The following is a 129,219-nucleotide window of genomic DNA, read 5'->3' as shown; positions in this document are numbered from 1 at the left end:
GCTTGAGCAACACGGCAAAACCCTGTCTGTACAAAAATAATGCAAAAATTAGCAGAGTGTGGTGGTGTGCGCCTGCGATCCCATTACTCTAGAGGCTGAGGCAGGAAGACTGCTTGAGCCTGGGAGATGGAGGCTGCAGTGAGCTGTGATCACACCACTGCACTCCAGCCTGGCCAGCAGAATGAGATCCTGTCTCAAAAAATAATAATAATAACAACAACAAAAGTACCTATAATTTGTTGGGCCCTTTACTCTGTGCCCAGCTCTGTTAATTTATTTTACACATATTATCTCATTTGTGATATCAACCTGTGAGTATCTATTCCGGTCCTTACAGAACAACGAACCGGTGTATATTCCAGTCCTTATAGATGGAGGACAAGTTCAGAGTGTTGGAAACATGCCCAGGGTCCCCTAACTGGTAAGTAGCTACATCAGGAAGCAAACCCAGGGTACCACCTTCCATACCAGCTTGGTGAGAGCAGTGTTCAATCTGGTCCTCCAGCCTATGGGAGATCCTCCAGCTGCCTCTGGCCAGGAAGAAGGCCGTGGGAGATTTCACTCACCAGAATTGACTCAGGGTTCCCAACAAGTGTCCCAAGATGCCATCGGCCTTGGAACCAGCAGCCCCTCTGGAGGCACCACCTTCCACCTCCTTCTGTGCCCTGAAGAAGTTGGCGCAGGAAAGAGAGTTTTTTTCTGCTTTAGAAAGAAAGGTTCCCAAGGCTCCCTGAGAGCTGCTTCTCTGAGAAGGGGACAGCAGGAAGGGCACCCTGAAATGACTGCAGGGTATGGCTCAATGACCCACACAAAGGAGGTGAAATAGGATGCTGTGGTCCTGAATAATGCATGGACACGCAAAATGCTGCCTGCTATTTTAGAGCTATTTTAGAGAAACCCTAAGAACTCTTTCTTTAGTGTACGTCACGGTTTCTAGAAAGTACTTGGCCTTCAGTATTCGTTTATGTATTTGACAAATGTTTATGGAGGGCCTGCTATGTTCCAGGCACTGTTTCCAGCACCCAGGATGGACGGGTGAACAAAATAGATTCCAGTTCAAGGAGTTTACAGTCTAGAGCAAGGTAGGGGGAACAGGAACAAACAAAGAGACAGATATATTTATAGTATTAGGTAGAAGGAAAAAGAAAGATAATATATCATCAAGACAATTTTATATTGGCATACATTCAGTGAAAGGCAGGAATTTCCACTTTGTAAATAGGGTGGTATGATAAGAAGAGCCAAAAACAAAGGAGCTATTTTAAATTGGGAGTTCAGGGAGGGCTTCTCGGGGGAGATGAAATTTCAGTAGAAATTACAGGAAGACAGTGGGGACTGAAGGGTCTGGGGGGTCCAGGCAGGAGCAAGGATGGCACCAAGACCTGGCAGAAGGAGGGTGGGATTGGCCGGGTGCAGTGGCTCACACCTGTAATTCCAGCACTTTGGGAGGCTGAGGCAAGTAGATCACCTGAGGTCAGGAGTTTGAGACCAGCCTGACCAACATGGTGAAACCCCATCTCTACTAAAAATACAAAAATTAGCAGGGCGTGGTGGTGGGCGCCTGTAATCCCAGCTACTTGGGAGGCTGAGGCAGGAGAGTTGCTTGAACCCGGGAGGTGGAGGTTGCAGTGAGCCGAGATTATGCCACTGCACTCCAGCCTGGGTGACAAAGTGAGCCTCCATCTCAAAAAAAAAAAAAAAGAAAAAGCAAAGAAGAAGGGTGGGATCTTCATACAGGAGAACAGTGGGGGTGGAGCCTAGAAGATAAGAGGAGACCATGGGATGGGGTCAGAGGGGCGCAGAGGCCAGGTTGAGTGGAGCCCTGTAGCCCACTTGAGGAGTTTGGATCTCATCTAAGTGTGTGACTGACAGTGTCAGATACACATTTTAAAAGATGTGTATCTCCTGGCCAGGCACGGTGGCTCACACCCATAATCCCAACACTCTGGGAGGCTGAAGCAGGTGGATCACTTGAGGTCAGGAGTTTAAGACCAACATAGCAAAACCCCATCTCTACTAAAAATACAAAAAATTAGCCAGGCAGGGTGGCACATGCCTGTAATCTCAGCTACTCGGGAGGTTGTAGTGAGCCAAGATTGTTCCATTGCACTCCAGCCTGGGCAACAAAGCAAGACTCTGTCTCAAAAAAAAAAAAGTAAAATTAAAAGATCACTCCTAAATGGGGCAGGGAAAGCAAATGTATTCCTCTTGTATACTTTTTTATATGTATATAAAGAAACCCAGGAAAAATACAAAAGTGCCTAATAAAAGTGGTTACCTGTAAAAACAAACTTCTCAATACCCACTCTTGCATCATTTTGACATCTTAACCATATGTAGATATCATCTGTATTCCTTTCTTGTGGCTGCCATAACAAATTGTCACAAACTGGGTGACTTAAGACAATAGCGATTTATTCTCTCACATTTCCAGAGGTCAGAAGTTCAAATCCAGGCGTGGGCAGGGCCACATTTCCTCCCAAGGCTGTGGGGAGCTTCTGTTTCCTGCCTCTTCCATCTTCTGGGGCTCCATGCATTCCTTGGTACATCGAGGACATTGCTCCAATCTCTGCCTGCGTGGTCACAGGGCCTCCTCCCCTTCTCTCTGTCTTTTTTTTTTTTTTTTTTTTGAGACAGAGTCTGGCTCTATCACCCAGGCTGGAGTGCAGTGGTACGATCTCAGATCAATCCAACTTTCGCCTCCTGGGTTCAAGCAATTCTCATGCCTCAGCCACCTGAGTAACTGGGATTACGGGCGCACCACCACGCCCAACTAACTTTTATATTTTTTGTAGAGACAAAGTCCTCCCATGTTGCCTCGGCTGGTCTCAAACTCCTGGGCTCAAGCAAAGCCCCCCAGAGTGTTGGGATGACAGGCGTGAGCCACCACACACGGCCCCTTCTCTCTGTCAAATCTTCCCTATGTGACTCTGATTAGGACACTTGTCAGTGAATTTAGGGCCCACTCAAATAATCCAGGATGATCCCTTCATCTCAAGATCCTTAACTTAATTACATCTGCAAAGATCCAAGGTCGCAGTCCCACAGATGCTGGGAATCCAGCTTTGGACATATCTTTTGGGATGCCACCATTCAACCCATCATGCTACCTACTCAAAAAGACCGAAGTAAACTGAAACATTTGTTCTAGCTGTAGGGTGGGGAATGAACTGTAGGGTGGTGGGTTGGAGGCAGAGTGGGCACGTGTGGGAGGAAAGGCCAAGAGAAAGTGATCTGTGGGAGGGAAAAGTCAGAATACAGCATTCCTCACCCCTCCCCTGTCTGACTTAAGCAAATGGCACATTTTGGTGCCTTTGCTGTGGCTGGGGAGATTGGAGGACAAAGCGGGTTTGCAGGAGGTGGGGATTGGGAAGGGAGGAAAGTTTTAGATGTTTCAAAATGTTTCAAAGCACCATGTGGGTAGTTGGAAGTCTGCATGGCAAGGGAAGGGGAATGGAAGCCTCAGATGACTGAGCAGTCCAGGCTACAGAAGCTCCATCACCTCCCTCCTTGGAGAGCTCAGCATCTGGTGATGCAGTCGCCTGGCAGAGGTGGCCATGATTCAGCTTGTGAAATCCAGGTTTTTCCCAGCCTACATTTGCACAACCAATTCTGTGAATCTAAAAGCAAGACTTCTCATCTCCAATGTAAATTTCAGGATCCCTGTGACTAATCTTTCCCCGTAATTCTGCCTCCAAACCAAGCAGGAGCGTATGCATAGTATGATCCCATTTTTGCAGGAGGAAAAGCCTCTTTGTGTGGGCCTGTAACAATAGCTAATCCTGGCTGAGCCACACATTATGCTGAGCTCAGCATACTTTATCTCATTTCATTTTCTCAGCCACGCTCCAAAGAAGGTGGAATTCTCATCTTCCGAGGAAGAAAATGTGACTCAGAGAGGTCACTCACCCAAGTTAATGACCTACTGGGATTTGTACCCTGGCATCTTGGCCTTTGTGTCTGCAATCATTAACGCCTCCCCCCAACTTTACGCTCACTTGTAGATACAAATGCGTATAAAATGTTCAAGCATATACCTGCAAAGCTGTTAACAGTGGTTAGTTCTGAGATGGTGGTGGGAGGCTACCCATTACACAGTTCTGCCTCGCTTTAAATTATCTTCAAAGGACTGGGCACAGTGGCTCAGCTCTGTAATCCTAGCACTTTGGGAGGCTGAGGTGGGTAGATCACCTGAGGTCAGGAGTTCGAGACCAGCCTGGCCAACATGGCAAAACCCCTTCTCTCCTAAAAATACAAAAATCAGCTGGGTGTGGCAACACATGCCTGTAATCCCAGCTACTTAGGAGGCTGAGGCAGAAGAATCACTTGAACCCAGAAGATGGAGGTTGTAGTAAGCTGAGATCATGCCACTGCACTCCAGTCTCGGCAACAGAGTGAGACTCTATCTCAAAATAAATAAATAAATAAATAAATAAACAAACAAACAAACAAATAAATAAAATTATCTTCAAGGAATCTGCTTCTCTAATTAGAAAAATCTGCAAGAACATACACCAAAATGTTAACTGCGGTTCCATCTGGGGAGCATAAGCTTGGGAAACGAGCTACCTTCCACAGTGTATATTTTGATGTTGTTTGAACTTTATACAATGAGCATGTGCTGCTTTTGTAAGCAGAAAAAAGTAATTAAGACCTTTTTTTTTAAACGTGAAAGGAAGAATGAAGAGGAGGGTGACTCAGCAGCTGGCAACAGAGGCCCACCTTCCTTCCTGTGCTCCTTTCCTCCTCTCCCCACCCACTTGCACACACCCTAACTGGAAAAACCTGGGCTCCTGCCGGCTGCATCTGTCCTTCCCCTCTCTCTTCCTAGTGGTTGAACTGGACCACTGCTAATCCCAGGGCAATAATATCCCCTCCCTCACCTTTATTAGTGGCTTGTGGTTTACGGGACGCCTCCAATGCCAGCTCATGTTTAATCCTCTCCACGATGCTGTGAGGTGGCTATTCTCGTGCCCATTGTACAGACATGGAAACTGAGGCTCAGCAAAGCTAAGCTCCCTGCCAAAGGTCACAGAGCATGTCTGCGATTGTGCCTGGGCCCAAATTCCCAGGCCAGGCTTCTTGAATGCTGCATCATTTCAAGCTCATTTCAGGAACCTGAGATTTGCTGCCTAAAAACAGCCTGTTGGATCTTGTTTAGCCACATGAAACAGCAAATGTGCTCCTATTCTCTGAAGAGCCCATCCCTGCAGCCTCAGGCACTCAGCCCCTCCCTGCACTGCCTTGGCTCTGGGGCTGAACCTGAGAGAGAGGAATGGAAGGGCCCTTTGGGCCCTGACAGAGAAGGGTGGGTAAAAGAGAGACAAAAAGAGTGCAGAGCCCTAGCATGCACACAAGCGGGCACAGGCAGGCAAACCCTACAGTCTAGGAAAGTGGGTAGGGGCTGGGCAAGGTGGCTCATGCTTGTAATCCCAACACTTTGGGAGGCCAAGGTGGGAGGATCCCCTGAGGTCAGGAGTTCGAGACCAGCCTGGCCAACATAGTGAAACCCTGTCTCTACTAAAAATACAAAAATTAGCCAGCCTTGGTGGCAATCACTTGTATTCCTAGCTACTTGGGAGGCTGAGGCAAGAGAATCACTTGAACCCAGGAGGCAGAGGTTGCAGTGAGCCGAGACCGTGCCACTGCACTCCAGCCTGGGCAACAAGAGTGAAACTCCATCTCAAAAAAAAAAAGGTGGGTAGAGTATGGGCTGGATCAGAATCCTGGATATGGCTTTGATCAAATCACTTAGTATCTGTGGGCCTCAGTTCCCTCATCTGGAAAATGGGCATTACAGTAGCACCACCTTATAGAGCAGTTCCGAGGACTCAGTGAGGAATCCTTAGAGCGCATTTAGCACAATACCTGGACTTAATGCCTGCTGAATAAGTGCTGCTTCTTGTTATTAACAGGACTGAATTGATCTGACCAAAGCAGCTCCCTTTGGTTTCAGTGAACATTTACTGAGCACCTACTATGTGCTGGCCTGGGGTAAGCCCTGGGAATATTGTGATAAAGTAGATGGAGTTTTGCTCTTACACAGCTCCCAAGCGATCAAGGGAGGTCAACCCAGAAGGAAGCTGACCATTCCTGGAGGCCACCAGGGTGGAGGGGGCCATGTGAGGCGAGGCCTTGAATGCCAGACTAAGCTATCTGAACCTTCTTCTGTTGGCCTGGGAGCCATGGAAGGTCTTAGAGCAGGGGTCGCTGACCAAGTCATCTCACGCAGAAGTGGGATCTCAGTCCCTGCGGCCCACTGGCTTCCTGAGCCATCATTGAGGAGGGTGTGGTGGGAGAAGGGGAAGCTTAAGAGGGTCAGGCACTGGGCCTGTGAGGCCGGGGTGGGGGTGTCTTGACTCAGACAGGGTTGGAAATGAACTCGGGGAGGCCACACAGAGAGGTTAGGGAGGGGATTGGTCCTGGAGGCAGTAGGAGGGGAAGAATCCATTTAAACTCAACCAAGGGCAGGGCTAAGGAGCTTATCTGGGGGTGTGGCTGATCACTGTGGGGGCGTCTCAGGTGATTTCGTTTTCTTTCTGCGTGTCTATGTCTTCTGTTTTTCTTCATGGAGTGACCAGAATAGATGAGACCAGCTATTGTTTGGGAGCCCTGGGATGAGACTCAAGGGGTCCCATCTCAGCTCAGGGCACGGAAGAGCTCCAGTGCAGCTGGAGGGAGGAAGCAGGACTCATTGGCCAGTTCCGGGATCCAGGGAGAGAGGCTTGGACATGCCGGGGCTGCGGCTTTGGGCAACGCCAGCCTCTCTGAACCTTGGCATCCTCCTCTGTTGGGGGTAATGATGGCGTGGCAGAGGGGGTAGACCCAGAGGAGGATGTGGGGCACCCCCACACCCTCCGGCTCCCGGGCGTGTCTGCGTCCGTGTCATCTTCCGCCCAGGCGTGGGCCAACTCAGCACAATCTGGCAGGGCAAGCCTGGGCACCGGCCGAGGGAGGCTGGGTTCCAGCCCCTCGCTGCCCAGCCTGCCCCAGTTGCCCCAGCAGGAGGGCCTCCTATTTCTCCTGGGGCAGCCCAGTCACCTGGGAAAGTCTGCTCATAGCAAGCAGGAAAAGGCCAGGACTCACGCCCCAGTGACGCCACAGCAGAGCAAGCCCTGGGGACCCAGTGGGCGTGGTTCCAGTCCTGCCTGTGGAACAAACTCAAAGTTCCCTTCTCTGGGGCTCAGTTTCCCCTCTGATTACGACCTCACCAATCCATGCGTTCATTTTCCCTTTGTGGGGGCATCTACCAAGTGTCAGACCTGCAATGAGCGTCAAGCATCAGTGAACCCCTATCCTGAGCCTTGGGAAGCACCCAGACTGGCTCGTCTGCAGCCCTGTGCCCACGCACAAAACTAGAAGCTGCTGGGCAGGGCCAGTGGGCTTGGCTTCCCTCTGCATCCGCAAGGCGGCAGGTGCCCAGAAGAGGGCAGCAGAGAGCGCGTCTCCAGCCTCCCAGGCTAAATCCCAGTGAAAGGTAGCCTGTGACCTTGGCAGTCCGGGAAGGCCAAGGCCTGGGGATTTTTCAGCGTCACTGTTGTCAGGACAAAGTTTCAGGAGTACCTCTGGCACATTCGCATTCTCTTTGTCCTGGGCCCCTGGGCGGCCGACATCCCCACACTCTCCCGTCCCAGAGCATCCGGCCCTGACGCCCTGGCCTGTGCACTGCCCCGCAGGAAGACCTGTCCTGGGGCTGCCTTCAACCAGCTGTGGCCGGTCTGGGGAATGGAAGGAGGGGACTGAGGCTGGGGAGGAGAAGCCCCATTAGCCAGGGCAAGTTCCCGCCACCAGGGACATGTGCTGGTCCTAGGAGCAGTGGGCACCCTGCAGCACCTTCCGCTAGGTAGTGAACGATACCAGTATGTTTTCGAAAGATCACCGTGGTGCCATGGGGAGGACAGACTAGCACTCACGCTCAGACACACGTTCGTGTTCTCATTCTCACACGTGCACACTCTCACACACACTCACGCTAACACGTTTCACACAAATCACCCCAAACTCACACACTCAGAGACACTCACTCACTCACATGCTAACACAGACATACACACATTCAGGCTCACAGTCACACCCTTGCACACCAACACACTCATACAAACCAGAGCTCACCCATTTCCACACAGCTTGCACACTCGCAAACACTCTCGTGCACACTTACGTAGACACAACACTCACACACCCATACTCTCATACACTAACACACACTCATTTTTCACACAGCTCTTACAAGTGCTCGCGTACACATGCTTACATATGTTCACACAGTCACACACACACCCCTCCATATACTCACACACACACTCATGCGCTCACACTCCAGGCCCTCCTGGGGTGGGTCAGGTGCAGCCCGAGGGGGCACTGCGGGCTCCACTCCCTCCTGCTGGGGTTCCGGGGATAATCCCAGCTCTCAGGCATTTGATGTGCCTCCCACCTGCTTCTGAAAAGGATTTCAGATGGTTTAGAAAGGCAAATCCCAAATGAAGCAGGATGATGAAAAAAACAGAGGAGGGTAGAGACGTTTAAATCTTAACTCTGGTTTCTCCCGGCCCAGGGTCTTCTAAGCCCATAAGGACTCGGTGGTCTGTGATTCCAGAGTCCCTGTCCCAGACCACCTTTTCCTGGCCTTCTGTCCACCGCACTGCAGCCCTCGTGGGCCTATTTGTCCCAAGGCGGGCTGTGAGAGGGCTTCTCCCCTGCCGCCGTGCCCGCCACCACCTGGGAGATTAGGGCAGCCAGTCTCTGCTCTCCCTCCCTTCAGCTCCCCAAAAGGAGGCTGGGCTGAAGGCAGCTCAAATGACTGCCTCACAAATGGTGTTCCCTGACATCCGTCAGGCTGCCAAGCAAATATCTTGACTCTACCTCTCTCTTTCCTCGAGGTGAACTCCCAGCAACCCAGGACCCTCCAGTGCCGAAGCAGAGTTCCTTCTCTCATTGTTCCAGAATCCTAGTCTTGATGCTCTACCAATCTGACCCTCAGTCCCAACACAGCCCACCATGGTTTCTCAGTGAGGGCCTCATTCAGATAAGACACCCAGTGAGTGATGATATGGTTAGGATCTGTGTCCTCACCCAAATCTAACCCCCCAGTGTCAGAGGTGGGGCCTAGTGGGAGGTGATTGGATCATGTGGGGGCGAGGAGGGGGCAAGGAGATTTCTCATGCATGGTTTAGCACCATCCCCCTTGGTGCTGTTCTCATGATAGTAAGTGAGTTCTCATGAGATCTGGTTGGTTTAAGAGTGTGCAGCCCCTGCCCTCTCTCTCTTGCTCCTGTTCCTACCATGTAAGATGTGCTGGCTTCCCCTTCCCCTTCTGCCATGATTGTAAGTTTCCTGAGGCCTCCCCAGAAGCTGAACAGATGCCAGCACCATGCTTCCTGTACAGCTTGCAGAACTGTGAGCCAATTAAACCTCTTTTCTTTATAAATTACCCAGTCTCAGGTATTTTCTTTACAGCTATGCAAGAAACGACTAATACAGTGACACATCCTGATATTCCAAAATTGCTCAAGTGGGTGTTTCAGTCAACTTAAACAGTAACATTTGGTTTGCTGCAACACAAACCAACCCAAAAACTCACGGCTTAAAATAGCCTTTTTGTTTTTTTTTGAGACAGGGTCTTGCTCTGTCACCCACGCTGGAGTGCAGTGGCATAGTCACAGTTCACTGCAGCCTCAACCTCCTGGGCTCAAGCAATCCTCCCACCTCAGCCTCCCAAGTAGCTGTAATCACAGGCATGCACCACCATACCTGGCTAATTTATATTTTGTAGAGACAAGGTCTCACTATGTTGCCTAGTCTGGCTTCAAACTCCTGGGCTTAAGCGATCCTCCCACCTTGGCCTCCCTAAGTGCTGGAATGACTTGGCTCAAAATATCAATTTATTATTTCTCATGATTTCCATGTGTTACGAATAATGCTCAAAATCCTAAGGAAATTGAACACTCGAACAAAGGATTCTTAGCAAAGCAATTTTACTTCTGCGCAGAGGGGTGCCTTCTTGGCTAGTTGCCATGAGACCACACTTGAACAAAGGGCATGAGAGCTTTTATTCTTGGCGCAAGTCCTGCCTTTGTACCCTTTCCCCATTGGCCGGGATCAGGTCGTACAATCTAAACTAATCCTGGTTGACTAAACGTTGATTTTTTTTTTTTTTTTTAGATAGGGTGGGCACATAAAAGAAAGTAAAGAGGAAGGGGAAGGGGTGTCTGTAATGAGCTAGAAAGTTAGTCCTCTTTCCAAATAAAGAAACGAATGTGAGCTGGTACTGATAACGCCTGGTACTGAAGTGTGCCTGGGCATCTAACAAAGGCAAAAAGGAAAAAGAAAAAGGAGAAAAGGGGGGGCGGGTACTATGAATTAAAGAATAAAAGATTGATCAGATTATTTGAAGAGAAACCTCATCATATCCCACACATGGGTTGGCTGAGCTCACCTGGGTGGTTCTTCTGCTATGCATGGTGTTGGCTGGGGCTACAGTGTTCGAGATAACTTCCCTCACATGTCTCATGCCTCCACAGTGGGGGTTGAAACATCGGGTGCCTGCCCAGGCCTCATCTCTCCCATGGCCTCATAATCTTTCCCACAAGGTAACTAGACCTCTTTACATGGCAGCTCAGAACTCTAAGGAAGTCAAAGCAGAAGCCTCCAGGTCTCGTAAGGCCTCAGCCTGGAACTAGCACACCATCACATAAGCCACACTCTATTAGTCAAAGCAAGTCACAAAACAAGCTATGAGTCATGATTTAAGGGGAGGGAGAATGGATTTCACCTCCCACTGGGAGGCAGCACATACGCACAGGGTTGAATCACCGGCAACCATTTCACAGACAGTCTGCCACAGTGTCCAAGCTCGTTAGGCTCCCAACATGTTGTCTATAGAAGCAGCAGAACAGCAGATACATCACCAGGCTGAGATGACTCAGCCCTTTTTTTTTTTTTTTTTTTTTTTGGAGACAGAGTCTTGCTGTGTTGCCCAGGCTGGAGTGCAGTGGTGGGATCTCGGCTCACTGCAGCCTCTGCCTCACAGGTTCAAACAATTCTCATGCCTCAGCCTCCTGAGTAGCTGGGATTAAAGGCAAGCAACACCATGACCCGCTAATTTTTATATTGTTAGCTAGAGAAGGAGTTTCACCATGTTGGCCAGACTGGTCTTGAACTCCCGGCCTCAAACAATCTACTGGCCTTGGCCTTCGAAAATGCTAGCATTACAGGCGTGAGCCACTGTGCCCGGCCAGACTTTGCATTCTTAATCACAAAATTCTTATCTCCATTTCCTGGCAGAATTATGTTTTAGTTAATATATTATTGGGGATAATTTCATTTGCATGTAATGGAAACTCAGCTCAAACCGGCTTACGCAAAAAAGAACATTGACTCATATACTATGAAATTTAGAGGTAGGCTGGGCATGGTGGCTCATGTCTGTAATCCCAGCACTTTGGGAGGCTGAGGTGGGTGGATCACCTGAGGTCGGGAGTTAGAGACCAGCCTGACCAACATGGAGAAACCCTGTCTCTATTAAAAATACAAAATTAGCTGGGCATAGTGGCGTGCACCTGTAATCCCAGCTACTCTGGATGCTGAGGCAGGAGAATCACTTGAACCCGGGAGGCGGATGTTGTGGTGAGCCGAGATGATGCCATTGCACTCCAGCCTGGGCAACAACAGCAAAACTCCATCTCAAAAAAAAAAAAAGAAAGAAAGAAAGAAAGAAATTCAGCGGTATAACAGCTTCAGGCATGGCTGGTTCCAGGGGCTCGGTAATGTCATTGGCAATGTGTCACACTCTCCTTTCTCTGCTCTGCTGTCCTCTGTATTGATTCTATTCCCTCATTCCCAAGAAAATTCTTTCTCTAAGGTGCAAAGATAGCCACCAGCACCTCCAGATTTACATCTTCTCAGCTTAGCACCCACACTGGAAAAGATGTGTTTCCCCTCACCCCTCCCCACCACTCCACTAATTATGTTAGCAGAAGTCCCAGGGCTGTCTCTTAATGGCCCAAACTGGACCATGAACAAATCCAAGTTCATCACCATGACTCCAATTAGACAGGCCTGAGTATTGTGCTAACCCCTGGAGGAGAAGAAAGGATGGACTCAGCCTCATCAGAAGAAGCACATGGACTGAAAGCTGGGGTGGGGAGGGGGTGGGTTGCACAGAAGAAAAGCAGCTGACGTTACCAAAAGGAGGAGAAAGGCATAATGCTAAGAAACAAACACAACAGAGGGCCACTGCATTATCTGATGTGTTGGCAGACTAAGAAAGTCATATGAGCTCAGCTGGAGATAAGCGTTTTCCTGATTCTGAATTCCAGAATGAATCCCTTCACACAAGCAGTTAAATCCAGGGCACTTCCTGACACAGTGAACAATAGCTTCACCTCCATTTTTGTACAAATATGAAAACATCCTTCAAGTACCCATTTCACAACTTGCCCAGCTTTGAAAGCCAAAGACAGAACACTTGATTGCCCCAAGGGAAGGCAATTTTTCAGGTTGCTCAGTTCACATGTTCCCAGAAACAGACTTCCAAACATTGGGAAGGTGCTTAGTCAGCAAGAAGAATGGAGAGTCTGCCCTTCTTCAATATCTGGCATCTCTCTGAGCTCTCCTGCCTTCCCTCACCTGTCTCACCGTTCCATGTCACTCAGATCCCTGCTTTGGGCCAATGGCAAGTGTTCAGACCTTGGTTATAGTGATAGGGAATTGAGAACAACAAACACATGGACTCGACTTTTAGAATGGAAAGAGATCAGGAATATCATCTAGGGAAGAGACTGCTGATTGTCCCTCAACATCCTTTCTCCTCTTCCACAAAGATGGACTTGGTAGCTGCAACCATGGCCACCCCGAACTTTTCCCATCCTCCTTTGCCACTGGCCACTGGCCATGGCCATGTGACTAAGTCTAGCCAATGAGGTGAGAGCATCAACACCCCTGGCAGCTTCTGAGAATCTTCCTTTGCCCTTTCCAGCTTTGCCCCTTCATCCTTCTGACACTGTCCCTTCTTTCATCTTGCTCCCGGGAATGTGGATATGCTGGCCACCATTTTGGACCATGAGGATGAAGGCCACATCATAGGGAATGTGATTTGAAAGAGAGGAGGCATGACCCCCCTCTCACCCCCTTATCCCTGCAATTAGGCAGAGAAGAGCTACCACACCAGCCCGGATTACCCATCCTCAGACTTTCATGGGAGAAAGAAGTAAGTAAGAAAGAAAAGTATCCGTGTGGTATAAGACATTACTGTTTTGGGCTTCTGTTTCCTGCAGTCAAATCTAATCCTAATTGATGACACATTCTCTCTTATTTTCCCGTAGTCTTTACCCTCCCATCTCCCCCAATACACACATCTTCCACCCAAAGCTTGAATCCTCTCCAAACCACTGTATTAATAGAAAGAGTAACTGTACAGTTCACACAGGTAGAGTGACAGGGTGCTTACTACCTCTCAGGTCACTTTGTCTTTGGAATAGATTAGCTAGAAAAGTGTTAGAAAAGTCTGCCTCATATTCATTCATTCACTCTGCATACGAACCCAGTTCTCTCCCTCAGGAGGGCCACCCAGTCTTGCAGACAGTGCTCTGGGCTCCCAGAGCTTCTCTTCTCAGTTTCGTCAGCCTTTCCCACAGGACCTGTCTCCTTTTGGGACATTCTTCACTCAAGTCCCTAAAGCCACATGGGGAAAAATGCCTCATGTTTGCCTCTCCCTGGCACAGGGATGAGGCTGCAGGTTTACATGGAGTTTTTGATTCTGTGATACAATATGTTATATATCAATGCAGCTCCAAGACAGTTTGGGTATGTGATAAGAGTTCCTCATATTTGCACGGCAGCTTACACACTTGGAAGCATTCTCCCACAATTCCGTTTTCCGCTTGTAAGACAGACTCATGGAAAATAATAATAATAGCAGTAATCATAATATTAATAATGTCACCTTAACAGAAGTGTAAAGGAAGCCATAAAAAGTAACATGAAAGTACAAATTAGAAAATAGGAGCAAAAGAATCAAAAAACAGAGATCTTAAATCAAGTTCCAGAGACCAGAAAAAATGAACAAGCAAAGGGTATAAGCAGACTAATAGAAATCACACCTGCACAGAATGTAACTAGATACTTCGCTGCCATTTTAGTGCTTCTTCTTCCTAAGGCCCTGAAGCAAGCAGGGGGCGCTACATGATTAAATCCTTAGGATACTATCACTGATTTACAGATGGTGAAAATGACACCGGGGAGGTTAAGGGCCCTTTCTCAGGTCCCCCAGGCTGTAAATGTTGGAATCATTTCTTTGCCCCCACGGTCTCCACTCAGTCTTTGCCCCTCATTCCACTGAACAAACTGGCCTTCAGCCTGAAGCACTCTCCCCCACCCCTTTCTTGACACTGGTACCATCTCTCCTCCACATCTCACCTAAATGTCACCTCCCCGGTCAGCCCTTCCCTGACCCCCATCTAGAGCAGGCTCTTCCCTCTCTCATAACTGGTTCATCACGAGTCTTCTCTGGAACATGCACCCAGTTTACAATGAAGTATTTGTTCAACATGGCCCCTCTCGCTGAGGACGGGACTGCACCTGTCTCAATTGCTGCTGTGTCAGCAGCACCTGGAATGGAGCCTGGCACCTCCAAGTGCTGGAGCCTCCTGGCAAATGGCAGCCTGTGCTCACAACCGTCGGATGACCCTGCCTTCCCAGGAGGTGTCGCTGAGGTGCTGACTCCTGGGACTGAAGGAGCCTTCAGAGCCCACTTCCACCTATCCCCTCATAATAGAAAGGGGAAACTGAGGCTGGAGCAGGCAAGCGACTTGCCAGGGCCTCACAGTGGTTAGATGCAGAGTTGGCTGGGAGGGCCCCAGGTCCTGGGTCCAGGCCAAGAGCCTGACGCCAATGGGTTACCCCAACTATGTCAGGGTTTATATCCATGGAGGGATATAAAATGAGGCAAGAGGGTCCCAGAAATGTAGCTTGTAAGAGGAGTTGCCTAGAACAATGAGGCCAGCTTGGGGAGGAGGTGCAGAGGCCTGCAGGCCTGACTGGGAAGGAATTCAGCAGGGGCCTTGCTCAGTTTCCTTCCAGCACATGGGGGAAGTAAACACATTCCTTGGCTATGCAGGCGTCCCCGCCTCCAGCCACCCTCCCAGCTGTCAGAGCCTTGGGTCCCAGCCAGGGGCTAGCTGTACCATGGAGGAAAGGACCCAGAGAGAGTGTATGTGATTCTCCCAGGGTCACAGAGCACTGTGTGTCTCGTACCCTTTGCCAGGGCACAGAGAGGAGAGAAGGACACAGTGTCTCTCTTGCCTGCAATCCTGGAATGGGCCAGGCAGAGGCCCAGGAAATGTGGAGTTCCAGGCCAGGCTGGGCCTCTCCAAAGATCACTATCTGGGTCCCCTGCACTGGCCACGAAAGAGATGAGAAGGGTACTAGGGAACCCTGACAAAGCATCCAGCCCTGCCTCCCTACTGTACCAATGGGGAAACTGAGGCCCAGAAGGGCAGGGACTTGTTCCGAGCATCCCAGCAAGCTCGTAGCTAAACCAAGACTAGAGCCAGGTCTTGTGAGCAATGGCTTCGTGTGTCTCTGCTGCTCCTAGTCCCTTCAGCCCCCTCCCGCCCCTCTTCCTTCTGCTTGGTCTCGTCCTCACTGATGCTGATTCTTCTGCCCAGAATTCCCTCCTTGAACTTTTTCACCCAGGCAAACTCCTACTTGTACTTCAAAACAATTTTGAGTTTCCTGACTAAAGAGGCCACACTGCCCGGGGACGGGGTGGGTCCTGCAGCAGGAGCAGCTGTCCTCGAACCCCAGTGCCAGGGCTGCAATTGCAGCAGATGCGAAACCTCGCTGTTGGTAGCAGCCAAGAGTGATTCACAGTGAGGGGGAAGGCAGGAAGGTTTGGGTGTCGCCCCTGTGTAAAAAGTCCCAGTGTCGTTGGGTGCAGTGACTCACACCTGTAATCCCAGCACTTTAGGAGGCCGAGGCAGGTGGATCACGAGGTCAGGAGTTCAAGACCAGCCTGGCCAAGATGGTAAAACCCCATCTCTACTAAAAATACAAAAATTAGCCAGGCGTGGTGGCAGGCACCTGTAATCCCCGCTACCCAGGAGGCTGAGGCAGAGAATTGCTAACGCAGGAGGCAGAGGTTGCAGTGAGCTGAGGTCGTGTTACTGCCCTCCAGCCTGGGTAACAGAGAGAGACTCTGTCTCAGGGAAAAAAAAAAAAGAAGTCCCAGTGTCATGAAATGGTGCCTGGACTCTGGATGGGAGACCTGGTTCCACCCTGCCTCTCGTCTGGCCGCGGGACCTCTCCAGGCTTCGGTATACTGCGAGATGCCACCAAGGCTCAGACTTCTGGGTCTGGAATTGGAATTAGAACCACAGGGTCATTTTCAACTCTTATGCCAGCTCCAACTGACTGATAGTAGCTGTCTAGAGAGCTGTGTTGAGGAGGATTCTCTTATTGATTGACTGATTGCTTTGGAGACAGGGTCTTACTCTGTCGTCTCCGGGCTGGAGTGCAATGGTGCAATCATAGCTCACTGTAACCTTGAACTCAGGACCTCAAGTGATCCTCCCGCCTTGACCTCCTAAAGTGCTGGGATGACAGGCATGCACCCCTGCACCTGGGCCTGAGGATCCTGAGGTAGGGAGTCTGATGCTCAATTATGTGTACAATGTCTCTAAGGGCCCTCCCTGCCCTGACGAATACACCCCTCCGATTCCAATCAGCAGCTCTGAGCTAAGGCAGGGCCTCTGGCCAGGCCACAGGGCTAGGCCTCACCACTCTGAGCTTCCGTGTCCCTGATACGTGAAAGAGCCCAGCCTCGGAGAGGAGATAAAGGCCCTTCCCTGGCAATGGGCCTCTGGCTGCAGGCTGTCGCCCTCTCCCCTCTGCTTGACCCCAGATACACATTCTTTCCAGCTTGTTCCAGCCAGTTCTTTTCCTCCTGAGTTGCTGCTGCCTCTGCGGGCTAATATGGGCCAGGTCAGCAGAAAACAGGCCTCAGCAGAGCACTAGGCTGAGCCACTTCCTGCCTGCCTCAGGGAAGCACTGGGGTCTATAGAGAAAGAGGGTAAAAAGAATGAGAGGCTGAAGGTCAGTCCCTGCACTGATAAGCAGCCTTGGACGCTGGTGAAGGAATTTCCTGTTGCTGCCTCCTTCTTCCTCCTGAGTGAGGCTTATGTACTCCTCCAGCGCCACAGTGTCTGGTTAGGGACAAGGCGGCCCTTTGTAGGTCAGAGAGCTGGGTTTACGTCAGCTTGCTGTGTGACGTTGGGCTGGCCTGTGCCTCAGTTTTCTCATCTGTAAAGCAGGATAAATTAACAGCACTGAATTCATTCTGATCAAGTGATGACTAAGGGATTTGCAGGGAATAGTGTTGCCTAAAATCTCCACGTCCATCAGAACCTGTGAATGTGACCTCATTTGGAAATGGAGTTTTGCAGATGTAATCCAATTAAGATTAGTTCATACTGGATTAGGGTGGGCCCTAAATCCAATGTGACTGGTGTCCTTACAAAAAGAGGGAAATTTGGTCAGATGTGGTGGCTCGTGCCTATAGTCCCAACACTTTCGGAAGCCGAGGCCAGGAGATGGCTTGAGCCCAGGAGTTCAAGACTAGCCTGAGCAACATAGAGAGATTTAATCTTAATAAAAAATAATAATAAAGTAAAAACATAAAAACAGAGGGAAATTTGGACACAGACACAAAACACAAATACGCACAAAGAGAATTCCATGTAAAGATAGACTGAGATTGAGATAGGCAGAGATTGGAGCTCGCTGCCACAAACCAAGGAATGCCAGAAGCCACCAACAGTTGGAAGAGGCCAGGAAGGATTCTCCCCAGAGCGTCTCGGGGGAGCGTGTCCCAGCTGACACCTTGATTTGGGACTTCTGGCCTCTGGAATTGTGAAAGATATAAGTTTCTGTCTTAAGCCACCCAGTAGGAGGTGAACTGCTACAGCAATGCCGGCACACAAAAACAGGGGTGTCCATAAAGCACAGGACTTGGCGCCAGGCACAGTGGGACCTCAACAGAGGGAGCTGCCGCTGCTGCCCCTGGGGTTGCTATTGTTTCCCTCCGTCCTCCATCCCTGCCTCCCCCGGGACATACTGGTCTTCCTGAGTCACAGCCCTAACGCCTCCCTCCTCTCAGTCACTGGCCAGCACACGCCAGCTGTGGAATCAGACAGCAGGACTAGACATGTGGGGCAGATGGCGGTCTCACAAAGGCTGGCTGAGACCAAGCCCAGAAAAGAGCAGTTTCCCCACAGTGTGAAAGACAAGGTGTGGGCCGAGCGCGGTGGCTCAAGCCTGTAATCCCAGCACTTTGGGAGGCCGAGACGGGCGGATCACGAGGTCAGGAGATCGAGACCATCCTGGCTAACACGGTGAAACCCCGTCTCTACTAAAAACACAAAAACTAGCTGAGCGAGGTGGCAGGCGCCTGTAGTCTCAGCTACTCGGGAGGCTGAGGCAGGAGAATGGCGTAAACCCAGGAGGCGAAGCTTGCAGTGAGCCGAGATCCGGCCACTGCACTCCAGTCCGGGCGACAGAGCAAGACTCCGCCTCAAAAAAAAAAAAAAAGAAAGAAAGAAAGACAAGGTGTGGCAGGACCCATAGCCACTGCTGAATGCTAGACTGTAAGCTCTGTGAGAGCAGGGGCCGGATCCACTTTGCACCCTCAGCAGCTCACACAGGGCACAAGGCCTCACACTTAGCAGAACAAACTAAGTGCCTCACACTGTTGTAAGTGTTCACATTTATCCCTCCCAGTGACCCCCTGAGGGGCCATTACTACCCCCATTTTATGGCTGAGGAAACTGAGGCACAGAGAGCTCATATAACTTGTCCAAGGCCACACCACCGCCAGGATTCAAATCCAGGTTGCCTGGCTCCCAAGCCCAGGCTTTTATCTATCCACTGTCAATATTTATTGAAGTAATGAAAAGGCAAACCAGACTGCAGCTGTGAGGAATGTACGTGTTTTCTTAAGGTCAAATTACCACCCCAAGACTAAGACCTGTTCCTAGACCTGGCACCTGAAGACAGGTGTCACGGGGAAGATGCCATGCTCTACCCACAGTGGCTGGTCCCCGGCCCTCCATGGCTCTGGAAATGCTCCTAGCATGAGGTCTAACTGAAGTCAGCTGTCACAGGAGGAACCCCACTCCACGATCTCACAGGAAGCCCGTGTGGACTTGCCGTCCGCACCTGGAAGCTGAGGCCCAGTCGGCCTACAGAGCAGGCCCCAGCCCTCAGCACAGGAAAAACCCCTATGGTCAGAAATAGATTCAAGTGTCTGGGTGCTGTGATTCAAACCTGTATTCCCAGCTATTTGGGAGGCTGAGTCAGGAGGATCCCTTGAGCCCAGGAGTTTGAGACCAGCCTAGACAAAATAGCAAAACCCCTGTCTCTACAATAAGTGAATTTAGCTGGGTGTGGCACAAGACCGTAGTCCTGGCTGCTTGGGAGGCTGAGGCAGGAGGATCACTAAAGCCCAGGAGTTCAAGGCTGTAATCAGCTGTGATTTCACCACCTTACTCCAGCCTGGGCAACATGGTGAGACCCTGTCTCTAAAAAAGTAAATAAGGCCGGGTGCAGTGGTTCACACCTATAATCCCAGCTCTTTGAGAGGCTGAGGCGGGCAGATTGTGAGGTCCAAAGATCGAGACCATCCTGGCTAATATGGTGAAACCCTGTCTCTACTAAAAATACCAAAAATTAGTCAGGCATGGTGGCACGAGCCTGTACTTGTCCAGCTACTCGGGAGGCTGAGGCAGGAGAATCACTTGAACAGCTACTCGGGAGGCTGAGGCAGGAGAATCACTTGAACCCAGGAGGCAGAGGTTGCAGTGAGCCAAGATGGCGCCATCGCACTCCAGCCTCGGCGACAGAGCAAGACTCCGTCTCAAAAATAAATAAATAAATAAATAAATAAATAAATAAGGCTGGGCGCGGTGGTTCATGCCTGTAATCCCAGCATTTTGGGAGGCCGAGGCGGGTGGATCACTTGAGGCCAGAGGCTCAAGACCAGCCTGGCCAACATGGTGAAAGCCCATCTCTACTAAAAATGCAAAAATTAGCCAGGCATGGTGGTGGGCACCTGTAATCCCAGCTACTTGGGAGGCTGAGGCAAGAGAATTGCTTGAACCCGGGAGGTGGAGGTTGCAGTGAGAGATCATGCCATTGCACTCCAGCCTGGATGACAGAGTGAAACTCTGCCTCAAAAAATATAATAATAAAAATTTAAAAGTAAATAAATAAATAAATGAGGATTTTTTTTACAAAAAGAGATCGATTCAATGGGTAATTGGGACCCAATTATTGGTAAACAAGCCTATATTTCTTGCCTCCCACACCCTCACCCAAGGTGACTCCAGGGAGCTGGTCATGTCAGCTTCAGGAACTGGGGTGGGAGCCTCATCACTCTAGGGTGTATCATTACCCCCACGCAGCCTCTCTCCTCACTCTCTCCATTTTCATCTTACAGCTTCAGTTCTTGCTGCCAACTCTTCCACTCTTTGCCTTGAATTCACATTCCCCCAAAGAGGATCTACTTGTCCGGTTAATTTCCCACCTGGTTGCCTCAAAGCCTGGTGAATCAGCCTATAGATGGGGTTCCCACCCACGTCCAATCAGCTGTAGCTGGAGGTGGGGGCGTGGGCTCTGTGGCACCAGCCTGGCAGCCTCTGAGAAGGGGTCTGTGGGAGTGGCAGGCACACTGAGGATGGCTTGGCCTGTGTGTAGCCTGAGGGTCATGCCTTCAACTGTCTCCTTCGTGCTTCAGCTCCCTTTATAAAAACTGTAGAGCCCAGTTCTCTCTCATGAGCTCCCCTCAACCCCATGAGGGGCCTCTGACCCACAGGCTAGATCCAGGATGTCAGTTCGAGACACAAGCCCCCACTGCTTGTTTCCCAGCCCACAGCAAGTATCACCAGTCAACAGTAGTACTCCATCCCCTTCGCTGAGCACAGATGCAGAATCGCCCTCAACAGTGAACTCCAGAAGCTGCTGCCAAGCTACTCCAGCTGACATGAAAGACCTAGGCGGAGGGAATGATCTCTAGGTTGTTTTGGCCACTGGCACGGCCTGGGTGTGAGTCAACGTTCCCTACCTGAGCAGAACACACAGCCAGGGAGGACCTGTAACCAGTGTTCAGTGTCCTCAGGGAGAGGTTCTAATTACCTATAACCCTCAGGATACGGTGAGGGGACGCCCGAGCCAAGGACAAGGCTTGGGGTTAAACGCTGACTCACTGGCTTAGGGTTTGAAGTTGGTCACTTGATCTCCTTTTATCTCTGTCTCTTCTGTGAGTCAAACAGGCAGCTTCCCCCACATCACAGAGGGACTCCGCACTCACCTAACTGAGACCTGATCGGTGCTTTGAGAGGGGACCAAAGCATCAGCCCCGGGAAGGCACCCACTGTATCGAATGGGGACCACCATGCTTTTAAAAAACAGCAGAGAGCTGGGCATGGTGGCATGTGCCAGTAATCCCAGCTATTCAGGAGAAGGAGGTGAGAGGCCAACTCAGGAGGATCACCCAGGAGTTCAAGGCTCCAGTAAGCTGTGATCACACCACTGTACTCCAGCCTGGGTGACAGAATAAGACCCCATCTAAGAAAGAAAGACAGAGCTGGGGGGTGAGAGGCGAAAGGAAGGAAGGAGAAAGAAAGAGAGAGAGAAAAAGAATGAGGGAAGAAAGAGAGAAAGAAAAGAAGGAAGGAAAGAGAGAAAGAAAGAAAAAGAGAGAAAGGAAGGAAGGAAGAGAGAAAGAAAGAAAGAAAGAAAGAGAAAGAAAGAGAGAGAGAAAGAAAAGAAAGAAGGGATGGAGGGAGGGAGGAAGGAGCCTCGATGTGTTCAAGTGGTCTGTCAGTCAACAAGAGCAGGATATAGCGAGCAGAGCTTCCCTTCAATTGTTTGACTTGACATACAGACTACATAGGAGTAAAAAAATTCACCCACCTCTGGAAGGGGGCACATAACAGAAATGAGGACAGAGATGAGGGAAGGGGACTAGAGGTAAGAGGCACTCTGAGAAGGAGCACAGGGCTAAGTCAGGCCAAGGGCCCGCAGTTCCCGCGAATTTTTTCCTGAGCAAACACAGGCCTGGTACTGCCAGATTTCTGTTTTTCTTTTTCTTCTTCTTCTTTTTTTTTTTTTGTTTTGTTTTGTTTTGTTTTGTTTCAAGACAGAATCTTGCTCTGTCTCCCTATCACCCAGGCTGGAGTGCAGTGGTGTGATCACAGCTGGCTGCGGCCTCAACTTCCCAGGGCTCAAGTGATCCTCCCACTTCAGCCTCCTGGGTAGCTGTGACCACAGGCACATGCCATCACGTCTGGCTAATTTTTGTGTATTTTTAGCAGAAATGGGTTCTTGCTATGCTGTCCAGGCTGTTCTGGGACTTCTGGGTTCAAGCAATCAACCTGCCTCAGCCTCCCCAAGTGCTGGGATTACAGGGGTGAGCCTCCACGCCCAGCCTAGCATTTTCAATAAATCAGAATGTAAGCCAAACAGCCACGAGAGGCTGACAAGCATGTCTGTGGACTGGGAAACCTGTGTTAGAGACTGACCACTGCAGGGCTTGGCGAGCTAGGGTCCGACACCAGACACACGTCCCCCAGGCCTTCAGTAAAGCCCACAGCTGAGCACATCAGAGGGTCTCAGGAGGGCCTGGTGGCAGGTGGAAGACACTGGCCGGATAAGCACACGGCATCAGGCAGTGGAGTGGAAGTGGTGCCAACTGCCAGGGACCCATGACCTGGGGGGCCTCACAGGGCTGGGGCAATGCATTCTGTTTTTTTGTTTTTTTTTTTTCTGAGACGAAGTCTCACTCTGTCGCCCAGGCTGGAGTGCAGTGGTGTGATCTCAGCTCACTGCAAGCTCCGCCTCCCAGATTCAAGCAATTCTCCTGCTTCAGCCTGCTAAGTAGCTAAGATTACAGGCATGTGCCACCACGCCTGGCTAATTTTTGTATTTGTAGTAGAGACGGGGTTTCACCATGTTGGCCAGGCTGGTCTCGAACTCCTCACCTTGTGATCCACCCGCCTCGGCCTCCCAAAGTGCTGGGATTACAAATGTGAGCCACTGCACCCAGCTAATGCATTCCTAAAACTACAAAAGCATAAATTCCATCTTTGTCACTTGCCAATAGTAGCTACCTCTTAGAGGTGTAAGGATTAAATTGATAAAAGTGTATAGTGGTTGTTGGGCGTGGTGGCAGGCACCTGTAGTCCCAGCTATTAGGAGGTGGAAGCAAAAGGATCACTTGAGCCCGGGAGTTCAAATCCAGCCTGAGAAACATAACCAGACCCTCATCTCAGAAAACAAACAAAGTATATGGAGGCTTTCCCCCACCAAACCCAGAAATCATTCAATAAATACCTCTTGTAATTTGAGGTGGGAAAGAGAATTCAGAATTTTACCACAGGACAGAAATAATATCTTAGTTTATACGTCAGGGACTGAGGCCTAGAGAGGCAAAGGGTCCCGGTTTGAGTCCTGGATGATCGAGGAGCAGGGCCCAGGTCTTCTGTCAAGTCCAGCCTCTCCCACCACACCCCATCTAAGGAACAAGCCAAAACACAGGAACAATGACTCCTGGAAACCCCCATCTTTCTGGTACCCAGAAGGGCTTTGCCCCACATCCAGTGGGCAGCTCAGGAGATCTTCAGAGCCCTGGGCATTCTCATAGCCCTGGTACTGGGTTACACCTTTGAGAAGAGACAGAGGCCCTGCCCTCCCACACATAAGGTATCACCTCCCAAGGTGGTCACTGGGGGCAGGGACGGAGCTGAGAGGAGGGCAGGGCTCCCAGGCTGCCTCTGCCCTCTGGGTGCTGCCTCTGTTTCTCAGGAGCCTGCTTGGCCTCATCAGCATCTGCCCACAGCCTCCTTGCACCTCTTCTGATTTACAGGGCAGTTTCATTCACATCCATGATCTCTCTGCTTCGTGTGGCTGTTTCTCAGAGCTACAAATTGAGGCCAGGACTTAGAGAGCTGCTAGGCAGATTCCAGACACAAGCCCAACGCCACCAGGCCACAGGAAGACACTCTGCCTATTAGAAACGTGACTGTTGGCCGGGGACGGTGGGACGCCTAAAACCCCAGCAGTTTGGGAGGCCGAGGCAGGTGGATCACCTGAGGTCAGGAGATCAATACCAGACTGGCCGACATGGTGAAACCCTGTCTCTACTAAAAATACAAAGATTAGCCAGGCACGGTGGCATGCGCCTATAATCCCAGCTACTCAGGAGGGTGAGGCAGGAGAACCACTTGAACCCAAGAGGTGGAAGTTGTAGTGACCCAAGATAGCGCCATTGCACTCCAGCCTGGGCGATAGAGCAAGACTTCATCTCAGAAAAAAAAAAAAAGATCTAAGTGGGAAGGCAAAGTTGCAAAACCAGAAGAGTAAAATGGAGATTATCTTTGTGACTCTGGGGCAGAAAATAACTCCTTAAACAACTCAAGATAGACCATCAACTGGATCACCCTTTTCCGGCTGCCTTCTGAGAGTTGATGGATGTTAGCTGCCTTATTGCTCCCTGAGGTTGCTTCCAGCAAGGTGCCCAGGACAGGGAGGAATCACGGGAATAAAGGAAAAGTAAAACTCTTTGAAGGATCACTTTCTCTTGGTGTCCTGCAATTCCTATGAGATTGCGAGAGGAAAAAAAAAAAAAATCAAAGCACAACCTTGCCACAGAGATGAGGCAAGCCTGACGGTCCTGGTTTCCAGTGGGCCTCAGAATAGAAGCCACTGCCCAAGAGTCCTCTCATACGAAATGTTCTGCTGCTGTTAACACGAAAAGGAAAAGAAAAGACCAAATGAAGAAAGACGGCCATTGGGCCGGGCGAGGTGGCTCACGCCTATTATTCCAGCGCTTTGAGTGGCCGAGGGGGGTGGATCACCTGAGGTCAGGAGTTCGAGACCAGCCTGGCCAACACAATGAAACCCCATCTCTACTAAAAATACAAAAATTAGCCAGGCCAGTAGCTAGCACGCTTGTAGTCCCAGCTACTCGGGAGGCTAAGGCAGGAGAATTGCTTGAACCCGGGAGGTGGAGGTGGCAGTGAGTCAAGATTGCACCATTGCACTCCAGCCTGGGGGACAGAGTGAGACTCCATCTCAAAAAGAAAAACTTGCCTATAATCGTACATATATATATATATATTTTTTTGAGGCGGAGTTTCATTCTTGTTGCCCAGGCTGGAGTGCAGTGGCACAATCTTGGCTCACTGCAACCTCTGCCTCCCAGGTTCAAGTGATTCTCCTGCCTCAGCCTCCCAAGTAGCTGGCATTACAGGTGCCTGTCACCACACCCGTCTAATTTTTTGTATTTTTAGTAGACAGAGGGTTTTGCCACATTGGCCAGGCTGGTCTCAAACTCTTGACCTCAGGTGATCCACCCACCTCAGCCTCCCAAAGTGCTGGGATTACAGGAATGAGCCACCACGCCCAGCTAATTTTTGTATTTTTAGTAGAGACAGGTTTCACCATGTTGGCCAGGCTGGTCTCAAACTCCTGACCTCAGGTGATCTGCCCACCTCGGCCTCCCAAAGTGCTGGAATTGCAGGCGTGAGCCACCGCACCTGGCCAAACTCTTGTTAACTATAGTGGCTCTACTGTGCTGTCGAACACTAGAGCTTACTCCTTCTATCTAATTGTATTTTCGTACCCATTAACTAACCTCTATTTATCTCCCTTTTCCTCCAACTCTTCCTTCCCCATGTCTCTAGTAATCACCATTCCACTCTCTACCTTCATGAGATCAATTTTTTTAGCCCCCATTTATGGGTGAGAACAGGCAATATTTGTCTTTCTATGCCTGACATTATGTTCCCTTAACATAATGTCCTCCAGTGCCATCCATGTTGCTGCAAATGACAGGATTTTCTTATTTTTTATGGCTGAATAATATTCCATCATATGTATATACCATATTTTCTTTATCTGTTCATCCATTGATTGGCACTAAAGTTGATTCCACATTTTGGCTATTGTGAATAGTACTGAATAAATGCCAGAGTGCAGGTATCTCTTCAATATACTGATTTCTTTTCTTTTGGTTGTATACCCAGTAGTGGAACTGTTGGATCATGTGGTAGTTCTATTTTTGTTTTTCGAGGACTGTCCATATTGTTTTCCATAGTCTCTGTATTAATTTACATTCCTGGCCAGGTGCGGTGGCTCACGCCTGCAATTCCAGCACTTTGGGAGGTCGAGGTGGGCTGATCACCTGAAGTCAGGAGTTCGAGACCAGCCTGGCCAATATGGCGAAACCCCCTCTACTAAAAATACAAAAATTAGCCAGGTGTTGTGGTGCACACCTGTAATCCCAGCTACTTGGGAGGCTGAGGCAGGAGAATCTCTGGAACCCAGGAGGTGGAGGTTGCAGTGAGCCAAGATCGCACCACTGTACTCCAGCCTGAGCAACAGAGCGAGATTCTGTCTCAAAATAATAACAATCTTGGCTTGTTATATAGCCAAGATTCTGTCTCAAAATAATAGCCAATCTTGGCTCACTGCAACATCCAACTCCCAGGTTCAAGCGATTCTTCTGCCTCAGACTCCTGAGTTGCTGGGATTACAGGCATCCACCACCACACCTGGCTAATTTTTGTATCTTAGTAGAGACAGAGTTTCACCATGTTGGCCAGGCTGGTCTCAAACTCTTGAGCTCAAGCGATCCACCCACCTTAGCCTCCCAAAATGCTGGGATTACAGGCGTGATCTGTTATTTTCTTTCTTTCTTTCTTTCTTTTTTTGAGACAGAGTTTCGCTCTTGTTGCCCAGGCTAGAGTGCAATGGCGCAATCTTGGCTCACTGCAACCTCTGCCTCCTGGGTCTAAGCGATTATCTTGCCTCAGCCTCCCGAGTAGCTGGGATTACAAGCATGAGCTAATTTTTTGTATTTTTGATAGAGACAAGGTTTCACCATGTTGCCCAGGCTGGTCTCAAACTCCTGAGCTCAAGTGAACCACCTGCCTCGGCCTCCCAAAGTGTTGGGATTACAGGCGTTAGCCTCTGCGCCCAGCCTGCTATTTTCTTTTTAATAAAAGCTATTTGAACTGTGGCGAGACAATATTTCATTGTGGTTTTGATTTGCATTTCCCTAGTGTTATTGAGCATTTTCTCATATACCTGCTTGTCATTTGTATGTCTTCTTTTGAGAAATGTCTCTTCAGATGTTTTGCCCATTTTTTCATCAGATTATATGTTTTCATGCTATTAAGTTGTTTGAGCTCCTTATATATTCTGCTTATCAACCCCTTTTTGGATGCACAGTTTGCAGGTATTTTCTCCTATTCCACAGGTGTCACTTCCCTTTGTTGATTGTTTCCTTTGCTGTGAGAAAATGTTTAGCTTGATATAATCCCATGTGTCTATTTTTACTTTTGTTGTCCATGCATTTGAGGTCTTACTCAAAGCATCTTTGCTCAGATCAATCTCCTGAAGCCTTTCCCCAATGCTTTCTTCTAGTAGCTTCATAGTTTCAGATCTTACATTTAAGTCTTTAAACCATTTCGGCCGGGCGCGGTGGCTCAAGCCTGTAATCCCAGCACTTTGGGAGGCCGAGACGGGCGGATCACGAGGTCAGGAGATCGAGACCATCCTGGGTAACACAGTGAAACCCCGTCTCTACTAAAAAAAATACAAAAAACTAGCCGGGCGAGGTGGCGGGCGCCTGTAGTCCCAGCTACTTGGGAGGCTGAGGCAGGAGAATGGCGTGAACCTGGGAGGCGGAGCTTGCAGTGAGCCGAGATCATGCCACCACACTCCAGCCTGGGTGACAAAGCGAGACTCTGTCTCAAAAAAAAAAAAAAAAAAAAAAAAAAAAAAAAAAAAAAAAAAAAAACCATTTCGATGTGATTTTTTGTGTATGGTGAGTGAGAGGGGTCTAGTTTCAGTCTTCTGCGTGTGGATATCTAGTTTTGCCAGCATCATTTGTTGAATAGGCTGCCCCTTCCCCAGTGTACGTTCTTGGCACCTTTGTGGAAAATGAATTGGCTGTAAATGTGTGAATTTATTTCTGGATTCTATTCCACTGCTCTATGTGTCTGGTTTTTGTTGTTTTGGGGATTTTTCTTTCCTTTTTTTTTTTTTTTTGGAGTCAGGAGTCTCACTCTGTCACCCAAGCTGGAGTGCAGTGGCGCGATCTCGGCTCACTGCAAGCTCTGCCTTCCGCATCCACGCCGTTCTCCTGCCTCAGCCTCCAGAGTAGCTGGGACTACAGGCGCCCGCCACCACGCCCGGCTAATTTTTTGTATTTTTAGTAGAGACCGGGTTTCACCGTGTTAGCCAGGATGGTCTCGATCTCCTGACCTCACGATCCGCCCACCTCGGCCTCCCAAAGTGCTGGGATTACAGGCGTGAGCCACTGCGCCCAGCCTTCTTTCCCTTTTTGAAACAGGGCCTCACTCTGTCACCCAGCCTGGAGCACAGTGGTGTGATCTCTGCTCACTGCAACCTTTACCTCCTGGGCTCAAGCAATCCTCCCTCCTCAGCCTCCCAAGTAGCTGGGACCACAGGCATATACCCCCACACCTGGCTAATTTTTTGTATTTTCAGTGGTGACAGGGCCATGTTGCTCAGCCTGGTCTCGAATTCGGGCTCAAGTGATCCACCTACCTTGACCTCCCATAGTGCTGGGATTACAAGAGTGAGCCACTGTGTCCCGCCTTACACGTCTTTTTTTTTTTTTTTTTGAGACAGTCTTGCTCTGTTGCCCAGGCTGGAGTGCAGTGGCACGATCTCAGCTCACTGCAAGCCCTGCCTTCCGGGTTCACGCCATTCTCCCACCTCAGCCTCCCAAGTAGCTGGGACTATAGGCGCCCACCACCACACTCAGCTAATTTTTTGTATTTTTAGTAGAGACGGGGTTTCACCATGTTAGCCAGGATGGTCTCGATCTCTTGACCTCATGATCCGCCCGTCTTGGCCTCCCAAAGTGCGGGGATTACAGGAGTGAGCCCCCATGCCCAGCCTTTTGTTTTTGAGATGGGGTCTCAACTCCTGTCACCCAGGCTGAAATGCTGTGGTGTGATCTCAGCTCACTGCAACCTCCACCTCCTGGGGTCAAGTGATCCTCCCACCTCAGCCTCCAGGGTAGCTGGGGTCACAGGCACAGGCCACCACACCTGGCTAATTTTTTATTTTTTATATTTTTGGTAGAGACTGGGTTTTGCCATGTTGCCCAGCCTGGTCTTGAACTCCTGAGTTCAAGTGATCCACCCTCCTCAACCTCCCAAGTTGCTGGGACCATTGGTGTACACCAGCATACCTGGCTAATTATTTTTTGTACAGACAAGTTGTCACTATGTTGCCTAGGCTGATCTCAAACTTCTGGGCTCAAGAGATCCTCCCACTTCAACCTCCCAAAGTGCTGGGATTATAGGTGTGAGCCATGGTGCCAGGCTGCATGTCTGTTTTTATGTCAGTACTGATTTGCTTTAATGCGACCCCCAGAGCAAATGCCAGAGAAAAGGCAAGTAGGCAAGGCAAATAAAAACTTTATTTACAAGCCAATGTGAACGAGGGAGCGAGGTTCACCGGTCTCCGGCCGACAAAGTCGCTCCGGCGTTCTCCGACGAGGTTCCTGGGTCCCACGCGCAAGGAGGGGCCCAGGAAGTTCGCACCCGCCGGGAGCGGCTTTTATGTCCTGGGCCCGGAAGTGGGGGGGCAGTGGGCGGGACATAGGCGGGTCGGGGGCTGGGAGGTAGGCGAGGCTAGGCGGGTTCCGGTTTTTCTCTGCCGGAGGTCGGGTTGCGCCTGCGCAGTCCACCCGTGTCTTTCCCGGCGCGGGAAAGTTGACGGTGAGGAACCCGGAACTGCGCCATCTTGCCTCCGTTCGTCCAAACAAGTACCACACATTGCACATATGGGAAGACTGAGGCCAAGGGAGGTCAAACCAAATTCAGCAAGCTGGTGAGTAAAGAAAACAGGGTTTGAACTCAGGTGTACCCGAGTCCAGAGCCCTTGCTCTCTGTCCACCCATCTTCGCACCCTCCACCGATGGCTATGCTTCCCTGCCCTGGCTGTGCCCATGCCGTTCTCTGTGCCCCTGGCAGGGTCCCCACCTCCATCCAAGGCCCATTCAGGACTCTGAGGTTGAGAGAGCCCAAGAGGGAAGGAAGGCAACACTTGCAGGCCCTTCCAGTACAGGCCAATCTGGTGCGGCCACCATCTTCCAGCCAGACCCTCACCCCTGGGAGTCAGCCCCTGTCCTTCATCCCAGCAGCCTGCTTGGCAGCCTTTGGCCTGTGTCTCTTTATGGCTCCTTTCCCCAACCACTGACTCAGCCCTTCCTTTTTTGGGCCTTCAAGGACTGGAGGGGGGCAGGGAGAAGCCACCAGCCTGAGCTTCAGACTGCAAAACTCCCTATTGCTGCAGTAGGAGTAAAAGCCCACAGCCAGGCCAACCCAGGAGGATCACTTGAGCCCAGGAGTTTAGGAGCAGCCTGGGCAACACGGCGAGACCCCGTCTGTATAAAAAGAAAAATAAATGTCCACAGCCAAGCAGGAGCTGGTGGAACAAACAGCCTCTCCTGAACTTCCTGTCCCCTTCAGTATCTCCATCATTGGACTCTCTCTACAGCCAGGACAGAGTCAAGCTTCAGCTTCCCTGCCTATAAACTGTGGGTAATAATAACACCCGCCTGTAGTAGCTCGGTAGGGCTGTCATAGATAGCAAAGTAACACAAATTGGGTGACTTAAACTACAGAAACATATTGCCTCTCATTTTTGGAGGCTGGCAGGCCCAGATCAAGGTATTAGTAGGGCTGAGTCTTTCTAAGGCTGTGAGGGAAGTCTCTGTTCGAGACCTCTCCTAGCTTCTGGTGCTTTTCTTGCAGTCTTTGACATTCATTGACTTATACGTGTGTTACCCAGACCTCTGCTTTCATGTTCACATGGTTCTTACCTGTCTGTGTGCCTCTGTGTCCAAATTTCTCTTTTTGCAAGGACAACAGTCATACTGGATCAGGGCCCTAATGACCTCAATTTAATTTGATTACCTGCAAAGACCCTATTTCCAAAATAAGGTTACAATCACAAGTACTGGGGGTTAGGACCTCTGCATCTCTTCTTTTTTTTTTTTTTTTTTTTTTTTTTTGAGACGGAGTCTCGCTCTGTCGCCCAGGCTGGAGTGCAGTGGCACAATCTCGGCTCACTGCAACCTCCGCTCCCAGGTTCAAGCAATTCTCTGCCTCAGCCCCCTGAGTAGCTGGGATTACAGGTGCCCACCACCACGCCCGCTAATTTTTTGTGTTTTTAGTAGAGTCAGGGTTTCACCATCTTGGCCAGGCTGGTCTTAAACTCCTGACCTCGTGATCCATCTGCCTCGGCCTCCTAAAGTGCTGGGGTTACAGACGTGAGCCATCACCCACAGCCAACTTCTACATCTTTTAGGCAGGGAGATGTTCAAGCCATAACACCGCCTCACAGAATTGTCAAATGGATGAAATGAGCTAATGCATGCTGTGCCAGACACAGAGTCATCACTCAGTGAATGTTCTTTATTATCATTTTGTTACTATTTCTCTGCACAGTGGCTGCCAGTGTGCTGCACTGGGTCCTATGGGGTGGTCATCCCAGGGTAGTGCAAGAGCCCCACAAATCCCTGAAATGTGACCAGCAGTGGCTCCAGAATTTCACAGTAAGGAGGAACTTGGGGGCGTGGGAGGGAGATCAGGTTGGAAGGGGCTCAGCACACTCACTGATGGATCTAAGCTCTCATGTCACATGACAAAGACAGCAGTGCTTCCTGGAGATGCTCTGAGTCCCACTCGATGCGTGACTGCGAAACTGCGCAGCTGTCCACCTGTGTCAGATCCTATCGCTGCTGTTGTAAATCCTTAGTGAAGCTTGTAGGGGAAGTGACAGTCATTGCTGGTGGTGAGTCGGGTGACTGATGTGCTCCCAAGGCTCTCCTTGATACAGGCACTTCATGCACCACGTCACCATGCTAGGCTGGTAGTCCCAGGAGGCTGAGTCACGGGGTGATGTTGGGATGCTCCCCTCGGCGGGGCTGTGTCTTGTGAGTGGTCGCGTTGGTGGGGACGGCAGCTCTCTAGCTGGGAGGGAACAGACCTCCGTGCGTGAGCGTGAGGTGGCGCAGGCTTCTCATCTGGGAGACCAGATTGAATCTCAAAGTGCTGCCTGCCTTCCGCACTTAAACTGCTTCCTCACTCAGCACTTTGTGAAGCTGAAGTTCAAAGTCCTGAATGAAAGCCTTGATAATGAATCTGACCCGACGATGATACAAAGCTTCAATTATGGAGCTTGTAAAACAATCCTGATATATGTGTGCTTCCTTGCATTTCTTCTGGGTTTCAGTTGTTCCCTGTGCCCTTTTATAAAAGTGTTTTGAGGCCGGGCACGGTGGCTCACGCCTGTAATCCCAACACTTTGGGAGGCTGAGATGGGCAGATCACCTGAGGTCGGGAGTTTGAGACCAGCCTGACCAACATGGAGAAACCCCGTGTGTACTAAAAATGCAAAATTAACCAGGTGTGGTGATGCATGACTGTAATCCCAGCTACTCGGGGGGCTGAGACAGGAGAATTGCTTGAACCCGGGAGGCGGAGGTTACTGTGAGCAGAGATTGCGCCATTGCACTCCAGCCTGGGCAACAAGAGTGAAATTCTGTCTCCAAAAAATAAATAAATAAAAATAAAAAATAAATGAGTTTTGAAAGTTGCAAAAATGGAGGCTTGAGCAGGGAGCCTGGTAGAGGCATGGGGGGAGGTGGCCAAGAAATAGCTGTGGATCAGCCTGTTGGGCAAAGATCGTGGAACTTCAGTTTTGGAGGAGTGTCTGGTGGTCTAAGCCATAATAATAATTAACTTCTCAAAGCATCGCCTATGCCTGAGTACCAGACTTATGGCTCTTTTTTTTTTTTTTAAGACAGGGTCTTGCTCTGTCACCCAGGCTGGAAGGCAGTGGTGTGATCATAGCTCACTACAGTGTCAAATTATTCCTGGGCTCAAGCTATCCTCACTTCAGCCTCCTGAGCAGCTGGGACTATAGGTGTGTACTAACCTGTCTTGCTAATTTTTGTATTTTTAGACATAGGATCTCACTATGTTGCCCAGGCTGGACATGGCTCATTTTATTAAATCTTTGCATCAATGCCATGTGGTCAGTAGTATAATTACATCTGCATTTTATAGATGAAGAAAAGAAATGAAGGCTTAGTGACTTGCTGAAGGTCACCAAGCAAAGAAGTGGCAGGTGAACAATTTGAACCCAGGTCTGATTCTAGGGCCAAAGCACTTGTCCCTGATGCCGGTCTGCTGTGGGCTGTTATGAGGAGCCTAAGGCTGAAGCACAGCAACCAAGTGTCTCTCTAGCTTGTGTGTCTATGTAAATAAAGCAAGAGACTTAAGAGCAAGTAGAGAAGCAGGGTTCACCATGTCCTGTGTTAGGCCGGATGAAAGAACTGGTCCAGATCATACAACTATACACTCAAGATGTGAAGAGGAAGCCGAGGCAGGTAGGTCACTTGAGCTCAGGAGTTCAAGACCAGCCTAGCCAACATGGTGAAACCCCATCTCTAACAAAAATACAAAAAAATTAGCTGGGTGTGGTGGTGCATTACTGTAATTCCAGCTACTTGAGAGACTGAGACAGGAGCATCGCTTGAACCCAGTAGGCGGAGGTTGCAGAGAGCTGAGATCGCGCCACTGCACTCTCACCTGGGGGACAGAGCGAGATTCTGTCTCAAAAAAAAAAAAAAAAAAAGTTAAGAGGAATACTATACAGCAATAAAAAAGAGCAAACTATTGTGATACATAACAATGTGGGTAAACCTCATAGACACAATGTTAGGCAAAAGAAAACCAGACTTGACACTGGGAGGTTTACATTCCTGTAATCCCAGCACTTTGGGATGCTAAGGCAGGAGAATGGCTTGAGCTGAGGAGTTTGAGACCAGACTGGGCAAGATGGTAAAACCCCGTCTCTACAAAAAGTAAAAAAAATCAGTCAGGTGTGGGCCAGGTGTGGTGGTATGGCCAGGCGAAGTGGCTCACACCTGTAATCCCAGCGCTTTGGGAGGCCAAGGCAGGAGAATGGCTTGGGCTGAGAAGTTTGAGACCAGACTGGGCAAGATGGTAAAACCTCGTCTCTACAAAAAGTATAAAAAATTAGCCAGGTGTGGGCCGGGTTGTGGCATAGCCGAGCGTGGTAGCTCACGCCTCTCCCAGCACTTTGGGAGGCCGAGGGGCGCAGATCACCTGAGGTCAGGAGTTCGAGACCAGCCTGGCCAACATGGCGAAACCCTAAACTAAACCCTCAATTAAACCCTCTACTAAAAATACAAAAATTAGCCAAACGTGGTAGCAGGCGCCTGTAATCCCAGCTACTCAGAAGTCTGAGGCAGGAGAATTGCTTGAACCCGGGAGGCGGATGTTGCAGTGAGCCAAGATCGGGCCATTGTACTCCAGTCTAAGCAACAGAGTGAGACTCTTGTCTCAAAAAAAAAAAAAAAACAAACAAACCAAAAAAAACAAAACTTAGCCAGGTGTAGTGGTGTGTGTCTGTAGTCCCAACTACTTGGGGGGCTGAGGCAGGAGAATTGCTTGAGGCCAGGAGGTTTAGGCTACGGTGAGCCATGTTTGTGCTACTGCACTCCGGCTGGATAACAAAGTGGAAACCGGCCTAAAAAAAAAAAAAAAAAAAGCTGGACACAAAAGAGCACACACTGTTTGGGTCTGTTCAGGTGAAGTTCTAAAACAGGCAAAGCCAATCCTACCATGATAAAGCCAAGATGACAGTTGCCTTCTGGGGAGCCTCCTTGGGTGATAGAAATGGCTCACATCTTGAACTGGGTGGTGGGTAGCCAAGTGGACAAACATGTAAGAATTCATCAAGGTGTTTACTTCAGATGTGTGCCCTTTATCATATATAACTTATACCTTACATTAAAAAGGTATGAAGAAGGGGCCAGGTACAGTGGCTCATGCCTATAATCCCAGCACTTTGGGAGGCCAAGGCGGGTGGATCACTTGAGGTCAGGAGTTTGAGACCAGCCTGACCAATATGGTGAAACCCTGTCTCTACTGAAAATACAAAAAAATGGCCTGGCGTGGTGGCTCCCAACTGTAATCCCAGCACTTTGGGAGGCCAAGGTGGATGGATCACCTAAGGTCAGGAGTTCGAGATCAGCCTGACCAACATGGTGAAACCCCATCTCTACTAAAAATACAAAAATTAGCCGGGTGTGGTGGTGCATGCCTGTCATTCCAGCTACTCAGGAGGCTGAGGCAGGAGAATTGCTTGAACCCGGAAGGGGGAGATTGCAGTGAGCCAAGATCCCGCCACTGCACTCTAGCCTGGGAAACAGAGCAAGACTATATCTCAAAAACAAAACAAAACAAAAGAAAGAATTAGGCTGAGGTCTGTTTAAAAAATAAAAATTTAGCTGCGTGTGGTGGCACATAGTCCTAGCTACTTGAGAGGCTGGGGTGGGAGCATCAAGTGAGCCCAAGAGGTTGAGGCTTCAGTGAGCCACGATGGCACCATTGCACTCCAGCCTGGGTGACAGGATGAGAACCTGCCTCAAAATAATAATAATAAGGCCAAGCGCAGTGGCTCACGCCTGTAATCCTAGCACGTTGGGAGATTGAGGCGGGCAGATCACCTGAGGTCACGAGTTTGAGACCACCCTGGCCAATATGGTGAAATCCCATCTCTACTAAAAACAAGAAAATTAGCCAGGCATGGTGGCAGGTGCCTGTAATCCCAGCTACTCAGGAGGCTGAGGCAGGAGAATCGCTTGAACCTGGGAGGTGGAGGTTGCAGTGAGCTGAGATCGCACCATTGTACTCCAGCCTGGGGGAAAAGAGCAAGACTTTGTCTCAAAAATAATAATAATAAATATTAAAAATTAAAGTATGTTTGGGGAAAGGAGTGGAGGTGGTGCTCATCCCTGGTAGTTTTTGTTTGTTTGTTTTATTTTGTTTTTGGTTTTTTTTTGATACAGAGTCTTTTGCTCTGTCACACAGGCTGGAGTGCAGTGGCATGATCTCGGCTCGTTGCAACTTCTGCCTCCTGGGTTCAAGCGATTCTCCTGCCTCAGCCTTCCAAGTACCTGGGATTACATGCATGTGCCACCACACCCAGCTAATTTTGTGTTTTTAGTAGAGACAGGGTTTCACCATGTTGGTCAGGCTGGTCTCGAACTCCTGGCCTCAAACAATCCACTTGCTTTGGCCTCCCAAAGTGCTGGGATTACAGGCATGAGCCACTGTGCCCGGCCATCCTTGGTAGTTTTAACATCCTAGATCCTGACCCGTGGTTTGGCCCATTCTCTCCTACAAGAGTCCATCTGTTGCACTTTTCAGGATTTCCATAGCTGGGAGGGAACTTCCCTTGCTCAGGAAGGCAAAAATAGCTTTCATCACTCTCTTATTTATGCATTCACTCATCTATTCTTTCAATATTCAAAGACGTTTGTAGAGAGCCTGCTGTGTGCCAGGCATTGTGTAGAGCAAACAGACCAACAAAACATCTGTTCTCGTGTTGCTGTCATCCTAGTGGGGGCTGAGATTATTGCTACTCTAAAATAAGCAGTAAAGTATACAATATGTGAGTTGGAGAAAAATAAAACACGGAAAGGAATGAGGCATGAAGGATAGGTTGCATCTTCACATTTGAGGTGGCCTAGGAAGGACTCACGGAGAAGGTGGCATTTCAGAAAAGCTGGAAAGGAGAGTCTAGGCTGACTGCAAGTGCAAATGCTCTGGGGCCAGCCTCAGTCTCCGTGAGGGAGGCAGGCAGAAGGTCAGGGTGACTGGAGAGGGTGGTGTAGGGAGAGCCACAGGAATGGGGTGTGGGGAGTAATGGAGGACTAGAGGGTACAGGGCCTTGTTCCAATCGGGGCCTTACTCAACTGAGATGGGGTTTTCACAGTCAGCTACCATGATCTGGGAAATGTTGCAAACGATCACCTGCCACCGCTGCGTGCTAGGCAGAGACCACGAGAGGGCTATGATGGAAGGGAGAGGAGAGTTTCCAGGCTCACTGGCTCTACTGTGGCTGGCTCTCCACCTTTGCTTTTCCGATCCAGTGAGTAGCATGAACCTCAACCCGCTAGGGCACTGGAGAGAAAAGGAGGGAAGGCCTATGTCCTGCACTGTGGAGGCACCGGCAGAGGCTGGAAACAAACAGCAGCCCAAGCCTCTCTTACACAGAGTAAGAAATCTTTGCTGAGTGCAGCAGGTGGAATGGACCCTGTGTCCCTGTATTTCTTCTGGAGGTTTTCCAAGGAAGCAAAAGTTGCCCAGCAAGGTTCACAAGAAGCTCCTGACTGTAGGCAGAGTGGGAAAGATGAGGTGGAGACAGTGAAGTCATCTCAGGCAGGGCGGCACCCTCCTCTCCTGGCTGCTGGAACTGCTGACCTCACACCTCCTTCCTGCACCCAGGAATCCAGGAGGGAGCCGATCACTGTGGGGGAAGGGTTACTGGGACTGCGGCAAGTTCTGGGAACCATGCTCTGGCAGGACAAAGCAGTCTTTACCTGCAGCATGGCACTTTCTCGGGGGTGCTGGCCCAGGTCATGTCCATTCACAGGGGGAAGGCTGGAGTGGGGGGAGGGAGTCCCTGTGTCTGTGGCCTCGCTCTCTCAGCACCTGCTGTGTGGCTCCTGCACATCAAAATCCTGCTCAGGGCTGTTCTCCCTCCTGTAAAGCAGGGAGCTGAGCTAGAGGTTTCTTTTTTATTTTTATTTATTCATTTATTTTTGAGACAGAGTCTCACTCACTTTGTCACCCAGGCTGGAGTGTGCACTGGCGCAATCTTGGCTCACTGCAACCTCTGCCTCCCAGGTTCAAGCAATTCTCCTGCCTCAGCCTCCCGAGTAGCTGGGGTTACACGCTGCCTGGGTAATGTTTTGTATATTTAGTAGAGATGGGTTTTTGCCATGTTGGCCAGGCTGGTCTCAAATTCCTGACCTCAAGTGATCTACCCACCTCAGCCTCCCAAAGTGCTGAATTACAGACAGGCATGAGCCACCCACACCAGGTCCTTGCCTTTTCTTTCATTCTATAACTGTATCCAGAGAGCCCACTCTGTGCCTGGTCTCCACACTGGGGGCCTTGGCCTCAAGGAGCTCAGTCCAGGGGGCTCCTAGGGCCAAGCCTATGGGTACTCTACTGGCTTCTTATCTCTAAAAGGGGTGAAGCGCAAGTCTGTTACCCGCTTATGGGTGCATCCCAAGTGAGCTAACGTTTCCTCCCTTGTCCTCATTGTCGATGTCACCTCCCCATGGAAACATGCCAGGCCTTACATTTGAAAATACAGTCAAGTTGGGCACGGTGGCTCACATCTGTAATCCCAACACTTTGAGAGGCTGAGGCGGGTGGATCGCCTGAGGTCAGGAGTTGGAGACCAGCCTGTCTAATATGGTGAAACCCCGTCTCTACTAAAAATACAAAAAAATTAGCTGGGTGTGGTGGTGGGCGTCTGTAATCCCAGCTACTAGGGAGGCTGAGGCAGGAGAATTGCTTGAACCCAGGAGGCGGAGATTGCAATGAGCTGAGATCGCGCCATTGCACTCCAGCCTGGGCAACAACAGAGAAATTCCGTCTCAAAAAAAAAAAAAAAAAAGAAAAAGAAAATACAGTCTACAGCCCGGGTGCTGTGGCTCATACCTGTAATCCCAGCACTTTGGGAGGCAGAGGCGGGTGGATCACGAGGTCAAGAGTTCAAGACCAGCTTGGCCAACATGGTGAAACCCCGTCTCTACTAAAAATACAAAACTTAGCCGGGCGTGGTGGTGGGCACCTGTAGTCCCAACTACTCAGGAGGCTGAGGCAGGAGAATCGCTTGAACCCAGCAGGCAGAGGTGGCAGTGAGCCAAGATCATGCCACTGCACTCCAGCCTGGGCGACAGAGCAAGACTCTGTCTCAAAAAAACATAAAAAAGAAAGAAAAGAAAATACATTCTATGGCCATACCACCCTGAACGCGCCCGATCTCGTCTGAAAATACAGAGCCCTGAAGTCATCTCCTACCCCCTCACAGGCACATTCATAGGCTCCCAATGGCCTATAGAATCGAAGCCTGTCTTTGTGCCTGGCATTCATGACGTCCACAGTCTAGGAATACTTCCCTTCTGCTCCCTTTTCACACCCCACGCTCCAGCCCTTTGGACTCTGTAACCTCCTCAGTCCTCATAAGGACATCACTTCTCAGCCTCAGGCCTTTGACATGCTTTGCCTGCAAAGCCCTCTTCCTACATCTCCACCAGCTAGATGTTTACATAGTCCTTTATATTTACCCGTATTTTATAAAACATTGCTGAATTCTCATAAAAACCTTGTGGGACAGATGTCCTCCTTTAGAGCTAAGTTGAGAGATTTGTCTAAGGTCACACAACTGGTGAACAGAGGGGCCAGAATTCACTCCTTAGGCTTCAGTGCTGAGCTCTCCACCCCTCACAGTTCCTCTCCCAGCTCCTGAGTAGATGTGGGGCCTCTTCTCTGGATGGACCACAACTGTCTGAGGGTAGGACCTGAGCCTCCCCGGCCTCCTCAGTGTGGGCCACTGATGTTCAGCACATGCTGTTTCTCCTGCTCCCCTGGACTTTGGCCATCATCCCTATCAGGCTCTTCTGGCAGCCACCATGGGACAGGTCTGGCTTTCCCAGGTGGCTCCAGCATTCCCTCCATGAGGCAGGTAGGGCGAGTTGCTGTGCAGATATGCAGCTACCATGACTCATCCACAGCCTGGGCATGGCCCGCCTGTCCCCTGAGCAGAGCTGTAGAAACCAGCTAGGTGGGTCCAAACTGACAAATCAGCCCATCCACCCACTTTTTCTAGGAGCCCAGGCCCTAGCAATGTGGCCCTTGCTTTTTCCACTTGGACAATGAACTCAAGGAGATAATGCTTTAACCCTCCAGGTGTGCCCACCAGTCAGAGGTGTGTCTTCCTACATCAAAACCCACCTAATCCAACCATGTTCCCTGAGATCGTGAGAAAGAGTTCTTTGTGAACTCGGCCTCAAATTCTGGGAATAGCTTCCACTTAGATATGAATACTGGCTGTTCACATTCATCAACAGCTATGTGCTTGGCCCTATTCATTTTTTTTTTTTTTTTTTGAGACAGAATCTCACTCTGTCACCTGGGCTGGAGTGCAGTGATGTCATCACTCACTGCAACCTCCGCCTCATGGGTTCAAGAGATTCTCCTGCCTTAGCCTCCCAAGTACCTTACAGGAGCGTGTCACCACACTCAACTAATTTTTTGTGTGCTTTTAGTAGAGACAGGGTTTCACCATGTTGGCCAGGCTGGTCTCGTACTCCTGGCCTCAAGTGATCCGCCTGCCTCGGTGTCCCAAAGTGCTGGAATTACAGGCAAGAGCCACTGTACCTGGCCGTGCTTGGCACTATTCTAAACTCAACAGGCCAGGTGTGGTGGCTCACACCTGTAATCCCAACACTTTGGGAGGCCAAGGCAGGTGGATCACCTGAGGTCAGGAGTTCGAGACCAGCTTGGGCAACATGGTGAAACCCCATCTCTACTAAAAATGCAAACATTAGCTGGGTGTGGTGACGAACGCCTGTAATCTCAGCTACTAAGGAGGCTGAGGTAGGAGAATCCCTTGAATCCAGGAGGTGGAGATTGCAGCGAGCCTAGATCAGGCCACTGCACTCCAGCCTGGGAAACAGAGTGAGACTCTGTCTCAAAAAAGTGTTACACTCAACAGAGCTTTAGCCTTGATACCTGATGGTGGGAGGATAAGACAGGAGGAAAATTTTTATCCAATTGTCTAGATCAAGACCTGAATCTCAGGGTAGAGAAGAAAGTTAACTTGGGTCATTGTCATTGTCAGAGTGAAATCTAGTAACTTGGTCTTCTACCTCCCCTAGCTTCAGTGTTATTTCCAAGGCATCAAGTTGCCTTCCAGGAGGAAGGAGGATGCCGCTTCTGTTTTAGAGCAAGAGTTAATGGAAAAGAAGGTTAGCAATGTATGCAGCTTTGATGTTGTGACTTCACCTTTAATAGAAATGGGAACAAGCCAAGGAAAAGGTCCCAGTGAAACCTGAGATAATTAATGTGGTCAGAAAGAGGCAAGAATCCATTAGATCCAGATACAAAAGCAAAGTTAATGGCCTGAACTAAAATGCTAACAGAGGCGAATTAGGGGCCAGCACCCCCACACAATTTTCCAGAGTGCTTTAGCGAATTGAGTAGAGGCTGCTAGTTCTCTGTATTGTGTAAGAGCTGACTGTAAATGGCTCAAACAGCTGACACTGAAAGCTTTCAGCAAACTTGTCTTTTTGAAGCTGGAGGTAAATGTGGTAGGCCAGCTTTCCCAGGCCACCTCTGTTGATTACGTTGTTTTTTGTTTGTTTTTTTCTTTATTACGTTGTTTTTTTAAAGCAGCATTTTAGATCATGGATTGATTTGCTAATTATACAGGGTAAGTCTTTGAAAGAGATACTCAACTCACGGGGAGGGATTATAACAGTGGGAGCTAACTTTCAGCTCAAAGGAGTTTCAGGAATCAGATTCAGAGATTCAAACCTGGAGAAGAAAAGGAATAAGAATGAGAGCTGGAAGAAAACTATTGAGACACCTTGCTTAGGGTCCTGGGCCTGTGGGCAGCCTGGTTCGAGAAGCTCCTACTCTTGGGCTGGACGCAGTGGTTCATACTTATAACCCCAACACTTTGGGAGGCCAAGATGGGTGGATCGCTTGAGCCCAGGAGCTTCAGACCAGCCTGGGCAACATGGCAAAACCTCATCTCTACAAAAAATACAAAAATTATTAGGGCATGGTGGCATGCGCCTATAGTTCCAGCTTCTCCAGAGGCTGAGGTGGGAGCATCACTTGAGCCTGGGAGGCCAAGGCTGTAGTGAGCTGTGATTGTGCCATTGCACTCCAGCCTGGGTGACAAAGTGAGACCCTGTCTAAAAAAAAGAAGGTCCTGCTCTCATGGTCCCTCAACCAGTGGGCATATTGTAAAACCAATCTACCTTATTCTAGAAGCTTGTCCTGGCTGGGCACAGTGGCTCATGCCTATAATCCCAGCACTTTGAGAGGCTAAGGTGAGAGGATAGCTTGAGTGCAGGAATTCTAAACCAGCCTGGGCAACATAGTGAGGACCCCACCTCTACGACATTTAAAAATAAAAACTTGGCCTGGCACGGTGGCTCAAGCCTGTAATCCCAGCACTTTGGGAGGCGGAGGCGGGTGGATCACGAGGTCAGGAGATCGAGACCATCCTGGCTAACACAGTGAAACCCCGTCTCTACTAAACATATTTAAAAAAATTAGCCGGGCATGGTGGCGGGCGCCTGTAGTCCCAGCTACTCGGGAGGCTGAGGCAGGAGAATGGCGTGAACCTGGGAGGCAGAGGTTGCAGTGAGCCGAGATCGTGCCGCTGCACTCCAACCTGAGCGACAGAGCGAGACTCCGTCTCAAAAAAAAAAAAAAAAAAAGATCCTGGCCGACATGGTGAAATCTCATCTCTATTAAAAATACCCCAATTAGCTGGGTGTAGTGGCATGCACCTGTCAAATCCCAGCTACTAGGGAGGCTGAGGCAGGATAATTGCTTGAACCCAGGAGGTGGAGGTTGCAGTGAGCTGAGATTGCGCCACTGCACTCCAGCCTGGCGACACAGCAAGACTCCATCTCAATAAAATAAAATAAATAAAATAAAATATAAAAAATAAAATAAAATAAGGCCGGGCACAGTGGCTTATGCCTGTAATCCCACCACTTTGGGAGGCCAAGGCGGGCAGATTGCCTGAGGTCAGGAGTTTGAGACCAGCCTGGCCAACATGGTGAAATCCCATCTTTACTAGAAACACAAAAAAAATTAGCTGGGCTTGGTGATGGGTGCCTGTAATCCCAGCTACTCTGGAGGCTGAGGCAGGGGAATTGTTTGAACTTGGGAGGCAGAGGTTGCAATAAGCCGAGATTGCACCACTGCATTCCAGCCTGAGTGACAGAGTGAGATTCCATCTCAAAAAAATAAAATAAAATAAAAAATTAGCCAGGTGTGGTGGCTCATACCTGTAATCCTAGCTACTTGCGGGGCTGAGGTAGGAGGATCATTTGAGCCCAGGAGGCAGACGTTACAGTGAGCCATGATCATGCCACTGCACTCCAGCCTGAGTGACAGAGTGAAGCTCTGTCTCAAAAAAAAAAAAAGAAGAAGAAGAAGAACCTTGTCTTGATCCATTTTAGTGCTGCTAAAACACAATACCTGACACAATGGGTAATTTATAAAGAACAGAAATTTATTAGCTCATGGTTCTGGTGACTGGCAAGTTCAAGATCAAGGGACTACACTGGGTGAGAGCCTTCCTGTTGCATCATAACATGGTAGAAGGCATCACATGGCAAGGGGCTGTGCACAGGAGAGCAAGAGGGAGCTAAACTCACTTTCTTTTTTTTTTTTTGAAGAGACAAGGTCTAGGCTGGGTGCGGTGGCTCTTGCCTGTAATCCCAGAACTTTGGGAGGCCGAGGCAAGTGGATCACGAGGTCAGTTCAAGACCAGCAAGATAATGAAACCCCATTACTACTAAAAATACAAAAATTAGCCAGGCGTGGTGGTGGGCACCTGTAGTCCCAGCTACTTGAGAAACTGAGGCAGAGAATTGCTTGAACCCAGGAGGTGGAGGTTGCAGTAAGCCGAGATCGAGTCACTCCACTCCCGCCTGGGCAACACAGCAAGACTCTGTCTCAGAAAAAAAAAACAGACAAGCTCTAGCTCTGTCACCCAGCCCAGGCTGGTGTGGAGTGATAGGATTACAGCTCACTGCAGCCTTGACTTCCCAGGCTCAAGCAATCCTCCTGCCTCCAAATTCACTTTTATAACAAACCCACTTCCATGATAAGGGAATTCATCCATTTGTGAGGGAAGAGTCCTCATGACTTAACTACCCCTTAAAGGTCCTCTCTCTTTTATTTTTTTAAGACAGGGTCTCACTCTGTCACCCAGGTTGGTGTGTAGTGGGACAATCACAGCTCACTATGGCCTCACCCACACCGGCTGAAGCAACCCTCCCACGTCAGCCTAAAGAAAAACTGGGACTACAGGCATGTGCTACCATGCTCAGTTAATTTAGTTTTTTGTTTTTGTTTGTAGAGACAGGGTCTCACTATGTTGTTACCCAGTCTGGTCTTGAACTCCTGGGCTCAAGTGACCCTCCCAACTCAACTTCCCAAAGTTCTGGGATTACAGATGTGAGCCACCATGCCTGCCTAGGTCCCATCTCTCAAAAACAGTTGCATTGGATATTAAGTTTCCAACATATGAGCTTTGGGGCACACATTCAAATCACAGCAAAGCTCCTTCAGGGGAACAGCCTTAGAGAAAAGGCGTTGCCATGATACAATGCTGAAGGAGGAACTGATGGAATCGTTTGCTGATTTTCAATAAAACAGCTCCAAGTGATTTTTGCCAAGTATCTTGGAAAGAATCCAAAGAATTGAGTGACACTGTAATAACAAAACTCTTTCCAGTTCCACATAATTTTGTGAAAAGGGCTTCTAAACTCATATGGATTAAAATAAAACAATAAGGATAGTGTTGATAGTGACTCCTGTTCCAATCTAGGAATCAATAATATTTATCAATGTATACATGAACATACCTTTTAAAAATCCATCTCAGTAAATAAAATGTAACTCTCCATATGCAAACTGTTATCAAATTTGTATTGTACTTATGTGGTTTCAATCAGTTATGTCTAATAACTCTAATGGCAATTCTAGCCAGAAGAAGTAACACTTCAAGGTTTATGGTCACAAGAAATTAAAAATTAAAATTGGAATTCAAGTGCCTACGTCTGTTACAAAGAAATGCTATATGGCAATCATTAAAAGAGAGGATAGCATGAAAATGAATGGCACGTATGACTTAATATTGTGGGAAAAGTGAAATGGAAATAGGAGTTCAAGAAGAAAAAAGAGCAATGTGAAGTTTCTGACGGAAATTTGAACATGTGTTTTCCAAGGATCATAGTAAGTAGAGCTGCCCCAGAAGGGTGTGACTCCAGTTCCTCGATAAGTGTCACCAGCCCAAGATAATCACAGTTGAAAGGAGGCCATGGGCCACACGTGGTGGCTCACACCTGTAATCCCAGCACTTTGAGAGGCTCAGGCAGGAGGATCACTTGAAGTCAGGAGTTCGAAAACAGCCTGGCCAATGTGGTAAAACCCTGTCTCTACTAAAAATACAAAAATTTAGCTGGGTATGGTGACGGGGACCTGTAGACTCTGCTACTCAAGAGGCTGAGGCAGGACAATCACTTGAACCCAGGAGGTGAAGGTTGCAGTGACCTGAGATCCCACCACTGCACTCCAGCCTGGGTGACAGAGCAAGACTCTGTATCAAAAAAAGAAAAGAAAAAAGGAAAAACATAAAAGACAAAAGGAAAAAAAGAAAGGAGGCCATGGCTGTGCACAGTGGCTCGTGCCTGTAATCTCAGCACTTTGGGAGCCTGAGATAGGGAGATTGCCTGAGCCCAGGGGTTCAAGGCTAGCCTGTGCAATATGGTGAAACCCTATCTCTTTAAAAAAAAAAAAACATTAGCCAGGCGTGGTGGCATGTGCCTGTGGTCCCAGCTACTCGGGAGACTGAGGCAGGAGGATTGTTTGAGCCTGGGAGGTTAAGACGGCAGTGAGCTGTGACTGCACCACTGCATGCCAGCCTAGGCAACAGAGTGAGATTCTGTCTCTAATAAATAAGGAAGGGAGGGAGGGAAGGAGGGAGGAATTAACACTATGGATATCTTTCATTGACCTGTCTTGGGATATAATTAAAAACAGAAATCTCAAATCTGAGTTCTAATGGTGCTCAAAAAAGTACAACCCCTATAGAAACCCTCCAACCACAAGTTTTGCAACAACTTAAAGTTACAATTTAAAAAACTAGATGTCAGGCGCAGTGGCTCATGCCTGTAATCCCAGCACTTTGGGAGGCTGAGGCAGGCAGATCATGAGGTCAGGAGATTAAGACCATCCTGGCTAACACGGTGAAATCCCGTCTCTACTAAAAAATACAAAAACAAAATTAGTTGGGCATGGTGGCAGGTGCCTGTAGTCCCAACTACTTGGGAGGCTGAGGCGGGAGAATGGCATGAACCTGGGAGGTGAAGCTTGCAGTGAGCCGAGATCGCGCCACTGCACTCCAGCCTGGGCGACAGAGTGAGACTCTATCTCAAAAAAAAAATCACTAGATGTCAAAAATTAGCCAGGCATGGTGGCACATGCCTGTAATCCCAGCTACTAGGGAGGCTGAGGCAGGAGAATTGCTTGAACCTGGGAGGCAGAGGTTGTAGTGAGCCAAGATCATGCCACTGCACTCTGGCCTGGCTGACAGAGTGAGACTCCATCTCAAAAACTAAAAATAATTAAAATGAATAATAAAAAACTAGATGTCAACTTAAAAGTGTGCAAAGAGATACACTATTTTCAGATTTCTTTTAGGGACATGTGAACAAAAGTGTTTGAAAAGTCTAAACCAGCAGTGACAGCCAACAAGATGACCATTCACATTTCATTTTTCTCAAAAGACTCTTCATTTCCAACCTTTTGTCTTGGGAGAACTGAAAACCATTTTCTCTCTGCTTTCTGATCTAAATCCCAATTAACATGAGAAATATGAAGACAATAGGGTTAAGAGTGAAGAAATCCAGAGGGCACAGCAGCTGACACCTGAAATCCCAGCATATTGGGAGGCCGAGGCAGGGGAGGATGGCTGAGCCCAGGTGTTTGAGATCAGCCAGGGCAATATAGGGAGACCTCCGTCTCTACATTAAAAATAATAATAATAAAAATTTAAAAAACCAGCCAGAGGCCGGGCGCAGTGGCTCAAGCCTGTAATCCCAGCACTTTGGGAGGCCGAGACGGGCGGATCACGAGGTCAGGAGATCGAGACCATCCTGGCTAACACGGTGAAACTCCGTCTCTACGAAAAAATAAATAAATAAATAAAAAACCAGTCAGGCATGGGGGTGCATGCCTGTAGTCCCAGCTACTTGGGAGGCTGAGGTGGGGAGATTAACTTGAGCCTAGGATGTCAAGGCTGCAGTGAGCTGTGATTGTGCTACTGCACTCCAGCCTGGGCAACAAAGTGAGACCCTGTCTCTTAGGGGAAAAAAGGAGTGAAGAAACCGCTCAATTGTTTTATGGCCTTAATGCAGTCAGTTCTGCCTTTCTCGGCCAGTTTCCTCAACTGCAGAGTGTTGAAGCATATTTTAAAATGTATATTTAAAAGGTGCAGTCTTGTCCTAAAGGTTCATGATCTTGAATGTCCCTTCCAGCAATAACAATTTTAGACTCTTTGCTATTTTTCAATACCAGAATCTTGTGTTCTCCACGCTTCTCTCACCCCCAGCTATGTCCCCCTGGAGAGAAATGAACACATCTTTGGGTGAAACACACGCTCAGGTTATGACCCATGTCTATAGATTTACAAGTTCTTTTCTGATTGGAAGTCACCTCACCAGCCCCACCTCCACACCCCAAGGCTGTCTTAGCTATAGCTGAGCTGCCTTCCCCCATGAGTCTATCACTAAAAAAATCGTCACTAAGCCTCTGCAACTCATGTGCCCTTCCTCAAGCATTAGGAGTAAAGATGAATGAAGTCCGGCCTTGGGGAGCTTTGTCTGGTCAGAAGCAAATGCATGTTTGAGTAATTGCAGAAACACAATTGCAGAATCTGGCGAGGAAAGCACGGCAGTGAAGGCAGAGAGGAGGCACGGGCCAGCTTTTCTCGTGGTGTGGGAAACTTCCCAGAGACATTTGAATTGGCTTTTGAACAAAGAGGCAGATTGGAGAAAGTGGAAGACATTTCTAGCACAGAGAAACATATGAAGGCAAGATGGCACAATGAATCCCGGGAATTGCGAGTGTATCTGGAGTATACAGTGTGGGATGGAAATTGGGGCTGGGAATAGAAGCCAAGAGATAAATTTGGATAGCTTGGTAAGCAGGGAACAGATCACGGAATTTGGTCATTATCCTGAAAGCAGTGGGGGTGGGAAGGGGCACATTCAAGAAGAATCATATGGAGAATGAAGCTTAGATAAGAGCTACTTCAAGTGTTCAGGCAGCCGGGCGCAGTGGCTCACGCCTGTAATCCCAGCACTTTGGGAGGCCAAGATGACCAGATCACCTGAGGTCAGGAGTTCAAGACCAGCCTGGGCAACATGGCAAAACCCCATCTCTACTAAAAATATAAAAATTAGCCAGGCATGGTGGTGGACACCTGTAATCCCAGCTACTCGGGAGGCTGAGGCAGGAGAATCGCTTGAATCCGGGAGGCAGAGGTTGCAGTGAGCCGACATGATGCCACTGCCCTCCAGCCTGGGTGATGAGTGAGACTCTGTTTCAAACAAGCAAAAAAAAAGAGTTCAGGCAAGCGATAGTAAAGGGCACATTCAAGGAAACAGTGAGATGGACTTGATAGAAGAGTCAAGGGTGGCTCCCAGGTGTCCTGCTTGTCCATGCATAGAAGGAAGGGCAGGTTTAGAGAGGCAAGGTAGTAGATTCATTTGTAGACATAGTGAGTCAACTGGGATAATTAGCCCTTTCAAAGCATGGATTTGGAATTCAAGTTGCACAAGAGCCTGAGGTGAAAGTTTATATGGCAAATAACTAGAGCACACAGTGTAACCAAAGTGACAAGCCACCTTAAGGGTGGGCTTTATTCTACAGCCAGCTGTTAAACACACCCAAATAAGTTCTTGAGTCATCTTCCATGTTCTTTTGCAAAGCAGAAGGGATGGCAAGTCCTTGAGCAACAGACAAGCCTGAGAAAGCACTTCAGTTCTAAAGTCTGCACGAGTAGGGAGCAGTGGCTCACGCCTGAAATCCCAGCATTTTGGGAAGCCAAGGTGGGCGGATCACCTGAGGCCAGGAGTTTGAGACCAGCCCCACCAACATGGTGAAACCCTGTCTCTACTAAAAATACACAAAAAAATTAGCTGGGTGTGGTGGCAGACACCTGTAATCCCAGCTACTTGGGAGGCTGAGGCAGGAGAATCGCTTGAACCGGGGAGGCGGAGACTACAGTGAGCCTAGATAGCACCATTGCACTCCTGCCTGGGCAACAAGAGTGAAACTCTGCCTCTAATAATAATAATAATAATAATAATAATAATAATAATAATAATAATAAAGTCTGCATGAAGGTCAGCAAGAATTAGAGAAAAAAAGAAAGTTGGGCTGGGCGTGGTGGCTCAAGCCTGGAACCCCAGTGCTTTGGGAGGCCAGCAGTTCAAGACCAGCCTGGGTAACATGGCAAGACCATCTTTTTTTTTTTTTTTTTTTTGAGACGGAGTCTCGCTCTGTCGCCCAGGCTGGAGTGCAGTGGCTGGATCTCAGCTCACTGCAAGCTCCGCCCCCCGGGTTTACGCCATTCTCCTGCCTCAGCCTCCCAAGTAGCTGGGACTACAGGCGCCCGCCACCTCGCCCGGCTAGTTTTTTGTATTTTTTAGTAGAGACGGGGTTTCACCGTATTAGCCAGGATGGTCTCGATCTCCTGACCTCGTGATCCGCCCGTCTCGGCCTCCCAAAGTGCTGGGATTACAGGCTTGAGCCACCGCGCCTGGCCGGCAAGACCATCTTTTAAAAAAAAAAAAAAAAAAGAAGAAAAAATCACCGAGGCATGGTGTTGCGTACCTGAGGCAGGATTGGTTGAGGCCGGGGTTAGAGACTGCAGGGAGCTCTGATGGTGCTACTGCACTCCAGCATGGGTGATAGAGCAAGACCCCATCTCCAAAAAGAATTAAAGTTGTTAGATTTAGGCCTACAACACTGGGTTTTTGAAAACATACTTTTAAAACAAAATAAGAACTGCATTCGGTGGTGTGTGCCTGCAGTCACAGCTACTTGGGATGCTGAGGCAGGAGGATCACTTGAGGCCAGGAGTTGCAGGCTTCAGTGTATTGTTATGATCACACCTGTGAACACCCACTGCACTCCAGTCTGGGCAATATAGTGAGACCCTATCTCTTTAAAAAAAAAAAAAAAAAAGGCCGGGAACGGTGGCTCACGCTTGTAATCCCAGCACTCTGGGAGGCTGAGGCAGGTGGATCACCTGAGGTCAGGAGTTCGAGACCAGCCTGACCAACATGGTGAAACCCCATCTCTACTAAAAATACAAAATTAGCTGAGCGTCGTGGTGCATGTCTGTAATCCCAGCTACTCAGGAGGCTGAGGCAGGAGAATCGCTTGAACCCGGGAGGCGGAGGTTGTGAGCCGAGATCATGCCATTGCACTCCAGCCTGGGCAAGAAGAACGAAACTCCATCTCAAAAAAAGAAAAAAAAATAAAAAAGCCCTGGACCAAGTATTAATAAAATTCCCTTTACAGTCAAGATGAGGATTACAGTTCTATTTTCAAGAAAGTGAATCTGGGGGTCTTTTGCTGCTTCCTTTTGGGGTTATACTGGTTAATAGTGAGGCCACTTTAAAGCTCTGAATCTATAGCTGGGCACGGTGGCTTACGCCTGTAATCCCAGCACTTTGGGAGGCCAAGGCAGGTGGATCATGAGGTCAGGAGATCGTGACCACCCTGGCTAACACAGTGAAACTCCGTCTCTACTAAAAATACAAAAAAAAATTAGCCGGGTATGGTGGCACACGACTGTAATCCCAGTTACTGAGGCTGAGGCAGGAGAATCGCTTGAACCCTGGAGGCGGAGGTTGCAGTGAACTGAGATCGCGCCACTGTACTCCAGCCTGGGCGACAGAGCAAGACTCCATTTCAAAAATAAAATAAAATAAAAAGCTCTGAATCTACAATTGGCATGTGGGTAAAACAAAACAATTTTTTTTTTTTTTTTTTGCATAGGTTCAAGATAGATGTGACCTGAAAACAGATTTTGAATAAGAGATAGCAGGGGGTTTTTTTGTTTGTTTTTTTTTGAAATGGAGTCTTGCCGCTTCGTTGCCCAGGCTGGAGTGCAGTGGCACCATCTTGGTTCACTGCAACCTCTGCCTCCTGGGTTCAAATGGGTTCAAATGATTCTCCTGGCTCTCTTCACCTTCTGAGTAGCTGGGATTACAGACGGCCACCACCCTACCTGGCTAATTTTTGCATTTTTAGTAGACATGGGTTTCACCATGTTGGCCAGGCTGGTCTCAAACTCCTGGCCTCAAGCAATCCACCTGCCTTGGCCTCCCAAAGTGCTGGGATTACAGGCGTGAGCCACTGTGCCTGGCCGATAGTAGGGTTTTAACTGACCACAAATCTGGGTCAAAACTGCTGAAAGAAAGCGAATACTATCCTGATGTACATTAATATTCAACAGCAGCTTTACTGGTCACTTTTTTATGCTAGACTCTATGAGTACAAGGGGAAAAGGAGATATGGCCTTTGCCTTAAAAAAAAAAAAACACAAAACAAAACAAAAAAAAACTTACTCTTTGCTCCTTATTTTTCGAGACAGGGTCTTACTCTGTTGCCCAGGCTGGGGTGCAGTGGCACAATCATGGGTCACTGCAGCCTCAACCTCCCAGGCTCAAATGATCCTACCATCTCAGCCTCCCGAGTAGCTGGGATGGGACTACAGGCACATACCACCATGCCAGGCTAATTTCTGTATTTTTTGTAAAGATGGGGTTTTGCCATGTTGCCCAGGCTAGTTTTGAACTCCTAAGCTCAAGCAATCTGCGCACCTCAGTCTCCCAAAGGGCTGGGGTTACAGGCGTGAGTCATCATGCCTGGTCCTCTCTTCTCTTACTTATTCCTACGCCACCGACACAGAGACATTGCCCCCTAAAAGTCAAACAGCTGTTGGTCATTTATGGGAAAGTTGCAATGCTAAACCCTCAGCAGATGGGCAGGTTATTTCTTGCTATGTTTATGCATTTCCTAGCAACGGGGGACTGCATGGCTTGTTTTCCTATGTGACAAGCCCTGAAAGCCAGGCAAGGAGCCAATGGAGAGTCATCTGAGTTTACAGCCTGAGGTTCTGCCTTCCTGGAAGATCTAGCCTGGATACCTGAGGGTACAAACAGCCAGAGACTGCTTCTGTGACACACCCAACTTTCTCTAAAATAGTACATACAATTTGTGAGCAAGAACATTAGGAGGAACTACACACCTCTCCTCTTCCCCACATCTTTAAGCTTCCTTTGCAAATAGATGGGGGCTGAGTAGTTCTGGCCAATAAACTATGTAAAAGTGGTATGTGTGTGTGTCAGTTCCCACCTCAGCCAGTTCATTGCTGGTGTGCCTTTCTGCTGCGTCAATCTGGAAGGCCTCAAGTTCCAGATGATGTTGTCAGAAGATCGAAGGCAGGTTACTTGGCTCACATTAGGGACTTTTTGCATAAAGCCATTATTCAAGCGTTTGTCATTAAGTACCATGACTAATAAACAATACAGCTTTCTCCTCAACTTCTTCATAAGACATGACTAACTTTCTGGATGTCCTCCTTTGTGACTACTCCCATTCTTCTCCAGTATTTAATCATTCTTTAGCTTCATATCCCTCAGAGTTCTGTGTCCAGCCCTCACTTCCACATCAGTACCCTCAGGCTGAAAGAATTCACATAGCTCTGCAACTTCACCTATCACCCCTGGAATAAGAACTCTCAAACCTGCATGTCTGGCTTTAGGTACTTCTCTTCTGACCCCATGCCTGGGAATGTGTGGCTTCATAGATTGACGATATGTGATTTTGATAGAAAATGAAGTCCTACTAAGATACATAAAACAGATTTCTATCCTAATTTTACATTTTCTCTTAATCCAGCTGGGGTTGAGAGGCAGGTCCTGATGGTAGGGTTTTCCAATTTCTCACCACAGCTAATTTCAAGCTACCGTGTCACCAAATGTACAATTGGGAAGAAATGAGCAGTTTTTATAAGCTAAGACATGCCTTTAGCTCTCCACTGTCTGGAACAAGCCCTACGGTATTTGACTTCATTCCATACTCATGACTAGCAACAGATTGATAGCCTGGTGATTACTCCCCCTTTATAGATGAGGATACTGAGACAAATAATAGGTCTTGCACCAGATCCCTTCCCAGTTCATTCTGGCACCCATTCGGTCTCATTCTTGTTTGCCAGTGGCTCTTCAAACTTTATTGTGCACCAGAATCACCTGGGGATGGCCGGGATGGAGGGTTTCTTCTTAAAACACAGATTACTAGACTCCATCCCAAGTTCCATTCAGTGGGTCTGTGGCAGGGCATAAGAATGTGCATTTCTAACAAATACCCAGACCATGCTGGTGCTGCTGGTTCTGGGATCATACTTAAAATCACTGCCCCGTGCCTAGAGTAGCAATTCAGTGGCCAAAAGGGCATCAGTTGGGTTCTTTCCTAGCCCTGCCACTAAAAAGCTCTGTGACCTTGAATGGGGTATTTTTCCAAAAGAAGCCCAGAGCTTCGAGAGTTGACCATCTCACTGTTTACTTTCCATGCATCACTGCTTTCTTCTCATTTCTCTCTCTTAGCTTGTCACCACTCCAAACATAGTATCCAGGGACAAAAAAGCAGAGTAATGGATCTCCAGATTTTGCAAGCAGCAAAGTCCTCCTATTAGGCTTGATATTCTCCTGGGTGACAATGCACATTTGAATGTGACCTAAAAGTCACAGGCAATCATTCAGAGTAAAATTAATGTACAGTGTTTTCCTTCCTGATGTCCAGTTATAAATATAGAACATTTTCTTCTAAGGACAGAAATTGCAGATAGGGTCATTTAAAAATACATTAAGACTGGGTGCAGCGGCTCACACCTGTAATCCCAACACTGTGGGAGGCTGAGGCAGGAGGATGGCTTGAGCCCAGGAGTTTGAGATCAGCCTAGGCAACAGAGAGATCCTGTTTCTAAAAAAATAAATAGCTGGGTATGGTGGTGCGCACTTTTAGTCCCAGCTACTTGGAAGGCTGAGGCAGAGGAATGCTTGAGCCCAGGAGGTTGAGGCTGCTATGAGCCATGATCGTGCCACTGCACTTCAAACGGGGCAAAAAAGGGAGACCGTTTCAAAAAAAAAAAAAAAAAAAAAAAGACAAGATAGATTTATCCCATAGGAGCAGATTATCAGCCTTAAAATCCAAACTTTCAATATGTAATGGAAACCAGTGAGTCCTTACCACCAATTTATAAGGTTGTTATTGAAGCAACTGTTAGCATTAGGAACAAGACTTTTTAGAGGGTTAGACTTGGTGCGATGACAGCATGAAGAACTTGTTTTCTGACTTCCTACCACTGATCTGAAAATTGAGGCCGGGCGCAGTGGCTCATACGTGTAATCCCAGCACTTTGGGAGGCCAAGGTGGGCGCATTGCCTGAGCACAGGAGTTTGAGACCAGCCTGGGCAACACAGCGAAATCCTATCTTCACTAAAAATACACAAAATTAGCTGACTGTGGTGGTGCGTGCCTGGAATCCCAGCTACTTGGGAGGCTGAGGCACAAGAATCGCTTGAACCCGGAGGTGGAGATTACAGTGAGCCAAGATTGTGCCACCACACTCCAGCCTGGGTGACAGAGCGAGACTTTGTCTCAAAAAAAAAAAAAAAAAAATTCTACTCTCAGGACTGCTACCTGCCCTAAAAACCATCCTATTTCCCTAAAGTTGGGTTTATGCTTGCTGCTTAAATGCTTTTACTTATCATCTTCTGCCTCTAACATTTAGTATCATTTATGATCTCACTTTTGTTCAGTCTCCTCCTTGGTGGCACTGCAAGGATTTGCAGACCAATAAAATTGTCATTGGATAGGGTCATGGCTGGATTGAACGTTTCTTACTCTAAATACTTCATTATTTCAAATTTTGGTTAAAATGTTTGTGACTGAGGGCACTCTCATTATCAAGCCCACGTGAACCTTCAACACTTTCTAGCCACTCATTTGGCTCTGTGCTAAGGAATGGGTACTCCCTGTTGGCTGAACATGTGTTTTGCTATCATTCCTCCAAGATTAATTCCCTCAAGGCGAGGAGTCTTCACCGTCTGGCAAAACCTTACTCATCTTTTTTTTTTTTTTTTTTTTTTTTTTTTTTAAGACGGAGTTTCGCTCTTGTTGCCCAGGCTGAAGTGCAATGGCGCGATCTTGGCTCACCGCAACCTCCACCTCCTGAGTTCAAGCGATTCTCCTGCCTCAGCCTTCTGAGTAGCTGGAATTAGTCATGCGCCACCATGCCAAGCTAATTTTGTAATTTTAGTAGAGATGGGGTTTCTCCATGTTTGTCAGGCTGGTTTCAAACTCCCGACCTCAGGTGATCCGCCCACCTCGGCCTCCCAAAGTGCTGGGATTACAGGCCTGAGGCACCACACCCGGCCTACTCATCCTTTCAGATGCAATTCATAGAGCATTTTCTCTGGTCTCCATCTGCCCCATGAGTACTGTATCTGTAACACCCTATATTGCATATAGGTCCGTTTGAATTGTCACCCCTGAATTCCCAGGGACTAGTACAGTGCCTGGCATTTAAAAACTCAATTCCTATTATTGTTTGTATAGGAATTGCACTTTGTCATAGGCTAAAAAAAATCATGCATGCTATTATAGAAAACTCAATAATATATGCGTCATAATTTTGCAGGGTACAGGATGGTCAATGATTTTAAAAACTATCTCAAATAGTTTCACTTTTTTTGGTGGCACAAGAAACACTAGAAGCTATTTTATTGGTTTTACTGTCTAAATGTAGACTAAAACATTATGCTGTTAATGGAATTACATACGTTAGCACAGTACAAACCAGTTTTGCAATTAATAAAAAATATTTACTTAGCAACTGTTAAAAGCAGTTTCTAAAAATATCCACCTCCACCCTTTCTTCTGATCCTAAATATCAATGCAGTACTTTCTCACCAAGATTTGTGCCGCTGTTCATTGGCATACAGAACCAATAGCAGGCTGCCTGAAATCCACAGGAATTGTTTCCAACAGTTATTCAAACTATTTTGCTTCTCTGAATTAGCAGCATTGAAGACTTAATATGGTAATGACGAGAAAAGGCTACATTTTTTTACCCAAGACATTCTGTTCCATAAATGACAGGCTATAAAAATACTATGAACTATGAGAAAGAACACCCTGCCAGTGAATATACTGGTATATTAGAACAATCTATATAAACTTAGGTGCATGGAAATGCTCTAAAGTGTAAAAGTATTCACAACTTCAAGCAAAAATAACTTGGTCAAGTTTGGTTTTATGTAGCAGACTGCAAATCTAATTAATGTATTCCACTCTTGTAGATATAATGTATCTTAAGTCCAGATACAGTTTTAGTCAAGTTTTAAGGTGATTTTTAGGAAAAAAAATCAATTTTTAATAAGACTATGAAGCAACAAGACTGGCTTTTTTTTTTTTTTTTTTTTTGCTATCAACACATAGATGAAGTATTGATGATAACTAGGTAAGGGTTGGCTAATAAATGCATTATATTAAAAAATTGCTCTGGCTTAAATGTGCCCCTAGAAAACATACATTACCTCTAAATGTGAGTAGTACTATTTGGCCTGGGTTCTGGTCTTGCTTGGGGAGCTTGACCACATCTGCACATCTTTTGGGGCTTCATATTCGTTAATTGGTCTCTAAGAGACAAAAGAAAATGAGCTCTAGCATTTGGCTCTAAATATGGATTCTACTAATGAGCCACAAAATGACCAAACATGTCAGTGGATAAATTAGTAAAAAGACTGATGATCTGCCCCTTTCTCTCCTGGACCTGCATATTTTGTGGAGTGCTCCTATATTTTCGTGGATAGATGAGGGGTGAAGGAGTTTAACGACTCCTAAGGAATGGCAAACCTTTGCTATTTGAAGCCCAAAGGATCAAGACACCAGCGCAGCCTTGTAGGACATACACAATTATTTTTTGAGACGGAGCCTCGCTCTGTCGCCCAGGCTGGAGTGCAGTGGCTCACTGCAACCTCTGCCTCCTGGGTTCGAGGTTCTCCTGCCTCAGCCTCCTGAGTAGCTGGGATTACAGGTGCACACCACCACGCCCAGCTAACTTTTGAATATATGTATATATTTTTTCGTAGAGACGGGATTTCACCATGTTGGTCAGGCTGGTCTCAAGCTCCTGACCTCATGATCGTAATCCACCTGCCTTGGCCTCCCAAAGTGCTGGGACTTACAGGCCTGAGCTTCCAAGCCAGGCCCACAATTACTTTCAAAACACACACAAAGTACTGTCCTGCCTCTTAAAGTCATTCCCTCATACTTCCACTAAAGATCCTTACTCCATTCTGCCTGTTCACATCCCCCGCCACCCCAATCCCCAGCACTATCACATAGCAGCCTTTTGCTTATGGTAGAATCAGCTCCCATCTGGTGGATGTAATGAAAAATTCATGACTAGACTGGAAAATTACTATTAAAATTTCCCAGATTTTCATGTAAATTAAAAAATACTAAAAAAAAAACCCCTAAAAAACAAAAACTCTGCAATCTACTGAGATTTACATATGCCTAAGCACTTCAAAGATACCCTTATCCCACTGTTATACCAGTGGACGCATCTTGTTTTGTCACTTCTACTTTCTCTAACACCCTAAGCAATTAAGTACATCTATATTCTCTAATCAGATATATGTCAACTAGTATGTTAGAAAATGCTACAAAGAAAGAACCAAGTTACCCCAAACATTTTACTTAAGGCTCTGTAAGGCTGCTTTTTAACTTACTGGGTGTGGATACACGGAAGCTACTGATTGCCTTTGTCTTTTAAAGTGCCTGGATCTTAGTTCAAAAATGCTCCAAGAATAAAAATACTTCACTGTTTGTGTAAAGTTAAGGACCAATGCAGAAACTATCCATTTGCTTATTACAGATGGGCTCTGCCCTGCCCAAGTTTGAGGGGCTAAGGGAGGCAATATAAGCACACAGTTTTTTTTTTGAGATGGGGTCTCACTCTGTCACCTAGGCTGGAGTGCAGTGGCTCGGTCTCGGCTCACTGTGGCCTCTGCCTCCTGGATTCAAGCAATTCTGCCTCAGTCTCCCAAGTAGCTGGGACTACAGGGGTGCAATACCATGCCCAACTAATTTTTGCATTTTTAGTAGAGATGGGGTTTCACCATGTTGACCAGGATGGTCTTGAACTCCTGACCTCAAGGGATTCGCCCACCTCGGCTTACCAAAGTGCTGGAATTACAGGCGTGGTGAACCACAGCACTCAGCCAAGCACACAATTTTCTAACTCCAAAACTTTTAGATCTGAATTAAGCACACTCTATTTATAGTCAATTTAATTTTGAAACTGAAAAGACTATACATCTAAGGTGAAAACAGCTGCAATTTAAAAAATCTTCGTTGCCCAACCTTCCAGTCATTCTGGATTTTAAATCTTTCCAGGCTGCCATCCTATTTGATGTATACTTTGATGTAAGATATTTAGACACTATTAAACTACTTTGAAAGGGGAAAGTTAAGGTCTTGTAGCACTCAAGCCTGGGCAACAGTGCGAGACCCTGTGTCAAAAAACAAATCAACAAAATAAGGAAATATAACTATCTTCCCTCCAACTTTGTGCTTTGGTATCCTCATATGCAAAATGGAGACAGATGTACTTAACAGGACGATAAGGATTAGGCAAATACATGTAGAACACTTAGAATAGTGCATGACACTCAGTAAATGATGGCTCATATTATCAATCTCTGGGTTTAAAAGGGTGATATAACAAGAGAAGCACCATGGCTTAATTGCATGAAAGCAAAGAAAACCAGGTTTAAGTCTTGGCTCTATAAAGCTTACCGATTACCAAGATGCCTTGCCTTGGGCAGCCCCACTTTTCTGAAACAGTTCTTTAACTGTTCCTTATTACTGTCATGAGGAATCAAACAGATGACCTACGTTAAGGATTCTGAAAACTATAGTTTGCAAAATGGTGATTTTTCTAACACATAAATCCTTTCACCTTAAATGAGCTGACATTCTACTTCAAGTTAAAAGAGTTTTCTCTTCTCTCCTTTTTAATGTCAACATGGAATCATGGTATCTTATTCAGTGAGTTGTAATCTTGCTATCAGTTTATTTTGATAATTGACACAGATTTAGCAAGTATAAATCCTTCAAGTGGCTCCTGTGCCCTTTTTACATGTATCAACCTTTTTGTTGTTGTTGAGACGAAGTCTCGCTGCGACACCCAGGCTGGAGTGCAGTGGCACGATCTCAGCTCACTGCAACCTTTGTCTCCTGGGTTCAAGCGATTCTTCTCCCTCAGCCTCCTGATAAGCTGGGATTACAGGCACCTGCAACCATGCCCGGCTAATTTTTGTATTTTTAGTAGAGACGGGGTTTCACCATGTTGGCCAGGTTGGTCTTGAACTCCTGCCCATTTCAGCCTCCCAAAGTGCTGGAATTACAGGTGTGAGCCACTGTGCCTGGCCATCCTTTTTTTTTTTTTTTGAGATTTTCTTTGTGGCACCATAATAGAATGTTCCAGGTTCATCTCGTATTTCTCCATCCCAGGAATCATTATTACTCTGAGTATGTCCTCAAAACTGGTCTAACAAGTCATTTCAGAAAACAAATAATTTCACTTCAACAATATACTGTTTGATGATTCAACACAAACTGCATGGGCTGCTTAGATTAATTTACACTTGGTTCATTCCAATCTTTGGCTGTTTCAAACATACACTGCTAAAAAAAAAAAAAAAGATTGACATTAAGAATATTACAATAGACGTGAAAGTTTTGAGGAGGAACCCCCCCCAAAAATGTAAGCAATGGTAATGCATTTAAAGTATAGTATCACAAAGTCTCACTAAGACAGCGCACACCTGGGACAACACTTCTTTACTATACTTCACAGATGTCCTCACATCTTGATTAAATGGTTTTAACTGCTTAAAAACTGGCAGATAAAACCTAAAATAATGCTTTATACCGGTCTGAGTCAGAACCAAACTGTTTCAGACTAGCTGGAAAACGACCCAGGAATTCACCTGCATTAAATGCTGCTGAATTTAACTGAGCTAAAAATGTCTAGGCCATCCCTTCTTAGAATTCCCATGACTCATTCTAGTCAAGAGTTGTAAGAACATATTCCTTAGTAGTTCAGCAAACTTCAGGGAAAACTAGCTCATTGTCTTGGGTTCTAAAGTCCTTTTGTTTGATATTTTTATTATAATGAAATTAAACTTATGACTAGTACAGTATGCTCAGCTTAAAACATTTATGAGTACTGCAAGGACTAACAGAAACAAGAAAAGTCTTAATAAAAATAGTTGTTGATGGGAAATCACTGTGAAAGCAAACCTCCAAATATCCATTTGTGAGCCATAAGAGGATAAGCACAACCATATGGGAGGAGATAACCAGTCTCTCCCTTCATATATATTCTTTTTTATTTCTTGTTATACCTTCCCAAAACAGAGACATTCAACAGTAGTTAGAATGGCCATCTCCCAACATTTTAAAAAAACTGCACCCCCCAATGGGTGAACAAAGTAAAGAATAGTAGCCTAGAGTTCAGCTGAGTAAGCCACTGTGGAGCCTTAAGTGGTGAGGTCTTCCCATTTCAGAGTGATGTGTCTTCAACTTGTATCATCATTTTAGCGGAAAAACATAATTTAATTTTGGTGAAATGAGATTCATCTCGCAACAGGATTAGTAACAGCATTCACTGAATTTCACATTCTTCTTTTGTGAACAGTGAAGAAAATGAATGGTAGCTAGAAGATCAATGGGATTCCAGCTCCAGCTGCAGATGGAATGACGATATACCAGGACAAAAAACACCTATATTTTGATTTACAAAGCTAACAGCAGTTTTAAATCTGCAACTTAATCACAGACCAACTACACCACAACCTTTTCAAATGGCAAAAATACAAAAAAGTGTTACAAAAATATTTCAGAAAAAGTGCATAGTCTAAGTGCATAGTAAATAAAAGCACTGAAAAATATCTTGCTAGAGGGAGTTCAGCTTGGAAAAGTTATTACCAAAGCTAAACATTTTTATTTTACATAAACTATACTCAAAAATAGCTTTATGAGACCGATTTCTGGCTAAAAGTATCAAAGGGTTTATTAGTCAAGAAACAAATACCTCAACCGACAAGGGTGGATAGAAAAGAAACAAAGAAGCTGCCTACCCCCAAAGTTCAGACTTAATAAGATTTCTTCAGTATTACGGTACTAATATCCCTTAATGGCAGAATGTGATAATCATGGAATTAATTATTGCTAAAGTAGTTTTCAAATAAAAAAAGAAAAAACAAAACAAATTAAACTTGACACAATCTGACCAAACACGTGTCAATTTACAATTTCAAGGTTATTTTACAAAATACCTAACATTTACACAATAGGCTCCCGGCAGCATTTCCAGACAAATGTTCTTTTAATTTATCCTGACATGCTATAAATGAATAAATTACATTACTTAAAAATTATCATCAGTAAGTTTTCCTTTCTCATGGGTCAGAGAAAAAGAAATGAGCGTGCAAAGAAGATTGAGAGGAAGCGCACGCACACCGATAACTTAAAGAAGCAGGAGGGGCTGGGGAGGGTCAACAATCACTGAACCTCACACAGTGTGATGCTCTCCAAGGGTGAAAGTCAACTGCTTATAGCCACTTCACAAGTATTTTAAAGAAAAATGTTTTGTAGGGAAACCCTTTAATGCTTTCATTTTTATTCAAAATCAGTCCAGCTGCTAGTCAGCGGGCAGCAGCTACAATACCAAGTTCTGGCAGTTGCAGTACTAGATATTGTGCCTGCAAGTCATAAAAAAAAAAAAAAAAGAAAAAGAAAAAATGAAAGAATGCCTTTCCCCTTCAGACAAAAGAATTACTTTTTTCGTTTTATTTTTTTTAAAAAAGAGGAAAAGTTATAACACGAAACCTAAATTGACTTGCAAAGGAATACCATGTAACAAATGGCTTGAAATAGTCTATCAAAAAATTGGGGAGATTTTTATTTAATATTGAGTCAGCAAGGCATTTTTTGTTGTTTAAAAAAAATCTCATTTCCTTACAGAAACAGTTTTTAGTTTTTAATGAACTTGTAAACAAAAAAGCTCCCATTTCAAAATAAAAACAAAATCCCAGATCATATAGATGTTTACAGTGATTACATTTATCTAAGCAACATACATACATGTTCAGTTTTAAGATGTTAACTAAATTTCTGTGACAAATATGCTTTTTCTTTTTAATACCAAGAACATTATAGAGTTAATGCAGAGTCCTAAAGATAATCTAGTAGTCACTAAGTTTTTCTTAAGTCTTCACTTTAGATGCTGTTATTTCTAGCACAATTAAGCAGGCAGAGTCTTTCATATGCTCAAACACTGGAATCTTTGGTTGCTACCATATCAGCTGGCTTGCAGACAAGAAGCCAACCATTTTAAGAATGTTTTAAGTGAACAACTTGCAAACCCCAGGGATGGAAAAACCCTAAGAATGCACAATTGTGAGCATTTACAAACATCACAACTGTGGCTGAAGACTGTTCATGCCGTTCTTCTGAAATGAGATCTCAAAGCAGTATAGTTCAAAACAAAAGGTTTTAACAAAAAATTGGCATATGCACAATTTCTCCACCAATTTGTGTGTGTCAACCATTTAGTTAACTTTTCCACTTGAAAAAAATGCAATAGAAAACCGGACACCATGTTTCACTATCTCAGTTAATATTCACAATTACAGCGGCTACAACTCAGGATACAGCATCACCAATGCTGCCCAGAGTCAGTTTATACTGAAATTAAGTTCTTTACACCAAGTAAATGGTTGTCCACAACCACTGGCTAGTGTACATATGAACTAAAATTTCTAGATTTGGGGAGAAACAAATGCTGCTCCGATCATCTGCTCTGCTTCTTCTGTTCCTCAATTCATGCTTAGAAACCTGGTAAAAAATCAAAACAAAAAAAAGTTAAAATTCCAAGTTAAAAATTTTAAATTACACCCAAAATATGGAAATTGGGTGGAACTGAGCCAATAAGTATAGTGGCTCATGTTATTTCATCTCTTGTGAAAAGTATTAACTCAACTTTTTAAAACAGAAAAACATGAATCTATACTTAAAACTAATGTTTTCTGTTTTGAATGACTCTAGGAAGGAACGGTACAGTGAATTCAAAGCCTCTCAGCATACTAAAATAATTATTAGTAATTCAAACGATCATGTTTCTGCATTTTTAGCACCCAGAACGTATTAGGCATTCAAATATTTATCAAATCAATGAAAAACAGATTGCTTTGCTTTAAGAATACAATTTTAATCCTACCATGAGCACAAACTTGTGCGCATTATTTCTGACACAAATTAAAACGGTTAGCATTAATAATAAATGCATTCAAGGCATAATTATCTGTATTATTTTACTAAACAGAGATCTGAGAAGCATGTAATTTCTGTAGATAGACCTTTAAAACTTCTTTACCAGCCGCATTAGATTGTTTTGTGACTCATTTAAAAATGTAAGCAAGTGATGCTTTTTTGGCTTTATTTACTACTCAAGCCTACAGATTTTATACATTCTTTCCTCCTCCATCACAAGTAGACCCTAGGGCCTCTACATAGACCCCGGGCCAAGTATGAATACAAGAAACCTCAGGTCATAACCACACTATATCTACAGCTAAAGGCAAAGGGAGAAAATATGCCTATCCCACATAGCCTGAAAATCCCGCAAGTGCCATTTTTCCTCTCACCAGACACCCACTCTGAGGCACCAATGCCCCTCTGTCTACCTCCTTACAAATGAGCTAGAAACTACATATAGCTAGTTCTAGCCTACTCCAATCAATCCTCACTTTTTCAGCCCAGGCCACATTTTCTTCAGTCATAAACTGCTCCTTTTCTTTTAGTTCTTTTTTCTTTTTTTTTGGAGACACACTCTTGCTCTGTCACCCAGGCTGGAGGGCAGTGGCAAGATCTTGGCTCACTGTAACCTCTGCCTCCTGGGTTCAAGTGATTCTCCTGCCTCAGCCCCCAGAGTAGTTGGGACTACAGGCACCTGCCACCATGCCTGGCTAATTTTTGTATTTATAGTAGAGACACGGTTTCACTGTGTTTGTCGGGCTGGTCTCAAACTCCTGACCTCGTGATCCGCCCCAGCACGGCCTCCTAAAGTGCAGGGGTTACAGGTATGAGCCACCTTGCCTGGCCTCTTTTACTTTTTAAACATTTGTTGGGCCATCTCCCATGATTTTTGTGGGAGAAACAAAATAATTCTACTATTTATTTCTCATGCATATATGCCTGTTTTTTTTTTTTTTTGGGAAATAATAGCAAACATACAACAGAGTAGGTGCATAATTGATCTTTGTTGCCTGGGTACTAAGTCCATAAGCAGCAAATGCCAAAAATGGAAGATAACAAAACTTTGAGAATATACATCACCACAGGGAATACTATTTGATGTATGTTATTAAGAAGTATTAGCAAGGTAAACCTTTCTTTTAAAGACTGTCAAGCCAAACCTTAATTTAAAAAAATCTGACTAAACCCTGTGACCTAATTTCAATTTTAAAATACAGGAAAAGTTTCAAGCTTCTTGTTTGGGAGTTTAAAAAAGAAAAAAATTACAATACAGGATAAACTATGCAGGTTAAGAAACTAAGGATTAAACAGAAATGGCCCTTCCCCCATCAGGACTTGGTTTCAAGTCCTGTAATTCTTCTTGAACATGAATTAAAAAACATATTTTCACAACTACTAAAATTGCTGGGTTTTATCAGTTTTCTTATGCAATCATATTAAACTAATTGTTATGAATATACCAAATGGCTTTCAAAGGGAAAACCACCATCACTAACAAACTAAAATGGTAACATGTTACACTGTCAGTCAGAATACAAGGAAACTCTTGTGCCTTTAATAATAGGAAAACTTTAGAATATATCTGTACATCTTTTGACCTGGTATCTGAGGAATTGCTGAGTCAATAAACAATTACAATTGTTTAGAAACTGGTGAAAGGACAGCCTAACAATATTCCTGGTAGAATAGAGCAGTCAAATCCAGCTTTAACTCTTCAGATGGGTCAATGGTATGATATTCCAGCCAGGGATCAACATTTCTCCAGTGAATTGTCCTAAGATGTTACTGAAGTATGTTTAGGGAAAAACCTCAATAGGAATATTCAACAGGTATTCAACATTCAGTCTTCAAGTACTAAGCATTCTTTTCCCCAATATGCATTAGTCTTTGGTTTTTATCTTGCAGATTAGGTGGCTTATCCAGGCTTCCAAGAGTTCAAGAACCCATCTTCACTTTAACATCAGTTAAAATGAGGAATGATTCCCTTTATTCCTAGAAAAAAAAAAAAAAAGGAGGGGGGGGAGTTAAAACCGAGTTGGAGGATTAATATGATGATTAAGAAGTTAATAGCTTAATTAAATTTCAAATCTGCAAAAAGGAAAAAAAAAAGTTTATTTTTATATAACTAACAAGGAGATTCTATCCCTGCCCGCCACCCAATCTGAAATCTAAAATATATGTTCTAGTGCAGACGAGGCGGCTCACATCTGTAATGCTAACACTTTGGGAGGCTGAGGCAGGAAGATCACTTAAAGCTAGGAGTTCCAAATAAACCTGGGCAACATAGTGAAACTTTGTGTGTAAAAAAATAAATAAATAAAAGGTATGCTTTTTTTTTTTTCGAGATGGGGTCTTGCTGTTATGTTGCCCAGGCTGGACTTAAACTCCTGGGCTCAGGAGATACTACCACCTCAGCCTCCCCACACAGTGTGTATCTGTTCTTATTTGTAAATTAATTTCAAATGTTTCTGACTTTTTAAATAGAACCAGAAACTAGTTCAAAGGGATATTTACGTAGTAGTAAGGCTTGTAAGTTTGTGACAGGGTTCTGAATTTTAGGATCCCTTCACACTACAACTTTTTAAAAGTTACTTTGAATGTACTTTTCCTATAACATGGTTGTGGTTTTTTTTTCTTTCTGCTTTTTTTTTTTTTTTTGAGACGGAGTCTCGCTCTGTCGCCCAGGCTGGGGTGCAGTGGCTGGATCTCAGCTCACTGCAAGTTCCGCCTCCCAGGTATACGCCATTCTCCTGCCTCAGCCGCCCAAGCAGCTGGGACTACAGGCGCCCACCACCATGCCAGGCTAATTTTTCTTATTTTCAGTAGAGACGGGGTTTCACAGGATTAGCCAGGATGGTCTCCATCTCCTGACCTCATGATCCACCCGCCTCAGCCTCCCAAAGTGCTGGGATTACAGGATTGAGCCACCGTGCTGGCCTTTTTCTTTTTAAAAAAATTATTTAAAATAGAGATGAATTCTCCCTATGTTGTCTGGATGGTTCTCAAAATCCTGAGCTCAAGTGATCTTCCCATCTAGCCTCAAAAATGCTGGGATTATAGGAGTGAGCCACAGTGCCTGGCTGCTTATGTGGTTCTGTTGGTTGCACAGAATTAAGCTTGGAGAATTTTATATCAGACTGGGAGTACCTAAAGGTAAAGAATAATAATTTTAAAAAACAAAAACAAAAACGTCTAATAACTATTCCTTCCCTACAGAAACTAAGAGTATTTAAAGTTGGGAAAGATTATAAATGACAATGTTAAGTATAGGAGGTATACATTATTCCTAAACTGCATTAAAAAACAGACTGAATTCTTGTCTTCCTTATAACAGAATTCATTCTGCTACACATTTCTGATGTTCTGGAGTTTTAAAATACCTGTTGTAATTGATTATTTCCCCAGCTGGTAGATGGTCTGCATTCAACACCACTGAGTCACAGCAACGCTGTATTCTTCTAGGTCTTCTAACAGTTGTGCTATCATCCAGATGATCTAACAAGTTGCAGAATTTAAAGGTCCTGCAGTCTTGGAGACGTGGACTCCAGATGACCACAAATTAACTCTTGCACTTTCATCAGCATTTCCTGTTGGGTTATTTAGATCTTTCCAGCTTTACTGTCCACAGTAAAAAAAAAAAAAGCTGACAAAAATTCAAGATTTCAGCAAGAAGATGCAGTTCCCTGGTACTTCTTAGAATTGAGTGTATTCAGAGCCGTGTGTTCAGACTGTCCAGGTATTTCAAGATCTTCCCTGTGATTTGGGTGTGCTGCTGAGTGACCAGCACATTCCTAGCAGCAATTGGTGAAGTCAGAAAAAGTCAAACTAGACACAAATGGTAGATGCAGCCCAGTAAAACTGGAAAGTAATTCAATGAAGACTGTGGACTTCCTTGTCCACATGGTAGGACAATGTGATAGAAAATAATATTTGTAATCTCCTCTGAATGTCAACACTTTGATAGCTATCTATATTATGATGATAAAACTCCACTTAGTAACTATGGTTAGGGTAGTAAACAAATAGGTTAAGATGATGAGAGTACAGAATAGTAGAATTATGCAAGAATCCACCTTTGGGTTCACTACCTTCTGAAATTATCCCCCACCTCTGCCCTCAATTAAAGAAACACTGAACTTTTTTGAATGTCCTAAAAATATTTCATTTTCCTTTACTTATTTTTAATATCTTGAAAAATACTTTCTTGATAATCACATATAGTCAAAGGGAGTTAAATAAATTTCAAAGTGTGTTGGGTGTGAATCTTATGTATTTTTCTTCTGAACATGGATAAAAACAATAATTATAATCTTGTAGTAATTGAACATTAAAAACTAGTACAGATAATAATTGGCATAAAGAGAAACTTTTTTTTTTTTGAAACTGAGTCTCGCTCTGTCACCAGGCTGGAGTGCAGTGGCGCGATCTCAGCTCACTGCAACCTCTGCCTCCCAGGTTCAAGTGATTCTCTTGCCTCAGCCTCCTGAGTAGCTGGGACTATGGGCGCACGCCACCACGCCCAGCTAATTTTTGTATTTTCAGTAGAGACGGGGTTTCACCATGTTGGCCAGGATGGTCTCGATCTCCTGACCTTGTGATCCGCCCGCCTTGGCCTCCCAAAGTGCTGGGATTACAGGCGTGAGCCACTGCGCCCGGCCGAGAAAAGTCTTTGGATGGGTATTGGAATGGAGTATTTGAAAAGATCTAAAGAATATAAGGAAGACAGAAGTCTGCCTATTATTTAATAGGCCCACATTAGCTAGGTAAGCCAGACTTAAAGAATCTTTAAACATTCTTAGTAAGTTATTAAAACAACACCTTTTACTGAAGAAATATCAGACATATTTTTCAAAGATAACCATATAAAACATTAGTAAATGCTACCATTTTGGGGATTTTCCTACATTAGAGATGTACTTGCTTAAAATACACTTATGAAACTTAGTTCAGTAATACTAAATCCTCTGAAAGTTAAGAGTAATAAAATGTATTTAAAAAGCACCTTCTAAAAATTCCTTGTTGTGACACAGGGTCTCATCTGTTGCCCAGGCTGGAGTGCAGTGGCATGATCACAGCTCACTGCAGCCTCAACCTCCAGGGCTCAGGTGATCCTCCCGAGTCAGCCTCCCAACACAGGTGGGATCACAGGCACTCACCACTGTGCCTGGCTTTTTTTGGGGCGGGGGGTGGGTAGGGGGAGGGTTGTGGGTGGGATGTTGGAGGGAGCTGGGACAGGGTCTTACTATGTGGCCCAGGCAAGTCTAGAACTCCTAGGGTCAAGCAATTCTCCCGCCTCAGCCTCCCGAATGTGTTGGAATTGTAAGCATGAGCCACTGAGCCTGTCCTAAAGTTTTTAACTAAAAAAACCTAGTAGGATGTTTTCATTATTATTAAAAGGATTTATTGGGATCAATGAATCATTGAGCTGTATGAGTTCCTTTCTTTTTTTTTTTTGAGACACAGTCTCACTCTATCACCCAGGCTGGAGTGCAGTGGTGCAATCTTGGCTCACTGCAACCTCCACCTCCCAGGTTCAAGTGATTCTCCTGCCTCAGCCTCCCAAGTAGCTGGGACCACAGGTGCACATCACCACATCTGGCTAATTTTTGTATTTTTTGTAGAGATGGGTTTTCACCATGTTGGCCAGACTCTCAAACTCCTGGTCTCAAGCGATCTGCTTGCCTCAGCCTCCCAGAGTGCTGGGAGGCTCACAGGCGTGAGCCACTGCGCCCAGCTGAGTTATTTCTTAAATAAAAAAACCATTATAGTGGACCTTAAGAACCTATGCTTTTAAATGCCCTTGTTACTTAGAGACTGGAAGCAGGAATAACATAGAGCAATTGTTTTCGAACTCCAGAATTCCTAGGAGATTTCTTAAAGGATAACCTGCTGGGCTGGGGGTTAGAAGTTAGGGGAATATGTTCCTCATGCTTATTTCATGCCTAAGGCCCTAAGGCCAGCTACATTTTCATGGTTTATGAGGGTTTCATGTAAGATTTGTCTTGAGCACAAGATTTTGTATTAAAAAAGAAAGATGTTTTCAAGATGTCAAAGAGCAAAAAGAAGTCTGTGTTCTGTGAAGTGGCACTTTTCAGTAGCAATACAGATTTACTGCCTTGGAAGTGTATTTCTGAAAAGCAGTCAATGACATGTGATGTGTTTTATGAAAAGCCTAATTTTTAAAGTCAATGTTTATGTGATAATTTGTATGACCATTGTCTCTAATGATGCTATAAAATTTTTATAAGATTTTAAGTTGCTTTCAAAAAAAAATAGCTACAATACAAAATAAGGATTAAACAAGTTTAATTACAGTTTCCCCCTGCACCCCCGCAAGGAAACATACTAACTCAGTGGATCCAACTTCTCATCTTTAAGACCTGGATAGGGCAGGACAAAAATTCTGATTGTTTACTGAATAAGAGACACACAGTAAACTAACAAATAAACTAATTCAAAATAAGGTAATTCTTTCTGAAGTCTGCTGAATGCCTGAAGTAAAATGTTTTAGGTCAGATGAGACCTCAATCTAATTTTAGTTACAGAAACTGCAACTTGTGATGATCCTATTATCCCAGCTAGCTTTAGGCAAAATTGGTTTCATTTTGTGAGGAAAAGCAAATACACTATAGGTTGTCAGGTGTAACAAGTCCTTGGGTTAGAGACTCTACTTAGTCTTACCTAAATGGTAGGACTGTTTTTCAGTGACACTAGCTACATAACACATTATGAGCTTCTTGGCACTATGATTAGTTACACAATGATTAAAACACTCAAAAGGGGCAATTATCCCAACTGAGATGCAGAGGCAGAGCACTGTGTGAACATTAGTGTTTGCTACCCTGAGTTTAAATGTCACCATCTGAAAAACCCAACGACAATAAACCTTCCACTTTGAATCCTTCCCAAATACAGAAACATGGAATAGAAGTATCTCAACTTCATTCCTAACAGATGAGCTGCTGGAATGAGGATGACATCAGTTAATAATATTTCTTGAAAAGTATCTACAGATTAGAATCTATTTTTAAATTATAAAATAGTTTAAATACAACACTAAAAATGTGAAGCAAACATTAATCTATAAAGGCCAAGTTCAGACTAGAGCAGTCATTCAGAAATTTAAAAATCAGAAACCAAGAGCCAAATCTTACTTGCCCACTACTTCCAGAAAGTAGGCAGGTATCAGGAGGTAAGCCCCAGAAATGGGAAAAAAAAAAACAAAACATGAAAATGGGAGTCAAACTGTATAGCAACAGTGTGCCCTAACTGTTCTACTCCTTACAGGCAGTAAGAGTGCCAGAGAAAGGAAGAAAGGAAATAGACTAGCGGTTTCAAAGGCATTTGCCCCAGTTATCTTCAATTTGCAAGGCCTGACTGCAGACTTCAATTCCACATTAAACCCTGGGAGCCTGATATTTGCAACACTGTAAAAAAATCAAGCCAAAAACAAAGGAATCATTTTGAAATTAAGATCATATGTAGTTAAACTGCAAATGAAAGAATTATTTTTGTGACTAGAAAAGATGTGCTGAGCTTTGCGTTTATTTGAGCATTGGAAAATGAGATGCTCTGCAACTGAGAAGACAGACACTTCAGGGGTCATGCCAGACTCACCTCTTGAAATTACGTCATGTTCACAATTTTCCATTTTAAATGCTAAAGCATTAACATGCAAAATAAAAAAATCTTAACATTGTTAGTCTGAAATAAAGTCAAAATATGGCTAACCAAATTCATTATTAGGAATCAACAAGTGTTAGGTCTAGGATTTTGGATTGATTGATTATATTATATTCCCAACACCAAATTTTTGGAAAGGGGGTTAATGAATGAGTAAAAAGGATGCAGTTGTTAAAAAATGACCCAAAATCCCAAGAGAAATGATATAAATATACACACATATATGTATATAGAAATACATATACATATATATGAACAAGGACATTTGGGTTTAAAGTTAGTAGTCAAATTTTCCAAGGACGTCTTTTTTTTTTTTTTAACACAGAGCCAAATTTTATGTATTTTAAAACCACCTCCTTGATCTAACACTGTTAGAAATGAATGAATTACCCAATTTTGTATTCAATTTTTTCCCTGTAACGTCACTTGGTTCTTGGCTACTAACCTTTCATGTTACTCTTGGTTTTGTCAGTTTGCTTGCCTGTGGGGGTTTGGGCCTGCTGACCCTGCCCACTGGAAGAGGCTGCCTGCTGTGCTGCTTTCTGCTTTAACATTGTCCAATCAAATGTGTAGTCATATTGATGGTTCAGGGTCCTGGAAAACATAAAATATTTTATGTTAATCCTTTAATAACAGAGTCCAGTTATATAACCTACTAACTTTTTTTTTTTTTTTTTGGAGACAGAGTCTTGCTCTGTCCCCCAGGCTGGAGTGCAGTGGCGCGATCTCGACTCACCGCAAGCTCCGCCTCCCAGGTTCACGCCATTCTCCTGCCTCAGCCTCCCGAGTAGCTGGGACCACAGGGCCCCGCCACCATGCCCGGCTAATTTTTTTTTGTATTTTTAGTAGAGACGGGGTTTCACCATGTTAGCCAGGAATGGTCTTGATCTCCTAAACTTACGATCCATCTGTCTCGGCCTCCTGAAGTGTTGGGATTACGGGCGTGAGCCGCTGCGCCCGGCTTTATAAACTACTAAGTTTTTAAGACAGGAGAGCATTTCTTTATACAACGAATATTTCCTCAAGTGTGGCAGCTTCTAAAATATTTCTCTTATAGATAAAAAAGGCAGCATGAAAACTGAAACATCAAGTCAAGCTGTCAGTTATCTACGGGAATACTCGTAAGAGAAGGTACTTCCTAAAAACAAGTAAGAATAAATATTCAACTGGAAGTTTGGTTATAAGATGTCTGACTGGTGCCTTGGGAAGACACTTTTCTGGGGTTAAAGGATTACCTCAATTCTCTCTCTCTTTTTCTTTCTTTCTTTCTTTTTTTTTTTTTTGAGACAAAGTTTTGCTCTTATTGCCCAGGCTGGAGTGCAGTGGTGCAATCTCGGCTCACTGCAACTTCCGTCTCCCAGGTTCAAGCAAGTCTACTGCCTCAGCCTACTGAGTAGGTGGGATTAGAGGCGCCTGCCACCATACCTGGCTAATTTTTGTATTTGTAGCAGAGACAGGGTTTCACCGTGTTGGCCAGGCTGGTCTCGAGCTCCTGGCCTCAGATGATCCATCCCCATCAGCCTCCCAAAGTGCTGGGATTATAGGTGTGAGCCATATGTGTCCAGCAGATTACTTTCTTTTTCTTTTTTTTTTTTTTTTGAGACAGAGCCTCACTGTCACCCAGGTTGGAGTGCATTGGCGGGATCTCGACTGAATGCAACCTCCACTTCCCAGGTTCAAGAGATTCTCCTGCCTCAGCCTCTCGAGTCGCTGGGATTAAAGGCGAGCACCACCTCACCTGGCTAATTTTTGTATTTTTAGTAAAGATGGGGCTTACCATGTTGGGCAGGCTGGTCTCGAACTCCTGACCCTCAAGTGATCTGCCCGCCTTGGCCTCCCAAAGTGTTGGGATTACAGGCGTGAGCCACCGTACCTGGCTGGATTACCTCAATTCTTATTCTCTTCCAACTAAGAGTTTGAGCCACATGTAATCTATTTCCTCCCACTTTTTCAAGACCAGTTCTGGGTTGTGCCTAAGGAACCCTACCCTAGTTTAGGACTGCTACCACTTGATCAGACTCCATGACTATGTGATATTTTAATTGCTTTTCTATTTGGCACTGTAACAAAGTTGGAGAGTTCCAGAAGGCACTGACAGCCACTTTTATCTAATATGAATTATAACTATTCTGGAAAAGTTACATTCTACTTTGAGTATGATTCAACTCTCTATCCACTCCAAACTAAAAATCACCTGTTTACACTGCAAATAGAAAAATGCCAAATTAGTCCCAAATAAATCAGTTTCTTAAATCTTTTATTCATGTTAGTTAGATCTGCTTTACTATTTAGTATTTATCAGACTGAATTTGTTAGGTAAATTTAACCAATTTCCCTCACAGAGTTTATAATCTTAAAATACCTTAAAAACTGACCTGAAAAGAATGCGGAATAGCTGCCTCAGATACATGTAATCTGGGGCTTCCTCAAAGCGTAGCCCACGACAATAGTTTAAGTACATGGCAAATTCTGCAGGAAACCCCTATAAGTTCAAGAGTTAAAAACAAACATTTAAAGATAGAAAAATAAATGCATTTAAGTACAAGCAAAAAGATATTTTTGGGTGGGATATTTTACCATTTCACAGGAAGATATGAGAGCTAAAATGATGGCATGGTCTCCTCATAAAATTTCATGACTCTACCTACCCTATTATGTACAATATTAGTAGAAGAAATACATATGCTTTTCCCATGTGCTTGTCCTATACAGTACTATGTTCTTAAATAACTTACATAGCCCACTTGTTAAAATTTGTCATTTCATCAAAGTCCCGCCGCTTCATAAACTTTTTTTTTTTTTTAAAAGACAGGGTCTCAATCTGTCTCCCAGGCTGGAGTGCAGTGGTGTAATCTCAGCTTACCGCAACCTCCACTTCCCAGGCTTCAAGCAATCCTCCAACCTCAGCTTCCTGAGTAGCTATGACCACAGGCACGAGTCACCATGCCCAGTTAATTCTTTGTATATTTTAGTAGAGACAGGGTTTCGTCATATTGCCAAGGATGGTCTCAAATTCCCAAGCTCAAGAGATCTGCTACTCTTGGCCTCCTCGGTCTCCCACAGTGCTGGGATTACAGGTGGGCCACCGTGCCCAGTCTTCAGAAGCTTTGAAATGGTTGCATGATATTCTACATAGTATATACATCATTAACTTGTTCTTTATAATTGAACATTTAGATGTATTCTAATTTTTCTCTATTATTAATAATACTGCTAAGTACATCTATGGGTACAGAATTTTTCCACTTAGCTGCTTAGGAAAGATTCTCAACAATGTATAAACATTTTCAAGGTTCTAGGTATTAGTCACCAAAAGGATTCCCCAATCAGCAATGTGGAAATACAAAATATTAAAAGAACACAAACCTCTATGTCTCCTCTCCTAGAGTAAATGCCAATGTGGAGAGTGGTAAAGTTAAAGGAGGCAGTCTCTTTCTATGTTATGATTTTGAGAAATTTCTCATGTCCTGGAGTTAGGAAGGATAGAATGGAAATGCTTGCAACATTTTTTATTGATTGCACTGATATAAATTGGGTGACCACTTGAAACATATACATGTTAAAAGATGTAAAATAATACATATTATACATCTTTCTAAAACTCAACATTTATATACATTTATGGCCTGTGTTAATGGGAAACAGTATGACAGTGAGACTGAAAACAATCTCACCACTTTATAATTACTATTTTAACTCTCATTGATTTCTTCCCTCAACTATTTATTTGTATACTGCATTGTACTTAATTTCAGGTATATAATTCTTTCTTGTCTGAAAGACCATATGGCCTTCCTTTTATGGAAGAGATTATGGTTATTCATCATGACACAAATACCTCTCTATTCTAAACTCAATTGCCTTTCTGTGAAGTTGAAAATTTCAGAAAAAATGAGTGTGATTCAAACTGTCTTCTGTATTCCTGTATTGTTGGAGAGTTGCTATTTTGGATTGCTCCAATCTGTCTGCATGTTTCCCTGTTCCTTAATGTACTAATTGTTGATAACTTTTCTCTTCCAGCACTAGTTTAGGGTAAGGAGAATATTTCTTACTTTTTCTTATAGATTAATGAGGTTCTATTGAAAACGTTCACCTGCCTTGCTTATTTTCCCCCAATTTTCAACAGATTAGAGAGCCCTAACAAACCAGAAACTTATAAAACACTTATTTTACTTACTTAAAATGTTTATTTAACTTATTTTTTATTATTTTATTTATTTTTGTTGTTGTTGAGACTCTGTCACCCACATTAGACTGCAGTGGTGTAATCTTGGCTCACTGCAGCCTTGACCTCCTGGACTCAAGCATCCTGCCCCAGCATCCCCAAGAAGCTGGGATTATAGGCATGTGTCACCATGCCAGGCTAATTTTTGTTATTTTTTGTAGTGATGGGGTTTCACCATGTTGCCTAGACTGCTCTTGAACTCCTGGGCTCAAGCGATCCACCCACTTCAGCCTACCAAAGCGACTACAGCTGTCAGCCACTGTGTCTAGCAAAAACACTTATTTAAAAGGACCCCTATGTTAAAAGCCCTTGTTAAAGATATTTAGAATAATAAAAATGTACATTTAAAATGGTGAATAGCTACCTAACTCAATGTTACAAGTTCCACAGCTGGCAAATAAAATGTTCATTTTTCTTCTTGGATCATTCATTCATTTATTCACTCATTCAAGACAGAGTCTTACTCTGTCACCCAGGCTGGAGTGCAGGGGCGCAATCTCAGATCCTTGCCAGAGAGCCAAGATTGCACCACTGCAATTGGTGCCTCCCGGGCTCAAATGATCCTCCTGCCTCAGGCTCCTGAGTGGCTGGGACCACAGACATGCATCACTGCACCCAGCTAATTTTTGTATTTTTGGTAGATGAGAGATTTGACCATGTTGCCCAGGTTGGTCTTGTGGAACTTCTGGGCTCAAGCGATCCACCCACCTTGGCCTTCTGAAGTGCTGGGATTGCAGGCGTGAGCCACTGTGCCCAGCTGGATCATTTATCTATTAAGGTAGAAATGGGGTTTCCCTATGTTGCCCAGGCTGGTCTTGAACTCCTGGGCTCAAGTGACCTACTGCCTTGGCCTCCCAAAGTGCTGGGATTACAGGCGTGAGCCATTATGCCTGGCTTCATTTATGTTTTTTTAATATTCATCATGCATACTTACCTTACATAAAACTTCAACAGGCGTGGACATCTTCTTTTCACTAATCTTTTCATATTTTTGTTTCTTTGTTGCAGCCTGTGGAAAAGAATAAAATAAAAAAGATATACTCAGTGCTACTGAGAAGAACCTTAGTAGTTTAATGCACTAGACATATAAACATATACCTGTGAGATTCAAGAGAAATTTTAACCCAGAATTTAAAAAATCGAAGGATAATACATCTAAAAAATTTTTTTCCCAAAGTGTTAACTTCTGATTATAAGTTTCTTCTCTAAGAACATAATTTTAGCTATAGGGAAAGGGTGAGTCTAATAGGAATATATGGATATTAGATTTAAGTAAAAATAGCTGGGGCCAAAATTGAGAAGCATTTTCTTTCTTTCTATATATTTTTACGAAGATGGGGTCTCACTATGTTGCCCAGGCTGGAGTGCAGTAGCCATTCACAGGCTCAGCAGTAATTCTCTTTGGCCTCCAACTCCTGGCCTCAAGCAATCCTCCTGACTCAGCCTCTCAAGTAGCTGGGACTACAGGTATGCATCATCATACCCAGCTGAAAAGCATTTTCTTTCCTTTTTCCTTTTCTTTCTTTCTTTTTTTTTGAGACAAGGTCTCCCTCGGTTGCCCAGGCTGGAGTGCAGCTTACTGTAGCCTTGAACTCCTGGGCTCAAAGCAATCCTCCCAGCTCAGCCTCCTGAGTAATTGGGGCTATGGGCATGTGACACTACATCCTGCTATTTTTTTTTTAAAGTAGAAGTGAGGTCTTGCCATATTGACCAGGCTGGTCTTGAACTCCAGGGCTCAAGTGATCCACCCGGCTGGGCCTCCCTAAGTGTTGAAGATTACAGGCATGAGCCACTATGCTTAGCCTGAAAAGCATTTTCTTAACCCATGTTCAACACAAGGGCAAAGGCATCAGATTAATACAAAAAAAGTTTGTTCATCAATTAGTGACATTAATAAATGGAGTTAACTGTATAAGTCACAATATTTTTCTAAAGTGGAAATACTCATATTGAATAAAGCCACCTACCCAAGGACTGAGCACTAGCTCACAGTCACTCAATAAATACAGGTATTTCTTTAAAGAACAGGTAAGGTACAAAAACAGCCATTAAAATTTAGGACACACCAACAGTGGTGACTCACACCTGTAATCCTAGTACTTTAGGATGCTGAAGTAGGAGAATTGTTTGAGCCCAAGAGTTTGAGACCAGTCTGGGCAACACAGTGAGGCACTGTTTCTACAAAATAAATTTAAAAATTAGCTGGGCATGGTGGCATGTTCCTGTAGTCCCAGCTACAGGTAGAAGGCTGAGAGGTAGGAGGATTGCTTGAGCCCAGGAGGTTGAGGCTGCAGTGAGCCACACTGTGTCACTGCCCTCCGGCCTGGGCCACAGAGCAAGACCATTCCCCGTGCCTCCACCCCCACCCAAAATTAGGACACGGTGATTTATCATTAACACACACTCATAAAAGTAATGGTAAACGCCTAGCTAATAGAAACAAAATGTTAGGACATGTATTGCTGGATAAACAGGTTTTGTCGTACATAAAAACATACATTTTCAACATAATGGCAACATATTAACATGAGAAAGTCTCCACCTTTCTTAGTCCATGTCCACTTCCATCTGGATAGAGCTAGTGGCTACCAGTGGGTACCAGCTTACTGTCTCTCAGAGGACACTGTTCTTCAGCTGAACTAAGTTCTTACTAAAATGATCTGTTTTCATTTTCCCAAATAAAAGGTAAAAAGTAAATTAAGGTTAATTATTATCTGAGAAAAATCTCAGACTTAGAAAGGACCTTAGATCTTATCTTCTCCAATATATATTTTTATTCTAAAAAAGAGAGAGAAAAATCTGATAATGTGAGTCTGGTTTACCTTTAGCCCTTGCCATGGCAGGCTGGTTCTATTAAAATACATCAAAACATATCCTAATGATTCCATGTCATCTCGGCGACTAGAAAAGAGAACGTAATTTTATAAACTGGAAATATTATCATGAAAAACATATGAAAGAAAGCCAAGTACCCAGGAGAAATGTTCCCAAATGAGGAGGGAACACTATTTGGTGTCTTACGCAAGAAACTACTTATTTAAGGTGTGCTACCTACCTCTAAACAAAACTTTTCCCATAGAATCCAAAATAAGACAAACAACTATCTTACAATTTATTTTAAAAGAAGAAAACGGATTTGGCTAAACAACCCTCTAAATGAGCTTAATGAACCAAGCAGGATGACATTTCTATGTTTTGCAGAAACTCATTTTAAAAACTTCAGGAGCACTGAAAAGGAGTTACAACTTAAAACTAATTGAACATCTATATGAATGTATTCGTGCATACATATCTATATACACATACATACAAATATATATTTAGAGATATATATATTTAAGGGTAGGTGTAGGTAATGCCTTGGCATACGGAAAAAGTGACATTACCGTTTAACCTAGAGTATTCAGATATTCATGGATATTTCTTAAGCCTGACATTCTTGGTATGAGGTTGTTTAACCTGGAGGCATATCATTGTTTTTTTCCACTTATCACTTCTATGCTTGTTTTAAGGAGCGAAAAGTGACTGTAAAAGATGCAAGGAACTTGAAACTCTAGAACTCACGTGAAGAAACAGGAAGAGAGCAGAGACTGTGACATTTTTTTACTTGAAACTAGATCCTATTAATTTACATATTTGAGTGAAGTGTAACAGGAGATGGTCCATCAACCCACTTTTGGTTTATTAGGATACTGATAACATTTTCCTTTCAAAAATAAATAATGCATTCTTCCCAAACTCAACATGAATTACTAAAGTATAAAAAGCCCCAAATAGCTTCAAAAATATATGTACTATCTTCAGCTGCAAAAAGAAACGTCAACATTGCACTTATGCTTCTAACTTTATATCACGCAGTATTTTCCCCCCAAGAGACAACCTTCAATAACAACAAAAAATTCAAAAGATCTCATTTAACAGTCTTCTCTACACTGTCTAAAGGAACAGGTAAAATGATTAATAAGCATCCTTCAAATTCTCAGCCAAGAAACACCCTCAGACATTGTAAGAAACTAAAATATTTCAAAAACCCATTGATGGCTTCTGCTGTGGCTACGATAAGCACATTCCATTTTTGAACTTACCTCTGCTCAATACCAAGATGTGCATTGATGCTAGCATATCGGGCAGTGCCAGTGAGGTTTTTATCTTCTCTGTATGGTATGTGTTGCCTTGTCCTGTTGTCTCTGTACTTTTTGGCCAAACCAAAATCAATAAGGAATAACTTTAAAAGAGAAATACAGAAACATTAGGTTTCCAACCTTGTTCAATTAAACTGCTTCTTATTCATTAAACAGTATCTATTCTATGCATTCGAATATATCAAAATAAAGTATCCTAAGTATTAATAGAACAGATAATCAACAGACTTAACACCCCCCCATAAGCTTTTACTAGTCTTCATCAATAAATCAAGTTAAAAAAAAAAAAAAGTCTAGTAGTTTATCCTTGTCATCTGCAGATTTTGCAGGCCCATTTCATTACATACTCAGGAGCCTATCTTTATAAAGTAAGAAACATATACATGCCTGACAGCAGAAGCAACAAGTGTGCTATTTGTCATGACACCTGATAGTCTATATACCTGTTACTATTGGTAAACAAACATGAGGTTTCAAAATCTAGATATAATGGCCGAGTGCAGTAGCTCACGCCTATAATCCTAGCACATTGGGTGGCTGAGGCGGGCGGATAACTTGAGGTCAGGAGTTTGAGATCAGCCTGGCCAAACATGGCAAAGTCCTATCTCTACAAAAAATACAAAAATAGCCAGGCATGGTGGCACATGCCTGTAGTCCCAGCTACGCAAGATGCTGAGGCAGGAGAATTGCTTGAACCCGGGAGGCAGAAGCTGCAGTGAGCCAAGACCACGCCACTGCACTCCAGCCTGATCACAGAGCAAAACTGTCTTTAAAAAAGGAAAAAAAAAAAAAAAAAAAAATTCCAGATATAAGCTATCTGAACTCTTCCCTCCTACAAAGGCCACTCTTAAATCTGCCAACAGAATGCTTGTTATCTACCCTAAAAGTCTGACATTGCCAATGAAACTAAGACTTTTTATTAATAAAAACTACGACTTAGCACTGATATTATACACATGGGTCAGGTTAAACTTCTAGAAAATTTGACAAGTTGATATAAAAATCCCCCCAAAAAGCACTTAGCATTTAAATCAAGGTGGCTTACAATTAGCAGTTTAAGTGAGCTAACTAAAAACAAAACTAGTGTTTAGAACAAAATAACGTTTAGTGTTATTATGTCTATATGGTACTCAGGGAATAAGGTATTCATTTATAATGTAGCTAATTGTTGTATGTAATTCAAGTTTACACTCCAGAACTTAAGCCTTTTAAAAGCAAATAACTATTTTTATGAAAAAGAAAGCCAAAACATATTCATATTTACCTCCCATATGAAAAGAAATAATCTTTACTTAAAATTTTGGCTTTTGTCATAAAATCACCTATTTGCTATATTTTAATAAAAGTTAATCTACAGATATTAAGCTAGGCAGGTCTACGTGCCCTTACACTATATAGCCCTAGTCTACTGTGCTCCTAGTTAGTCCTAAATTTTGTAGTTCTTCTCTCCATTAGGCTATTGGGTCCCTTTTGACAGTTTATAATTTGTGATGTGCTGGCAAACTCGATCACCTAACCTGTAGATTTCATGTCAATAAATAAAGCAAGTTAGTGATTTAGGTTACAAAGATCTGACTAAGTACCTCTCTTAGGAGGATGAGTAACATCTATTTCAGCCAAGCATTATAACCTATTCTCAATTATACTTTGGACAGTAAAGACACTGACAGTTGAGCTTCAGTCACCATGTCAACAACGAGATACTGATTTTTACTTAGTCTACTATAAAAGAATGAAGATTAAATTATTAGTAAATGTTAACTGGATGAAGACTCTCTTAAGTAAAAAGATTAAACTCCCTTCCTAAGCAATCAAGTCATTACAGGAAAATTTGTGTTGTAAAACACTAAGAAATAAAGCTCATACTTTACGTTTCTCTTGATATGAAAACCAGATCAGTACACAAATATTAAAATGAGCAAAATACATTTGTTAAGCAAACAAAAATGATGATTAAGTTCTGCAGATTCATAGTGAAAAGAAAACATGGGGAAAATAAACACAAAAGGACATTCAGCTTCATGGTATTTTAAAATATCTCTAAGAAATACGTAGACATTGAATGAAGAGTGATTAGTACACAGAATTTCCTCCAGTTCACATTTTCTAGGATTGTTTCCTTTGGTACTTTAAAATGAAGGACAAAAGGGAAGAGCTCTGACATGAGTATGTCTAACAGTTTATTCTTGTCTAACTTTACATTCAATAGCTCCATTTGTGACTCAATAACCAGATACTTTCTCACAACCAAAAGACTGCTTTATAAAAATTCAGTGTTCACTGGAGAGTTCTTTCCTCCCACAACGCTAAAGGAGGAAACCTTATTTATCAAGAAAACTGCAAATATGTAAACACGATCTTCTTAAACATCTCAATCTGAAAACAAAAATCTAAAGAGCAAATAATTTTAAATGTTCTCCTCTTATAAAAACTGAAAATACGTCAGGAAAAAAATGTTACTACTGAACAAAGATAGCCTATTCTCAGTAAACAACTGAAAGGAAAACTACTTGAAATTAAAAAAGGAAATAAAACTCTTGGTGGTTCATTACCTTCAGGTACCTATCAAGCTTCTTTAGTAGCTCTCTGTATGCTTTGCTGTTTAAAACTAGTAAATATAAACATATAATGGAAGTGTTTACATGAAACCACATGATGCCAAAGATACAACCAAAAAGCTGTAAATATGGAAAGGCAGAACCAAATGAGGAAAAGTCAGTACCAAATGAGCGTAAGATAATGCATTTTTATTATAGGCTTTTATGTGCAAAGACACAGGCACTTCCTTCAATGGGTCAAGCTCCTTTTCTGTGGGTTTTTACTGACTACATGTTGTAAGTAAAATGTGTGTCCATTTTAAACAATGCAGCCTATTCTTCAAAGGCACAGGGAACTGAGTTGATAAACAGGGGATAATTTGACCAGGCGCAGTGGCTCATGCCTACAGTCCCAGCACTTTGGGAGACCAAGGCAGGTGGATCACTTGAGGTCAGGAGTTCAAGACGAGCCTGGCCAACATGGTAAAACCCCGTCTCCATTAAAATACAAAAATTAGCTGGGCATGGTGGTGTGCACCTGTAAACTCAGCTATTCAGGAGGCTGTGGCAGAACTGCTTGAACCTGGGAGGTGGAAGTTGCAGTGGGCCAAGACCATGCCATTGCACTCTACGCTCTAGCCTGGGCAACAGAGTGAAACTCCGTCTCAAAACAAAACAAACAAAACAAAACAAAACACCAAAAACAAAAAACAAAACCAAAAACCAAAAAAAGAGGGGGGATAATTCCATAATTCCATTCACTAGACGCACATTTTCTTTAAAATCACTGTTGCTAATTTTAGTGTTTAGTACTTGCAGCATTTTTTTTTCCTAACCAAGGGTCATAATTTCCCCTGCCCTTCTAAACTATTCACAAAGTCACTTTACTAAAAACCTAGCTAACCTGTATGTACAAAATCTAAACAATTTAATGCAACTTTCTATGTAAATTATTAAATGATGCTATGAAATGTAAGCAAAATATGTGAATGGGTAAGTAAAACTGAGGCACTATAAAACTAGAGTTTTATTCTTATAATATGCCTAATGATCCACCATCTACTGTCTTCCTCCCACCCCTTATCTAACTAGTCACAATACTTGGTACTTCTTTGCCTGAATAAAAATAACTGAATTTCTGAAACCTTTTTTAATAGCTGGAGGTGGTTCCTGGAATAAAGTTGGGCAGTGTGGAAAAGGATTAAATGATTATCTAGATGATACATGTGGATAATTAAGGTATTACAAAGTATGTTTTTTGTTTTTTGATTATTCATGCCAATACTTCCTCTTCACTGTATACTAAACTGAATGATTAAGATTCATTTGCTCAGAAGCATGAACATTTATGAACTTAAATTTTGTGAGAAAAAAAGCTATTTAACTTCAACAAAAGTATAACAAAATATGAAGAGTTCTACTTACAAATTTAGAAAATTAGTAGGGTGTTTTATCCAGCCTGTCAAAAACTAAATTTAATATATTTCGATGTATTACTAATGGTAATTTACCACATAGCTTGATAAGTGCTTAAGCTATGTTATTGTTATATTGTTAAGAATGCAGTATCTTCTAGTTCCAGAGCATATAATGCTCTGTAAATATCCATTTGCTAGAAGTTGAGAATACAGACTGAGGAAATAAGTTCTAGGAACACTAGATCTGAAATCTGATCTACACTTACCTGAAGTTCCTTAGGGAAGGGGAAGAGAGGTGAGGTAGAATATATTCATTATACAGCACTGAAGAACTGAATTTAAATATATTTCGTGCATTAAGTTGTGTAACTCCAAATAGATTTTTAAAAACTAACAATCTATCTCAAGTTTACTATTAGGTAAACAATTTCAATACTAGACCAACATCATTTCCTCATATGTATGTTACAGATCTAAGCATAATATCCTATTTTCATTTACCTTTTTTCTAAACTTTGTAAGTTTTAAGCAAAAGCCACAAAGAAATATCTTAGTAATGTTATGTTTGCCAAGTATGTCTGAATAATGCCAACGTAAGAGGTGCTTGAGCAAGATCTACATTCTCCAGAATTAAAACAAAACAAAAATCATCAAAATAAAACAATAAAAAAGAAAAGCACATGAATTTGGGATTGAGGTTGGAATAGGAGACAGTTTCAGACCTGGTTTAATCCTGAGAAAGATGGGTCCTGAGAAGTACTAACAGTCATGCTTCTTTTCCTCTTCCCCACTGGAGATTCTAAACACTAAACAGACAATAGAGGGTGGCAGTGCATCAAACAGTATTGCTTACATTGCAACAATGGCCGGCGCAGACAGGCAACACCGAGGCATTAGAGAAAGAACAGGGTAGCCAAATGCCATCCTTCTTCCACCAAGCACTGTAGCTTCTCAGTTTTCCAAATAAGAATCACATGCTCAAGAACATTTGAATTCTGGAAATTACTCAGGTTTTTAATGCCACTATTTTGTGTCACTGCCTGAAACAGGGATAGCAATGGTGACATTTGGCTCTTTAATTTTTTTAATCAAAAATGGGGAATTTAGATCTGCAATCTTTGGTACCACAATCTGCCCTTCCCCCCCAAAAAAGGTTGTACGGGGGAAAAAAATCTTCAGTAAGGAAGAGGTAGAAGGCATTTAGTCACCTTAAAATTTATTTTCGTAAGCATGCAGGGCTGATTACTGGAAGAGATGAGCAAATTCACTAAGATTGGAGTGGCCACTCCTAAATATCAAATTCAGAACAATTTTCCAAATAAGAAAATTTAACTTTAAAAATTGTCCTCAAAAGTCCCCCAAAACCTTTTTTCCCCATGAATAGAAAACTACTAGAACAAGCTGACCAAAGAATCCAGTCTCATACAACTGGCATTCTTCAAACTACAATACAGAAAACACTAAAAATCAACTACATAAACAAAACACTAATCTAAAATGTTCAAGAGCAACATTTAGCATTTGAATCTTAGTTGAGTAAAACACTTTGCTTCTACCCCAGGGCCTCTCTAAAACAATGTTAAACAGCAAGCAGCTCCACAAAATTATTTTTAATATCTGCAAGGAGAAAAGCAGACCTAAACCTCCTAAAAAGGTTTTCACCACTAGGTAACTTACACTATTAACAAGCTATTCTTAAGGGGGTTGTGGGGGGAAGGCAAAGTGATATCTAGGTCATCATTTAAATTTAAGGCAAAAACCATGTACTGCAATGTCAACGATGCAGAATAGGAATCACTGGTGATAATGGGTTTTTAGGGGGTAAGAAAACGGGAAGGAGAGGGCTGGGAAATGGCCAAGAAGATTGGAGTCAAATGGACAAAACTGCCCCAAAATTTAAGAACAGTAATTTTTTTTTTCAATTGAATTACCAGGCTTTACAGTAATAAAAACCTGGATACTTCAGAGAAAAGCTACAAAATATTTTTTAATGCAACTTGGGAATGACAAGATGTGTGTATATTTAAACACCTTTCATTATTTAAAGCTGAACAAAAATATATAATTTCCTAAAACCTGATCAGACCAACATCAGTATCTCACATTAACAAATAACACCAATTCTAATGGTAATGGCTCCCAGTTGGCATTCATACAGGCAAACAAAGGTAAACATTTATAGCTAGACCTAAAAACACCAAACATTTCCTAATAGTTTAGCAAAACAAATGGGCATCTTCCTTCCAAAAACAAAACAAAAAAGCCACAAAAACAAAAAAGCCCCCAAGTTGTCCTGAAGTTGAGAATTTCTATCAGATAGATCATCAGATCACAACATGCTTAGTGCATTGCCAATGCTGCCTGTCTGCCCGAGCTCAACATAGTATCGATAAAGAAAGCAATTCACTCAGTAAGACTAATCATTGCAGAAAAAAATGTCAACACAATTAGTTTCTAACTGCAATCATGCGCCACTAACTAAAACCCAATCACCCCATAAATTGAACCACTCTCACAGACCCCAAATGAACACTAGTTTTGTTGTATGAATGTTCATTTCACTTGTCTACATTTTCCTTTAAAGGGAGAGGAAGGGGTGGAGAACTCACCCAATTTGGCACCCAAGTAAAAAACTGTCAACTACTTTTGAAGCAGGCTCAAAGTTATCCTTTTAAATACACAAATTCAAGGACTGAAGAATTCTCATTATCAACCATGCTCAGTCAGCAAATGTTAACACCATGGTGACAGATAAGTCAGTGTTCCCACACTGGCACAAGCACATATATTATAAAAACCCACACTTCAGAGCCAAAGGTTAAAATCTGGTTTTAAGCATTCAGGAAGAAAAGAATATGGGGGTTTCTGCTATTTTTGTAAATGAAAAATAGATACAACTGTTCAACAGTTAAATAACTTAGACAACTACAGTTCATTATACAGCCCTTAGAATTTTATATTTCCATATAGGTAACTAACCTCAGTTGGGTAAGTTGAAGAGAATTTATTTCAAGTTACTAAGTTAATGGAGTTAGCTGATTATCCTTATAGCACAATCTTTTAAAGCAACTGTCAACAGCAAATTCAACTTACTATGGCTTTTTAAAAGATTGAAAAGTTTACCAAAGCAATTCTTGTTGAAACTTTACTCTTTGTTCTTTCATGCAAAGAGCATTTGACTAACCTTATTACAGTGACGCCCAATACCCATTAGGAAGTTATCTGGTTTAATGTCTCTGTGTATAAAATTCTTTGTATGCACATATTCAATTCTACTGATCATCTGGAAAAAAAGGAAGGGAGAGATAATTGAGTTAAGCAATAAATGAAAAAAACACATTATTTCTTAAGTATTTCAGTATCTCAATTATTTAGAGTTCACAAAGACAGTGTCAGAAAAAATGAAATGGAAAGGACAACTAAGTTCTCCATTTATTTCTAAGTTAATGGATATCTAAGCATACACCTGCTGTGTCCTTTGGCTTCACCTTCTAGTACTGATGATTAAAACCATGGCAGGGTCTAATCCCATAGGAAGACTTGGTGTTTGTGATTTTCAAATAATAAAAGGAATACCTTTAGAATTGTTCAGTTGCTACGATAAAAGGAAATAAAATAAAAACTTCCCACACTCAATCCTAGGCCTTCTAAAGTAACCTGTTAAAATGGCCTGGTATTACCCAGACCTAATTCCATGCTATAAGATATACACATGCACACAGACACACATATATTTGGGAGTGGGAAATGTTGACAGATTGGCAGATAAAGCTATATGTAGTTGTTAAAATTCTCATATAATCTCATTTCAAAAGTTAAATATTAAACATGCCATTCTTAAAAGCTTTCCTTAATCAATTTCTTGGAAATTATGCAAAGTCAAACATTATAGCTCAAATATCCTTTTTAATGGCTACAGATATTCTGTGGCAGAGATGTTATGTCTTCCCCAACTCACAGTATTCTCAGATTGTTTTCCACTTTCTCCTCCTATAAATAATGCCATTAATAGACATGTATCTTTACCCACTAGTGCTTTTATTTCTATGGGCTTCAAACCCCATATAATTATGGGGAGTTGCTGGGTTGAAGGGTGTATTTTTCATTTTGATAGATAATATCACACGCCTTTCACAACAGGCTGTAACAATTTGGATTTACTCTTCTGTTTTTTTTTTTTGAGACAGGGTCTCGCTCTGTCACCTAGGCTGAAGTGCAGTGAAGTGACCATAACTCACTGCTGCCTCAACCTTCCAGGCTCCAGTGATCCTCACGCTTCACCCTCTGGAGTAGCTGAAACTGTAAGGTGCATGCCACCACACCTGGCTAATTTTTTTGCATCAGCTAATTTTTAATTTTTGGTAGACAGGATATCGTTATGCTGCCCAAATGCTCTTGAACTCCTAGGTTGAGGAGATCCTCCTGCCTCAACCTCCCAATGTGGTAGGATTACAGGCGTGAACTACCATGCCTGGCCTTCATTTAGGAGTAAATCCTTCCATGAGGATTTTTTTTTTTTTTTTTTTTTTTGAGACAAGAGTCTCACTCACTCTGCTGCCCAGGCTGGAGTACAGTGGTGCAATCTCAGCTCACTGCAACCTCCGCCTTCTGGGTTCAAGCGATTCTCCCGCCTCAGCCTCTGGAGTAGTTGGGATTATAGGCATCCGCCACACGCCTGGGTACTTTTTTGTATTTTTAGTAGAGATGGAGTTTTGCCATGTTGGTTTTGAGCTCCTGGCCTAAAATGATCCACCTGTCTTGGCCTCCCAAAGAGCTGGGATTACAGGCGTGAGCCACTGCGCCTGGCCCTTCTATAAGGATTTACTCTTCTATGTACTGTCAAGCTCCACTCTTTGCCTATTTTTCTTTCAGCCTATTGTCTTCTTGTTAGCTTTTAGGAGTTCTCATCATACAACAAACAATCTTTTATCTGTCATTATGTAAACAGATTTAAAGTAAGTATTTTTTAGTTTGACTGTTTATGGCATTTCTTGTATACAATAGAAGTTTTTTTTTTTTTTTTTTTTGAGACAGAGTCTCACTTTGTCACCCAAGCTGGGGTACCGTGGCAAGATCATGGCTCACGGCAGCCTCAACCTCCGGGACTCAAGTGATCGTTTCAGCTTAGCCCCCTGAGAAGCTGGGACTACAAACGTGCACATTACCATGCCCAGCTACTTTTTGTATTTTTTGTGGAAAGTAGGGTATCGTTATGTTGCCCAGGCTGGTCTTGAACTCCTGAGCTCAAGTGATCCTCCCACTTCAGCCTCCCAAAGTGCTGGGATTGCTGGCATGAGCCACCACACCCAACCTCTATCTTTTCTATAAGACACTTACTTAGAAGTTGTATTTTTAAATAGATTCTGTATCCATAGACTGCCAACATTATCTTTTTGTCCATATGCTCTTGCTCTTCCCAGTAGTATGTGTTAGGATTCTATTTTTTATTTGTCCCCATTTTCCCCAGAGCTTTTATTATCATGAATACACAGATTCTAAATTGTACTCTTCTACCTTGACGAATGTCTTCTGAAGCCAAACCAGTAATCTCTGGCTTAAACAACTTATACCTGTTACCTATCATCTACAGAGCAAGACTTAGGTGTTAACTACCTCAAATGAAAGCTTTCTTGTATCTCCCTTCTTCAGAATTACATTTTTTCACATTTGTCACCCGTGTACCCAACAGAGACTTCTACAACTCTACAACAAGGATGGAACATCTTATTTTTCCATCTTTCTTTGTTAGACTCTAAGTTTCTTTCTAGAGGGAAGAGACTAATTCTTATTTTTGCCACCCCAACCCCCAGCACTAAGTACAGTGGTAGGATCTCAATACATGTTCAATGTATGGATGCTTACGTGTTACTGAACAAATAAAATATAAGCCATAACTCTTATTAGGATTCACTCATATATGCTAGTTAAAACATATTAGGCTGGGCGCGGTGGCTCACGCCTGTAATCCCAGCACTTTGGGAGGCCGAGACGGGCGGATCATGAGGTCAGGAGATTGAGACCATCCTGACAAACACGGTGAAACCCCGTCTCTACTAAAAATACAAAAAAATTAGCCAGGCGTGGTGGCGGGCGCCTGTAGTCCCAGCTTCCAGGGAGGCTGAGGCAGGAGAATGGCGTGAACCCGGGAGGCGGAGGAGCTTGCAGTGAGCAGAGATCACGCCACTGCACTCAGCAGAGATCACGCCACTGCACTCCAGCCTGGACAACAGAGCGAGAGTCCATCTCAACAACAACAAAAAAACACAAAACAAAACAAAAAAAATTAAAGGCTTTTTTTTTTCCCCTTGGAGATGGAGTCTCGTTCTATCCCCCAGGCTGGAGTGTAGTGGCACGAACTTTGCTCACTGCAATCTCCACCTCCTGGGTTCATGCGATTCTCATGCCTCAGCCTCCCGGGTAGCTGGGATTACAGGCGTGAGCCACCATGCTCAGCTAATTTTTGTACTTTTAGAAGAGATGGGTTTCACCATGTTGGCCAGGCTGGTCTCGAACTCCTGACCTCAGGTGATCTACCGGCCTTGGCCTCTCAAAGTGCTGGGACTATAGGCGTGAGCCACCAAGCCCGGCCGATACTAAAGGCTGTTAACTTAAAAGAGATGGGGCCTTGGCTCTATCGCTCAGGCTGGAGTGCAGTGGCATTACTACAGATCACTGTAGCCTGGGAACTCCTGGGCTCAAGAGATCCTCCTGTCTCAGTCTCCCAAAGTGCCAGATTACAGGCAAGAGCCAGTATGCCAGGCCACTTTTAACCTTTTAATGCTTGAGTTTGTTTTGTGCCACAAATATCACAATTTGCTCACATTTGCTTGAGCCACTCAGTACTTTTAAGGTTAAGAAGCTTGGGGAGTATCAGGTGCTGATTACATAAAATGGGTACTACTTTCTAATCCTTTGAATTATTTGTCATTGATCTATACTAGTTGTATACATTTATGGGGTGTGTGTGATATTTTGATGCATGTATACAATGTGTAATGATCAAATCAGGGTAGTTGGAATATTCATTACTTCAAACATTTATATTTTGTGTTGGGAACATTACAATTCTACTCTTCTAGCTATTTTTGAAATAAACGATAAGCTATTGTTAACTATAAGTTCCCTACTATACTATGTAATACTAGAACTTATTCCTCCTAACTGTATTTTTGTGCCCATTAACCTACTTCTCTTCATCCTTCTGAATTTACAAACTTACTAAAATTCCACTTCAAATACCAATTCTGTTTATCTCATTATACTTTATGACATCCAATCTGTATTTTTAAATGTCATTCTCTTCATAGTATTTTTATAAGCACACCGAGTTTAACTTGAAGCACTTCCAACATTTTCCTGCCCTTAAAGGCAACAAATATTGATCAAAATAAAAAATTATACATTTCTTGATATTTACCAATTATTATCTTAATGTATTATCTTTTCCCTTAAGGTTTGTTCCTTATTCTATCTTTCTCATTTCTTAAGATCAAAATATCCAAACTTTGGCTGTAAAAACCATTTAATCTAACCTATAGCCAATGCATCAATCTAATTCATGACATCTTCAAAATTTCCTAGGTCTTAAGTAATACAAATGGTTGAGAATCCATTACAACAAGCAGCATCTACTTGGTTAAAAAATTATTCCTCCATCCTGGCTAACACCGTGAAACCCCGTCTCTACTAAAAATACAAAAAACTAGCCGGGCGAGGTGGCGGGCGCCTGTAGTCCCAGCTACTCCGGAGGCTGAGGCAGGAGAATAGCGGGAACCCGGGAGGCAGAGCTTGCAGTGAGCTGAGATCCGGCCACTGCACTCCAGCCTGGGCGATAGAGCGAGACTCCGTCTCAAAAAAAAAAAAAAAAAATTATTCCTTAAATTACTTCAGGACCTTTTTATCCTCAAAAACATAGCTTTTCTAAGAGTCCCACACATAATACATAATATTAAATTTTGCTTAATTTAACCAAAATGTCAATATACATTTATCTACAATTACATGCATACATATACTCTAAACTCTTTCTTCAAACAAAATCTTACAATAACCTGCTATATTTGACACTAAAACTTCATCTGAAGGAGCAGACTGAAAACTACTAGACTATAGATGAGTAAGAAACCAAGATAATTCCAGTTTTTGTCTTATTCCCATAGGAAAATATCTACAAATTACATTATTTTTTTTTTTCTGCCTATGCTAAGGTTAAATAGTGATGCACAGGATTTTAATACTCTGATTTACATATAATGAAATTCCAGTCAACAGTACTATTCTCAGTTTATATTCTAATCAAAATTTCACATACCTGGTCAGCTAACATAAGTACAGTTTTCATTGTGAACCTTCTTGAACAGAAATTGAAGAGGTCTTCGAGGCTAGGTCCCAGAAGATCCATGACTAGTACATTGTAGTCTTTTTCCTGACCATACCACCTAACGAAACAAAAGGAGAAGAGAGGGTATTACAAAAAGTTATCACTTAATATCATCAACCCTAAGAATAAGATAGTTTTCTTTCTCTGACTAGGTATTATTTAAGGCGACTGTTCCCCTACTCGGGAGACGAACTCACTAATTAACTACAAGGCCCAAGACAAAACAAGGGTAATGAGACTTTTTTTTCCCTGTCATGCAACTCTTCTCCTATATAGATAGGAAATGCATAGTAGCCTTAAAATCTCCTGTTAGCAGGGCAGCTGGATTTTATACCCACTGGCCACTGATTCCTGTGGCCTTTAGCAAATTCCTTAATCTCATCTGAATTTACTTTGTAACAGAAGAAATGAAGATGACTCTATCAGTCATTCCAAAATGTTTCAGAAAGCAAAGATTCCTTTTATCTGAACTCCCATCCCAGTTCCTACCAAACTGCATTTAATCAATAACTACTTATTCAAAAGGGAGTCATATTTTTGCTTAGTTTCAGATCACAGAAAATAACCTGTATAACAAAGCAATGACATTTATTTGCTTTTAACTGGAATCATGTTTTAATTATCCTGGGCTGCATTACTGTATACAATGTGTCCCTAATAACTCAAGAAGTATCAATTGCCAATTTCATTTATCCCAAGGACTGAAAATCACTGCAATAAATTATTTCAAATTTTGATGCCTATGATTCTGGTAATAGTACTTTCCTTAAAAGAAGCACTATCATTTTTCTTTCAAACTTTTCTAGATATCAAATTCTGCTAGGAAAATTGGGTAATACTTAAAATTTTGTTTAAAAAGTTATTTTAAAGCTTAAACTGGAGTCATTTTTTTGTTAACTCTGAAAAGAACCAGCACCAAAATTTACCATATCTGGAAAGCTTATGTTTTAAAAATATTCAAAAGGGGAGAACAGGCTTTTCTTTCTTTTCCTTCCTTCCTCCTTATTTATCTATTTATTCATTTATTTTTAGACAGGGTCTCGCTCTGTTGCCAGGCTGGGGTGCAGTGGCGCAATCACAACTCACTGCAGCCTTTGACCTTCTGATTTCAAGCAATCCTCCTATTTCAGCTTCCCAAGTAGCTGGGACGATAGACATGCCATCATGCCCAGCTAAATTTTTAAAACGTTTTTGGTAGAGGCAGGGTCTTTTAAATTTCATGTAAAGGCAGAGTCCCCCTATGTTGCCCAGGCTAGTCTGTAACTTCTGGGCTCAAGAGATCCTCCTGCCTCAGCCTCCCAAAGCACTGGTATTACAGGTTGAACCACTGTACCTCACCAGCTTTTTAAATAAACTAAAATCTGTGTCAAAATTATAACAAGTATCAGTCAAGTAGGAAACTGTTTAGTGCCATTTCTTGCTTTGCTGATAAATGCCAATGATTCAAGAAAATCAATATTAAAACTAGAGTATGAGGATTTAATCTTTTAATAATATTTTTTTAGAAAATGCAATGATAACTATACAGATGTGCTACTCTTGTGTTTCTTCTTTAAGAAAATAGTCTATTCTAATTAGTGGTCCTGGGCACCCATTAACCCTTGATGGCATCTACCAAAACTACAGAAATTTCAGGCTTAGCACCTGAGAAAGGGCAGAGGGGAAGCCTCAAATCAAATAGTTTTAATTTCAGACCTATTCAGATAGGTCTCATAGTCAGGTATAATAAATATGCTCCCTGGAATCTTATGTTGAGAGTAAGCGATCCTAAGAGGATTATAAGCCAAAAAGTTCAGTTCCTTCCTACGACTTTTGTTTCAGTTGTTCTTGAGAACTACTTCCCAAACCTGACATGTGGATAACTGTCAAGCACACAAAAATCAAATCCATTTCCACATCCTCTTTGCAGAAAAAGATAATCCAGTAAGGGAAGAGTGTCTGCTTAACCTTCTAGAGGCCTTGCCCACTAGCTAGGAAACAAATGTGTGAACGTGATAGCAAAAGAGCCAGTTTTTTTTTTTTTTTTTTTGAGAGTTTCTCGCTCTGTCCCCCAGGCTGGAGTGCAGTGGTGCGATCTTGGCTCACTGCAACCTCTGCCTCCCAAGCAGCTGGGATTATAGGCACCTGCCACCACACCCAGCTATTTTTTGTATTTTTAGTAGAGACAGGGTTTCACATTGTTGGCCAGGCTGGTCTTGAACTCCTGACCCCAGGTGATCCACCTCTCGGCCTCCCAAAGTGCTGGGATTACAGGTGTGAGCCACTGCACCCAGCCAGAAGAGACAGTTTTGTCCATATTGCTTAAAACAGTGTACTAAAGCTGCTGTTATTTTCCCTCTTCCACTCTTTATTCTCCCTATGGGAATTCAACACCCTTCACATTCGCTGAAAACATTTACTTGAAAGAAGCTCACAGTGATGCTTTGGGTAATACATAAGTAACAGTATTAAAAGGTAAGTGATAAAGCAAATAAGCTGTGTTCTCCTTTCTCTTTTCCTCATTTTATTTTCTTCTGTTATTTTCCCTCTTCCTTTTTACGTGATAGGCAAATCTGGACTAGAGAGCTGTCACAAACCTACCATTATAAACATTCAACACTTGTTTAATAGAAACCTAAATTGATCTAGGCTTTTAAGAAAAAGAGAACACCATATCCAGAAAGAGCTAAGGAAGTAAAAAGGCACAAAAAGTCAAATAGGCAAAAGGGAAGGCATAAATCAACTCTTATTTATAAGACCATGTCTCAGCTCTAGACAGGTTTCCACTGATGGCTCAGATGTAAAACTACAAAAAATAAGCAAATGTTATAACCATCCATCTAAGCCCAAACACAAACCTGTAATGTAAAAGGCACAAATTCAGACTTTATATTTTCATGCAATTAACATGATTTCATAAAGAAATCATCTGCAAAGCAAGCCTCTAACAAAATCACCTGCATGTAAGCCTCGAACTCCCTTAATAATTAGAAACTGGGAAGAATTAGATGAATTGAGAAGCACATTTAAAACACACATTATTGCACACTCTTAACCCTTGCTTAAATTTATCAACACAAGACATATTCACTATTCTCAAAGTCAGGAGGATTAAATACTTCATTGAAAATAGCTAAAAAAAAAAAAAGCATTTCAAAGGCATTTTTCCTTGTGGAGCAACCATGCAGTTCTAAAACAACTAGGACTTTCTTTTCTATGGACTGGTACTATAACTCCTTAAAGCTAAGAGACAGGTGTTTGCATCTTTCACACTTCCTTTGGTCTCAAGAAATATATAACTTAATTCTCTAAAGCTAGCACGTCACACCCTCCATCTGTGCTTTTCCATCTGGACTAACTCATTCAGACATTATCACACACAGATTCAGAATAAGAAGTGGTGTTCTGCTTATTCCAATCTTACTTATTCTTAGTTTCTACCTTCACCTCCATGCTTCCCACGTCTATTCTGAGAGCTTTTCTCTACCTTCAGTCCCAACCTTAAAACCCAGATGCCAAAGAAACCTTCCTTATGTCATGATCCCACATTGGTCTCCTATTTCCTAGAATTCCCAAAGCCATTAACTATTGCTTGTATCCACAGTCTTAACCCCTTGACAATATTCATCTACTGTTACTTTGGTGTTTGTCTCTATACCTGGTAGGATAGAGCTTACAGCTTTATTTTTATTTGAATAGTCTTTTCACAGAACCTGAGTAATGAAAAAGCACTAACCTGATTCTCTGAGGCCATTTAAGTTTATAGTCTCAAACACCAACACAAAAACCTCACTCTTATTGTCTACTTTCTAGGCCTTCAAACTAGAAACCACAGGTCTTACCTTTAGACATTTTTAAGTACAAGATGTGTTGCTACTAAGCATACAGTGGTAAAGTTATGTGCATATTGCAGGTACTCAGGTATTTATGAGACTAAAAAAAGTACTCCAATTGATTTGGACTTTATTTTTCCTAATAGTCACAAAACATTTTAAAAAAATCAAGTAATTTAATGGGTGAAAGTAAAAATAATAACAATTTTAAAAAGACAAAATGTTCAGCGATCTCATTTTCCATTTGTTTCAAATCTATACCTTTAGACTTCAGTGTTACCTAAAAGTAGGCTGAAGAATGAGTTCATAATTTATACAACCATCATTACTTCCTTACAGCATAATAAAAGTATCTAAGGTCTGAAGATGATGCCAAGAGAAGACAAGGTCTCTCTCTCTGCTCTTATGCCCTTTCCTCTAAATGCATATCCAAATTAAATCCAATTTAAAAATTAAGACATACACAAAAAGCACAAATGTAAGACAATACATGCAAAAGTCAATGAGACTGACAAAAAATGCTAACACAATTCACACAAAAGATCAATGAGAACTAAATCTGTCTAAAGATGTATTAGGAAAATAGTCTGCTACCAGTCAGATCCTGAAGGATGAACAGTGTTTTGATAAACAAGGCAGAAGAGGGCTTACCAGGCAGGGGCAAATCATTTTGGAGCATGGGCTGTCATAAAGGGAAGAGTCAAGGTCGCAGATACATAGGAGCTGTAGTATAGGTTCTTCAGTGCAAGGCTTATGAGCTTTACATGCTGTAAATAACTGGGAGAACTATTACTACAGTTTGTGGCTGAGATGTAATTAAAAATCAGTATTTATTAGCCTTGGCATCAGTATACAATATGGAAATGGAGGAGTAGGCGAAGGAATGACAATGACATGGTTACCAGTTAGGAAGTGTTTGTTATACTATAGCCGGAGATTTCAAGCTAGGGGTTTACTTTTTCTGAAAAATCTCTTCATGAAAATGGGAGTATTTGAGGAAAAAAAAATACATATTTTTCATATAAAAATAAATTTAAGTATTACTATGAAACCTAGAATATTCCAGAATAAATCAGTGTGATTAATGTAATATGCACTTTAAAGTACCCAAATATATGTTAGCTCCATCACCATGACTAGGACAAAAATAACAGTAAAAAAAAATTTAATCTTCCCCTTCAGACTATCAACTTAATTAGGGGTAGTCATTATATCTGTCTTGTTCACAATCCTGTATTCCCAGGATACACAAGAAATACTCAAAACATTTGCTGAGTAAAATAATGAAAACTCATATTAGAAGCTGTAACAGTCTAGGGAATGCCTGATTTGGCAGATAAGGAAAACAAAACAAGAAATGCAGAAACACTCCCTGCACTCAAAGTTAAGTCATCAGGAAGCATCTATTTATCCCTAATTCAAATAAGCCAAATAATTATAGAAGTAAAAAGTCATTTTCCAATCTTTCGGTTATTAATGTCAGAGTCTTCAGTGAACAATTAAAAAGTATCAACACTGAATCAGAGCTATAATATATCCAATTTTTTTTTTTTTTTTTTTTGAGACAGTCTCACTCTGTCACCGAGGCTGGAGTGCAGTGGCCGTATCTCAGCTCACTGCAAGCTCCGCCTCCCGGGTTTATGCCATTCTCCTGCCTCAGCCTCCCGAGTAGCTGGGACTACAGGCGCCACCACCTCGCCCGGCTAGTTTTTTTGTATTTTTAGTAGAGACGGGGTTTCACTGTGTTAGCCAGGATGGTCTCGATCTCCTGACCTCGTGATCCGCCCGTCTCGGCCTCCCAAAGTGCTGGGATTACAGGCTTGAGCCACCGCGCCCGGCCTAATATATCCAATTTTAACAGCACCTATAAGATATCCTGAAGATACTGTCTCTCAAACTTAGTCACTTGCCAACCCATCATCATCCAACCTTTATGCTCCTTTTTATGGGAGCAGAAAAGGAATGTGGCCTAGCAAGATCTTGCTGAACTGTAAGAACTAGCTCAAATTGTCTCTTTAGGATACTATTGCTAACAGTTCCAGCTACTCAGGCCGAGGGCGGTGGCTCACGCCTGTAATCCTAGCACTTTGGGAAGCTGAGGCCGGCGGATCATGAGGTCAGGAGTTCGTGACCAGTCTGACCAATATGGTGAAACCCGGTTTCTACTAAAAATACAAAAATTAACCGGGCATGGTGGTGGGCACCTATAGTACCAGCTACTCAGGAGACTGAGACAGGAGAATTGCTTGAACCCAGGCAGCAGAGGTTGCCATGAACTGAGATCTCACCATTGCACTCCAGCCTGGATGACAAAGCAAGACTCCGTTTCAAAAAAAGAAAAACCAAACAAACCAAAAAAAAAAAAAAAAGTTCCAGCTACTCTGTTCCCTTTTCTCTAAAATCCTTTTATTTTTCCTATACACTCATATTTGTGTATGCCATTCTTAACAGCTATTTGCCATTCATTATATACAGATATATTCTCAAAACCACAGATACTTCTTCTCACCATACATCTCTTCTCAGCATAATGTTTTAAATACATAAAATACAAGGCATCATAAAGAAAATAAATTATAGCAAAATTGAACTAGCATAAAATTACTTCTAAAAAATCAATTTTGGGGCCAGGCACGGTGGCTCATGCCTGTAATCCCAGCACTTTGGGAGGCCAAGGCGGGTGGATCACCTGAGGTTGGGAAATTGAGACCAGCCTGATAAACATGGAGAAATCCTATCTCTAATAAAATACAAAATTAGCATTCCTGTAATCCAGTAACTTGGAAGGCTGAGGCAGGAGAATCGCTTGAACCCAGGAGGCGGAGGCTGCAGTGAGCCAAGATCACACCAGTGCACTCCAGCCTGGGCAACAAGAACAAAACTCTGTCTCAAAAAAATAAAAATAAATAATAATAAAAAAAAAACCAAAAACAAAAAAAAAAGAAAAAGAAAATCAATTTTGAGCCAGGTTCAGTGGCTCAAGCCTGTAATCCCAGCACTCTGGGAGGCCAAGGTGGGAGGATCACTTGAGGTCAGGAGCTCAAGACCAGCCTAGCCAACATGGCAAAACCCTGTCTCTACTAAAAAAAAAAAAAAAAAATTAGCCGCACATGCTGGCAGGGGCCTGTAATCCCAGCTACTCAGGAGGCAGAGATTGCAGATTGCAGTGAGCCGAACTTGCACCACTGCACTCCAGTTTGGGCAACATAGCAAGACCCCGTCTCAAAAAAGCAAAAAAAAGCAATTTGGGATATAGTAACATACACGCTCTCATTATTATTTTTTGAGACAGGATCTCGCTGTGTCACCCAGGCTGGAGTACAATGGTTCACTACGATCTCTGCCTTCCAGGTTCAAGAGATTCTCATGCCGCATCCACCTGCTGGGATTACAGGCATATGCCACCACTTCTGGCTGATTTTTGTATTTTTAGTAGAGACAGGGTTTCACCATGTTGGCCAGGCTAATCTCGAACTACTGGTCTCATGTGATCTGCCCACCTTGGCCTCCTAAAATGCTGGAATTACTGGTGTTAGCCACGGTGCCCAGCCCCACACTCTCCTTATTAATGCATTAAATATAGGAGCAGGTCTAACAAATGCTCTAATTTTGATGTAGTAATGAATGTAAACCATATTTTAAGATACCTGCAACAATAATGTGATATAAAAATATCTGTGATTTCAGCCGGGCGTGGTGGCTCACGCTGAGATCATGCCATTGCACTCCAGCCTGGACGACAGAGCGAGACAGTCTTTAAAAAAAAAAAAAAAATCTGCGATTTCTAGCTGGCTGCAGTGGCTCACACCTGTAATTGCAGCACTTTGGGAGGCTGAGGTAGACGGATCACCTGAGGTCAGGAGTTTGAGACCAGCCTGGCCAACATGGTGAAACCCCATCTCTATTAAAAATGTAAATATTAGCCGGGCATGGCAGTGGGCACCTATAATCCCAGCTATTTGGGAGGCTAAGGAGAATCACTTGAACCTGGGAGGTGGGAGTTGCAGCGAGCCAAGATCATGCCATTGCACTCCAGCCTGGGCAATAAGAGCAAAACTCCGTCCACCCCCACCCCAAAATCAGTGATTTATATTGGTGACAAAGTCAAAGGTTCTGCTAAAACTCATGAGGTTTCCTACTTACACTTAAAATCAAAAATAAATACTAGATTTGAGTGAGAGGCTCATGAAAATGAAAATGTAAATTTCCTTACCTGTCTAAATACACAGATCTCATGGGGGGTGGATATGGTTATGAACCAGGTTAAGAGCCCCTGTTCCAAACCAACTTTTGAGATAAACAGCCCATAGAATAAGATCTAATATTTGAAAATCATGTATGTTTTGCTCAGCAATAACGTAGGCAACTAAGAAGATTTGTTTTCTCTCTTCTTGCCGCCTTGTTACTACTAATCCTTTGCTTACAACATTACCCCTAAGATGCTTGAATTATGGTACATTTTCATATTCTCCACCTTTGTTCCTTGCCCTTTGCCTTCAAAGTTATGCAGATGTTCCTTAACTCCAAAAATTATAAAAACACAAAACAAAAAACTTTATCACTGTTCACTATCAAAGCTACTATTCACTTATCCATTCAATATTTAGAGTAGCTAACTAGACAAAACTAAATAATTGCTGGTTTCGTGGCTTATAGTGGGGAAGGGGGATAAATACCATGATGAAGGAGAGAAGAGTGCTATTGTGGGGGCACAAGTTATGGGGATCCAATCTATTTTTTTAAGGGAGGCATCAGGGAAAGTTTCTCTGAAGAAGTAAGGTTGATTCTTAAAGGATAGATGGAAGAGAGCCAGGTAAAGGGGAGGATCAGCATCAGGCTGAAGTCTGGTGCTCACAAAAAACTAAGTGACATCTTAGGTTGGTACAGTGTGTAAGATGACCTTATTTTCTTCTTCAGGTAATTTTTTGAAAACCTGGTTTATATTTGCATCTTACTCTCATTTTTTCTTGGTTCCCATTAACATAGTTATTTTCCCCATAACACCGTGTTATTTCAAAGATCACAAATAACTGAGCTAGGATGTAGTTGCAAAAAAAAAAAAAAAAAAAAAAATTCACAGATGACCTAACTTTTGTCAGCTCTTGTCATCACTGCTCCCACATTGATAGTGATGGTATTGAGGGCCAGCATGTGAAGAACTGGAAGGTCCAGGGAGGTACCAATGTTAAAATACACTTTTTCACCGGGAAGTGGAAAATGTATTTATAGTCTTCATAATACAAATTACAAAAGCTTGATCAAAAGTTTTCTAATAGGCAAATATATAAAAGTAGATTAGTAGTTGCCTAGGGCTGATGGGAAACGGAGTGACTGACAATGGGTTCAAGATTTCTTTTTGGGATGAGGAAAATATTCTAAATTTGAATTATGGTAGTGGTTGTACAACTTTGTACATATACTAAGAAACAAACTGTACACCCTAAATAGGTTAACCTTTTTTTTTTTTTGAGACGGAGTCTCGCTCTGTTGCCCAAACTGGAGTGCAGTGGCCGGATCTCAGCTCACTGCAAGCTCTGCCTTTCGGGTTCATGCCATTCTCCTGCCTCAGCCTCCCGAGTAGCTGGGACTATAGGTGCCCGCCACCTCGCCCAGCTAGTTTTTTGTATTTTTTTAGTAGAGACGGGGTTTCACCAGGTTAGCCAGGATCGAGCCAGATCTCGATCTCCTGACCTCGTGATCCGCCTGTCTCGGCCTCCCAAAGTGCTGGGATTACTGGCTTGAGCCACCGCGCCTGGCTAGGTTAACCTTTATGTGGGTAAATTATATCAATAAAGCTGTTGAAGAACTGGTAAATGACAAGTGCAATATAAAGGCGACCATAAATACAAAATACAAGAAGAAGCAATTTATTCACAAGATAAAAAAAGAAGGCTTCTGGTCCGGTATGGTGGCTCAGGCCTGTAATCCCAGCACTTTGGGAGGCCAAGGCAGGCAGATCACAAGGTCAAGAGATTGAGACCATCCTGGCCAACACGGTGAAATCCCGTCTCTGTTAAAAATACAAAAATTAGCTGGGCATGGTGGCATGCGCCTGTAGTCCCAGCTACTCTCTGGAGGCTGAGGCAGGAGAATTACTTAAACCTGGGAGGTGGGGGTTGCAGTGAGCTGAGATAGTGCCATTGCACTCCAGCCTGGCCAGACAGCGAGACTCTGACTCAAAAAAAAAAAAAAAAAAAGAAGGTAGCTACCTAGAAATGTTAGCACCGGGGCTAAATTTTGAAAGATGCCTGTATTATTGTATTAGCTTATTAAATATTCTCCTAGTTCCAGTTACCCCTCTACGGTTTTACTGTGTCATTGCTCTGTTATAAAAACTAAAGGAGCCATGCGATAGCTCACACATGTAATCCCAACACTTCTGGAGGTCAAGGTGGGAGGATCACTGGAGCTCAGGAGCCTGGAGATTAGCCTAGGCCAACAAAGACAGATCCCGGTCTCTCTATAAAAAACAAAAAATTAGCCAGGGGTGGTGGCATGTGCCTGTAGTTCCCACGAGGCTGAGGCAGGAGGATCACTTGAGCCTAGGAGGTTAAGGCTAGCCACTGCACTCCATCTTGGGTGACAGTGAGACCATGTCTCCCCCTGCCCCCCCAAAAAAAGGCCCTTTACTTACAAAAAAAGCAAGAGTTTCATACATTAAAAAATTCCTAAATATGGCCTCTGCTTATCCTTTCAATTCTATATACTTACTCCCTCTTCAGATTATCCTCAGACCCTACCATTGAGACAAGTTACTTTACCGAGCACCTGTTGTGTACGGAGCTCTAACACAGCCAAATCCCAAACCCTTTAAGTCTCATTTCTTTCCTACTTCTTGGATACAAATTATCTCCTCCTAAAAACTTACTTTCTTTAACTTCAACAGCCCATTATCCTGACTCTCCTCCTGCTGTATTAATTCCAAATTTCTTCTCCTGAGTCCTCACCTCTCAATTTACTTTCTCCACTATCACTTATATGCTGATCTTGCTTAGATCTAACCCCAGTCCCAATTCCCTGGCCTAGGCTCAGTTCTGTATTTGCTGCTAACTTAACTACACAAGAGGTAAAACACAGGATACGCCATTCACCTTAATTTCAACATGTCCAAAGCCATTATCATCCACCATACTTGTAAAATATTAAAATTGGCACCCCTTCCTAACTCCCTAATTCAAACCTCAAATTCTTAAGGCTCAAGTGACTTACCTCCACTCCTCAAAAAGGGGTAACATGTACATTAGAAAGTTTCAGAAAAAAAAAGAAATCAAACATACTCCTACAAAATATTCCCTAATACACTGTTAAGAGACCAAATGGCTTTCTTTTTGTTTCTTTGTTTTTGCTTTGAAATGGAGTGTAACTCTGTTGCCCAGACTGGAATGCACTGGCATAATCTTGGCTCAATGCAACCTCTGCCTCCGAGGTTCAGGTGATTCTCCCTCCTCCGCCTCCTGAGTAGCTGGGATTACAGGCACATGCTGCCACACTCAGCTAATTTTTCTGTGTGTTTTGAGTAGAGACAGGGTTTTGCCATGTTGGGCGGGCTGGTCTTGAACTCCTGACTTCAAGTGATCCACCTGCCTCAGCCTCCCAAAGTGCTGAGATTATAGGGGTGAGCCACCATGCCCGGCCACCAAATGGTTTTTTTTGTTTGTTTGTTTGTTTTTTGAGACGGAGTTTTGCTCTCATTGCCCAGACTGGAATACAATGGCGTGATCTCGGCTCACCACAACCTCTGCCTCCTAGGTTCAAGTGATTCTCCTGCCTCAGCCTCCCAACTAGCTGGTATTACAGGCATGCACCACCACACCTAATTGATTTTGTATTTTTAGTAGATATGGGGTTTCTCCATGTTGGTCAGACTGGTCTCGAACAACCAACCTCAGGTGATCTGCCGGCCTCGGCCTCCCAAAGTGCTGGGATTACAATAGTGAGCCACCGTGCCCAGCCTCAAATGGTTTTCTTTAGGGTAATTTTTGCACTGTAAGTTAGCACTTGTATTACAGATAGTGTTTTCTGTATGAAGATACTAAGAGAACAAATAACTGGATGAAGGGAACACTTCCCCCTACTTTTTATTAATTAATTTGCTTAGCAAATCCTCTTTAAATGGATAGAGCTAAGTATTTTAGATAAGAAACTGTAGATGAAAACTATACAAAAAGGCAAAACTAAATTATCTACATTAGTGGAGAAAATGAATACAAAAAGAAAAAAATGAACATTCCAAAGTTTGATATAATGTTTGTTTTAAGTAGCAAATACAAAAGAAACAACACAAGGTCTGGGCTGGAAACATAACACACAGCAAAGGGGAAAATGAAAATGGAGAAGAAGGGATTATTATTCTTATTACAAAAAGCAGTTGCCCGGCCAGGCGCAGTGGCTCACGCCTGTAATCTCAGCACTTTGGGAGGCTGAGGCAGGTGGATCACTTGAGGTCGGGAGTTTGAGACCACCCTGGCCAACATGGTGAAATCCCATCTTTATTCAGAGTACAAAAATTAGCCGGGTGCAGTGGCGGGTACCTGTAATTCCAGCTACTCAGGGAGCTGAGGCAGGAGAATCGCTTGAACCCAGCAGGCAGAGGCTGCAGTGAGCCGAGATCGCGCCACTGCACTCCAAGCCTGAGGAACAGAGTGAGACTCCGTCTCTAGGGAAAAACAAACAAAAAACAGTTGGCCAGCAACCAAGACAACACCATTTCCTACAACAGCCACAGCACTCAGCAAAATTCACTAAATACCTTCAACAGCTTGATACAATGAAGTGCCAAAAATCTCAGCACAGAATTTCTCAGTGTGGTTCTCTGGTCTTTAGTAGAAATTCCTTGTGGTAATTATATAAAAACAAATAAAAAACAAAGAAACAAAAAAAACAACTCTTGGTCTCCACTCCAGAATTGGTCAAACAAAAATCTGTTGGTAGTGCAGTGTAACCTGCATTTTTTACAAACTCTGTAGGTGGTAATTATTTATACACAGCTGAGGTTTGAAAAATGCTGACTTATCAGGATTCACACGAATAGAGTCTTAACGGTCCTACTGTTGCAACTAACCAAGGCAATCTCCAAATGTTTCAGAGTACTGTTTGAGGCTCATCTCAATATGCTACCCTTTTAAGTAAACATTCATGTCCTCACATACTTTGAGATTTAGACACCTTTCCTCCTAATTTTTAGGAGGAGACAAATTCACAATTATATGCCAGGCTCACAGCAGATGCTCAAAAAGAATGCAAGCCTCACAAAATCATTGTCTGTTCAATGAAGTGTGCTCAGTTGTTTTTTTTTTTTTTTTTTGAGACAGAGTTTCACTCTTACAGCCCAGGCTGGAGTGCAATGGCGCAATCCCGGCTCACCGCGCAACCTCTGCCTCCCAGGTTCGGGCGATTCTCCCGCCTCAGCCTCCCTAGTAGCTGAGATTAAAGGCACATGCCACCACGCTCAGCTAATTTTGTATTTTTAGTAGAGATGGGGTTTCTCCATGTTGGTCAGGCTGGTCTTGAACTCCCCACCTCAGGTGATCCGCCCGCCTTGGCCTCCCAAAGTGCTGGGGTTACAGGCGTGAGCCACCGCACCCGGCTGCCCAGTTTCTTACACTGTGTCTGGCACAAGGTAGGTACCCTCATGTGAATGTCAACTGAATGAAAGAAATGCTTGTTCTCTACAAGGTACTGTACAAGGTGTTGTATGTTAAATTCACCAAGACAGTCTCAAACTATCAGAGCTCTCATATGAAGAGTAGAAGCTAACAACACTCCCTTCTCTAAGAGAAATAAAAAATAATATTATGGAGGTTCAAAAATGGGAACACTTGGATTTCTGTTAAGTAGAGCTTGGTGGTAATAATTCAATCAAGGGCAAACAGCCAAACACAAAACCAAACTCAACCTAAATAAACAGTGAATGGCTGGGCACAGTGGCTCACACCTGTAATCCCAGCACTTTGGGAGGTCAAAGCAGCTGGATCACTTGAGACCGGGAGTTCAAGACCAGCCTGGCCAACATGGAGAAACCCCATCTCAACTAAAAATACGAAATTAGCTGGGTGTGGTGGCGCATGCCCGTAATCCCAGCTACTCAGGAGGCTGAGGCAGGAGAATCACTTCAACCCAGGAGGCAGATGTTGCAATGAGCTGAGACTGTGCCATCGCACTCCAGCCTGGACAACAAGAGCAAAACTCCGTCTCAAAAAAAAAAAAAAAAAAATTAAATGTATATAGTTATATAATAAAAATAGAATTTCATTATTGTACTCAGCACAATAAGAAACACAAGATAACTCTACGAGTAAGACAGTTCTCTCCCTCAAGGAGTTTCTAGAATGTATTCTTGTAGGAATGCATCTGAAATTACTTTCCAGAAATCAAAGCATTTGATTACATGGGATTATAGTGTACTTTCCAGTATCATGATGCCTATTACAGGATTTCCTGAATTAACCTCCTAATTCTAGGAGGAAGTATATAAATTAAGAACACAGCCTTACAGCCTGGGCAACACAATGAGACTCTGTTTCTAAAAAATAAAAATAAAAATTAGCCAAGTGTAGTGGTGTATGCCTGTAGTCTCAGCTACTTAGAAGGCTGAGAGAGGACGATCACTGGAGCCCAGGAGTTCAAGGCTGCAGTAAACTATGATTGAGCCACTGTACTCCAGGCCTAGGTGGCCTAGCAAGAACCCAACTCTTTAAAAAAAAAAAAAAAAAGAGAGAGAGAAAAGAGTACAGCCTTATTAGGTTGTAGCTCTAGGAAAAGATGGGGGTTGATGGGTGTGAGTAGCAAAGTAAAAAGTATTAATTGTTATTAATTTTTGTATTTTGGGGATTAATAACAATTATTGTTGCATATAAAAATCACCTGGAGAGTTTTTAAAAATCATGACACCTACATCATATCCCAATTTAATTAAATCAAAATACTTGTGGTTAGGGATCTTTTTTTTTTTTTTAAGTTTGCCATTTGATTCCATTTGCAGCAAAATTTGAGAACCACTGGTAGAGTTGAAAGATGCAGCACGACCTGTACAAATCACACATTAGCTGCGTGACTTTAGGCAGATTAACCACTTTGACTCACATACTTTATATGAAACATCAACTTACAAGATAGGTGTAATGATTAAATGAGACCATATGCAATGCCTGAATAATATTGGACTCTTTTTGTTGTATGCAGAGGGAAAAAAGAATGTTTAGCCACACTGAATTCAACCAATTATTCCCTTATTTCAAAAGTACTTATCAACATTACGAATAACTAAAAGGCAATTATACCTTAAAGTTAGAACAAATCATTATATCAGAGAACAAGAGGCATCTTTTGTCCTACTGTTTCCATCAATTTATGTTATGCATTAAAAAACTCTTAAGGCCTTGTTGGGCTTTCGAAAACCCTTTTATAAGTAAAACCTGACTTTACAAATTATATAATTCATCCTATAATAGGTTCAAAGCTAGACGGCATCACAGGCAGAACCCTGACTCATAATACAATGCTCTTTCCATTTCCGTTTATGTTGAGGATCGAAATGTACTCTCTTCAGCTAAACCTTTTTGTACAGCACTTTCAAAATCCCCATTAAAAGGCCGTAACATGCCCCACTGCTCACACTGACAAGAAAAAGGCAGTATTCTAGTTCTTCGAAGGACAGCAAGGTAAAGATATCAATGATCACTGAATACCATACTCACTACCATCACCTGCAACACAACCACCATCTGATAATTTTGTCAGATAAATCCTACAGTGTACCTCATGGTGATAAACAGACTATTAATCTATAGTAAAACCAACATCAAAATAATGCTTAACTGGGGAATGGGAAGAAAAATAATGCTTAGCTGTAATCCAAAAGACAGACTTAAAAAATAAGTAAATAAAATAAAACTAACACTGTCACAGATTAGAACTTACCAAGGACGAGCAGTGTGCGCATACAAAGAAAAAATCAAATAGTCCTTATCTCAATAAGGATGTAGGTTACACCAACATATGCATTTGTCAAAACTGATCTGGCAGGGTATGGTGGCTCACGCCTGTCAATCCTAGCACTTTGATAGGTCAAGGTGGGCGGATCACAAAGTCAGGAGTTCAAGACCAGCCTGGCCAATATGGTGAAACCCCGTTTCTACAAAAACACAAAAAAATTAGCCGGGTATGGCGGGCACCTGTAGTCCCAGCTACTCCAGAGGCTGAGCCAGGAGAATCACTTGAACCTGGGAGGCAGAGTTTGCAGTGAGCAGAGATTGCGCCACTGCACTCCAACCAGGGCAACAGAGCAAGACTCCATCTCAAAAAATAAAAATCCCACTAAAACATGCATTAGTTTATGCTATGTTAGTACTGGTCAACCGATTTTCTTTCTTCTTTTTTTTTCTTTTTTTGAGATGGAGTCTCCGTCTGTCACCCAGGCCAGAGCGCGGTGGCGTGATCTCAGCTCACAGAAACCTCCATCTCCTAGGATCAAGTGGTTCTCCTGCCTCAGCCTCCCAGGTAGCTGGGATTACAGGCACCTGCCACCATGGCCAGCTAATTTTTGTATTTTTAGTAGAGATGGGATTTCACCATGTTGGCCAGGCTGGTGTCAAACTCCTGACTTAAAGTGATCCACCTGCCTTGGCCTCCCAAAGTGCTGGGATTACAGGTGTGGCATGAGCTACCACACCTGGCCAGTCAACCAAAATTTTAAGGCCACCTGAGATTGAAATTAGAAGCAAAAACAGTAACAAAATAAAGCATCATTTTACCTGTGTTCATACACTGAACACCAAGTTAAATGATGAAAGTTATGAAGACATTCATATAAGCTCAGAAAAACTTATGTTAAACTCAAGGACTAACTTTGCAACATTTGTTCCAAATTCTAACTTTTCACTTTACAGAATTCTTGACAGCAAAAATCCCTGGTAAACAGTGACAGATCATGAGAAAACCAAGACTTAATGATATTTTAGGTACAACTTAAATATACTTTAAAACAAAATGATCCAGCCCGGTGTGGTGGCTCACACCTGTAATCCCAGCACTTTGGGAGGCCGATCACTTGAGGGTGGATCACTTGAGGTCAGGAGTTCGAAACCAGCCTGGCCAATACGGTGAAACCTCATCTCTACTAAAAATACAAAAAAATTAGTCAGGCATGGTGGTATATGCCTGTAGTCCTAGCTACTCAGGAGGCTGAGGCAGAAGAATCACTTGAACCCGGGAAGTGGAGGTTGTAGTAAGCCAAGATCACACCATTGCACTCCAGTCTGGGCAACGGAGCGAGACTCCGTCTCAAAAAAATAAAAGATCTAGCTCCAGAAATGACTAAAGCCAAGGGTCCTTGATCCCTGGGACACTGATCGGTATCCAGTATGAAGCAAAGTGAAACTTCATCTGTACTTCCAGCCACTCCCCAATGCTGGCATTATCGCCTGAGCTCCGCCTCCTGTCAGATCAACAGCAGAATTAGATTCTCATAGGAGTGCAAACCCTGCTGTGAACTGCAGGGATCTAGGTTGTGCATTCCTTATGAGAATCTAATGCCTGATGATCTGTTACTGTCTCCCATGACTCCCAGATGGAACCATTTAGTTGCAGGAAAGCAAGCCCAGGGCTCCCATTGATGCTACATTAAGGTGAGTTGTATAATTATTTCATTATATGTTACAATATAATAATAATAATAGAAATCAAGTGCACAATAAATGTAATGCACTTGAATCATCTCAAAATCATTCCCACCTCCACCCCACGCCCTACTAGTTCTGGTCTGTGGAAAAACTGTCTTCCACAAAACCTGTCCCTGGTGCCAAAAAGGCTGGGGACCACTGACTAAAGCCAAGGAATAACCCACATACTTTACATGGGTTCCAGTATTTACTCCAAAATGAGATATATATATATATATACACACACACACACACACTTTTTTTTTTTTTTTTTTTTGAGACAGAGTCTTGCTCTGTCACCCAGGCTGGAGTGCAGTGGCGTGATCTCAGCTCACTGCAACCTCTTCCTCCCGGGCTCAAGCAATTCTCCTGACTCAGCCTCCCAAGTAGCCGGGACTACAGGCGCACACCACCATGCTTGGCTAATTTTTATATTTCAGTAGAGATAGGGTTTCACCATGTGGGCCAGCCTGGTTTCGAACTCCTGACCTCAGGTGATCCACCTGTCTCAGCCTCCCAAAGTGCTGGGATTACAGGTGGGAACGACCACGCCTTGCCACAAATTAATAATTTCTAACAAGATTTTATCCTGCAATCCACAGATTCAAAAGGGAGAATAAGAACACCCTGAATCATAAGCATCTAATTAAATACAAATAGGTTACTTCTATTTACATAAGAGCTCTTCAGCTTCTCTATGAGGCAGAATGCCAACAAGTGAAGAAGTACAGGATGGCTCTCCAGCATCAAATGGAATGATATGGAGGGTGTGAACAGGCATGATTTGGGCTTGACATAAAGGCGATAATGATTCTCAGGAGAACTGGAAGTTAGGACACTCTAGTAACTTCCTTGAGATTCAACAGTCTAATTTGTATTAGTAGGAATAGGGCTATATACATCTCTAACATTTTGTCCAGATTAAAATGCTACCTAGCATTATTACATTATCTCATAAGCCAGTATAAAGCAGCTCCACGAATTCAGTTTTCCTTCGAGTTAAAAAGCACATTTTTCGTGATCTGTGATGTATGTTTTCCTGTTTTTTTTTTTTTCCAAGTCCAAGCTAAGCATGGATACTGTAATATATCTTAATGAAGACATACCCAAAGCAGCATCATCTGTTCTCTGGTAACAGCCATTATGTTATTCACAGGATATATGCTCAGTGCCAAAGATAAGATTAAGCTGCTTTTAAAAGTGAAGAGTAAGGATTAACTAGTGCTTTATAAATACGTTCTAAAACATTTGACCTTCAGACACAGAGGGCAAAAATAGTGATTAAAAAACACTAGGCAGCTGGGAGAGGAGGCATTCATCTGCAGTCCCAGCTACTCAGGAGGCTGAGGGGCAGGAGGATCATTTGAGTCCAGGAATTTGAGGCTGTAGTGTGCTATTATCATGCTTCTGAATAGCCACTACCACTGCCTGGGTGACAGAGCTAGAACCTGCTGCTAAAAATAAAAATAATAAAAGATGAAAGAAAAATAGGAAAAACAAGAAAGGAAGGCAGTAGTAGACACAATATCAAACTGCTGGAATGCTTTCTTTCCAGCTACTATCCTTTGAAAATAGGTCTTAAAATTCCAGGACTAAAAGGCCTTAGGATCAATGAGGCCAGTGACACTTTTAAGTAGGGAACCCTTGTTCAAACAAAACCCCACCCAAAAGCTCAGTATGCAAAGGCAAATGGAAATGAGTATTTAGCTGGCAAAAGCAGCCCTAAATCTTTCTGTTCAGCACCCTCCTTTTCATTTAGAACAATCCTTTTTTTATTTTCTAAATGAGGAAACAGATGGGCTCACACAGATTAAGGAACTGACTGACTGTAGATCACCCAGTCAATACCACATGGCAGATCTACAGCTCAAACCTCCAAAACCTATCTAGATAAGAATTTTTCGGTATGCCATAATTATTTCTTGGGTTGCTACACAGTTGCTGATGCCTATAATCCCAGCACTTTGGGGGGCCAAGGAGGAGCACTTGAGCTCAGGAGTACAAGACCAGCCTGGGCAATATAGCAAGAGCCCATCTATATAAAAATAATAATAAATTTTTTAAATTGTTCATTTGGAGAACTTATTAATTCAATCGAGAATGGAACACACAAAAAAAGGTTTTAACAGAAACTCAATACAGCTGACCCTTGAACAAAAGGGGCTTGAAATGCACAGGTCCACTTATACACAGGTTTTTTTCTGCCTCTGCTACCCAAACAAGATCAACCCCTCTTCTTCCTCCTCAGCCCAAAGTGAGGATGATGAGGGTGAAGAGCTATATATATATATCTATATATGTGTGTGTGTGTGTGTGTGTGTATACATATATGTATATATAGTTATTGATCATTCATGTTATTGGTAAAGCTACCAGTGAACAGTAGGCTACTAGTAGTTAAGTTTTTGGGGAGTCAAAAGTGGTCCATGCCTGTAATCCCAGCACTTTGGCAGGCCAAGGTGGGTGGATCATCTGAGGTCAGAAGTTTGAGACTAGCCTGGCCATCACAGTGAAACCCCGTCTTCACTAAAAATACAAAACTTAGCTGAGTGTGGCGGCGTGCCTGTAATCCCATGAACCTGGGAGGCAGAGGTTGCAGTGAGTCAAGATCACACCATTGCACTCCAGCCTCGGGACAGAGCAAGATTCCATCTCAAAAAAAAAAAAAGTTATACGTGGATTCCTGACTGCAGGGCATAGTGGGAGTGGGCTGGGGTTCAGTACCCCTAACCCTAGCATTGTTCAAGAGTCAACTGTAATTTTAAGTGAGCTCTCACATATTAATTCACAAGGTCCAAGGATTTTCTTTTTTTTTTTTCTCCTGCCTCAGGTTTATTTGTACAAATAGCACAGGAGGACCCCAGTCCCATGAAGACGGCAGCCCTGGGCTCGCACCAGTCCTTCTGTCCTCACATTGGCAGACAGAGATATCTACTCTGAAGCCTTTGTAGGGGCCTGGGCGCCTTTGGGAGCCTGAGCTGGAACTGAAGCTGGAGCTGCAGACTGGGCCTTGGTTGATCCTTGGCCTTGGCTGGCACAGCCTGAGCCCCTTGGCAATGCGGACACAAGCACGCTTCCCAAGCTTGGGTGGGCAATGTAGGCAAGTCAATTGAGTTTGCAGCTGACACCCTTTGGGATCTTGGGCTTAATCTCCTTGGGCTTTACGAGGGTCTTGTTAGCCTCAGCACATGCACTTATGGCCTTGGCATTGTTGGCCTGCATCTTCTTTAGGCCCTTCTTGTGCTTCTTGGCAAACAAAGTGCATGTTCTTCAGGAATCTGGGGTCCACCATTTCTATGCCATTTTTGGGACTGCTTGTGTTGTGGTGTGGTTCTTGGACTTGGCCATGTCTGTACCTTAAGCCGTGGCTTCCAAAGTGCCTAGAACTGGAAGTTTATTTTCTTAAAATATCAAGAAAATGGATACCATTCTCTCACCCTTGCTTTTTTTTTTTTTTTTTTGATACGGAGTCTCATTCTGTAGCCCAGGCTGGAGTGCAATGGCATGATCCTGGGTCACTGCAACCTCCACCTCCCATGTTCAAGCAATTCTCCTGCCTCAGCCTCCTGAGTAGCTGGCACTACTGGCGCACGCCGCCACACCAGGTTAATTTTTTTTTTTTTTTTGTATTTTAGTAGAGACAGAGTTTCACCTGTCTCTACTGCCCAGGCTGGTCTCGAACTCCTGAGCTCAAGCAATCTGCCCACCTCGGCCTCCAAAGTGCTAGGATTACAGGTGTGAGCCATAGCGCCCAGTTTATCCTTGCTCTTCACTCTGGATGCTATGCTTCTTAACAATAGGTCTCTCAAATTACACAGGAAGGACCTGATTAAGCAGGTCATCTATGCAGGCCAGGTAATTTTCAGTCTCTGTTGTAAGATATACCAAAGTATCTTTAAAGCAAATCCTGGCTGGGTGCGGTGGCTCATGCCTGTAATCCTAGCACTTTGGGAGGCCGAGGCGAGCAGATCATGAGGTCAAGAGATAGAGACCATCCTGGCCAACATGGTAAAGCCCTGTCTCTATTAATAATACAAAAATTAGCTGGGCGTGGTAGCATGTGCCTGTAGTCCCAGCTACTCAGGAGGCTGAAGCAGGAGAATCGCTTGAACCCAGGAGGTGGAGGTTGCAGTGAGCCAAGACTGTACCACTGCACTCCAGCATGGTGACAGAGTGAGACTCTATGTCAAAAAAAAAAAGCAAATCCTACAAGGAGTTTTGTAACAGAAAACATAGGGAAGTGATTGAACAAATTTGTATATGAAGGATAAAGGCAGCAAAATGTAATTTTTTAAAATTAGTGACAACACTTCTAAAACAATACATAACACATAACTTTTATCTAGCTAACACTAAATAGTCAACTTAATTCAATACTTACCAAGTAAATATTTATTAAATACACACCATGCACAGGTGATACAGAAATAGTGGGGAACAAACTGAGGGGGATGGGAAGATGTTGCTATCCAAATAAAGAACGTTTACGTAAATCTTTATCCTTTTCGCTTCAATGGAAACAGTTTTTTTTTTTTTTTTTTACATTTCACTTTAAAACCAAATGAACCACTTTTGTTTCCATATACCTGACCCTATCACTCCTAAAGCAAATTTACCCTTTCCACACTTTCATCCAATTACTGTGTTCTGCCTTAGAGACTACACCCAGAAGCCACACTCTGTTCTTGGATGCCTTACCAAACCAGTTCACCAAGCTTTCTTCCTTAGAGCCAGATCCTGAAATCCCATCTCCTCTCTCAGGAAGCCTTAACTTGAAAGCCAGGTTAATCTGTTTAGCCCCAGCCACAGGCAGCTTAAAACTACCATAACTCTCTCTGCACTCACCACCTTATAATAGGCACCTATTACTATAATTCTGCTCAGAAGTTAATTTATTCATGTGCTTATTCAGTACATTACTCATTGCCCTTATGGGTCTATATCAGGTCTTAAATAAAAGCTACCAGATAAAAGGCCATGTACTGTACTTGGGTTTAGCACTGAAAATGACAATGCTTAATGCTTTTTGAAAATTATTTCAAATACATTAAATTTAACCTGATTTGTGAAATTTATAAAATCTCCCAACATAGACGAATCTCAAAAACATTATGTTAAGTGAAAAGTGCCAGACACAAATGACCTCATTTTGTATGATTCCATTTATATGAAATTCTAGGAAAAACTATAGTGATGGAAAGCAAATCAGGAGTGAGGGGCCTTATTTTCCCACATAGGAGGTTTTTTTTTAAAGGCAAGAATGATTTAAAAACCTCAAATCTATATCATCTCAGATTTCACATTAATATTCACCTAATAAAAGAAATTTGGAATTTTCTTCCAAAAGATTTACTTGCTCATTTACAACCAATAGCACATTTTATCATTCAATTCTCCATTCAAACTGTAAATCAGCATTGGAACTTTGTTTCTTTTTTTGTGTGTGTGTGTTTTTTTTGATGGAGTCTCGCTTTGTCGCCAGGCTGGAGTGCGGTGGCGCCATCTCGGCTCACGGCAACCTCCAACTCCCAGGTTCAAGCTATTCTCCTGCTTCAGCCTCCCGAGTAGCTGGGATTACAGGCACACACCACCATGCCCAGCTAATTTTTGTATTTTTAGTAGAGACGGGGTTTCACCATGTTGGCCAGGCTGGTGTTGAACTCCTGACTTCAAGTGACCCGCCTGCCTTGGCCTCCTAAAGTGCTTGGATTACAGGCATGAGCCACCATGCCCGGCTGGAACTTTTTTTAAGGACAGTTTTATTTGGGTTGGTTCCATGTAAAGACTATGCAACCCAGTCCTTAACTCAAGATACAAAAAATACAAACTGGAATAGAAAAAGGGGCTACAGGCCGGGCCTAGTGGCTCACGCCTATAATCCCAGCACTTTGGGAGGCCGAGGCAGGTAGACCAACTGAAGTCAGGAGTTGGAGACCAGCATGGCCAACATGGTAAAACCTTGTCTCTACTAAAAATCAAAAATTAGCCTGGCATAGTAGTGCAAGCCTGTAATTCCAGCTACTTGGGAGGCTGAGGCAGGAGGATCACTTGAACCTGGGAGGCAGAGGCTGCAGTTAGCCAAGGGTGCACCACTGCACTCCAGCCTGGACAACAGAGTAAGACTTCGTTTCAAAAGAAAAAAAAGCCGGGCACGGTGGCTCATGCCTGTAATCCCAGCACTGTGGGAGGCCGAGGCAGACGGATCACCTAAGGTCAGGGGTTCGAGTACAGCCTGGCCAACAGGTGAAACTAAAATACAAAAATTAGCTGGGTGTGGTGGCGGGCGCCTGTAATCCCAGCTACTCAGGAGGCTGAGGCACTAGAATTGCTTGAACCCAGGAGGCAGAGGTTGCAGTGAGCCAAGATTGGGCCATTCACTGCACTCCAGCTTGATCGACAAGAGCGAAAACTCAGTCTCAAAAAAAAAAAAAAAGTCTCCAGTAAACAGTAAATACCATTCTCAGCTATTCTGAATATTTTTGCAAATGTTATTTTAGATTATTGCTGGAAAACAGCTTGGTTTTAAACTATATTTTAGTCTCCATTCCATGAAGAGGCTCTTTAATCCCAAAAGTTAAAACATTACTCTAAAACCCTCCAAAGTAAAGTTAACCATTTGACAGAACAATGGCTTTCTATCTCGTCATCTTTTATACTCCTTACTGCTATTTGCACTCACCAATATTCCACACCAACAAAGGCCGCAATTTCTCTGATATTAAGATTTACTGACAAACTCAACAGGTTAAAATTACTTATCAAAGTGTGGCTACGTGATTAAGATTTCTTTTAATACAATTGATTTGAGTAAATTTTAACATAGTTGGTGCTGCTCAAACTGCCTTTGCCACTACCTATACAAATTTAGTCCCGACTGAAATGTGCCAAACATGACCATTCACGAAAAGAAAGAGTAATTAACACTTTTAAAAGAACCACAAAGGATTTTACATAGTATAATTCAACAATTTCGTGTCACATCTGCTGCAGAGATCACAAACATTGTCACTATGCCATCTCCTTCCTCGAACCCCCACACCGCTTCCTGCAGCTTTATTCTCGGCTTTTCAAAGGTTTAATCCACTCGGGGCTGCTAAAGGAGGAATCAAGGAAGCATAATTTGTGAACCCAAGCTGAGAAAAGGGCAGGAATATGGGGTTGAGTCACGTCGTTCCGCCATTTTCTAAGCGGAGGAGGAAGACATGTTGGAACAAAAACACAACAAAAGAGCAGCCATTTCCCAAGCCAGCTCCAATAGCAACTCGAACTGACACTGCCGGGTCGCTTCAGCACCTTCAAATCCACTTCACTGGACAAACCTAAGAACATCAGACGTGCCGCCGTAAAAAAGGCAGCAGCTAACCCTTCCGCGTAGGGATCAAAGATGACCCGCACGCATAACTGCAAACGAAAGCTTCGGGAAGAGAATGACGGAAGCGAAATGGAGCAGTGTAATACAATGAAGTAAGTTGGCAAACTGAAATTTACTCAGTGATTGCGATGACTTACAGGAAACCACCAGCTACAGAGAACCCAGGTAACTAAAACAAGACCCGGATTCAGCTGGTCTCATTACCTGCCTCTACCCACTTCCTCATTCCGTGCTTCCCTCAGCGGATCGCCTACATGCACGGGGTTCTTACCGTATGTGGGGGATGCCAACCCCACCTTGAAGAATCTTATAGAGCTTGCTCTCGTACAGCAACTGGGGATGCCTGGCCTTCTGAGATTCTAGCTTCACTGCCACTTCCTGCAGGGGAAAGAGGGGATGATGGCATCAACATCCCTACGGATTCAATGTCACTTAGGAAAGGAGAGAGACATTAGCAAAACTCCAAGTCGCGACTACAAGGAAGAAGTGAAAAGCTGGAAAGAGAAAGCTCTCTGTAATTATAAAACGAGGCAACTAGCCTCAAAGGCCTCTTCAGGGGGTAGTGACGAAATCCGTACGTCCTCTAAAGTGCAGGAAAATGATTCATCCAGAAAAAAAGAGGCAACCTCTGAACGTAGTGAGAGGTTTTTAAGGAACTAGGCGATCGGAAACCGTTCTAATTGGAACAAGAGGCCCAGTAGGATTAAAAACTAAAAAAAAGAAAAGCAAAGCATGGGAATCACAGAAAGAGGATTTTGCCGTTTCCACCTTAAAAGTCGGTTAAAAAAAAAAAAAAGCTCGATGAAGGGACATTTATGGGATGTGTTTAACAAGCTGGGAAACTAGTTCCCCCAACCTTTCTATCGGGTTCTTGACCCTTATAGGGAGAGAGCGGGCGAGGATCGTAAGCCAGGAAAACTAGCTCCCTGGACTCCCTGGCGAGTGCGTGCGGTGAGGAGAGGCCCGAGCACTTTGGGGTGCGCGGTGGTGGTGGGGGGAATGAGGAAAAGCGCAGCGTTATCGTGAACCCCACCCCAGGTGATTACCTCGCCGTTGGTGATGTTGATCGCCAGATAGATGTCCCCAAAGGAGCCAGACCCGATCTTCCGTACCAGTTTATATTTCCCTCCGACAATGAATTCAGCCTTAGAGCCGCTGCTACTCGCCATCCTGAGAGACGAAGATGGAGGCTGGGGCCAAGCCCCGACACCTCTGGGAAGACGACGGAGGCCTCTGGGGCTCCTACACTGGACAAGGCTAAGGAGGAAGGCGGCAGGAAACAGAACACGGAGGCCTTTACCGGCGTTCGGGGCCCAGAATCAGCCGAGGGGAACCTGATCACCACCGCTCAGTCAGGTTTCTCTTTGCCAGGCCGCAGTTTGTGAAAAGCTTCTCGCGGTTACCAGGCTGGGCCACTTGTTTCTCGGCGGCCGCCGCTGCCTCGCTTGCGCGGCGACGTCGCGGGCTGGAAAAGGGGCGCGGTGAGCTAGGGCGGCGATACCGCTACCACCACTGCCGCCGGCTCCGGCCCAGAGGGACCCCTGTCACTCCGCCGACGCCGCCATCTTGTTACTCCAGCTCCAGCCAACACAAAATGCCCCCAGTCCCCGGGAGCCGCTTCTTCACGGCGCAGAGCACTCTGGGAAAGGGATCTGGGGCGCTCGCTCCGAAGGATGGGCAGCGAGAGGGCGGAACCGGATCCGTGAGAGTCGCGGCCCACGCTCCGAGCGTCACCCTGTCACCGCCCACTAGCGCATGAGCGCTGCAACTCCTGCTGACTGCGCAGGCGTGCCGCGGCCTGCCTCACCCCGCCCCGGGTTTTCTTCCACTTCCGGTCGGCGGCGGCTTAGCCGGTGTTACCTGTTACTCGCCTCGGACCCATCGGGTCTCTGGAAGGCTGAGTGGCCCCAGGCCTCGATGTTGGGAGGAGTCACCTTCATGTTTCGTGTCAGATGAAAGCTTCAGGCCTCCTTAGGAGTTGGTATTGACCTTTACTCTTTGAGGCGGTTTTTAACCTTTGATCTTCCTTCTGGCCGCTCCCCCGGACCGGCCTATTCCAACCCAGTTTCTGTTTGGAAAGAGGCTATCGCCTCTGGTGGAGAGGAAGAGAAAAGCAGCCCGCGTTGAGGAATCGTTCAGGGCTCTCGGTTGTAGCAAAGCCTAGCTAATTACCCTTCATAATTAGAATTTTCTTCTCTACTACGGAGTGTTATAGACCCTCTTTCCACAGGAGGGGAAAAAAGAAAGAAGCTGGAATCCCCCTGCCGTCCTACGTCTTTGCATTATTGCCTCACTACCACTTTTGATCTTCAGAAGAAAACCTGGTGTCTTGTTCATAGTGAAGATTAGGGATAGATGGAATCAACAGAAAATTAATTTAACAAGAGTGAAAAAACTGTTATGCCCCCGAACCCCACCAAAACAACAACAAAGAATCGTATGTTGGTCATGTTGAAAACCGCAGTATTAACCTGAACAGAGTAGAGGTAACTATTACAAAATTTAATTGACAACATTTAAAACTACCCGGAAATTTTTTTCTTTTTTACTAAAAATCGATCAGAGAATCAAATCTTGGCCACGTTTTATATTACAAAATTTGACCTGGGAAAGTTGGGTTGAGTAGTAACAATGTTCACATAAGAAAGCTCCATGGTTTATGCTATCATCTTAAGTCAGACCTCAGTCGTAAAAATTTAAGCTAAGCCTATCCAAAATAAAATTTAATTAAAGTAGAAATGAGGGCCGGGCGCAGTGGCTCACGCCTGTAATACCACCACTTTGGGAGGCTGGGGCGGGCAGATCACTTGAGGTCAGTTGTTCAAGACCAGCCTGGCCAACATGGTGAAACCCCTTATTTACTAAAAATACAAAAATTAGCCGGGTGTGATGATGTACACTTGTAACCCCAGCTACTCGGAAGCGGAGGTTGTGGTGAGACTAGATCACGCTACTGCACTCCAGCCTGGGCAACTGAGAGACCCTCTCTCAAAAAAATAATTAATTAAATAGAAATGGGAGAAAAATGTGAAGAATTTTAACTGCAACTTTGAAAGGTGATCAAGTAATTAAGGTTAGTAACAGGGTTCATCTCGGAAGATAACTGAAGAGAGAGGGGAAGAGACTTCCCCTAAAGTTTAGCATGAAGTTTTAAGGCACAACCAACACCCAGGGTGCCCAACTCCCAATCACCACTATTAGACATCATTCTCCTTTGCTGACTCTAAAGCATGTTTTGACTAAGTTAAAATCTGCTGTTAAATTCTGTGCTAAAACGCAGCCAGGTGCGGTGGCTTACACCTGTAATCGCAGCACTTTGGGAGGCCAGAGGCGAGTGGATCACCTGAGGTCAGGAGTTCGAGACCATTCTGGCCAACATGGTGAAACCCCGTCTCTACTAAAAATACAAAAACTAGCTGCGCGTGGTGGCGTGTGCCTGTAGTTCCAGCTACTGGGGAGGCTGAGGCAGGAGAATCGCTTGAACCCAGGAGGCGGAGATTGCAGTGAGCCGAGATGGTGCCCCTGCACTCCAGCCTGGAGACAGAGTGAAACTCCGTCTAAAAATTAATTAATTCTGGTCTTTAAAAAAAAAAAAAAGCCAAGTTTAAGCATCTTGAATTTTCCAGAGATCACTCCTATTCTGCTAATTTTCTCACACACATCCAAAGTTTAATGGATTCCTCAACTTGAGGAGTTCTCCATAAGGGGATGAGGTATACATTTAGAATGATATTTTGGTGTTGTGATAAAAATGCTCAATGAAGCCAGGGTCAGGGTAAGGGTGGGCATGAAGTGATCTAAATTACTGATTCCCAAAGGTCTGTATATGGACAGGTGGAAGTCGCTAACAAAGTTTTCCATGAGGATATGAGAAAAGTAAGCAATACATTTTTCATATATTTATCTGATTTCACATATTTCATTCTGTCATTAAAATGCTCTTTTATGAAATGGTGCTGATGGTAGGTGGTTTTGGTTTTTTAAATATTCTTGCTTGGTTAAAAGTTGAGCCTGGGTGAGGTGGCTCACGCCTGTAATCTTAGCACTTTGGGAGGCTGAGGCAGGCGGATCACAAGGTCAGGAGTTCAAGAACAGCTTGGCCAATATGGTGAAACCCCGTCTCTACTAAAAAATACAAAAATTAGCCGGGCGTGGTGGTGAGCGCCTGTAGTCCTAGCTACTCGGGAGGCTGAGGCAGGAGAATCGCTTGAACCCGAGAGGTGAAAGTTGCAGTTACTAAGCTCGTGCCACTGCACTCTAGCCTGGGCTACAGAGTGAGACTCTGTCTCAAAAAAAAAAAAAAAAAAAAAGAAAGGAGTCTTCTAAACGTACCAAAGAGCAATTTCTGGCTCCTAGATCAGATGCATTCACTAAAAATATCAAAAGTGTAGAATAAAAATTGTAGACCTTGAGGGAAATATAGAGATCACCTAGTTCAATAATAATAATTGTATTTTTTAATGCTTTGCAATTTACTTATGAGTCAAAGTCCCATTCTGTCACCCAGGCTGGAGTACAATGGCACCACCATAGCTCACTGTAGTCTGGACCTCCTGGGCTCAAGCAATCCCCCTGCCTCAAGCTTCCCCAGTAGCTAGGACTATAGGCAGGCACCACCATGCCTGGCTAATGTCTTTTTTTTAACTTTTTGTGGAAATAGTGTCTTGCCTTGTTGCCCAGGCTGGTCTTGAACTGCTGGACTCAAGTGATCCTCATGCCTCATCCTCCCAAACTGCTAGGATTACAGGCATGAACCACTGTACTCAGCCTGCAATTTAGAGTACTTTCACATATGTCATTTGTGCCCCAGTAAGACAAAGTGACTTGCCCAAAATCATAGATATCTTAGTGGCAATGACAGGACTAGAGCCACAACTTCTACCAAAAGAAAGAGAAAAGGGAAAGAGTAGAACACAAATTTGGACAATCATGTCCCAGGGATTACTTCTGTGTTCATAGGGAATTCGAGATGAATTTTATTAACTTTTTTTTTTCTTGGCTGGGTGTGGTGACTCATGCCTATAATCCCTGCACTTTGGGAGGCTGAGATAGGAGGATCTTGTGAGGCCAGGAGTTCAAAACCAGCTTGAGCAACATAGACCCCATCTCTACAAAAGTGTTTTTAAATAATAAAAACAAAAACTGGTTTTTTTAAGCCACAGTGTTTACTCAAGGAACCGTCACTGGTAGCCAGAACATGCTTCAAGTAAAATGATAGAGATAAGCACAAGTCTAGATGGATGCTAAAAACAGAAGGGTAGCCTGCCAATCTCTAGAATTATTTAGTGTAAGTAAGTAGAAAAATGCAATGCCTTAGAAACGTCCGTGTCCCAAGTGTTGTTTATTTTATTTATTTATTTATTTATTTGAGATGGAGTCTCACTCTGTCGCCCAGGCTAGAGTGCAGTGGCACAATCTCAGCTCACTGCAACCTCTGCCTCCTGGATACAAGTGATTCTCCTGCCTCGACCTCTTGAGTAGCTGGGATTACAGGCACGTGCCACCATGCCCAGCTAATTTTTGTATTTCTTTTCTTTTTTTTTTTGAGATGGAGTCTCGCTCTTGTTGTCCAGCCTGGAGTGCAATGGCGCGATTTTGCCTCGCTGCAACCTCTGCCTCCCAGGTTCAAGCAATTCTCCTGCCTCAGCCTCCCAAGTAGCTGGGATTACAGGCATGTACCACCACACTCAGCTAATTTTGTATTTTTAGTAGAGATGGGGTTTCACCATGTTGACCAGGCTGGTTTCAAACCTCTGACCTCAGGTGATCCACCCGCCTCAGCCTCCCACAGTGCTGGGATTACAGTCACGAGCCACTGTGCCCGGCCGTAATTTTGTATTTTTAGTAGGGATGGGGTTTCTCCATGTTGGCCAGGCTAGTCTCAAACTCCTGACCTCAGATTATCTGCCTGCCTCAGCCTCCCAAAATGCTGGGATTACAGGTGTGAGCCACCAGCGTCAGGTGTTGCTTAAGTCTTACATAGTCCTGTGCATAATCAGCATAAGGGAATTCACAGAGTGATTGAAAACATGAAGACATTAGAAATACGCAGTTGGGTCTGAGCGATAACGCATTCAGCCTGTTTTTCAGTCTTGGATAGTGATGCCATTTCTGTCCCTTTCTTTAATCAGTCCCTGTTCTCCCCCTCTGCATTGTCCATGGGGTTTTGTGAAAGTGGATTGCTGTATCTATGACAGTGTTTTGTGGTGGGCAGGTCTGTGCAAAAGTACCCCAAAGTCTAAGGAAGTTGGTATGCTGAAGAAAGAAGCTGACAAATACAATATTTTAGAAAGAAACATTTAATAAGAAATTATGAACAGAAGCAACTGAGTTCAAGGAACAGACGCCAAGATGGTAGATCCCCATGCCATTACCCACTAGACCTGGGGCTTATATACCACAGGGAAAGGAGTGGTTCAGATATGAGCTGTAGGACCATTGAAGTGGATAACATCAAAGTTGTTTGACCTAAGAGTAGGATTTACAGTAAATATCTGCTGTTACACAAGGAACAATAGATAAACTGGGAATTTTCAAGGACTTCCTGGAACTGCAGTTAAACCAAAATAGTGGTTTAGTTTCCAAGATGGAGTTGCTTTGTTTGTTTGTTTATTTATTTATTTATTCTTTTAATTACATTTATTTTAATGCTGAATTTACTCCCATGCCATAAGTTTTTGTTTCTTCTGGGATATCTTTTTCTTCTGGAAACAAAAACCTCCTCTTCTGATTTCAGAACAATCTGTTCGTTTTCAGTAAGGATCATCTCAATGTGGCAGGGAGAGCTCATGTATGGGTTAATCTGACCATGAGCTCTGTAGGTCCAGCGGCACATCTTAGGTGCTTTCTTCACTTGGATATGCTCAATGACCAGAGAATCTGCATCTAAACCCTTATGTTCAGCATTATTCTCTGTGTTTTTAAGCATGTGCAACAAAAATTCAGCACTCTTTTTCGGCCACCAACCTTGTGTCCAGCCCCACTGCTTCACCTGGGCACACCTGCCAACTCCACCATTGTATCGTCGGAATGGTACGTACTGTTTCTGTGAAGTGATATCTTTCAGATACTTTGTAGCTTTTCATATATGCATACCCTTGATGGCCTGGGCAGTTTCACGAGTGTTCTTAAAGTGAACATGAAGATTGGAACCTCTTGATGCGCATGATTTCGTGGGGTTCTCTGGGTCAAGTGAATAGTGAACCATTTTCACAGATTACCTCAGGTCACTTAGGGAAAGAGCTGCTTTATTTATTTATTTATCTATTTATTTATGAATGAATGAATGAATGAATGACAGGGTCTGGCTCTGTTGTCCTTGCTGGAGTGCAGTGGTATAATCATGGCTCACTGCAGCCTTAATCTCCCAGGCAAGCCTCTGCCTTAACCTTCCGAGTAGATGGGACCACAGGCATGTGCCACTGCACCTGGCCTAACATGGAGTTGCTTTAGCCTTTCATCCAGGAGGAGTTGCTTTAGCTTCCACAGTTAGCAACTTCAAACACATCTGAGACATTCTGCATATATTTCTTACTTTTTATGGCCTCATTAACCATAAATGTATTTCAATTAATGTTATTTTTTGAATCTATGTATTCTTTTGATTCATATAGCTTCTAGATTCTAAAGATTGGTAAGTTCCATATGTTTACTACCCAATGATTTTTTTTTTTTTTTTTTTTTGAGACAGTCTCACTCTGTCTCCCAGGCTGGAGTGCAATGGCATGATCTTGGCTTACTGCAACCTCTGTCTCCTGGGTTCAAGCAATTCTCCTGCCTCTGCCTCCCAAGTAGCTGGGATTATAGATGCCTGCCACCATGCCCGGCTAATTATTGTATTTTTAATAGAAATGGGCAGAGATGGGGTTTTGCCATGTTAGCCAGGCTGGTCTCAAACTCCTGACCTCAGATGATCCACCCTCCTTGGCCTCCCGAGGTGCTGGGATTACAGGCATAAGCCACTGTGCCTGGCCGTTTTTTTGTTTTTTTTAACTTTTTTAGAAATAGAGACGGGGACTGGCCAGGCACCATGGCTCACGCCTGTAATCCCAGCACCTTGGGAGGCTGAGTCGGGCGGATCACAAGGTCAGGAGTTCGAGACCAGCCTGACCAACACGGTGAAATCCTGTTTCTACTAAAAATACAAAAATTAGTTGGGCATGGTGGCTTGCACCTATAATCCCAGCTACTCAGGAGGCTGAGACAGGCAAATGGCTTGAACCCAGGAGGCAAAGGTTGTAGTGTTGTAGTGAGCTGAGATCGCGCCACTGCACTCCAGCCTGGGTGACAGAGCAAGACTTGGTCTCAAAAAAAAAAAAAAACAAATACAGACGGGGGTCTCACCATATTGTTCAGACTGGTCTTGAATACCTGGGCTCAAGTGATCCTCCCGCCTTGGCCTCCTAAAGTGCTACGATTACAAGTGTGAGCCACTGCACCCAACCAGACAACCTAATGATCTTTAAAAAAATGTATATATGTGTGTATATATATGTTTATATATGTATAAAATATTTACTGTTCTTTTTCTTATAAATGTGACATTTGAAAAATCTAGAAAATTTAGATCAAAAAAACATCTCTTAGAGATAATCACCAAATGTTAACATTTTGCTGTGTAAAATTCCAGCATTTTTCTATGCATATGTATATATGTGTATGTGTATCACTATATCTGCATATCACACTACTGCATTGTAGCCTGGGCAACAGAGCAAGACCCTGTCCCAAAAAATGTAAGTACGTATTTTATTTTTCATTTCTTAAAATTTGCAAAAACTGGCCAGGCGCGGTGGCTTATGCCTGTAATCACAGGACTTTGGGAGGCCGCGGTGGGCAGATCACGAGGTCAGGAGTTCAAGACCAATCTGGCCAACATGGTGAAACCCTGTCTCTACTAAGAACACAAAAATTAGCCAGGCATGGTGGCACGTACCTGTAGTCCCAGCTACCCAGGAGGCTGACGCAAGAGAATAGCTTGAACCCAGGAGACAGAGGTTGCAAGTGAGCCAAGATCGCACCACTGCACTCCAGCCTGGGCAACAGAACAAGTCTCCGTCCCAGTGGGGGGGCAAAAAAAATTTGCAAAAACTGATTATGGTGTACATTTTGTTTTGAGATCTGTGTTTTTCATGTAATGATTTGTCGGAGACCTGTTTCCATACAACTAATTTTCTGAAATATCATTTTTAATGTCCGTATGTTAGATATGAATCATATTGATGGAACAATATCTAACCAATCCTAGTTGAGTATTCTGGTTGTTTCCAAACTTTTGCTAATATAAACAAAGTAATGCTGTAATGAATATTCCTGTAGCTAAATCTTTGCTGGCATCTAAAATTAATTGGTTAGGGTATATTTCTAGAAATGCTACTCTTCTTAAAGTTCCTTGTATAATAAACAACAATTTCCAATTGTGCTTTGATATAGTTTGTGGTGATTAAACCCGTATTCATGGACTATTTAATCTTTTCATTTATCTTTACAGACTTAAAAGAGATTGTTAGGTTTTCTTTTCTGACCAGCATATTGCTCTAAAACTCAATAAATTTAATTGTGCAATTCCCCTATTCTCTCTCTCCCCCCAATTTCAAAATCTCAAGAATTTTGCAAGTCTGTTGTTTGCAAGGATGTGCTGATGCTATTAAAAATGTCTGTTTCATGACATAGCTAACAAGACACATTTGTTGCCCGTTAGTGAAGCAATTGAGTTCTACAGATACTTAGATTCGGTGAAAGCAAGCAGCAGGGGGCAGGGGTGAGGAGAATGAGTTTCCTGGAAAAGAGAACAGATGTCTTCAAAATCAAAACTACAGTGAACCGAGTATAAGAAAAAGTAATCTCATGTCTTTTGTTTCACGCTTGTTGCCCAGGCTGGAGTGCAATGGCATGATCTTGGCTTACGGCAACTTCTGCCTCCCGGGTTCAAATGATTCTCCTGCCTCAGCCTCCCAAGTAGTTGGGATTATAGGCATGCGCCACCATGCCCGGCTAGGCTAATTTTGTATTTTCAGTAGAGACGGGGTTCTCCATGATGGTCAAGCTGGTCTTGAACTCCCGACCTCAGGTGATCCGCCTGCCTTGGCCTCCCAAAGTGCTGGGATTATAGGTGTAAGCCACCACTCCTGGCCTATTTTATTCTTAAAAATTATTTTGGGGTGGGGGAAGAGAAACCAAATTATCCCTTTAGTTGAGTATTTAAGGACAGATTAAATTATGTCAGAAAATGTTACCCTGACCTTGGTCAGGCAATCTAAATTTAGTTGTGACCTTACCTTAAATATTTTCCTGGGCTTCAATGTTGTAATCTTTTAAAAGATAAGTCAGATTTTAAGATTACTTTAAAAATATTGTGATATTGGCTGAGTGCGGTGGCTCATGCCTGTAATCCCAACACTTTGGGAGGGCGAGGGGGGCAGATGACTTGAGCTCAGGAGTTTGAGACCAGCCTGGGCAATATGGTAAAACCCTGTTTGTACTTTCAAAGAAAAAAAAAATTGTGCTATTACTGATGATGACTCCTATATTTTGAAGTAGAAGGAAGAAACTAACATACTCTTTGTCTTTTACAGCTTCTTAAAATTCAGATAAAATGTAAAACTCTGACAGGCAGATCTTGACTTGTGCTCCTTAACACTTAAATGTTAGGAAAATCAGATTCTCTAACCACGAATCATAGCAATAAATAGGTAGTTAGAAATTAGAAGATACTGGACAGGCGCGGTGGCTCATGCCTGTAATCCCAGCACTTTGGGAGGCCGAGGCAGATGGATCACCTGAGGTCAGGAGTTTGAGACCAGCCTGACCAACAAAGTGAAACCCCATCTCTACTAAAAATACAAAAATAGCCAGGCGTGGTGGCAGGCACCTGTAATCCCAGCTACTTGGGAGCCTGAGACAGGAGAATTGCTTGAACCTGGGAGGCGGAGGTTGCAGTGAGCCAAGATCTTGCCGCTGCACTCTAGCCTACGTGACAGAGCGAGACTCCATCTCAAAAAAAAAAGAAAGAAAAAGAAATTAGAAGATATTCCCAAATTAGAAGAGATTAGAGGGTGGGCGCAGTGGCTCACGCCTGTAATCCTTAACACTCAGAGGTCAAGGTAGGAGGATTGCTAGAGTTCAGGAGTTCGAGACGGGCCTGGAAAACTTCATAAGACCCTTTATCTATTTAAAAAAAAAGAAAGAGACAAAAGTAGCTTTCTTTCTAAAGTATTTTAAAAAGGCAATAATTTGGCTGGGCATGGTGGCTTACGCCTGTAATCCCAGCACTTTGGGAGGCCGAGGCAGGCGGATCACAAAGTCAGGAGTTTGAGACCAGACTGGCCAACATGGTGAAACCCCTTCTCTAATAAAAATACAAAAATGAGCTGGGCGTGGTAGCAAGCACCTGTAGTCCCAGCTACTCGGGAGGCTGAGGCAGGAGAATCACTTGAACCCGGGAGGTGGAGGTTGCAGTGAGCCGAGATCACACCACTACACTCCAGCCTGGGTGACAGGGCAAGGCTCCATATCAAAAAAAAAAAAAAAAAAAAACAAAAGCCTGGTGCAGTGGCTCATGCCTCTAATCCCAGCACTTTGGGAGGCCAAGGCAGGCGGATCACAAGGTCAGGAGATCAAGACCATCCTGGCTAACACGGTGAAATCCCATCTCTACTAAAAATACAAAAAATTTGCTGGGCGTGGTGGCAGGCGCCTGTAGTCCCAGCTCCTCAGGAGACTGAAGCCGGAGAATGGCGTGAACCTGGGAGGCAGAGCTTGCAGTGAGCCGAGATCGCGCCACTGCGCTCCAGCCTGGGTGACAGAGCAAGACTCCATATCAAAAAAAAAAAAAAAGAAAGAAAGAAAAGACGCAATAATTATACCTTAGTTTTCAGTATCGCTTTCCCTGGGGATAGGGGAGAGGCATTACTTAAGTGACCTCTGTAAATCTCTTTTAGTCTGAAAAGTCCTTCCATAGATTTTCATAAAGGGAAAACACAAAATGACTTTTGCTCTTCCACATAGTCTTATTCTTGGCAAAGAGTTACTGTGAAATAATGCCTGAGGCTTTAACTCGTTTATCTGCAATGAACACTCTGCAGTGTAATATATACAATGCCAGAGATATGTCCTGACACGGAGGAAATTCAAGTCATCAATGTTCCGTCTACTCATTGAAAACATTACTGATGAGGCCAGGACTTGAGAAGCACAAAAAATGACTAAATGCTGCATTTCGCCTGCATTTCCTATCCCACTCCCATTACCTTATTCTGATCAGTCTGTCCCGGCAATATTTAGATAATCAAATTGTATTAAATTTTCTATTTTAATCACAACCACCATTAATTCCTGGAAATGTGCTGTCATATGTGACATTTTGGAATATTTGTGTTAGCTATTTTTATTTGGAAGAATTTTATAGTATTTTGGAGTTTCTGCAATTTCTATGTCCCTTTCTTTTCTCAGCCCCTGTTCTCTTCCTCTGCATTGTTCATTAGCAAGGGCATGAAACTGCTCCTCGTGACTCATTATTACTCACTATAGTAATCTAACTCTTCTTTGTGAGACTAAATTTGGAAGATGCTTGAGTTGCCATTCCTGAGGAGAGCTGGTCCTAAGAACACATCCTGTTAACTCTTAACTCTCCATGCTAATGCCAGGAAGCACTGATGCTTATCACAGAAAATGAACTAACTAACTGCTCCCATTTCATCCTGCTAAGCCCAACACCACTGCAAAAAGACTTTCTGCAGTGAACAGAGCCAGGACCCTGAGTAGGGT

General features: G+C 43.7%; 1 protein-coding gene and 2 pseudogenes across 9 annotated transcripts; all 3 read right to left on the bottom strand.

Annotated features, from left to right (window-relative positions):
* Window positions 1–59,339: 59,339 nt before the first annotated feature.
* LOC111552609 lies at window positions 59,340–62,131 on the bottom strand (annotated as a pseudogene). Its single transcript, XR_002734681.2, has one exon. The product of XR_002734681.2 is annotated as an uncharacterized LOC111552609 (transcript).
* CSNK1A1 (casein kinase 1 alpha 1) lies at window positions 60,113–118,228 on the bottom strand. 8 transcript variants are annotated; one of them, XR_002734688.3, is made up of 12 exons: window positions 117,501–118,228; window positions 116,726–116,832; window positions 91,544–91,670; window positions 86,417–86,515; window positions 83,955–84,038; window positions 79,221–79,360; window positions 77,958–78,036; window positions 76,070–76,144; window positions 73,286–73,392; window positions 71,356–71,504; window positions 66,608–66,845; window positions 63,379–65,219 (listed from the first exon to the last, which is right to left on the bottom strand). XR_002734688.3 is itself a non-coding variant. In XM_023226967.3 (11 exons), exons 1-11 carry the CDS (start codon window positions 117,621–117,623, stop codon window positions 62,800–62,802), a joined length of 1,098 nt encoding a protein of 365 aa, XP_023082735.1. In that variant the 5' UTR covers window positions 117,624–118,228; the 3' UTR covers window positions 60,113–62,799. The 8 variants fall into 8 exon arrangements, 7 of the variants coding, with proteins under 7 accessions (XP_023082735.1, XP_023082736.1, XP_023082738.1 ...); XM_023226967.3 differs by lacking the exons at window positions 63,379–65,219; window positions 66,608–66,845 and adding an exon at window positions 60,113–62,807; XM_023226968.3 differs by lacking the exons at window positions 63,379–65,219; window positions 66,608–66,845 and adding an exon at window positions 60,113–62,807 and having other exon boundaries at window positions 71,392–71,504.
* Window positions 118,229–123,110: 4,882 nt separating this feature from the next.
* Window positions 123,111–123,661, bottom strand: LOC111552630 (annotated as a pseudogene).
* Between the last annotated feature and the right edge of the window lie 5,558 nt (window positions 123,662–129,219).

This window comes from Piliocolobus tephrosceles, chromosome 4, assembly GCF_002776525.5.
Source record: "Piliocolobus tephrosceles isolate RC106 chromosome 4, ASM277652v3, whole genome shotgun sequence".
NCBI lineage: Eukaryota > Metazoa > Chordata > Mammalia > Primates > Cercopithecidae > Piliocolobus > Piliocolobus tephrosceles.
This window is presented reverse-complemented; position numbering and strand designations above follow the sequence as displayed.

Bases quoted from the DNA above. Each gene is read 5' to 3' on its own strand.
- CSNK1A1 (XM_023226965.3), bottom strand. From the start codon at position 117,623: ATGGCGAGTAGCAGCGGCTCTAAGGCTGAATTCATTGTCGGAGGGAAA. The intron at 116,833-117,500 runs GTAATCACCTGG...TTTCCCCTGCAG, and splicing joins TCAACATCACCAACGGCGAG to GAAGTGGCAGTGAAGCTAGA. The intron at 84,039-86,416 runs GTTAGTCAAATG...TTGTCTGTTTAG, and splicing joins TTGGGCGTCACTGTAATAAG to TGTTTAGAATCTCCAGTGGG.